This window comes from Giraffa tippelskirchi, chromosome 2 (genome assembly GCF_054371585.1).
Source record: "Giraffa tippelskirchi isolate mGirTip1 chromosome 2, T2T-mGirTip1v1.2.pri, whole genome shotgun sequence".
Lineage (NCBI taxonomy): Eukaryota > Metazoa > Chordata > Mammalia > Artiodactyla > Giraffidae > Giraffa > Giraffa tippelskirchi.
The window spans coordinates 196,879,200-197,023,378 of NC_137276.1; the positions used below are offsets into that span (position 1 = coordinate 196,879,200).

Genomic DNA, 144,179 nt, shown 5'->3' on the forward strand with positions numbered 1-144,179 from the left:
ATCTGAGCCACCAGAGAAGCTACAACCTAGCCAAAATGACATAGAAAAATAACCATCACAGTACCTAATGGGGTTAATTTCTCTTTATTACCATTTTTTTTTCTATTAATTTCCCTAAAGCTTGAGTGAAATGACAAAATAGTATCTCATAAGGGAAGGTTGCTACTTTTGAAAAGCTGCTACACTTCAGTTTTCATTAAAATGAAATTACTTTCCTTAAATAATAATTATTTTACTTGATTTTTGTTTAAAAAACTGGTTTGGGCAGAAGTGAAAAATAGAAAACAATAAATGTTCTGAAAATGGAACAACTAATCTAAAAGACACCATTGTGGAAAGAAGAGTCTGTTTTTACAACTTGCAAAAATAGAAACTTTAAAAGAGCATTTATTCAAATGAAGGACCTGAACTGGTCAGTGGCATGACTTATAGCACAAATACCCTATTTTTTCCCCTAATCTATGTATTTTTTTTTTAATTGGGGCAGTAGAGATTTGGGAATATTTGGTTAGACCAAATGTTGAGAAATATGTAAGTTTGTTTCACTTTCTAAATAAGAACTAACATGGCACAGATGGCATTCTTTATACCTGCTCTGCATTATCATAATGGTTTAATTCAACTAGCATTCTGAAAATATGTGCATGCCCCAGGATTCACCTCTGCAAAGTCTCTGAGACAAATATTGTGAGTTTTTATTAATATCCCAAGATGGTAGATCAACTTACTGTTAGAATACTTGTAAAAGAATATTTCTGATACTATCATGTATTGCTGTTCCTGTTTGTGATGCCAATTGTCTTGCTGTTCACATTGTCCTCACTGTTCACTGAATCCATGGTAGGCAAAGAGTGAGCTAAGAGGCTAGGAGGAGACTCGAGGAGCTGTAGGAACTGCAGACAAGTTTATTCTCTCCTGGCTGTCACAGCAGCCATAGCAGTATTCTCTCCTAGCTGACACATCAACTATAGTAGCAGACATGCTGTATTCTCTCCTCTCATGGTTGACCCAACGGACACAGCAGCAGTGATACAGCAGTAAAATTCCACCACTTTCAAGGTGGAGCTCACATATGCATACCACACACAATCCCAACCCATGACCTGGTGAGTACCTCCTGACACACATGTGCAGTGCTACAAATGCACTCAGATGTTACACAGTCATTATTTGCAAAGGCTTCCCTGATAGCTCAATCGGTAAAGAATCTACTTGCAATGCAGCAGACCTTGGTTCAATCTCTGGGGTTGGGAAGATGCCCTGAAGAAGAAAATGGCAACTCACTCCAGTATTCCTGCCTGGAGAATCCCCATGGACAGAGGAGCCTGGCAGCACAGTACAGGGGCAAGAGAGCCTGAACAATCCATCTTGGCTAACTTGCTCGCTCCCCAGGTATCACAAATGAAAACAATGAACAGACTCTACCAATTCTCCTTTCACCCTCACTGAAACCTCATCTGTTCAATTTTCTTTCTTCCATTATGCCGATGCTGCAACCAAATAGTTCGGTATTAACGAGTGTGACAAGTAACATCTATAGACCCTTTTAACAACAACAACAGCAACAAAAACTGTGGGACTGGGGTAGAAGACTCCTCTGAAAAGTCTTCTCAAACTGAGTTTATCATCTAAGGAATCTGATGATTTCTCAGAGGATTCAGTTCAGTTCAGTCACTCAGTCGTGTCTGACTCTCTGCGACCCCATGAATTGCAGCACACCAGGCCTCTCTGTCCATCACCAACTCCCAGAGTCTACCCAAACCCATGTCCATCCAGTCGGTGATGCCATCCAACCATCTCATCCTCTGTCGTCCCCTTCTCCTCCCGCCCCCAATCCTACCCAGCATTAGGGTCTTTTCCAATGAGTCAACCCTTCGCATGAGGTGGCCAAAGTATTGGAGCTTCAGCTTCAACATCAGACCTTCCAATGAACACCCAGGATCGATCTCTTTTAGGATGGATTGATTGGATCTCCTTGCAGTCCAAGAAACTCTCAAGAGTCTTCTCCAACACCACAGTTCAAAAGCATCAATTCTGCGGCGCTCAGCTTTCTTCACCGTCCAACTCTCACATCCATACATGACCACTGGAAAAACCATAGTCTTGACTAGACGGACTTTTGTTGGCAAAGTAATGTCTCTGCTTTTAAACATGCTATCTAGGTTGGCCATAACCTTCCTTCCAAGTAGTAAGCGTCTTTTAATTTCATGGCTGCAGTCACCATCAGCAGTGATTCTGGAGCCCAAAAAAGTAAAGTCTGACACTGTTTCCACTGTTTCCCCATCTATTTCCCATGGAGTGATGGGACCAGATGCCATGATCTTAGTTTCCTGAACGTTGAGCTTTAAGCCAACTTTTTCACTCTCCTCCTTCACCTTCATCAAGAGGCTCTTTAGTTCTTCTTCACTTTCTGCCATAAGGGTGGTGTCATCCGCATATTTGAGGTTATTGATATTTCTCCCAGCAACCTCGATTCCAGCTTGTGTTTCTTCCAGCCCAGCGTTTCTCATGATGTACTCTGCATAGAAGTTAAATAAGCAGGGTGACAATATACAGCCTTGACGAACTCCTTTTCCTATTTGGAACCAGTCTGTTGTTCCCTGTCCAGTTCTAACTGTTGCTTCCTGACCTGCATACAGGTTTCTCAAGAGACAGGTCAGATGGTCTGGTATTCCCATCTCTTTCAGAATTTTCCACAGTTTATTGTGATCCACACAGTCAAAGGCTTTGGCATAGTCAATAAAGCAGAAATAGATGTTTTTCTGGAACTCTCTTGCTCTTTTGATGATCCATTGGATGTTGGCAAGTTGATCTCTGGTTCCTCTGCCCTTTCTAAAACCAGCTTCCATCTGGAAGTTCATGGTTCATGTATTGCTGAAGCCTGGCTTGGAGAATTTTGAACATTACTTTACTAGCATGTGACATGAGTGCAATTGTGTGGTAGTTTGAGCATTCTTTGGCATTGCCTTTCTTTGGGATTGGAATGAAAACTAACCTTTTCCAGTCCTGTGGCCACTGCTGAGTTTTCCAAATTTGCTGGCAAGTGCAGCACTTTCACAGCATCATCTTTGAGGATTTGAAATAGCTCAACTGGAATTCCATCACCTCCACTAGCTTTGTTTGTAGTGATGCTTCCTAAGGCCCACTTGACTTCACATTCCAGGATGTCTGGCTCTAGGTGAGTGATCACACCATCGTGATTATCTGGGTCATGAACATCTTTTTTGTACAGTTCTTCTGTGTATTCTTGCCACCTCTTCTTAATATCTCCTGCCTCTGTTAGGTCCATACAATTTCTGTCCTTTATCAAGCCCATCTTTGTATGAAATGTTCCCTTGGCATCTCTAATTTTCTTGAAGAGATCTCTAGTCTTTCCGATTGTGTTGTTTTCCTATATTTCTTTGCATTGATCACTGAGGAAGACTTTCTTATCTCTCCTTGCTATTCTTTAGAATTCTGCATTCAAATGGGAATATCTTTCCTTTTCTCATTTGCTTTTCGGGTCTCCTTTTCTCAGCTATTTGTAAGGCCTCCTCAGACAGCCATTTTGCTTTTTTGCATTTCTTTTCCATGGCGATGTTCTTGATCCTTGTCTCCTGTACAATGTCATGAACCTCCGTTCATAGCTCATCAGGCACTCTGTCTGTCAGATCTAATCCCTTAAATCTATTTCTCACTTCCACTGTATAATCATAAGGGATTTGATTTAGGTCATACCTGAATGGTCTAGTGGTTTTCCCTACTTTCTTCAATTTCAGTCTGAATTTGACAATAAGGAGTTCATGATCTGAGGCACAGTCAGCTCCTGGTCTTGTTTTTGCTGACTGGATAGAGCTTCTCCATCTTTGGCTGCAAAGAACATAATCAATCTGATTTCAGTGTTGACCATTTGGTGATGCCCATTGCAGCCTTAAATATAATTAAATATTGAAATTGCTTTAAAAGTTCAATAATCGTTGACAAATAAGTTAATGAGGAAACATGATATAGACATTTAATATGTTTTTTAGACTTTATTTTAAGAAATGGAGAAATGCTCATACTGTTACATAAAAAAATGATACAAATATGTAGTGACAGAAATTATTAACCAAGTTATGTTTGACTGACTAAACAGATATATCTTAATGTTTTTCATGCCTCTCCTGTCTTGGTCTTTCCTTTCTTACAAGAGAAATGTCATTTGGGAAAGTAGAGGCTATGAAACAGGAGAATGGAATGGAAGAAGTTAAAAATAGCCTTTCTGATCACCAGAGAAGGGGCCTACAATTAAGATGGTTACTGTTGCTCCCAACAATGCCAGATTGTATGCTCTAAATAAGCACCTGACTTTAATCCTGAACAGAGAAGAAAGAAACCAATGTGAAAACATTAGATAAGTTGGTTTTGCATGAATTATATATACATATACAAAATGTATGTATAATAATAAATGTATATATTACAACTATGGAGAAAATAAGTTTAGGACTTTAGTTTATTTAATCAAAATCTTCCTTTACCCTTAACATTTTGTTTGCTAATAATGATTTTACTTTAACTTGTCAATAAACCATATATATATATGCCACTGCTGCTGCTGCTGCTGCTATTAAGTTGCTTCAGTCGTGTCCAACTCTTTGTGACCCCATGGACTGTAGCCTACCAGGCTCCTCCATCCATGGGATTTTCCAGGCAAGAGGACTGGAGTGGGTTGCCATTGCCTTCTCCAATGCCACACACACGTATATATATATTATACACACACACACACACACATACAAATGTGTATATACAAAATCTATGCTATCCTTCTCTCCAGGAATGAAAGTATATCTGTCTAAGAGAAAGGAGAGTTGTGTTGTAGAGGTGGTCTTCATTAAGGATGTATGAAACTCTGAAATAGCTGGACAAATGAAATAGGTTATAATTAAAAACTGATGTACATTTACATAAAATTAGAGCTCATACACTAAATGTGATAAAAATTTACATAGGCAAGTCTTGATAATGGTTAAGTTGCTTTTATTTTGTTCCCATTAAACTTTAGAAGGTGAAGATCATTGCCCTCCTCCATGCATTGCCTGTGTTCTTAGCAGTCATGAGCTGTCCCACCAGGGTGCCCAAATTAAATGTTCCCACCATTTAATCCTAAAATCCAAGTCAGTATATGTCTGATATACACCTACTTGGGCTTCTGTTCTAAATACTTCTGACAGGTTATGGTTATGATGGTCCATAATTATGTTTCTTCAACCATGCCAGAGATGCCTCACATAGAGCCCTGTATCCCAGTTTATTCAGTTCACAACTGTTACCCAGGATAGTTTTTAATAGAATCCATTTTGCTTCTAAAGGCTGTCCATATTTGGTTGAAAAATTATATGATCACCTTAATCATAACAAAAGGGACTATTTTAATAAAGAGATAACTAGTTGTTATCATCAAAGACTTGTCAATGGAGGTAATTAACAGGGAGCAAGAAAGGTGTGGTCCGCAACATAATGTAAAACAAATATTAAAATATTTTATGTAGAACTAGTCCTGATATTGGCTTAGTGTTAGAAATTGAATTGTTCAGTGCATTATGATGATTTTTTCATTCTATTTTTTGTGACTGATTAAATTTTTAAAGCTTAATTTCCTCATCTTTAACTAAGACTAATAGCTCTTATACTAATTACCCTCAATGAATTGTATAGTTTAGTAAACTGTTCATCTTAAGTTCATTGGAAGAGAAAATATGTAACATTATTTTCAAAGATTTGCCTCTTTCTGTCACATTTACTTTGGTTACTTCTATTTTTTAATTAACGCATCTCATTCTTTTTACTTCCATGAAGCATTATAATTTATTCTGTATCTTCCTAAGAAGCCTAATTTCCTACTAACCACAGGGGTTAAGTTAGAGTTTTTTAAACTTCCTATGAAATTATTCATTTCATTTTCAAATATAATCTTTTAGATTTTAATGCTAAATATTAATTGAACAGAGTGTAGATGTTCTTTCTCTCCAAGCTATGCATTCAGTAAACAGGATAATACAGCATCACAAATGCACATTTAAAACCACCAGATGCCAGCATCTAGCTCCTTCCAATGCAATGAATGAAGCCAGGAAGTAGGCAGAAGCGGACATGATTCTTACTTATCTCAAAGGTGTAATTTAGAAAACATAGAAAAATTTTTATTCTAAAGAAAAAAATACATATGAAGAGATTTTTAAAGAGTTGTATGATAGTAATATTCTTTTTAGTCTTTAAAAAAAAAAAACTATTCAACAAGCTCTAGCTCCTCTCCACATCCCAGATTATTTCTTTGCTTATTTACTTAGATAAAACTACAGTTGGGTTTTTAAAAAAGAATCAGTGTTTGAACATGGTAGTGTAATTAGGATATTGCCCAAGTGACCATGAAGACAGGTGAGAGAGCCGTCCCCATTGCTCCCTGCATTTCCTCCAACATCCTCTGCAGCTTTCCTCATTTGGTCTTAGAATTCTGCTATCCTAATTGTCTTTCCTCCAGTTCAATTACTGCTCATTTTTAATGCTGAATTTCAGCCATATATAACTTTCATAATGACTTCAACTTGAAAAATATTTTCTTTTCACAATCTCCTTTGAGTAAGTCTTAGAATTTAGGCTGAAATACTTTTTGAAGAATTTGTATTGTTCTTCTTACATTTTCCATCTTTTCTAACATCTCTTCAGGTGCTTCCATGACTTTTATGGCAAGGCTTGGTGGGTTATGTTTCCAAAACTCTAAGCACTTAAGGGAAGGGAGAGGTGAGCCTTCAAAGTCTTCAGGCCAAGAGAATAGAGTGGTGTTGGTATTGAAGAGGGGACTTGCAGACAAGTCTCTGGTAGGAGCCAAGGACATCAGGAAGGATATTGAAGTGGTTTAGTTCATATCCAGAGCTCTGCGCCAAAGATTTCTGTTTCTCAGTAATGGTACAAGTGTAACAATGAAGGATTGAAGTGACCATATAGGTTGGAACAAAACATATCTACACAGTAACCAGTGTGATCAGATGATCACATCTTCAGGGACTAAGGACCTCTGAAAAACAGATGAGGTGAGGATTTTCAAGAATGTCTTAAATCACGTTTCCTTCCAGCCTTATGAGATGGGATCTTTGAGTTTAAAAGGACACTACTTATAGAAATGATCAATTACAGTTTTTCTTGTACAGCCGAATTTCTGAATGGAAATGTATTGTTTTTGTTTGAAATTGCTTGAAATGCATTGTTTGAAATTGTTTTATAGAGCCTTATCGGGGAAGAAATTGTGCCTTATCATGATTCTTCACATTAAAGTAGAGCTGGTGGGAGGCAGTTTCTAACAAATTCCTTGATGCTTTAAGTTTCATCCTGAGGAAGAAAGTACACCAGCTTTAGAGTTCAGACACCTGGGTGGTAATCCAGGTCTGCCTTTTCCTCATTGTGAGAACTTGATGATGCTGTTTAACCTCTCTGGACCTGCGGTATTTGATCTCTTGTTCTGTATTACATGGATAAGGTAAAATCTCAGATCCCTTCCCCACAAATGTATTTTTTCCAACTTCTAGTGGGTGGTGTGGATGGCGAGAGAAGTCTTTTAGAAGAAGTACTCATTGAAGTTTTGTTCTGGCAGGTGATTGCTGTTTTTGATTGAGCTTACTTTGCCTTGTAGATGCTCCATCCCCAATGTCATGGGTACTGTTGTTCTCCCTGGAAACAGCAGGCCAGTGTCTCCCAGACAGTGTCTCCCACCTTCAAAAGCACAAGGTGGAGGCAGGTCCTTGTGGTGGGAGTAGAGAGGAAGGGAATCATGGAACAGGGATAGATCAAAGATTTCTGGCTCCCATCCTGAGTCCCTGTGTGGTTTGCTTTTTATGAATATCCCTACCTATACCAATCACCACTCAGTGTCCTTACTTTCCTCTACTCCAAACTTTTTTTTTTCTCCCCAGGATTTTTTTTTTTTAATTAGGTACGAACTTCTCTTAAAAATTCTGAATTTCTGCTTCCTATTTCTAACCTCTCTTTCACTCTAAGTGATCCAGTTTTATATTGGATAACTCCTGATTTTTCTTGCCCAACATCCTTATTTTCTTTCATTTAACTTCAATGTTTCTTTGGATGGCTATATCTTCTGTTCATTGTGCAAATATATGTACTGGATTGGCCAAAACATTCCTTCAATTTTCCTGTAAGATGTTATGGAAAAACCCAAATGAACTTTTTGGCCAACCCAATAGTTTAGTGTGGCCCCTAAACCCAGGGTCCCAACAATTATGAAGCCAAACATTCACTTTACCATAATAGCAACACAAGTCTAGTATAGTATCAACAACATATTTATCATTGTTTGTTTCTATTATCTTGAGATTTGTTTTCTCTTTCTTTCTTATTTCTCTTCCTTCCTTCTTTCTCTCAATCTTATTTATATATGTTTTAAAAACCCTTATATAGCATTTCCATTGGTGGCAGAAATTTTTCTGGGTTGACATTTTTTTCAGAACTGAAAGCATTCAAATTAGTTTATTTATGATGATTTTGATATACAGACTTTTATATATGTATGGAAAGATAAATCTGAATGTCTTCAAAAAACTTTTTTATTTTTTCTTTAAATTTTCTATCATGAGATAAAATAATCACCTATATATTCTACTTGTAAGACTACATTTTAAAAATAATAAGCACTTTAGTCTATGTTTACTTACTTGATATATGATTCAAAGTAAAGATTTTTTTCCAACATATTTTTCAAAAGTGAGCCATGTCACAGAGCCATTTATTAAATAATGTTTTATTTCCCTACTGATTTGTAAAAGTGTCTAACATCAGAAACAAAATTTTCATGTTGATACTTGATTATATATATAATATATACATGATTTTTAAATTGTTAATAGAATTTGAAAAATTATTGTAAATATGAAATATTAAAAATGTTTTATCAGAAAATAATTCTATTATAATGTTTTTAGGTTAAAAATCTTACCTTCTTTTTTATTTTTCAAAGTGTTACAAGTGACCTTTTACAGGTGATGGGTATTGAGTTGAATATGCTGATGAAATCACTCGGTTTGAGAGATGTTTGATAAAAAAATGAAACCTTAAACTACCAACTGTGTTTGAACAGATGATGTTTTTCTGCCTAATGCACCAATATTCATTAAACAGAAATATGTGTCCAAAGTTCAGGTATGAATAAAAATGAAATGGATTTTCTCTGTTGCTTACATGTTAATCTCCATTAAGTCATCATTTCTCAATAACTTTATGATTTGTACTTTGTTCTTCAATATAAAAAAGCAATTAAAATATTACAAAGCCTCTGTGAACTCGGAAGAACTTTTGTTCTCATTACTAACCATTTTTAAACTGGAAGTCTGTAGTTAGTTGGCTTTGCAAATTTGCGCAATTGGCTAATTCTAGGAACGTGTTCTATTCCTATTTTCATCCTTCTTATTTCCCTAAAATTTCTATCTAGATTATGGATATCAACTACTAGTAGAGGATATACTAAGAATAATTTTAAAAGACAAAATTCTTTGTAGTATCTTACATTATGCTTACTATATCATAATTAAGTGAATCATATGATGTGATGTACTTATCTTTTATATTAATATTTATCAGATATGAAGAATGACCAGAACTCCCTGCTATATATGCCTCATGTGCCTCTTTCTACCTAACATTACACTAGATTCTCTCATTATACAAGCAGATCTTTTAAACACATAGTATGTCATTAACCCTCCCTGGTCCATCCATCTCCCTTCTCCTAACCCTCTCTTCCTTACCATCCCCTTCATCTTTCCCTTCACCCTCTCCAACCTATTTGACCCCTTGGAAAATATATAGAGTTAAAGTAAAACAAGTAAGAAGCATATTTATTCCACTGTATATCAACTAGTCAATACATTTGTTTATTAAAGGTAAATCTATTTTGCAAAATAATTGTCATGTATTTTTTGTCTTGTATTATCAATATTTTTATCACTCATCATTCATGACTTTTCAATCATTGACTCAATTTTTCATTATAAATATAATGATCATATTCAGTTTAACGTTTAATTATTTTTAAGTGATCTTATTTCGTTGAGTGAAGTAATTAGGTGATTCTGACCATATTTAATTTTATAGATGATTCCATTAAAACTCACTTTTTAATTTTCAAAGATTCTAAGAATATCAGTGTCATTGGTTTCATCACTTTTATTGGTTTTATTTATTTTTTGTGTTCAACTTTATAGTCATAAACAATCAAGGTCAGTTATTGTTTTACTGTGATTCATCATTTATCATGATTTAAAATGCAAAATTTAGCCAATCTACCTTTAAAAAATTCTGTCAAAACACTTTGTTTATACTTTACTTGTTTTCTGAGAACCGTGGGAAGAACAGCTTTATCCTCAGAGATAGCTCCTTTCTTTAATGTACAACGGAGTGGTTTTCATTTGCAGAATCAGTCTGGTGCAAGGCAGGTGTCTCAGTGAAAGAAATTCTAATTTTATTTACCCTTTATTGAAACCTTCATTTTTCGTAATTAAACTTCTAGGTTCCTGTCAAGAGTCATGTACTTACTTTCATTTTAATTCAGAGATCTAATATATAGGCAGCTAATAAGTCATAAAAATATATGTGTATACACATACATACACACGACACACATATATATGGTAAATTGCTATTTTTCAGGGCACAGGAAAGAATTCTATAAATTGTTTTAATCTGTTGTCTCCATTTTCCGCTGAAGAAACAAGTACATTTTACTTGCTTAATAAGAAGCCTAATAAAGAATTGAAATTACCTCCACAGACTTGTTCAATTACTACATTGAAAGGGTTCTTGTACTTGATGAAAATATATGAAGGGATTAAGATTTTTGAAGCAAGTACAAATCAGAATATTTGGATATTTCTGTGATAGTAACACTAAAAAAAATATAAAGGAAATATTTTCAACTAAAGAAATGTAAATAGAAAATTTATATTTAATAATCTACATATCTGACAATATTGGGAAAATATAGAACAGAGATCAACATAAAATCACTTGGATATTATAAAACTACAGTCATTTAAATAACTTATGATGGGAAAACATACTTCAAAGCACAGCACAAATGGGTCACAAAGTACAAAAAACAATAATTGAATCTGAATTCAAATTAGAAAAAAGTCTTATTATTTACAATACAAGAATGTTTTATCCTAATAATTGGGCTTGAATCAGTACTACGTGCCTTTGGGCCAAGAGAGGCCCTCAGACACGGAGGTTTTTCAGTAAATTTACTTAGTTCTGCCACATTCACCAAGCCATTCAGTTTTCCCCCATTTTAATCATTAATTGAAAGATTTAGCCACATCTGATTTAGAATAGTATAGATTTATGAAAGTTTTGAAAACACTTTATCTGCTCATGATGTTACTACCTGATAAGTTGTTTTTGTTTTTCAGTTGCTAAGCCATGTATGACTCTTTATGACCCCATGAACCTCAGCATGCCAGGCTTCACCGTCCTCCACTATCTTATCAGATAAAGTAGAAAATATAAAAGCAGCATAAACATGGTAGTAAAAAAAATTAAAAAAACAAGGATAAGCATAAGAGGAGATGGTATAGTTGACATTTCAAGCTAGGTAGTCTTAAAGCAGCACATAGTATGAATTTGTTTTTTGAAAGCCTTCTATTTTTTCATTATGATCTGTAACACCTTGCTTACCTTCACTTTTACGAACATTTTTCTTCCAGTTTTATTGAAATATAATTGACATACAACACTGCTTAAGTTTAAGCTGTACAGTATAATGATTTTACTATTTACATGCACTGTGAAATGATTACCAAATCGACGTTACGGAAGTATTTTTTTTAGAAAATGCTGTGAATTACACATAAATGACTGGATTTTTCAGTTGGCATATTTCAGCCCCCCCCCCTCAAAAACAGCACACAGCACTGAGGCTCTCCCCAGTAATCAAAGGCAGCTTTGATCTCTATCACAGGAAATGAAACACCGCACCCCGCCACTCTGGACCCCCGTTTGCCTTGCCCTCCCTCTACAGTCCCTACAGCAGATTATCTTGTGTCATGAACTAAGCCGCAGCCAGATGATGATAATTAAATAATCTCACTGCAGTAACTAAGGACAGCATTTGCTTCTTTCATCTTCAGAGATGCCTAAATGAAAAAAAGGAGTCAGACTTACTCGGCACAGTATCAATTAATTTGTTGTGCTCTATATACATTTCTTGTTACACCACATGATATCCTTGTGTCACCCAATAAGGCTACTAAAGAGCTAATCTTCTTTTTTTTGTTTTTTAACACTGTGAGTATAAGGAATAACAGTATAACTTCTAATTTAGGTTCGAATAGCAAGCATCTCTCATGAAAGATTTACTCACTCTAAAGTGTACAAGCATCGTGTGTTAATGCAGTATAATTAAACTCGGAGCAAAGAGATTTTTCAACTAAATTAATTCAAGCACAGCAGTCCGTTGTTTAGACTAGACTTACTCTGGTTTAAGTGAGTGAGGCAAATAATAAATCTACCCATAAACTGTAGTACAATAGGGATACTACCCTTGTGGGCGAGCATCATTCCTAAGTCAGTGTCTCAACTTGACGTTTATTTTCCATAAGTACCCAGTTTACCCTTTAGACAGCATTAAGAAAGCATTCATCTTCAGCAAGGCTGCAAGTCATTGACATTATCTTTTCCTTGGGCAATAAAGAACCTTGATTTCTAGATACGAAAAGATTCAAGGGAGAATAAACTGCATAATGCACACATTCATTGCTGCTTTCACTATCAATAAAGAGCTAAATATGACCTGCATGATGGATGCATGTTTTGAATAATGTCTGCTTCCAATGTAACAAAGTTTCTTTTCAAGCCATATGGCTGTATAATCTTTTCTTTAAAAAATGCTTTGAGTAAAATTTATCATCTTTTTGAGTTGTGGGAATACTATACTTTACTGTCACTTAGACTAACTGAATAAATTAATTTAGATTCATTTTCATATCCTGATGGGAATCCCCTGTCTTAACTCCTTTCTCTCTCCACTCTCAATAAATCTCCTTCTGTATATATTATATATATACACGTATGTGTGTATATATATATGTATGTAACTTATAGGTACAAATTCTAATTAGTTCAAAGTGACTTAAATTACAAGTTGGTAAAGAAAGAATATTAACACCAATTGAACACATTATTGAATAGGGTTAAATTATTCAGCAGTGCCAGTCCATTACCCAACAACAAATAATATTTATATTAGTCATGTAGTATACTGGTAATATGGGGCTTCCCAAGTGGCACTAGTTGTAGAGAACCCACCTGCCAATGAGGAGACATAAGAGACATGGGTTCAATCCCTGGGTCAGGAAGATCCCCTGGAGGAGGGTGTGGCAACCCACTCCAGTATTCTTGCCTAGAGAATCTTATGGACAGAGGAGCCTGGTGGGCTACAGTCCATAGGGTCACAAAGAGTCAGACATGACTGAAGTGACTTAGCACGCACACGTGCATATACTGGTAACGTACTATAATAATAAACGCAATATAGGTTTTTTAGAGAGGTTCACATATTGAAAAGATGAGAACACTGCATCTTATAGAGAATTAACTCCTTTTCAATGTTTTCTCCCTGAAGTCAAGTGACAAGCAAAAATCTGAATACAGAGCTATATAACTAGAGATACGGAACTAGAGTTCGATAAGTCTCAAAATCATTATACCTTTTCCTTATACAATAAAAGGCAGAATTCAGTTCAGTTCAGTTGCTCAGTCGTGTCTGACTCTTTGCGACCCCATGAATTGCAGCACGCCAGGCCTCTCTGTCCATCACCAACTCCCAGAGTCTACCCAAACCCATGTCCATCCAGTCGGTGATGCCATCCAACCATCTCATCCTCTGTCGTCCCCTTCTCCCCCCGCCCCCAATCCTACCCAGCATTAGAGTCTTTTCCAATGAGTCAACCCTTCGCATGAGGTGGCCAAAGTATTGGAGTTTCAGCTTCAACCTCAGACCTTCCAATGAACACCCAGGATCGATCTCTTTTAGGATGGATTGATTGGATCTCCTTGCAGTCCAAGGGACGCTCAAGAGTCTTCTCCAACACCACAGTTCAAAAGCATCAATTCTTTGGCGCTCAGCTTTCTTCACCGTCCAACTCTCACATCCATACATGACCACTGGAAAAACCATAGCCTTGACTAGACGGACTTTTGTTGGCAAAGTAATATCTCTGCTTTTAAATATGCTATCTAGGTTGGCCATAACCTTCCTTCCAAGGAGTAAGCGTCTTTTAATTTCATGGCTGCAGTCACCATCAGCAGCGATTCTGGAGCCCCAAAAAATAAAGTCTGACACTGTTTCCACTGTTTCCCCATCTATTTCCCATGAAGTGATGGGACCAGATGCCATGATCTTAGTTTCCTGAACGTTGAGCTTTAAGCCAACTTTTTCACTCTCCTCTTTCACCTTCATCAAGAGGCTCTTTAGTTCTTCTTCACTTTCTGCCATAAGGGTGGTATCATCCGCATATCTGAGGTTATTGATATTTCTCCCAGCAATCTTGATTCCAGCTTGTGTTTCTTCCAGCCCAGCGTTTCTCATGATGTACTCTGCATATAAGTGAAATAAGCAGGGTGACAAAATACAGCCTTGACGTACTCCTTTTCCTATTTGGAACCAGTCTGTTGTTCCACGTCCAGTTCTAACTGTTGCTTCCTGACCTGCATACAGGTTTCTCAAGAGACAGGTCAGATGGTCTGGTATTCCCATCTCTTTTATGTAGCTTCAAATGAAGGGCTTGGATTTCTATATCAGCTCCACTACTTACTGTATGACTTTTGGTAAATCTTAACCCTCTCTATTCCTCAGTTTCCCAGTCTGTAAAATGTTGCCTAGCTAACTGGATTAATGTGAGAATCAAATGAAGTAATATACATACAGCACATAAGCTTAATAAACTTAAATATTTATTACTTTAAAATTCACTGATTAATAATTATTAACATTTATTGAGGACTTATTACCTGCCTGGCATTGTCTTAAATAAAATGAACATTAGTATTATATCCATTTTGCAGAAAAGGTAAACTGAGACACTGTAAGGTGATGTTACTTCCCTGTCATTATACAGATATTATGATGTCAATATTGAGTTCAAGGCCAAAGAATTTGGCTCTAATGTGTATCTACTGGGTTGGCCAAAATGTTCCTTTTAAGTAAAAATAAAATAATTTTTTTATTTTCATGAAGAACTTTATTATTTTTAAATTGACTTATTTTTAATTGAAGGATAGTGAAAGTTGCTCAGTTGTGCCCAACTCTTTGTGATCCCATGGGCTTCAGCCTGCCAGGCTCCTCTGTCCATGGAATTCTCCAGGCAAGAATACTGGAGTGGGTTGCCATTTCCTTCTCCAACTTGAAGGATGATTGCTTTAAAATATTGTGTTGGTTTCTGCCATACATCAGCATGAATCAGTCATAGATAAGAATACATCTCTTCCCTCTTGAACCTTCCTCCCACTCTATTCCACCCCTCTAGGTTGTCACAGAGCTCTGGTTTGAGTTACTTGAGTCATACAGCAAATTCCCACTGGCTATCTATTTCACACATGTTAATCTATATGTTTCCATGCCATTCTTTCCATTCATCCCACCCCCTCCTTCCCCACCTGTGTCCAAAAGTCTGTTTTCTATGTCTATGCCCTGCAAATAGGTTCATCAGTACCATCTTTCTAGATTCTCTATATATATTCATTAATATACAATATTGTTTTTCTCTTTCTAACTTACTTCACTCTGTATAATAGATTCTAAGTTCATCTACCTCATTAAGTAGAGGTAGATTAACACATTTGGTTTGAACTGATTCAAATGTGTTCCTTGTTGTGGTTGAGTAATATTCCATTGTGTATGGTTTCTTTATCTATTTTTCTGTTGATGGACATCTAGGTTGCTTCCATGTCCTGGCTATTGTAAATAGTGCTGGAATGAACACTGGGGTACATGTGTCATTTTCACTTATTATTTTATCAGTGTATATGCCCAATAGTGGGATTGTTGGGTCATATGGTATTTTTTCCCCTAGCTTTTTAAAGGAAACTCCATACTGTCTTCCATAGTGCCTGCTTCAATTTACATTCCCACCAACATTGCAAGACATCAAAGATGACATAAATAGATGGAGACATATTCCATGTTCCTGGGTTGGAAGAACGAATATTGTGAAAATGACTATATTACCAAATACAATAGTCACTAGGTGATCTCCAATTCTTTGTGATTCCATGAACTGCAGTACATGAGGCTTCCCTGTCCTTCACTATCTCCTGGAGTTTTCTCAAATTCATGTCCATTGAATTGGTGATGACATCCAGCCATCTCATCCTCTGTTGCCCCTTTATCCTCCTGTCCTCAATCTTTCCCAGAATCAGAGTCTTTTTCCAATGAGTCAGCTCTTCACGTGAGGTGGCCAAGTATTAGAGCTTCAGATTCAGCATCAGTCCTTCCAATGAATATTTACAGTTGATATCCTTTAGGATTGACTGGTTTGATCTCCTTGCTATCCAAGGGACTCTCAGGTGTCTTCTCCATCACCACAGTTTGAAAGCATCAACTCTTTGGCATTCAGCCTTTTTATTGTCTAACTCTCACATCCATACATGACTGCTGGAAAAACCATAGCTCTGACCGTACAGACTTTTGTTAGCAATGTGATGTCTCTGCTTCTGGGAAAAAAGAATAAAATGACGTCTGTGGTTTTTAATATGCTGTCTAACTTTGTCATAGCTTTCCAATGGTATTTTTTTACAGAACTAGAACAAAAATTTCACAATTCATTTGGAAATACAAAAGACCCTGAATAGCCAAAGCAATCTTGGGAAAGAAGAATGGAGCAGGAGGAATCAACCCTCCTGACTTCAGACTATACTGCAAAGCTACAGTCATCAATACAGTATGGTACTACCAGAAAAATGGAGGTATAGACCAATGGAACAAGATAGAAAGTGCATAGATGAACCCATGCACCTATGGGCACCTTATCTTTGACAAAGGAGGAAAGAATATACAATGGAGAAAAGATAATATTTTCAATATATGGTGTTGTGAAAACTGGACAGCTATGTGTCAAATAATGAAATTAGAATACTTCTTAACACCATACACAAAGATAAAATGAATTAAAAACCTAAATTTAAGATCAGAAACTCTTACAGGAAAACATAGGCAGAACACCGTATGACATAAATCACAGCAAAATCCTATATGACCCACCTCCTAGAGTGATGGAAATAAAAACAAAAATAAACAAGTGGGACCTAATTAAACTTAAGAGCTTTTGCACAGCAAAGAAAACCATAAACAAGGTGATAAGACAATCCTCAGAATGGAAGAAAATAATAACAAATGAAACAACTGACAAAGGACCAATTTCCAAAATACACAAGCACCTCATTCAACTCAATACCATAAAAACAAACAACCCAAACAAAAAGTGAGTAAAAGACCTAAACTGACATTTCTCCAAAAAAGACATGGAGATGGCTAATAAACACATGAAAATATGCTCAACATGGCTCATTATTAGAGAAATGCAAGTCAAAACTACAATGAGATATCACCTCACACCGGTCAGAATGGCCATCATCAAAAAATCTACAAATGATGAATGGCAAGAGGGTGTGGAGAAAAATGAAGAACTTTATTGAACAACATATTCACTAATCGAAAGAAATTTTGGCCAGACCAATTCATGCTGAATGACTACTACATTTCTCAACTCATGCAAAAATGAAGACAAGAAAACAAAGATGTGAAACCAGAAAAAATTATTTAAATTTTGGAAGTAAATAAATTTAAATATTATTTCTTAATAGCATTTTTTTCTAGGTTTATATATTTTTGTCAAAATATGATTATTCTGTCAAAACTTAATGTATTTAAAAAAAAATTACTGTTTACTTAATTGAAGAGAAGCCACAGAATGATGCAAACTAAAATATATGCCTGACCAAAGTATCTACTCTATTACCTTAATTTGAAGTGAATTTTTCTTATTTACCTGATAGTTTTCAAACTGTGTTATAATTTTTATTTGTATCTAAGCAGTTATAAATGGACAGGGAAGCCTGGCATGCTGTGGTTCATAGGGTCACAAAAAGTCAGACACAACTGAGCGACTGAAGTGAGTGAGTGAGTGAATTATAAATGAACTCTATTGCAACATTATTTACAATGGCCAAGATATGGAAGCAACTTAAGTGTCCATAATTAGATGAATGAATAATGTATGGTATCTGTATACAGTCAAATACTACTCAGCCATAAGAAAGAATGAAATCTTGTCATTTGTGACAACATGAATGGACCAAGAGTGTATCATTCTAAGTGAAATAAGACATGCAGAGAGAGACACATACTGTTTGATTTCATTTATATGTGAAAGTTAAAAAACAAAACATATGAACAGAACTAAGCAGAAACAGAGTCATAATACAGAGAACAAACAAGTGATTACCAGAGGGGAGGTGAGTGGAGGGAGGAGAGAAATAGGTGAGGGAGATTAGGAGGTACAAAGTTCAGTTACAAAGTAAGTCAGTCATGGGTATGAAATATATAGTATGGGAAATATCATCAATATTATGTAATACTTTGTATGGTAACAGATGACAATCAGATTTATCAATGTGATCATTTTGAAATGCATAGAAATATCAAATCACTATGTTGTATACCAGGAACTAACATAGTGATGTAGGTCAATTATACTTCAAAAACAAACAAAACATAATAAAAGAGGTCAGATTTGTGGATACTAGAGGTGGGGGTTAGGGGAAAGAGAAACTGGTTGAAGGTAGGGCTTCCCTGGTGGCTCAGGTGGTAAAGAATCTGTTTGCAATGCTGGAGACCTGGCTTCGATCCCTGGGTTGGGAAGATCCCCTAGAGGAGGGAATGGCAGCCCACTCCATGATTCTTGCCTGGAGAATCCTCATGGACAGAGAGGCCTGGTGAGCTACAGTTCAACAGGTTGCAAAGAGACATGACTGAGCGACTGAGCACAGCACAATGCAGTTAAAATGTACAAACTTCCAGTTATAAAATAAATAAATAGTAGGAACATAACGTACAACATGATAAAGATAATTCACACTACTATTTGTTATATATGAAAGTAGTTAAAAGTGTAAATCTAGAGAGTTCTCATCACAAGGGAAAATTTTTCTATTTCTTTAATATTATATCTATATGGGATGATGGATGTTCAGTAAACCTATTGTGGTAAACATTTCATTACGTATTGATATTTAAGTCAAATCATAATGTTGTACACCTTAAACTTATACAGTGCTATATATCAATTGTATCTCAGTAAAAGTGGGAGAAAAAGATTTTAAATCAATCAACTCTAGAAATATAATGCATGTGCCGGCTTAAAATGTTAGAGGAATTTTTTAAGCCTTCAAAATAATAAAAAAAACAACAAGAACAAAAACAAAACCTCTAGACAAAAAATGAATTTTAAAACTTAAAATCATTAACAAATGTACAAAGGTAATGGTCAACATATTTAGTTTATGTGCAAAACATTATTTATGCCAATGCACAAAACTAATGTAAAAGACAGGAAAATTTTAAAAATTTAACTGTAAAATGATGGAAACAATGAAAATTAATATTCTTAATATATATTAAAATCATAAATTGATAATAAAATAAGTATTAAGTAAAAAGGCAAACATAACATGTTAGTTAACAAAACAATAAATACATATAGCTAATGTAAATATGCAAAAATAGCATATTAGCAATAAAATACAAATTAAATTAATAAAATGCTACTGTCTTAAGACACAAATAGAGCTAAGAGATTAAACTTTAATTTATTAATACCACTGAGAATGCAGCAAAAGTGTAAGTTTTATTTTACTAACGCTATTTTGAAGTTGTGGAACAGCATCAGTCACATTTTGAGGGTATCTTTCCAGTTAACAATCCTTCCATCCCTCATTGTCAACAAATGCCTGAAAGCTTTCAGGGCAAACCAATCCATTCACAAGTGTGAACAGAGGGAACCATGTTGTTCTTTTGGAACACAACAAAACCCATGGCCAGTCAGACTGTTTCTCTCATCAATGTAGACTAAGGAACAGCAGAGTAATCTCTTTGGTTAAAAGTTTAAGGTACGATCTGGAGATCTGTGTGGTGGCCAGGGATGTACTCAACCTAGGCTGTGGTGTAAAGAGTGAGAAAGTGAGAGACACAGAGTAAAGGAAACAGGAGAATCAGAGAGACATGGAAGATGACTTTCATTTCCTATTCAGTCTCTCCCTGTGGCCCGGCCACTGTGAGTTCTAAGAAACCTCTGTGTTACTTAATAACAAACAACTATTTTTTGTTCAACTTGATCCTGGTATTTGAAAGAAACCAAATCATAATAGAACAAACTGTTTGAAAAGCAGCTTGAAAGACAAGCCACAGGCTGAGAAAAGACATACATGATAATGGATTGTTATCCAAAATATATGAAGAACCCTTAAAATTCAACGAAAGGAATAGTAAATTAAGAAAACAATGAAATACCATTGATAAGAATGGTCGAAATCCAAAATACTGGCAACACTGAATGCTGGTGAGGATTTAGAGCAACAAGAACTCTCATCATTGCTGGTGGGAATAAAAAATGGTACAGCCATTTTGGAAAACAGTTTGTCAGTTTCTTACAAAATTACACATATTCTTACCATACAATCCAGCAATCTTGCTCCTTGGTATGTACACTAAAGAGCTGAAAACCTATGTCCACACAAAATCTTGCACACAGGTGTTTATAGTGAAAGTGAAAGTCTCTCAGTCGTGTCCGAAAGTGAAAGTCTCTCAGTCGTGTCTGACTCTTTGTGACCCTATACAGTCCATGGAATTCTCCAGGCCACAATACTGGAGTGGGTAGCCTTTCCCTTCTCCAGAGGATCTTCCCGACACAGGGATCGAACCCAGGTCTCCCTCATTGCCGGCGGATTCTTTACCAGCTGAGCCACAAGGGAAGCCCGGCGTTTATAGTAGCCATATTCATAATCGTCAGGCTTCCCATGTGGCTCAGCGGGTAAAGAACCCGCCTGCAATGAAAGAAACACAAGAGATGCATGTTCGATCTCTGGGTCAGGAAGATCCCCTGGAGGAGGGTCATGGCAACCCACTCCAGTATTCTTGCCTGGAGAATTCCATGGACAGAGGAGCCTGGTGGGCTATAGCCCACAGGGTAGCAAAGAGTCGGACACAACTGAAGCAACTGAGCACACACATTCATAATCATCAAAACTTGGAAGTAAGGAGATGTCCTTCAGTAGATTAGTGGATAAACTGTGGTACATCCAAACAATGGAATATTATTCAGAGCTAAAAAGAAAGGCTCTACAAACCCTAAAAAGATCTAGGGAAAACATAAATGCATATTACCAAGTGAAAGAAGCCAGTGTGAAAAATCTACATACTGTGTGAGTCCAACAAGTGTCATTCTGAAAAGATGGAACTATGGACATCAGTGGTGCCAGGGGTTAGGAGGAAGGGAAGAATGATAGGCAGAGCAAGGGGAGGATTTTTAGGGCAGTAAAACTACTCTGTATGATTCTACAATAGTTGATACATGTCATTAAACATTTGTTCAAGCTAGTAGAAGACATAGGGGTGAAAGTTTGTATAAACTGTGGACTTTGGGTGATAATGATGTATCATTATCAGTTGTAACAAATCAGTTACAACAAATCAGTTCATCAATTTTAACAGATATATCACTCTGGTGCAAGATATTGATAGTGAGGAGGACTGTGCATATGTGGGGGCAGAGTGCACAAAAGAACCTTTAGTACTTTCTGCTTCACTTTGCTGTGAACCTAAAACTGCCCTTTAAAAAAAGTCTTTTGTTTTTATAGCAATTTGAGACTGTATTCAAAAACTTTAAAAATATCATAAGGCAAACTCATAATTCCATTTCTAAGAACCCATACTAAAGGAGGAAGATTCAAAACAAGCCTATGGATAAATTGTAAAAATACATTGTATAAAAAAAATATTTTGGACAAAGAGTTAACTGCATTGTTATGTGTGCATTGTCATGTGTGTGCTATGTATGTTAACTGCATTGTTATATATATAAGTGGTGCTAGTGGTAAAGAACCTGCCTGCCAGTGCAGGAGACATAAGAGATGTGGGTTCGATCCCCGGGTCGGGAAGATCCCCTGGAGGAGGGCATGGCAGCCCACTCCAGTATTCTTGCCTGGAGAATCCCAGGGACAGAGGAGCCTGGTGGGCTACAGTCCATAGGATCCCAAAGAGTTGGACATGACTGAAATGACTTGACACACACATATAGAAGTGAAAAGCAAAAAGCAATACAAACAATAAAGAAATAATAAAGAAGTAGACAACTAGCTAAATTGTAATAGATATATATAGTTCAACAATCAGCCAAAGGAAATTTACAAAAGCTGATTTAAAAATCTGATAAATTAATAATTTACAGTGCAAAATATTGTAATGGAAACATCTATTTCCTGGCTATACACAATTTTAACTCTAACAGTGTGGCTTCCACTTCACAGCACAAATAGTCAAAAAGTAACAAATGATTATTAAAAAATAATATGTATAAAATTGCAATTTTAGAATATTAGGTAGCATGGCAAATACTGGTGAGTATTCTTTGTTGCTGTTCCAGGCAAATTTTATAGTGCTCCTCTTCATTATTGGGTTGATATAATTTATTGACATATTCCAATGACCTAAACTATAGCAAAATTGTTAAGAAAAATTTTGAAGTGCTATTCTTTCTAAATACCATTTAGTTTAATTTTTTAACTAAATTTTCTTAGCAAATTCTCTTTATAAAAATTTTCTTAAATTTTTTTAATTAAAATGCATTTCAAATACATTTTTGTTATGTGTGAAGTCTAAAAATTACAAGAATTCTGCAAGAGTAAAATAAATACTTTTGATTACTTGTAACCTTCTTCTCTCATTAGTGTAGACTAATGGAACTTAAAAAAGAGAATTCAGAATGAAAAATATGTCATTTTTAGAATAAATATTTTTCACGTAATATCTAACGAACTTTTTTTCTACAAAATAATTGGTTAATGAAAAAGCATTCAAATTTCAATTTTTGAAAGCATATTCTCATCAACATTAATATTAAATTTAGCACAAAGCAACCAATCCCAAGTTAAACATTCCATGATATAAAATTTCAAAAAGAATTGAATGGAGCATAAGTTCTTTCTTATGTCAATAATATCTATGTTTGTCAGGTTACATCTCATCCCTATATCGTCCCTAGTATACATTCTAAAGACAGTATTGCATTCATTTATTTATATGTAGAAACCATGGTCATTGTGAAACTGTCATACAGATAATTATCTTCAAAACAATTATTTATAGTATTTTTTTTCATAGTCTTATAATGTCAATATACTTTGTGTGGAAAGTTTGTGCCCAGTGAAGGTTCTGGAGCAGAATGGCTAAGATCAGAGGCTCTGTCAGAATTAAGCTTAGTGAGAATGTTACAGATCTCACAAAGATGTTGTGAAATTTGCTGACATAACTGTGGAAAGTGACTAGAACAGTGTTGACACCTAGTAAGAGCTCACTAAGTGAGTACATCTGGTTGAGCAAGTTGAAATCAAGGGAGAGATACTGTCGCTCATGTTAATCTTGTAATATTTTATCATTTCCTATTTATGATATAGGAAAAGTTCAATTGTTCTTACAGTTTTTCAGGATTGCACTGTGTATGAATCAGTAGTCGGTAATATAGTCATTCTCACATTTAGTCTTCTATGCTTCTTTCGAATTAAATTGAAAGAGTCTGCTTCTTAAAATTGTGTCCTGTACTTTTTATGTTATTTTTCAGATTTAATGAAGTTATCAGAAAAAAGGAAAAAAAAATCTCATTCATATAAATTTGTCATTGTGTTCGTAGCAAAGAGGCACCCAGTATCTTTCAATTCATTGCAGCATTATTTCTTCAAGGGACACTTTTTTTTTTTTTGAAGTTCTTGATTCCTTTCTAAAAGGTTTGAATCACTGAAGTTGTCAAATTAAGTTTCAGATTTCTCCTTTGCCTTCAGTCCCTACCCAAGAACCAGCTTCCCCTCTTGGGCATGGATTATGTTTGGGTAAGAAGGAAGACTGTCCAGATTGATAAAGCAATACCCCTGGGAAAAGATGATTAACATGTATAAAGGGATTTCCCTGCAGTATAAATACCAGCATGCGCTCTCTTGGCTCTTCAGAGCCTCCCTGATGTATATATGCAGGTAGTGAGATTTGAAACGGCCCTTTGAGATGGTAATATAATAAAACTGATTTGCAGAGTGGCACCTCTTCTCCATTTTCTATTCTTTTGTGGGAATGAGTTGCCAAACTTTTACTTCGACTGATACCTTTATACCTCTGAATTCTGAGTCTTCTGCAACTCTGCCTCTGATAATGCATCCGAGTGCTGCGGAGTGCCTACCCGTCTCCAACCACGCCACCAACGTGATGTCCACAGGTACCAACTTCAATAACGGTCTACATGCGGCTGCGCCTTAAGATGTCAGGATAGGTGCTTTGAATCCTGTTAGTTTAGAATCTCATTTTTTTAAAAATTTTAATGTGTATTAAGTTAAATATTCAAGATATTAAATAAGCCAAAATGCCTAAGAAAATATTCAGGAAATATTAGTAAGGGTAGTAATTTCAAGTATTCTTGGCTTTATTATAAAGATCTGTCTTCTGTATAAGTAAACAGTGAGTCTGAAAACCATTTCTATGGAAACATGTATGGATAAAGAGTAAAACTAAAGAAATAGTGTAAAATAATTTAAAAGGTGATTTTTTTTTTCATCTTAGAGATTTATTTGGTTTTTAGATTACAGTTATTACCATGTCTAAAAAATGCGGTACATCTCATAGTAAACACAACTGAATGATTCCTAATACCAACAGCAGTGGGTTTCAGAGAATAAAATAATTAGATGTTTAAATACACTTGACTCAAATGGTAAAGAATCTGCCTACAATGCAGGAGACCCAGGTCTGATCCCTGGGTCAGGAAGATCCCATGGGGACGGGAATGGCAACCCACTCCACTATTCTTGCCTGGAGAAGTCCAAGGACAGGGGAGCCTGGCAGGTTACAGTTCCTGGGGTCCCAAAGAGTCGGACACAATTGAACGACTAACACTTTCACTTTAAATACACTTAACTTCTTTAGAATAATAAAAACTCAGAAATCAAAGCTAGAGGCAATATAATATTTAGAACCCATGAACTGATTTGAATTTTTTCAAAATTTAGTTCTGAAGAGATTTCAACCTTTAACCATGTTTTTATATTTTCTTATATAACTTTCTTAGATGAAAATTAAACTTAATTCAAATATATCGTCTCAAACACAGCCAAGCAAATAAGTACGTTTTGTTAATGGGTCCACTTTTTATTCAGTAAAAAAGGGATTTGATTAATAAACAAAGTCTTGGGTAAATGTCTGTTTAATAGCACTTTTCACTTGTAAAGGAATCTAAATATGAACTAAATTTTATAAATTTAAAAAATCAAATTTGAGTTGATACATTTATACGCCAATTTAAAATATTTTAGCTTTATATTTTGTTATAATTAAGCAGCTTTGAAAGTTATATGTAAGTTTGGTATTAATCTTCAACAGGATTTTCAAGTATCTGAAGATCATATATCTAGATTTTGGGAAAATTATTAATGTAGAGATGCTTTTTATCTACTGAAGAGTCTCAGAATTTAATTAAACATGTACTGATGCAAATATCCTCAAACATAGTTTTAAAAAATGTAGAAAAGTATTTTTATGAAGAGGTGTGATATAAGTAAATTTAAACAATTATCACATATTGTTGTATTGTTCAGTCGCTAAGTCATGTCCAACTCTTTGCAACCCCATGGAATGCAGCATGCCAGATCTCCCTGTCCTTCTGTATCTCCTGGAGTCTGCCCATACAATTATCACATAGCTAATTGTATATTTTAAATAATGGACATTTAAATAGATTGAGAATGAGAAGGATAATGCATTGTTTGCATAATATACTGTGTGTGAATGGTATTTGGCTAGAATAAAAATTGGAATTGAGGTTAAAATTAAGCAGGTTTAAGCTCAAAACCCTATTTATTTTAAAATAAATAAAATTAAAAGTAAATAAATAATGTATCTAGTAAATTAGCTTGTCGTTTATACAACTTCCCCAAATCAGCAAAACAAAAGGAATTTAAACCTTGGAAGTAAAAAAATTCATAATTAGTAAAAATGTCCTAAAGGGCTATTGTTGTTGTTTTAAATGGCAATAGCATTGATCTTATAATTTCTCCATCAAATTGTAATCATATATATCTAATTGTCTAGGTATCGAATTAGAAATGATTATAATGAGAGGAGCAGTTGGACATTCCATGAGTTTCATGTTTGTTTAATTTTGGAATGCATAGAAATCATTATAACACAAAATGACTTCAGTCCTATCTATGTGTCACTTATAAAATGAAAATTTATACAGATACTTTAAAATATTAAAAATGAGTTATAGTTAGAAAAAATGTTTTACTTTATGTCTTTAATTGATAGACTATATATTTTCAAAAAGGATTATAAATCTCTTCTAATATCTCATATTATTCAAAAAGATACAGTTATATTTTTGAAAATCCACCACTCTATTCAGGATATAATGAGAAAAAGCAGAAAATAAGATACATAAGAAAACATTGATTAGTGATTTTATTGTTAGTAGTTCACTGTGATCCATGTTTAAAGCTTGATAAAAGTTAAGTAATTCAAATTTAATTTCAAAGTACACCTTAATTCAATGAGACTTGTAGCTATTTATAAATGAAGTTAAGTTATATGCTGGATTCAACCTTTATAAACCTCTAGTTACTCAATCGGAGAAGGCAATGGCACCCCACTCCAGTACTCTTGCCTGGAAAATCCCATGGATGGAGGAGCCTGGTAGGCTACAGTCCATGGGGTCGCTAAGAGTCGGACACGACTGAGAGACTTCACTTTCACTTTTCCCTTTCATGCACTGGAGAAGAAAATGGCAACCCACTCCAGTATTCTTGCCTGGAGAATCCTAGGAATGGTGGAGCCTGGTGAGCTGCCGTCCATGGGGTCGCCCAGAGTCGGACACGACTGAAGCGACTTAGCAGCAGCAGCAGCAGCAGCAGTTACTCAGTGATCAATGAACTTATTTTTTGACCAGCTTTATCAAGAGAATTGTTCAATTAATTGTGTGCATGCAGAAAATCTACAAGCTCATGGTTTCAATACCAGCCTAAATACATTGTACATTATCACAGAGTTTTTGTAAGCCTCTGAATTTAATGGAATTTTATGATCATACCCAATAAAAGGCTAGTGGCTCTGCCACTTCCTCTTTGATGGAAGAAATTTGTTAAGTGAATAAGCAGAAGTAAAAGTAAAGACACATGAAGAGTTGATTTCTGTATTCATTGCTCCATAAAAAGACAATTTTATAGTACCATGTTATATGAGAATGTTAAGAGACTATCCACTGGTCAGTTCTTTGCAATGTCTATACTGGGTGAAACCTGCAAGAATTCTGCAGCCTCCAGTTGCATGCATGTGCTCAGTCACTCACTCATGTCCGACACTTGGCAACCTCATGGACTGTAGCCCACCAAGGTTAAAACTGGTCAGTCACGCCAACCCAGAGCACTGGATATAATTAATGAAGGCTCTAGTCCACTGTGATGATTCATGAACTCGTTACTTGAGAAAAACTTCAACCTCTAGTTTTAGCGTACTCATCAGAGAACTGCCCCCAAATGAGAACAAATTATTGGCATATAACTTTAAGAATAGCATAAATGTGTACTTTTGAAATGAAACGAACGTGTCTTGAATCCTCATACATTTCCTTACCAGTCCCGTCTATTTTGTCTTTGATCCAAACTCCTAAATGTTTGTGCACATGTTTCATGGTGACAACATTGGGAAACACAGCAACAGGACTTCATTATTCTGTTCCTTCCTGTCATTATGGAAACCAGTCATCGACCTATGGTGTGATGGCAGGTAAGAAAAATTGTCTTTACATGTAATACTGAGTTTGGGGATGCTTGGGTGCATTTTCTGGGTCGAAGGGAATCTTGACCAGAGTGTATTATGAAATTCAGATCTCCTAACCTTGGAAATTGCTGCTAAATCCACCACTTACTACAATGGTCCCTGATCTGTGACGCCTTCAGAGATCATAATAGTTATACCCAAACACCGCTGTTCTCCACAAGCCTGAAATGAACTGCTATGCTCCTTAACTCTTGTGTTTGCTTTGTATGATTTTCATTCTAATTCTCTATTGCCAAATTGCTAATTGCCACTTGTTTATGCCATTGGTGGGCTTGCCTCCAGTAATAATAAGATAGCTGCTAGCCTTATGTAACTATTTAAATTTAAAAGTAAATTAACTAAAATAAGGTCAGATTTAAAATTCCTTAGTTGCCAACAGTGAGCAAGTCAGCAAAATCTTTAAATGACCACTTCATTGCCCGCCTCCATACCAACAGGGTTAACGATTATGAGGTACGGAACTTAGTAATCATCATTTCCCTTGAGATTTTGGCTGTTCCTTCAGTTCCTGAATTTAAAATGAAACAGGAAAGTGCTTAATAATCTTTTGTGGCTACCAAAGCAGATAGACTAACTTATAGAGCATTTTCCTCATCACAGTATTTCTTTTGGCCATTTGGTCTGTAAAGATAAATAAGACATTGAAGGCTAAGAGAGATTTGCAGCTGCTTTAGCAATAGTTGAATCTTTGGCAGCCCTGTCTGAGATGCTCTGAGTCTTGGATAAGATTGAAATAATATAAGTTACATACTTATTTACCTCTGGATAAAGAAAGCATCACTAGATCAAGATAAACTATCTTGTTTGTTGACACTTAAATGAAGACATTGTTAGCAAATTTCTTAAGGAAAAGAAAATCTGACCTAAGAGATCCACTCATCACAAAATTTATGACTTAATTTTAGACTATGGCTATATAGTAATTTTTTGTGCACAGAAATTATTTAGGTATCCCTTAATCTTTTATATTTATTTCTGCAGCAAGACATAATTTCAGTGACAATAAACTACTAATGTTCTATGTGAAAAATATAAATGTGTGTGTGTGTGCATGCTTGTGTGATAGCTGTTATCTAGAGTAGGTAATTGAAAAAATCAAACATAGATTTATGCCTATAAATTTGAAATTAAATTGAACAAAGAATTTAGTTCACCAAACTTTAATTTCTAAAACTTTCTCAGATTAACACTAAATAAAACATTAAAACTTTAAAATAATATATTCCAGAACAAATTAGCTTTTCCTACATTCTGTTAGAAAGCATTCTGAATAAACTCATCTCCTCACCTTTATGATGAAGTGGAAACTGATGTTCTTAATGGTTACCTTTAAATCCTAATGTTTCTCTTCAATAATTAAAAAATAAAGAAAGTCATATTTTTCTTCCTCTGTGAAAATGGACCATTTGTGATTCGTGTATTTAGCTGTTAATCAGTACCCATGGTTAATGAGAGGATCTCTCATTGAAGATGAACTACTTTCATTATAAAAATAGTAGAACAATGTGCATTTAACCACTAGAGGTGCCAGCCAAATGCTTTCTGTGGCCTCCACCACACTTGGATTACAGAGACAAGAAATGATGAGCTCATAGACATGTGCTGCTCTTTCTTGGAGGAGAGAGTCCTTGCTGTTCTTTCACAGTAATTCCCAGGAACTCGGGTGCAACTTAAGTCACCTCTGCACCCAGCAAGGGGCAGCAATGAGTGGAGGTTAGCACTCAGACCAAACACTATGAGGTGGTTTTTACTACTACCTCCCTCCCACCAGATCTAGGTAGAAGCTGCTGAGTCCACAGCTGGCCTGAGAAATATGACATTCTTCCTGTTTCCAGGATTGCAGATAACAAGCCCAGGTTCACACTGAGAGTCCACAGGCAACTCAGGTTGTGCTGGTCCAAGTTTCCTCAGCAGACCCTCAGCAAACTCTCATCTTCATTAAAAGTTAAAAAGGAGAGGTCTTTGGAAAAACCTTTTAAAATGATTAAAAGCCTGGGTTGGTGATAATAACGAAAAAAAAATGGATGTTCTAAGCTTTGGAGTTATCGCTGTAGTTTTAAACCAAAATTACATATATTTTGTTGCTGAAAGAGAAATTCACCATGGCAAGCATAGAGATTATATTTGAATATTTTTGAGAGAGCGATCTTTAAAATGTGATGTGCTTTGTTACAATGTCACTATTTTGACATATATTAAGTATCAGCCTTTGCATCACGGCGGATTAAATCTCAGAGAATCTGAACCTTTCTGCTGTCATCCCCAGAGAAGCTACACAAATTGAGTTATAAAACACAGGGATTCAGAAGTATTCAGGAATTCAGAAAAGGTTTAAAATACACAAGAGAAACCTGGTAATGTCATTTGAATTTTCTGAGAAGTCTCAAGGCGTTCATCAAATCAGCCACTTCCACACAATCCACAGAAGCGTCTAATCACCAACAATGAAGGTTCATTGTCACATACTCCATATAAAAGTGAAGCTGCAGAAAGAGCAATATTTCAAAGGATGTGAAATTGCTTTATTTGAATATGGTTATTTTATCCCTATACTCTGATGCTTACATTTAGTCTGAGCATTTCATTAAATTAATAACCCACTGGAAAGCAAGAGCTACAGCTCATATTTTAAGCTAAGGTTGGTAGGAAGGATTCTAATCAGATGAATCCTCTGTGCCTCATAGTCCAGGTGTGGGAATATCAAAGAGAATGATTGGTGGGGTGAAATGAATTAGCCACACCAGGAACTAATTATAAAGCTCATTCAACTTAGCATTTCAAAGTGCTAGTCTCTTCATATCCAAGTTGTGATGGGTACCATACATAGCTCTGTCGGAGTTGAGTTGTGGCAGCTTCCTACCAACTCAGCCTGGTTTTCTCCTCCATCTTCTCTTCAGATACATTCATAGTTAAATCTCTTTTTCTGTCTCTTCTTTCCTAAGTACTTAAATAATTCAACAGCCTACAGGATGGATACTAGGAAACAGGGAATTACAAATACTATTCAAAAATCTCTTCTAGATAAACACAAGAGAAAACTAATTACAAAAAACTTTCAAATTCTGATTTCTGGGTATACAAGGTGGTGTCTGTTCTCATTTGTAAAGCTGGGTGAAAGTTGGAAAACAAACTTAATGAGCTATGTACCTTGTCCACTGTCCTGTGTAAACTGGGCAAATCAGCTACATAGTAATGATTGCTAAACCCAGCAAGGTTATGTGTTGTAATGGCCACCAAAGATGTGCAGTAAGAGTCCTTGATTAAAAATTGATCTTAAGAGGAAAGCAAAGTAGCTGATGTTGGAAAATTATTCAAGGAGATGAATGCTCTTTTTTATGAGATGTGGATAATAAGAATAAAAGATGAGTATAGCTGAAAAGTGTTTTTTCCACCTGGGCTAGGACAAAAGGTAACAGAAATATGTTTCACATGTACATAGAAAAAGAGTCTACTTTGGAGGCCATCTCTTCATTCTTAAGTTGTCTTTTTTCTATTTCCTTTTTTTCTTTTTTGTTTTATTTAGTTTCATTTTTGCCTCACTTATTCTGGATGTGTTGACACTAAGGGAAGAAGTAATTCTGACCATCTTTTGCCTCTGGATTATGAAAGGCGCCTGCAGTAGCATGGACACTGTATTTTCCTTAAATTATGTAGCATCTGTTACAACTTCACAACTCAAAAGCAACCACAGGCAATCTGCAAACAAATGGCCATGGCTGTGCTCCAAATCAACCTAATTTACAGAAGTAGGCAGAAGACCTGTTTACATGTGGATAGGATGTAGCAATGCACAAAAGAGAAAAAAATATCGTGATTCAAATTTATGATTTGTTTCACATTGTCATGCATGAACGTAAAAAAAGAAAATAAATGGAAATATTCAAATGAACTTTGCTGTGCATGTCTACAGCATGGTGGGGGTATTTTACTATGTCCTTCTACTTCCCCTGTCTGTTCTTTTAAAGCGTCCAGCCCACAACCTCAGAGATGTTGTCAGTTAGCCCCTGGCTGAACCACATGCTGCAGAAAAGCAGTCTGCCCCATATCACAGGACCTTGAATCAGGTGCCTGTAAGGCAAGCTGGACCTCAGCTTCCCATCATATGCTTTAAAAGACTTAACCTCTGTTCCTCTCCCTCCTCTGCCATCCAGAAGTCCATGCAGAGCAGTTCAGAGAGGCTATGGTGGATTAATCTGCAGGGTGAAAATCCATCTTGGACTGTAAAGAATGTACAAACCCTTCCAAGCTATTTAGGTGTGTACTGTTCTAGGCTTCTAGACAACTTTGCTTTATCAATGTTTTGGAAATTGTTCATGAAACTTCTGCGGCACACAACTCACTGCATCTTTTCTCTCCGTGCTCAAATCCCAACATCTTAATATTCCAGGCTTTAGAAAAACCTTTTAAAATACCTTGTCACATATACCATACCAATCATTCTCCATTTTCCCCCAAATATAGGATCATATAATAGAAATCAGTTTGCCTGACTGTGCTTGTGACTGTCCCAAATTTCTGTTTAACATTAGTTTCAGGAAAACTGTGTCCCTGCGGATAATCGTGGATACTTTCAGTTAATGAAAAATAACACAGCACACATTGTGTTTTCCTTTCTCCTCTGGATGCCAAACTTTTGAACATGGTATTTCTTGTGTACTCTTTATGGGCTCACGTTCAAATTTATTTTCTAAATGCCCATTTCTCCAGAGTATTTATAATGTATACACTAGCTTTATATTTTTCCATAAATAGAAGTGGCACACTTCCAATATTTTAGTAAGTATTTATAATACTTTTGTTTGAAAGCATTTGTTTAATGTAGCCAAATATATTTAAGATGCAGAAATCTTTGAGTCATTTGATTTCCCTGAGTACAGATTACCTGAAAAATGAACTGATTATTTTGGTGTGGCTTATTGCGATGTTCACTGGGCTTCACTTCTAGTTTCAATTGTATAGTGAATTCATCTTAGCATCCAAGGAAAGTTGTTTGTTTTTATATAAACTTTAAATTGTGGATAAAAAAATACACATCTTTTCTCTGAAAATAAAGCAAAAGTCCTTAGATAAATATTAAGTAAATGTTAACATAAAGGTCATAAATTTTTTTATATATTAGTCTTTTACTTAACTAGTAGAAATCTAAAACTAATATTAGGCCAAAAATGAGCTCTGAATGTAATAAACATTTTAAAAATTGAATTTTGTAATAAATTAAAAATTGATAAAATTGCTTTTTAAAATTTTATCTGGTCTATTCAACGTACCACCCACTAAAGCAAAAAGTGGATGATTAACAAAAAAAAACTGGATAGTTTTGATTTTTTAAAGTAATATGAATTGCTTTAGACAGAAACAGTTTCTTTTGTACATTTTTTATATCCATGAAACAGCTAAACTTATTTTATAATATTTTGCTTAATTTCTCATTTGTATGTATTTTGCTTCAGAAAAATAATAGTCTACTGGATAGGGGTACACTTCAAAATTATATTTTCTCATATAAATAATATGAGCCAATAATTTACTGACTTACAATATTCTTTGCTCATTACATATTGATATATTAATGTAAGATTTATATATTCTGGCAAAATACACTATTACTTATGTCTGATTTGTGACTGTATTTATAGAGAAATTATAAATAGCATAAAACTGATGTATTTTTTAGTAAGTTTCTAAGAATGATTACTGCCTATATCATATAGTCATTTATATTTAATTTATACTCATAAGAAAAATGATTAATTATTGAATATTTTATTTATATCAAAATGTCTTGGTTATACCCATGTCATTTAATATAAAGTGAAATCCCTACAAATAAAAATGTAATATATGCTAAAGAAAAGAGAAATAAAATGTGTGGGAATTTAGCTTATACCATCCTGTCAACCATAGTCCCTGATTGAGAGAGTCTCTTCTTTCCAAACGAAGAGTGAAATCTAGAAGCAATTAAACAATTAAATCATGTAATTTTTTGAGATTTCTCATGTAACTAACTCAGTGGATTCAGTGTTTCATCATTTATGAGGGATTATGTATCATATCTAGAATTGCACCCTTCCTTGACACTTACTTTTGCTTCTTAAATAGTAATCAAGAAATGATTCCATCATATGTTTTGCAAGAATCTTGTTGCTGACTTTCTGATAGATCTTTAAAAGTTACTTTTTGTCAACATCCATCGTTACCACTGAATCTATTTAAACCTTATTAATGTATTTTGTGTTCTCATAATTTTCTTTTTACCTGCCTTTACTAAATTAAGCATTAACTGATACAACATTGGATTGCTTAATGCTGTAAAATCAATTTTTCAATGCTATGAAAGTTTCCCAGCATAGCACTTAACAAACACCTTGATTATAATTAAGAAAATAGAGATCAAAATATACATTCTGGTAGAGTTGAACCTCAGATTCACAAGAACAGATGAATAGATTTTTGTTTGTTTGTTTTTGGGGAGCCATGCTGAATTCCATAATCAGGAATCAAACCCAAGCCCCCTGCTGGAAGGATGAAGTCTTAACCACTGTACCCCTAGGGAAGTCCCTAGATGTCTTTTAAGAGAAAAACAATGATGGAAAACCCACACTTCTTTGAAATTTGCTTATTTCTGTTTTAATTATTTGCAAGTCCCTGGTTCTTTGCTTTCGTTTTGCATTATCTTTGTTTTCACTGCTCCCAGGAAGGTGGAAAAAAATCGATCGCATTTATACTAAGCCACACTGACTTCTACTTCAGAAAACTGAATGTCAGGTAACCTTTGAAAACTGAGACTTACTGTCACAGAATAACTTGATGGGCCAAAATTTTCCATGTATCAAAATGAGGGATAATTACAAATGGTTCTTTTCTTGTTGTTACAGGGAGCTTAACCCCTTGTCTTTATAAGTTTCCTGATCACACGTTGAGTCATGGTTTTCCTCCCATGCATCAGCCTCTCCTTTCAGAGGACCCCACTGCCGCTGATTTCAAGCAGGAGCTCAGGCGGAAAAGCAAATTGGTTGAAGAGCCAATAGACATGGATTCTCCAGAAATCCGAGAACTTGAAAAGTTTGCCAATGAGTTTAAAGTGAGAAGAATTAAGCTAGGTAGGTGCTTGTTAACAGCTGTGGGACACACAATCTGTTCTGCAAAGTCTTACTCTATTACTGTTTTAGTCTCACACTCTGCTCAGAAGTCCAACAGTTCTCATTCTACATCTCTACTGTAGATGTAAGTTACTTGAATTATGAAAACCTACAGAAACCTTCATTTCCTTGTAAATTCTTAGCAGCCAAAATACATAGATTTCTAAATTAATGGTCTCTTTTTCAAATATAAGTTTAGAAATACCTTTGTTTTATTTGAATAAATACCTTTGTGTGCTTCAAAGGCTAAAACGATGTGGGAATTTTATCCCTCTGCTTATCCTTCCTGTTTATCAATGTTATTAGTTTCTGAGTATCCTTCTATTTTATGCGTATTCATATAAGCAAATACATGTATTTCTTCATATAGACGTTTTTCATTTGACTATTTTGGAGAGCTTTCAGTATTAGTTTTTTAGAGAGCTCTTCTTTTTAATGCATCTCTCAATTCCATTTTATGAATATATTACCAGTCTCCTAGTGGTGGAATTTAGATGGTCTTCAATCGTATGTTACTGAAGACAATGATGCAATGATTAACTTCATAAATAGCATTTTGCACCTATAAAAATATATGTGTAGGCAAAGTGTTAAAAGCAAAATTGCTTGATTGAAGAGTATGTGTATTTGTAATTTCAGTAGATGTCAAATTGGTCTCTATGTAAGTTCTAACAAATTTTATTGCCACCATGAGTATCTCCTTTGCCATTCTTCAGAATATGAATTCTGTTAAGGGGGAAGTTTTTTGTTTTTGTTTATTTCCTTTTTCTTTCTCCTTAATGGCATATCCTCAGCACTTGGAACAGTGACTGACATGTAGAATAAAAAATAATTGTTGAAGGGAAAAGATGCTATTAATCTTTTGGACCTTTGCAAATCAGTTAGGTGAAGGTAATAGTTTCATTTTAAATTTCCCTTATGAGTGAAGAGTGAAAGAAGTTCTTTCATGTGTTGGACAGTCATTTGTAATTCCTTTTCTGTGAGCTATCTGTTCATAGCCTTTGCTCACTTTCTAGGGTGAAGTGTTTTTAATGTAAATAATCTAATAATTAACCTTGATTTAAATGGATGAAATATATTTTTAATGGATTGAACTGATAGTACAAACTTCTGCATTTGTGGACTGAGCCATTGGTAACTTTTAATGATATCAATCGATGGGCATCATATGTAATCATTTTATGCATACAGGTATATAGCCTTGGGCCCTGAATTAATATGTAGTTACCATTTGTCATAAACACAGCAGTAGGCATCTTTATAACATTCATTTTCAATTTGCTTTTTATATTACTGTGAATGCTTCAAATTCTACATTGATGACATTTATCAACTTATATTCTGAGAATGTTTGAGACAATCTATGAAAACTTTTTGCCTGGAGACAGAAACATTACCAAATGATATAATAAATGCTTGGTGATATACATAAAATGTTGTGTGACCAAAGTCTCATAATAAGTATGCTTTTAGGGAAAGTAAACACAGTTCTTAGTTTTATTTGGTAACTTCAGCATGTTGAATTTTTCACTCTTACAGTTGAGATAAAAATATTTGTGATATATCACCATATATTTTACATATTATATTTTAATATCTATATATTTTGAGCATATTTCAACAGATGTCTAATAATAATGATTAGAGAGAATTTTTAAATGTCTTCTAAAGTGTGTATGAAGGATTGCCTGGTAGAACAGCTGGTAAAGAATCCACCTGCAATGCAGGAGACCCCAGTTTGATTCCTGGGTCAGGAAGATCCGTTGGAGAAGGGATAGGCTACCCATTCCAGTATTCTTTGGCTTCCCAGTGGCTCAGCTGGTAAAGAATCTGCCTGCAATGTGGGAGATCTGGATTCAGTCCCTGGGTTGGGAAGATCCCCTGAAGAAGGGAACAGCTACCCACTCTGGTATTGTGGCCTGGAGAATTCCATGGACTGTATAGTCCATGTGGTTGCAAAGAATGGTCTGGCTACACTTACACTAGGTTACAAAAATGATTCATGTATAATTACTACAGTATATAGCACAGTGGCAAAAAAAAAATCTGGATACATTAAAAAGAATCATTTCACTACTTTACACCTATGCCACATTGTCTAGAAACTTTTCTTATATATTTTTGCAAAGTGTGTATGACACATTTATCATATTTGGCTGATTATGAATGGCAGATGTTCCTATATGAATTCTTTTGACTTCTAAAATATTAACTTATTAACTAGAAGGGATTTTTAAAAATACTAGACAATTCTACACTAAATAACTTTACTGTTATTCTAAATTGCCAACAAATAGATGGTTAAAAGCAATATTTAATAGTTGACAAAGATACATACACAAATTTGTACAATAGTGGACCAAAATCAGTGTTTCTTGCAAAACTGAAGCTGATGGCCTTTGTTGTTCTTTCACAGGATACACCCAAACAAATGTTGGGGAAGCTCTGGCAGCTGTGCATGGCTCTGAATTCAGTCAAACAACTATCTGCCGATTTGAAAACCTGCAGCTCAGCTTCAAAAATGCATGCAAACTAAAAGCAATATTATCCAAATGGCTGGAGGAAGCCGAGCAAGTAGGAGGTACAAAAGCTGTGTTTCTGGAAACAGTGATGTTTTAACCTAAAAACAATGGTTCCCCTCGGTTGGATTTGTGCTAAAGCGAGAGGTTTGAAGTATGGTTTGATTTTTCTCTTTGACATGAAAAATAAGTATCTTGCTTCATCACACTAAAAAGAAAAGCAAGGCCAGTGAAAGTGTAGAAATAAATTTATTGAGAAGGTAAATAGAGAATAAAATATATAGGGAAAATTTCTAGACAATGTGGCATAGGTGTAAAGTGGTGAAATGATTCTTTTTAATGTATCCAGATTTTTTTTCTGCTGTGCTATATACTGTAGTAATTATACATGAATCATTTTTATAACCTAAAATAAGTGTAGCCAGACCATTCATACACACCGTTCTTTCTAGTGAATAACAAGCAATTGCTAGATGAACAATTTAATGTGATAAAACTATCTACTTTTATTAATGTCAAGGTTGGCTAAAGAGCAAGGTTTGATAGCATTTACAGCAACTGTTTCAACAAAGATAGGGTATGGTTTAAAGACAACTGTTAATATTTATAAAGTTAATATTTTTCTGTGTTAACATTTTAATCTAGGGCTTGTAATCTAAAATGATGTGGACTGCAAAAATTTAAAACAAAAATGTATGGTAATTTTATTTGGTATTGTTTTATAAAGAAACTTTAAATTCAAATCTAATAGTTAAAAAAAACTGCTTTGTTTTTGTAATTATTCATTGTTTTCGCATCACAGCTTTATACAATGAGAAAGTTGGTGCAAATGAAAGAAAAAGGAAACGGAGAACAACTATCAGGTACACTTTTGAGATAGTAAAAGTTAGTGGAGAAGAAAATGATATTTTACAAATGGAATGAGCATTTGAGTATAATATAGGTTCAATATAATATAAAAATGAGTAGAGCTAATTGAGAAAATAAGATAGGTGAAAAAGCACAACATTCAATAAATTACTGCTGAGAAACAGCTGGAAATTTAAAATTTGATGGAAAAATATGTATTGTTTGATTCAAGAACAGTTTGCTCTGCAAGTTTTGGATAAAACAGAAGCTATACAATCACAGCTAAAAAGAATGACTGTTTCTACTGTCCTTTTAGACATAAGTCTTGCTCCGGAAATATGTTATCTATGTTATTACAAACAACAAAACTGGTCACCAGTATTTTAGTTGCTTCAAGTTCAAAGTGACTTGTAGCATTTCAAGCCAGATTGTTCATTTATATTTTTGTAGTTTCGTGAGGCTCCTGGAGGAATTGCTAAAATACAGGTTTTGTTTTGGTTGGTTAGTTGTACACTAAACATTTCAATAACCTGAGTTCTGGGGGACATTTAGAAATGCATACAGAATTATTTTCTTCTCAGTAAGTCAGTGCCCTCTTGTGGCAGAAAGTGGATAAACACTGTCTGGGTTCCCCTCCTTAATTTCTTCCTGTGACTCTGGTAAAAGTAGCCTACATGAGACAAGCATCTAAATGTTCAAAAAGCTTCACATTTATTATTGTTGAAGAGCTTTGAAGGTGTTTTCAGAGTCTTTAATTTCCTTTTTACGTTAATGTTAATACAAATATTTAGGAAATTTAACCTAACTTGATTTCGGTGTGCCTAAACCATCATCTCCCCTCTTCTCTCCTGCCAACTCCCCGCCTCCCAGTATTGCTGCTAAAGACGCCCTGGAGAGACACTTTGGAGAACAGAATAAGCCTTCCTCTCAGGAGATCCTGCGGATGGCTGAAGAACTGAACCTGGAGAAAGAAGTGGTGAGGGTTTGGTTTTGTAACCGAAGGCAGAGAGAAAAACGGGTGAAAACAAGCCTGAATCAGAGTTTATTTTCTATTTCTAAGGAGCATCTTGAATGCAGATAGGATCTCCTATTGTGTAATAGCAAGTTTTTCTATTTTTCATTCCTTTCTCTTCTCCAGCCAAAATAGAAATTAGTTATTTGGTTAGCTTCAAAAAACATATCAGTAATTTTTGCAGAAGTGTTTCTTTTCTACCTTAAAAATAAATACAATTTAAATTATGTTGATGAATTATTCTCAGAAGGCACATTGTACATTTTAAGCCAAAGACTAATAGGATTAAAACAATGATTCTGTCCCTCTCACTATATCTTTCCCTCTGTCTCTCCCTAACACACACACACACACACACACACACACGAGTATGCACATGTGGTCTTTTAGTTTAAAGATTCTTTTCCCAAAGGCTGTATATTTGCTTTTTAATATTTTAGTCAGTTATGTCACATAAAGAATATCACCAGAGAAGATTCAATTAGAAAATTCCTTAACTGATGCCCTGCTTGTCATCAGCTTTAATAGTTTGCTTGAACTAAAAGTTTTGCCCTTAAGAACCAGAGGTGCCTTAGAATTTTATTATTGAATTTAGGAATAAATCTTAATCAGAAGTGACACCTTTGAAGTAACAATTAGGGCACAGAGCCCAAAGAAGTGTTTCAAAAGAAATTTGTAGAAATATTAATTTATGACCTTTTTATTCTTCCCAGACATTAGCTTTTTTGATGTTTAGCTATGGAAAGTATCTTTATGGATTCTTAAGCCCCACACTACTGTTTCTATAAGCTATAAAAGTACAAGGAAGATGTCTGGCTTACTTGCTATTTCTCCAGTGCCTGGGAAAGCCTTTGCTCACAGAAGAAAGAAATCTTTGTTAAATGAATAAGGGAGTGTACTCTTAACAGTGGCTACAAACTCGAAGAGAGTCAAATTTTATACCATAGCTCATTTATGAAATCTCACAACCTAGAAAATCATCTGGGGTCCCATCAGAAAAGAGGATCATTTTTGGTTTAATTGGTCAGAATATGATTTATTGTTAATGAAAAAATTTGCTGTATTGAGCTTTTCAATTCAGAGAGTTGTACCTTAAGGAACATGTATTTAATTAATAAGACTGTGCACCACTGTACAGCATATGGAATATAGCCAATATTATATAGTAACTTTAAATGGAGTATAATCTATAGAAATATTGAATCACTGTTGTACACCTGAAATTAACATAATATTGTAAATCAACTATACTTCAATTTAAAAAAAGAATGCACTTCTTTAAAACTTGTAAGTAGAAGCAAACTGTAATGTGTTACCACTATCAAATAGTGACTTTGTTTTGCATTTTGAATGTCAATCTGCTGGCAATGTTTATCTAACTTATTTTATATAACAAAAAATTGGAACAGTTAGACTAAATTTCATTATTTAGAATGCTTACTAAATAAACTATACTGTCCTGCCTCTTGCTTTTTGTAATATCAATAAAGACTAAGGATTATGCAGATCATAATCTATGTAGATTATATATATATGTGCACACATAATCAACATCAATTGGATAGCTGGAAACATTGATATGTTATTGAAAGCAAACAAAAAAAATCAGTTTTCAGTGGCCTGATAATCCATGCTTAAGTACACATCTAGCACCCAGGAAGTGTTAAATACTATACAAATACTATACAGATACATACATATATACATATATATACATTTATATTTATGTATAGTATGTATATATATATATATATATATATATATATATACACACACAAAGACTTGAGAGTAAATTCCAAATTATTCAGCTATGTGGATTTATAAGTACTTTTCTCTTAATAATTCATTTACTTAAAACATACATTAGTTGGGGAAGTGATTCATTAGTTTGTAAAAGGTGGAGCAAAATGTACATACAGACAGACACTTCTAAAAATACATGTATGCAATGCGGTTAAACTTGCAAATAAAAGCAAATGTAATGCATTATAAATCTAGAATAGTCACTCTTTGCACTATTGCAAATATGAAACCTCTGGGAATGTTTAATCTGACTCTATATAGCAAAAACATGCACGGATATGTGCCTCAGTCATCATTACAGATATAAATTTAGATTATAATCAGACATTCTTCTATAAGGTCATTCTTTTCAACTTTAGATACAGTTAGCATTGGAAACCAGTTTTTTTCCCTAAAAAATATTTTGAGGCAATATTTAACATTGGAATAGCAATCTCTTATTTACTATTTATTACTAGTAATAATAATAATACTAGTCCCTTATTACTAGCTATTTACTAGTTGTAAATGTACTGGTATTTGCTATTAACTCATTTGTATAAATGACTTTTGAGCCTATATGTTCTAACTATTTAGATAGTATTTTAATAGATACTGGCTTCCTTAAAAATAGAAAATGGTGAATGTTATTTAGAATTCTAAACTGCAATTAAACAAGTGACAAATGTGATTTACTGTGCAGTGTCTATGTGTTTAACATTTAGGAATACATCCAAGGCTGACATTAGCTACATAGCCTTTCCATTTCTTGTTTTTATGAGCTCTTCTGTGGGAAATCTTCAGGAATTTGGTAGAGTTCCATTAAAATGGAAGGATCTGTTTGTCACTTATACCTATTGGTACACTGTTTTACCCTGTAGAGGTGGCTGAGAAATTCATTTAACTTACCTTTCCATATCTAATGGTAAAAATAAAGAATCTGCCTGCAAAGCAGAAGACCCAGTTTCAATCCCTGTGTCTGGGAGAGCCCCTGAAGAGTGAAATGGCAACCCACCCCAGTATTCTTGTCTGGAAAATCCCATAGCCAGAGGAGCCTGGCAAGATATGGTCCATAGGGTTGCAAAGAGTCGGACACAACTGCGCGGCTAACATTTTCACTTTCCATATCTAATGGTAAAAATAGTTAAAAAGAAATATTTTCAATGTTTGGGACAGAGATGTTTGTGTGTGTGTGCCCGTGCATATTATCAAGTTCTTGGGAGGATGGCTTGTGGGGAGAGGGACTGTGTAAGCTGTTCCTATAGCTGGGTACCTGAAATCAGACTTCAGAATCCTCAGGCTTCCTTGAAGGGAAATTCAATCCAGTTGACTCTTGAAAGAACTAAGTAATAGGAATTGTCTTAAATACATTTATGGACTCAGGTCCTACAGAAATTGAAAAGTTGATCTATTTTTCTGTAGCTGCAAAACCCTATTCATGTAGAGTAATGGCATCAAAAGAGAAAGTCATCACAGGTCTCTTTTTCAGATTTGCACATACACAGTTTAAACATGGGAATGTCTGAAACAGGGGTACATATTTAAATGGGGCCCACCAGGACCAGGCTAGGAATGTGGCTACTGGGCTAGTAAGGCATGTATATGTGTTCATGGGGTGAGGGTGGGCTTCTCCTAAAGGCATTCATTACAAACAATACACCTCACTGTGCAGGTAACATGAAGCTCACAGGTCACCAGATTTCCCACTCTGGTCTACATAGGCACAATTACTTTAAAATTTATTTTTATTGAAGTATAGTTGATTTACAAGGTTGTGTTAATTTTTTGAATTCATTTCCACTACCTCTGCCATAACCAGGCACTCCCCCTCCAAACATAGAGTAGTCTGTGCAACACAATCAGCTGACGGATGGTCATTTTGTTTGCTAAGATGAGTATTGACATTTTTGTACCAAATTCTACTTCTCTCAGACTCTGTGATCTCCTCCATCCATGACATTAACATCCAGTAATAGAATATGACATTGGGCTGCATCCTCCAGTAAGAGAAATTGCTCTCCTCCTCTGCTCACTTTCTATTGGCAAACTTGTCAGTCGCTAAAGAAATCCTTTTGCCAAAAGTAGGAAATGAGGAAAATCAAGTAAACATATAAATCAGTTGTTTCATTAAACTCAGTGTGTAAGAATCCTTGTTTACTAATTTTAAGGGTCTAAAAGGAAGTTTTGTTTTTCGCTGACAAAGGTCTGTATACTCAAAGCTATGGTTTCTCCAGTAGTCAAGTACAGATGTGAGGTGGACCATAAAGAAGTCTGAGCACCGAAGAATTGATGCTTTCCAACTGTGGTGCTAGAGAAGACTCCTGAGAGTCCCTTGGACTGCAAGGAGATCAAACCAGTCACTCCTAAAGGAAACCAACCCTGAATACTCATTGGAAGGACTGATGCTGAAGGTGCTCCAATATTTTGGCAACCTGATGTGAACAGCTGACTCACTGGAAAAGACCCCGATGCTGGGAAAGATAGAGGGCAGAAAGAGAAGAGGGCGGCAGAGGATGAGATGGTTAGAGAGCATTACCGACTCAACGGACATGAATTTGAGCCAACTCTAGGAGATAGTGAAAGACAGGGAAGCCTGGCGTGCTGCAGTCCATGGGGTTGCAGAGTCTAAACGACTTATCGACTGAACAAGAAGCATAACTTACAAATTTACAGACAATGCTCATGAAAACTAGAGCATTTTACAAATATAGCCAAATCAAAATGACTCTACTCTTTCCTTTGAGTCCCAAAGTCTTTTGTGGCATTCATGTTTGACTGAAATCTTTCTAAAAAATCTCTAAGACTTATCTGTTTAAAGATTTAAAAATGGTTATCCCCTGCAAGTTCCAGGAAAGAAATTATCAGATAAATTTCATGTGAAGCCACCAATTATTAGACTTATTCCATTCACAAGCATCAGTTCTATACCAGCTGCTAGTTCTTAAACAGGCAATTATTGTTAAAATATAAACAGCATCATTATCTAATTTTTCCTTCCAAAAAAGGAATAAAAATCATTCTTTTGAAAAATTACCAGATATGCATAAAACTTTTAAGTTTAGCAGAAATCAAAAATAGAGTAAAAGAGATAAGGGGAAAAAAAAATAACAGCAATAAATCTTTATTGAGGTTTTTTTAACAAAATAATTTTAAAAACAAAAACCCCCACATGTAAACAAGAAAGTAAATAAAGTTAGTTGGCATTATGTACATCCAAGAATCAAAACAAGTCCTGTGTTTACATTCCATAATCAAGTAACATGTTTTGACCCATCAATGTTCAGGGTAACTGTATTTAATGTTATCAATAATGGAATCTTATCTTTGAACATTATAAATGGTTTATGGATTATAAAGTTTAGGTTTTCATTTTTCTCATCAATCCTTATGCCATATGTCCACTAGTCCTAAGATGTATTTATGCTGTCCATATTAGTCCAAAACATCCATTGTCCCACATTAACCAGGTTACAGCTATTTGATCTCCTCCAGAAGAGTTTTCAAAGGGTGGGATGTGCTAAAATCCATATATGACAACATCGTTTTTCAAAGCTAACCTAATTCTAAATTCTATCTAACTAATCGGGCATGTCTTCATTTCTTCTCACTTTCTATACATACATTAAATACCATAGCAACTTTACCTTAAAAAATGCAATTAATACATTAATACACATTCAGGCAGTAATTTCTGACAAAGTTGTAGTTTATTTACCAAGAAAAAAATGCTAATTTTTAAAATTTAGGTTGAGTACTGTCATAGTAGTGCTACTTAATTGAGAATGACGGCTTCATCAAACCCCAATGAGGGTTTCATATACACATTAATACAATTCAAAACTAAAGAGATTAAATTATAATTCATATGGAGGAAATCTCCTCAGTTCTGGGAAGAAAGACCAAAATATATTGTTTTATTAATATAAAATGTTATTAATTCAGTGTCTGTTTTTGCTAATTATATTTAATTCACTTTATAAGCTTTAAAAAAAAAAGAGCCTGGCTAATTTTTGTAAGAGTCTTCAATTTGAGTTTAAAATGTAGTTCTTTTCTGTCATTTAAAATAATTTAAAGATGTGCACAATGTGTTCGTACTGTTTAAGGCAGGTGCCAAGCACATTTTCAAAGGTAATAAACTTACCAAGTAGAATGTTCTCCCAAAGGAAAATAAAAGAAAAGCTCATAACAGTTTTTGTTTAAGACAGATGTTCAAATAGCACTCTTCTTTTAGGTGATTTAAAAATAATTTGGCAGCTGAACCGCCTATGGTCATAACACATATCACTTACAAAGGACAAGTAACAGACACAGAATTAATGGTATACTTCTAATATTCTCACAAGTCTCTTTAAGTTGGTGCCTCATGGCTTTAACAAGATTTGTATTCTGTGTAAAACGATTCAGGACATAAATACACTAAGGAATGAATATAATTTCTCTATGCCATGCAGAAAAGAAGTCAACATTTTACACATCATCACTCTCAAATAGTTCTAATTAAAATCCAAACTGTTCCCATTTTTGCATCATTGTCATTCTTTGGCAAAAGATTCAAAATAGCCATGGGTTAGGAAACAACTGTTTACTCATGGTCTTCATTTTTGCAAAATAAATGCGCTTTGTACAAAGGAATCTTCACTGTGCCTGGTTTATACTAAATAATTATAATAGGCAAAATATAATGGCTTTTTTGATTAATCTACTCCTAAAGCTTTGAGTTGCCGTTCAATCTCTTCATCGGAGATTGTTGACTTTGAAGTAGAGGCAGATGGTAAGCTTCGGGCAGCTGATGGAGCTTTGGCCATCTATATTAAAGAGAGAAAAAGAGAAAAAAAAATGTATATTAACAAACTTTCGGGTTAGGACATAAAGGATGTGTTGCAAAGAGGTGTAATTTACTTTTCAAACAAATATTAAAAAACATACACCTAACATAAAGGAAAACTTAAAACAATGCAGTGACGAGAAAGTATTTCTATCTGAGAGACTAGAACATTCGTTCATACCTTTCCAGAGATTTCAATTCCAATTTCATCAAGAACTTGATTCACAATATCTTGGCTTTCTTCTTCATCATCAGAGCCATCAAAGATGTCATCAAGTGTGTCATTGACTTGAGGGGAGAAGAGGAAGCAAAGCAGTTACTTTCAAACAGGTTTCAGGTTAGGCCCAGCAATGTAATTTACACAGTGCAAATAAAATCTATGAATAGATGGAGAAAAGTAAATACCTTAGGTAGTTTACACTTAAGGAGAACAGAAAAAAGAAAAAAACAGATTCTGATAAATGGAAAGGTAAATGATTACAAAAGTTTCAAAAGGAAGAGATGACACCCATCTGGAAGAAAGAAATATTTGAGATGGTCACTGAAGGACACAGAAATACAGTAGCATGAACAAAGACATAGTGGAAAGCAACAGGGATACATGTAAGGAAGAGTAAGTTCTTCTGTTTGACTATGTAAGATGTACAAATGGAAAGTGGATGGGAAGGAAAGAATTAAAAAAACTGGCCTATGGTTGTTATTAACATGATCACTGGGGAACGTCCCAGAGGAAGAAAGACAAGTAACCTAGCCTGATCTCTCTGTAAGTACTCTCTCTAATTGGGTGTCTGATAAACAGACTAATACTTGCCAGCAAGAGAGTCCCTGTTTATGAACTTAGCAGGCTGTTTTTGTTTTAGGATTGTTGTAGCTACAACCTATGGGTTTTTATCTATGAGTCCCTCGAAAATAACACATAAGATCATCTGAGGTATAAATTTAATATATTTCCTACATTTTGTAAATGTTCTGTTCAACATGAAATAAGCAAACAGATTAGACATATCATCTATGATGCTTATGTCTGTTATGGGAAGAAAAGATTTGGAGAGTCATTTCGAATGGCCCCGCCCCCTCCCTGTTCTGCATAAGTATCTTAATAGCTTGTGTCCTTGACATTGCTAATAAAGCTTGATATTGGTTAAGATCTCTACTGAGGAGAGAGCAGAAGATGGCGGAGGAATAGGACGGGGAGACCACTCTCTCCTCCACAAATTTATCGAAAGAACATCTGAACGCTGACCAAACTTCACAAAACTACTTCTGAAGGCTGGCTGAGGACGTCAGGCTTTCACAAAAACTGCGCATTATCTTCAAAAGAGGTAGGAGAAATTATAAAAGATAAAAAGAGAGACAAAAGAGTTAGGGACGGAGACCCGTCCCGGGGAGGGAGTCGTAAAAGAGGAGGAATTTCCAAGCACCAGGAAACCCTCTCACCGGCGGGTGTGGGGGAGGATTTTTTATCTCGGAGGGCAACGTAACTGGGAGGAAAAAATAAATAAAATCGACAGATTACGTGCCTAAAGCAACTCCCAGCAAAGAACCCCAGACGCTCGCATCATCCGCCACCAGCAAGTGGGGGCTGAACGGAGAGGAGCGGGCGGCATTGCCTAGGGTAAGGACCGGGCCCGAGTGCCCCGAGGGCAATCTGAGGGAGCTAACGTGAGATAGTAACCTAAACTGTGGGACAGCGAGAGAGAGAGAGAACTATCCCGCGAAAAGCCCAACTCTAAGGCACTGCCGGCCCGCTCACAGAACAAAGGACTGAGCGATACCAGAGGAGAGCTAGCCGGCTGCGGACCGCGCCATCCCCCGCCGGACACAGCGGGCAGGCGGGGCCCGCTAGAGCCGGAAAGGGGCAAACTCGGCTCCAGAGAGGGCACCCCCTACCAAACTGCAAACAGGCTCCCAGTTTTTAAGCAAAGACTGCCTGAGATCCCGGAGGGTCGACAGCAGCCGGGAGGGTCGCAGCCAGAGACCAGCTCCCCAGAACGGACACAAAGCACACCGGAGCCGGGCGCGCCCGTAAACCGAGGCGGGGACCAGGGAGGTGATAAGCCGCACCGCCCCAACAGGGGACAGCGCCCTCGCCAAACTCCTGGCCGCCTGGGCAGCTCCGACCGGGAACGGCACAAGCCGCGGGCAAAATCGAGTCTGCGCCTTTGTGGAGTAACCGGGAGCCTGAACCTGAGCGGCTTAGTCCTGGGAAGTGCACGCAGCTCAGGGCCCGCTCCCCGGCCGAGTAACCTGAAGCCTGAGCAGGGTAGACGGGGAAAGCACACACGCCGTGAGCGGGGGCGAACCCAGTGCGGCCAAGACACTGCGAGCTTACCACACACACGCCAGAATTGCAGTGTTCCTTCCTCCCCACAGCACGATTGAACAAGCGAACCTAAAGAGATCACCTCCACCGCTTTGTTGCAGGGCGGAAATTAGATACTGAAGAGATCTCCAAACAGAAGCCAAATAAACAGAGGGAAGTGCTTTGGAAGGGACAGGCCAACAGATTAAGATCCCTGTAGCTAATACCGACTGCATTAAAAAGGACCTACAGATCTTGAAAAGTATAAGCAGGAATAAGGATCTATCTAAAACTGAGCAGATCCCACACTGCTCACAACAGCTCCAGAGAAAGTCCGGGATATATATATTTTTTACTATTATTTTTTTTTTTTTTAATTAAAAAAATTTTTTTTTCTCTTCTTTCCTTTTTCTTCAAGTCCTCTATTACACCTTTAACTTTCATTTTCATAACACACTATTAACTTGCAAAAAAAAAAAAAAAACCCTATTTTTGAAGCAAACTACATACATATATCTTATACCTTTTGTGTTTTTTTTTTTAATGTTTTTTTCCTGTTCTACATTTTTTTACTGTTTCTTTTTTTACTGTTTTACTGTTTTTTTTTCTTTTTACACTGTTCCCTTTTTTCTTTTTTTTTTTTCTTTTTTTTTTTTTTTTAGATTGTAAGTTTTATAAGAGTCTAACCTCTACTCTAGATTTTTAATCTGTGTTTTACATATTTGATATCAACTTTGTACATTTAAGAACCCAATCTTTAGGACCCATTTTTACTCAGGAGTGTGATCACTGGCCTGATCACTCTCTCCCCCTATTGATGCTCTTTCTTCTCCCCCAGGGAACCTCTATCTCCCACCCTCCTCCTTCTCTTCTCAACCCAATTCTGTGAATCTCTGAGGGTGTTCTGGGTACCGGAGAACACTTCAGGAACAGGATACTGCCCAGATCTCTCTCTCCCCTCTTAATTCCTCCCTTTCTACTCATGCTCACCTCTGTTACCTTCCTCCCCCCTCTCTATGTATCTCTGTGAATCACTCTGAGGGTTCCAAACTGTGGAAAGCACAGAGGGAAGTGCTTACTGGCTAGATTGCTCTCTCCACATTTGAATTCCCCTCTTCCCCTCCTGGTCACTTCAACCCACCCCCCCCACCTCATCTCTCCATGTAACTCAGTGAACCTTTCTGGGTATCCCTCACTGTGGAGAATCTTTTCACCATTAACCTAAAAGTTTTATTATTGAGGCTGTATGGAAGGAGAAGTCTTGAGGCTACTGCAAGAATAAGACTGAAAGCCAGGGGAAACATTAATTAATAAGAGACCATCCAATAGCCTCCATAAACTCACTGAAACCAAGCTCCACCCAAGAGATAATAAGTTCCAGAGCAAGACATACCACGCAAATTCTCCAGCAACGCAGGAACATAGACCTGAGCATCAATATACAGGCTGCCCAGAGGCACACCAAATCCATAGACATCTCAAAAATTAATACTGGTCACTCCATTACACTCAAGAGAGCAGAAATCCAGCTCCACCCACCAGAACACCGACACAAGCTCCCCCAACCAGGAAACCTTGACAAGCCACCTGTCCAACCCCAACCGCAGTGAGGAACCTCCACAACAAAGAGGAACTTCATACTACCAGAATACAGAAGGGCCACGCCTAACACAGCAATCTAAACAAGATGAAAAGGCAGAGAAATACTCAGCAAGTAAAGGAAAATGAGAAATGCCCACAAAGCCAAACAAAAGAGGAGGAGATAGGGAATCTATCCGAAAAAGAATTTAGAATAAGGATAATAAAAATGATCCAAAATCTTGAAAGCAAAATGGAGTTACAGATAAATAGCCTGGAGACAAAGATTGAGAAGATGCAAGAAATGTTTATCAAGGACTTAGAAGAAATAAAAAGGAATCAATATAGAATGAATAATGAAATAAAGGAGATAAAAGACACTCTGGAGGGAACCAACAGTAGAATAACGGAGGCAGAAGATAGGATAAGTGAGGTAGAAGATAGAATGATGGAAATAAACGAAGCAGAGAGGAAAAAAGAAAAAAGAATCAAAAGAAATGAGGAAAACCTCCGGGACCTCTGGGACAATATGAAACGCCCCAACATTCGAATCATAGGAGTCCCAGAAGAAGAAGATAAAAGGAAAGGCCATGAAAAAATACTCGAGGAGATAATAGTTGAGAATTTCCCTAAATTGAGGAAAGAAATAGTCACAGAAGTCCAAGAAACCCAGAGAGTTCCAAACAGGATAAACCCAAGGCGAAACACCCCAAGACACATATTAATCAAATTAACAAAGATCAAACACAAAGAACAAATATTAAAAGCAGCAAGGGAAAAACAACAAATAACACACAAGGGGATCCCCATAAGGATAACAGCTGATCTTTCAATAGAAACCCTTCAGGCTAGAAGGGAATGGCAGGACATACTTAAAGTAATGAAAGAGAATAATCTACAACCCAGATTACTGTACCCAGCAAGGATCTCATTCAGATATGAAGGAGAATTCAAAAGCTTTACAGACAAGCAAGAGCTGAGGGAATTCAGCACCACCAAACCAGCTCTCCAGCAAATGCTAAAGGATCTTCTCTAAACAGGAAACACAGAAAGGATGTTTCAACACGAACTCAAAACAACAAAGTAAATGGCAACGGGATCATACTTATCAATAATTACCTTAAATGTAAATGGGTTGAATGCCCCAACCAAAAGGCAAAGGGTTGCTGAATGGATACAAAAACAAGACCCCTATATATGCTGTCTACAAGAGACCCACCTCAAAACTAGGGACACACACAGGCTGAAAGTGAAAGGATGGAAAAACATATTCCATGCAAACGGAGACCAAAAGAAAGCAGGAGTCGCAATACTCATTTCAGATAAAATAGACTTTAAAATAAAGGATGTGAAAAGGGACAAAGAAGGACACTACATAAAGATCAAAGGATCAATTCAAGAAGAAGACGTAACAATCATAAATATATATGCACCTAACATAGGAGCACCACAATATATAAGGCAAATACTAACAAGTATTAAAGGGGAAATTAACAATAACACAATAATAGTGGGAGACTTTAATACTCCACTCACACATATGGATAGATCAACTAAACAGAAAATTAACAAGGAAACACAAACTTTAAATGATACAATAGACAAATTAGATTTAATTGATATTTACAGGAGTTTCCACCCCAAAACAATCAATTTTACCTTTTTCTCAAGTGCACATGGAACTTTCTCCAGGATAGATCACATCCTGGGCCATAAATCTAGCCTTGGTAAATTCAAAAAAATTGAAATCATCCCAGCCATCTTCTCTGACCACAATGCAGTAAGATTAGACCTCAATTACAGGAAAAAAACTATTAAAAGTTCCAACATATGGAGGCTAAACAACACGCTTCTGAATAACCAACAAATCACAGAAGAAATCAAAAAAGAAATAAAATTATGCATAGAAACGAATGAAAATGAAAACACAACAACCCAAAACCTATGGGACACTGTAAAAGCAATACTAAGGGGAAGGTTCATAGCAATACAGGCGTACCTCAAGAAACAAGAAAAAAATCAAATAAATCAACTAACTCTACACCTAAAGCAACTAGAGAAGGAAGAAATGAAAAACCCCAGGGTCAGTAGAAGGAAAGAAATCTTAAAAATTAGGGCAGAAATAAATGCAAAAGAAACAAAAGAGACCATAGCAAAAATCAACAAAACTAAAAGCTGGTTTTTCGAGAAGATAAACAAAATTGATAAGCCATTAGCCAGACTCATCAAGAAACAAAGGGAGAAGAATCAGATCAACAAAATTAGAAATGAAAATGGAGAGATCACAACAGATTCCACAGAAATACAAAGGATCATAAGAGACTACTACCAACAGCTATATGCCAATAAAATGGACAACTTGGAAGAAATGGACAAATTCTTAGAAAAGTATAACTTTCCAAAACTGAACCAGGAAGAAATAGAAGATCTTAACAGACCCATCACAAGCACGGAAATCGAAAGTGTAATCAGAAATCTTCCAGCAAACAAAAGCCCAGGACCAGACGGCTTCACAGCGGAATTCTACCAAAAATTTAGAGAAGAGCTAACACCTATCCTACTCAAACTCTTCCAGAAAATTGCAGAAGATGGTAAACTTCCAAACTCATTCTATGAGGCCACCATCACCCTAATTCCAAAACTAGACAAAGATGTCACAAAAAAGGAAAACTACAGGCCAATATCACTGATGAACATAGATGCAAAAATCCTTAATAAAATTCTAGCAAACAGAATCCAACATCATATTAAAAAGATCATACATCATGACCAAGTGGGCTTTATCCCAGGAATGCAAGGTTTTTTTAACATCCACAAATCAATCAATGTAATACACCACATTAACAAATTGAAAGAAAAAAACCATATGGTTATCTCAATAGATGCAGAAAAAGCCTTTGACAAAATTCAGCATCCATTTATGATTAAAACCCTCCAGAAAGCAGGAATAGAAGGAACATATCTCAACATAATAAAAGCTATATATGACAAACCCACAGCAAACATTATCCTCAATGGTGAAAAATTGAAAGCATTTCCCCTAAAGTCAGGAACAAGGCAAGGATGCCCACTTTCACCACTACTATTCAACATAGTTTTGGAAGTTTTGGCCACAGCAATCAGAGCTGTAAAAGAAATAAAAGGAATACAGATAGGAAAAGAAGAAGTAAAACTCTCACTGTTTGCAGATGACATGATCCTCTACATAGAAAACCCTAAAGACTCTACTAGAAAATTACTAGAGTTGATCAATGAATATAGTAAAGTTGCAGGATATAAAATTAACACACAGAAATCCCTTGCATTCCTATACTCCAATAATGAGAAAACAGAAAGAGAAATTAAGGAAACAATACCATTCACCATTGCATCAAAAAGAATAAAATACTTAGGAATATATCTACCTAAAGAAACAAAAGACTTATATATAGAAAACTATAAAACACTGATGAAAGAAATCAAAGAGGACACAAACAGATGGAGAAATATACCGTGTTCATGGATTGGAAGAATTAATATAGTGAAAATGAGTATTCTACCCAAAGCAATCTACAGATTCAATGCAATCCCTATCAAGCTACCAATGGTATTTTTCACAGAACTAGAACAAATCATCTCACAATTTGTATGGAAATATAAGAAACCTCGAATAGCCAAAGCAATCTTGAGGAAGAAGAATGGAACTGGAGGAATCAACCTGCCTGACTTCAGACTCTACTACAAAGCCACAGTCATCAAGACAGTATGGTACTGGCACAAAGATAGAAATATAGATCAATGGAACAAAATAGAAAGCCCAGAGATAAACCCACGCACATATGGACACCTTATCTTCGACAAAGGAGGCAAGAATATACAATGGAGAAAAGACAACCTCTTTAACAAGTGGTGCTGGGAAAACTGGTCAACCACTTGTAAAAGAATGAAACTAGAACACTTCCTAACACCGTACACAAAAATAAACTCAAAATGGATTAAAGATCTAAACGTAAGACCAGAAACAATAAAACTCCTAGAGGAAAACATAGGCAAAACACTCTCCGACATAAATCACAGCAGGATCCTCCATGACCCACCTCCCAGAATATTGGAAATAAAAGCAAAAATAAACAAATGGGACCTAATTAAAATTAAAAGCTTTTGCACAACAAAGGAAACTATAAACAAGGTGAAAAGACAGCCTTCAGAATGGGAGAAAATAATAGCAAATGAAGCAACAGACAAACAATTAATCTCAAAAATATACAAGCAACTTCTGCAGCTGAATTCCCGAAAAATAAATGACCCAATCAAAAAATGGGCCAAAGAACTAAACAGACATTTCTCCAAAGAAGACATACAGATGGCTAACAAACACATGAAAAGATGCTCAACATCACTCATTATTAGAGAAATGCAAATCAAAACCACAATGAGGTATCATTTCACACCAGTCAGAATGGCTGCTATCCAAAAGTCTACAAGCAATAAATGCTGGAGAGGGTGTGGAGAAAAGGGAACCCTCTTACACTGTTGGTGGGAATGCAAACTAGTACAGCCACTATGGAGAACAGTGTGGAGATTCCTTAAAAAACTGGGAATAGAACTGCCATATGACCCAGCAATCCCACTGCTGGGCATATACACCGAGGAAACCAGAATTGAAAGAGACGCGTGTACCCCAATGTTCATCGCAGCACTGTTTACAATAGCCAGGACATGGAAGCAACCTAGATGTCCATCAGCAGATGAATGGATAAGGAAGCTGTGGTACATATACACAATGGAATATTACTCAGCCATTAAAAAAAATACATTTGAACCGGTTCTACTGAGATGGATGAAACTGGAGCCCATTATACAGAGTGAAGTAAGCCAGAAAGAAAAACAACAATACAGTATACTAATGCATATATATGGAATCTGAAAGATGGTAACGATAACCCTATATGCGGGACAGAATGAGAGACACAGATGCATGGAACAATTTTATGGACTCTGAGGGAGAAGGTGAGGGTGGGACGTTCTGGGAGAATGGCATTGAGACATGTGTCTTGTCATATGTGAAACAGAGCACCATTCCATGTTCGATGCATGTGACAAGGGCTCGGGGCCGGGGCAGTGGGATGATCCAGAGGGATGGGAGGGGGAGGGAGGTGGGTGGGGGGTTCGGGAAGGGGAACACATGTAAACCCATGGCTGATTCTTGTCAATGTATGGCAAAAACTATTACAATATTGTAAAGTAATTAGCCCCCAAGTAAAATAAATAAATTTATAAAAAAAAAAAAAAAAAAAAAAAAGAAATAAAAAAAAAAAAAAAGATCTCTACTGAGCATTTTTTGATAATTTTGATTTTTTGTGTTAGTTTAATAGTATAAAATCAACTGGAAAAAGCTAAAGAGCTTAAGGCCAAAAAAAAAAAGGAACACCATCTCTGAAGAAGTAAAGTGAATGCTAAACTTTTATTTAGAATCTCAGTTCTTACACTTAGCAACTGGGCAACTTTTCAGGTAGTCACTTTACCACTCTGGGCCTCAATATTTGCATTGAGAAAAGAAAGGGGCTTGACCTGAAAATTGTTTTTGATTTATGATGTGGGACTTTATTTTTGTAGTCAGAAAAGTACTACTATGGGAATCTGATCAGCATACTCAGAGGTAAGCCTCTAGAAAAATTATTTAGCAGTGATACTCAGATGGTAGTGAAGTAACAAGGGCTGTAGGGAGCCCAGGTTAGAGTTAATAAGGGACTGAATGAAAAACTACTCACAGAAAAAAATGAAAGAAGAAGATAGAGAAGAAGCACCAGAATGGTGTAATCAAGGATTAGCAGAGAAAAATGCTTTCAAGAAGTGTTAACAAAATTAAAGATGTAATAAAAATTTCCCAAAGATCTTTTTCCAAAACCTGAATGTGAACAAGCACTGGAACAACACTGTAAAATATAAATTCTAATTTGAAAAAGATATGTCCATCTAAACCTTGTGTTTATCTTTGGATGAAAATACTAATGTTAATACACTTTATTGAAAAAACGAGTAACCACCAATAACTACTATTCTTTCAGATTTGCAAATTACTAAATTACAAATGAGAACAACTGTGATAGATATGAGTTTTAAATACATGCTTATTGATTTTCTTCATTATGGCTTAATGGTATATTTAATCCTCCACTAAGATCTGCTCACACCTGTGCCAGCACTGGAATCCACATAAACATCATAGATACTATGATCATTATATAAATGACAATTCTCTCAGTCACTAAAAATTCACTAATGATGTTTTTGAAAAATTATATTTTTATTTTTTATTTTTTTTAATAAATCCATTTATTTTAGTTGGGGGCTAACTACTCCACAATATTGTAGTTTTAAAAGTAAAGGTTAAAGTAAAAACTAAAGAATTTTTGAAACTGTCAAAGACATATGCACGCGTGCTCAGTCATGACTGACACTTTGTATCCCCATGAAAGGTAGCCCATGAGGTTCCTCTATCTGGAGAATTCTCCAGGTAAGAATACTGGAGTGGGTGGCCATTCCCCTCTTCTACAGGAGGTCTTCCCAACCCAGAGATCAAACCCAGGTCTCCTGTATGCCAGGCAGATTCTTAACCATCTGAGCCACCTTGGAAACCCCAAGAATACTGGAGTGGGTATCCATTCCCTTATCCAGGGAATCTTACTGACCCAGGGATTGAACCCGGGTCTCCCGCATTGCAAGCAGATTCTTTATCATCTTTACCATTCTTTGCCATCAAGGAAGCACAGTGTTGTTAAACCACAGAAGGAAAATAGATACTCTGAAATAAAATACTAGGACTATAGTGAATTTAGTAATCCTAGTAATTTAGATACTACTTTATACAATAAATGCTGTCAAATTAAAATGCTAGGAGATAAACAACAGCTAAACTGACATATCCCTATATAGTTGTAAAATAGTTAGACAGTATCTTTGTGAAACAATGATGCCAGTTTTGACATATTATACAGGTAACAATTCAATGTATTATACAAGCAATAATTCAGCGTTGACCAGGGTGAAGGGGTCACTCATTTGTTATAGGTGAAATAAAGATTGGATAGTCCTGAAATAATCTGGTAGTTTGAACCAAACTGAGAGTTCCTTGGACAGCAAGGAAATCCAACCAGTCCATCCTAAAGGAAATCAGTCCTGAATATTCACTGGAAGGACTGATGCTGAAGCTGAAAATCCAATACTTTGTCCACCTGATGCAAAGAACTGACTCATTTGAAAAGACCCTGATGCTGGAAATGATAGAAGGCAGGAGGAGAAGGGGATGGCAGAGGATGAGATGATTGGATAGCATCACCGACTCAATGGATGTGAGTTTGAGTAAACTCCGGGAGCTGGCTATGGACAGGGAGGCCTGTGTGTTGTAGTCCATGGGGTCGCAAAGAGTTGGACACGACTAAGCAACTGAACTGAACTGATCAATCAAAAGTCTTATAAAAGTTAATAGTCTAAGAACACTGAAGAAATTCAGACAAAGATATTATAGAAACATATTTATCAAAGGACTGTCAAATAAACTGAACATTTTAAAACAATCTTACCAACCAATATAAGAATTGTTCAATAAATTAGGATATATTGATGTTTAGAATATCAAAGCCATTAAAAAAACAGAAAAGTCAAGGTTATGAGGACATGTTTACGTTATACTACTATGTTTTTTAAAGGCAAGATAAGATTCAAAATCATCTATGTCTTCTCATTTTATAAGATATAGAAAAATATAGGAAAGAAATTAATAGTATTAACACTATAGGTGGTGTAATGATAAATTTGTTTATAGCCTTATTCCTCTTATTCCTCATATTTCTACCACAGTATGTAGTTTATCCTCAACAAGAAGAAAATTAAATATTAAATTTAGACTCTGGAAGGGGAAAAAGAAAAAGAATGAAAGAGCTCCATTATCTCTACCTCTAATATAAATAGATCTTCTAGAGTATGAACTATATAAGATCTTCTATAATATGAAAATATATAAATATATATTTACAGATCTTCTACAGTATGAAATAATCAACACAACTCTTAAATTATCTAACTTATACTAGGAAGCGTTGTTTTATTCACAAGTTGGTTTTGGTTCTCTAATCTATAAAGCAAAGGCCAAATAGCACAGAGATATGGTATCACATATTTTACATTTTTCTTTCAGCTAAATGTTAATAGAATTTTGAGCCTTACACAAAAACTCGATGAAATTCCAATACAGACATCTATTTAGAAGGGAGCTGCATCATTTCTTTTATCATTTTTACCTTCATGGATGAGAATATGAGGTTGTTAGTAAATAAACTTGCTAATTCAAAGATGAAAAAACTGAAAATTTCATTACAAGTGATTAAACTTACTCATTTCTTCAGTCATTTCCATTTTCATGTTTTCCTTCTGGAAATTCTGCATTGTTTGTAATGTCTTTTGTGGATCCATCTTCTTGTTTACTGCCTGCATTGTCTTTAAATATATGAAAAGATTCATGTTACGTACATAATCATGAAAATTTTACTACAGAATAAGTCCAAAGGGAACACATTAATAAAGGTAGATTTTTTTAAAAGATAAACATTCTGCCATAATCAAACATAAAAGTGTTAATATTATAAAAAAAATTAAACTACTCATTTGGAAACCATCTGCTTAATATCTATATAATAAAGACCACTGTGGAAAAACTCATCAGAACAGTAGGCAAAAAATTATGTAATAAAAAAGTAATGCTAACAAAATCCATTGCTACCTATATAGGAAAACTACATTTGCCTATTATGTGGCAAGCAGGTAATGTCTAAATTAAAAAAAAAAAAAATTTAATTTTTTTCCAAAAATTTTCATGTCTGAATTAAAGGATACATATTTAACCTATTTATTCATTTAAAACCATGATTTCAAGAAATGGTAAAAACATTGAGCTTTGCAAAAAATATGTGAATATTTTATACTCACAACTAATTTTATTAAAACAAATTAATGATATCAAGTATGGCCAAATATTTTATATATTATTATCATATACATATCTGGGTATATGTGTTTATTCTATGTGTGTTATATAAAACATGTCAGTTCAAAGATAGGAAGCAAACAGTCTTTTATGCATGCTGCAGCCAAAGTAATTTTTTCAAATACAACACTGTACCCTCCCATCCCCCACCAGCTCACACATACCTAATTCTCTAGGGTTTTTGCGTTGTTCTTAGCATTGCAAACCCAATTCCATAAATTGACCTGAGACCAAACATCCTGACCCAGTCTCATTCTGCACCACTGCCTTCTAGGTACACTGATCTTCTATTTCCTTAAATGTACTATGTTCCCTCCTGCCACAGGACCTCTGCATATACTGTCCCTCTGCTGGAACGCTCTTCTTTATTTGCTTCTTAAATACTTCAGATTTCAGTTTCCCACCTTAGGGCAGCAGTTTCTGACCCCCCAGGTTAGAACAGATACTCCTATTAAATCCTACTCACTACAGATAAAAGTTTATTTTATGTATTGGTGTAAATTATATGACTTTACTTGCAAATTACAGTGTTGTTACAAAAATATACTAATAACAACTATGATGCTGACAGTGATAACAGAGCAGCTAATGCCGATATATATTATTTCTGTGTGCCAGGCACGGTTCTAAGCACTATATGTATTCAATATAATAATATTTAAAGTTAAATACATTTAAACCTAACAAGTCTTTATGTGCTAGGTATTACCATTTCCTCTCTGTTACAAATGAAGAATGAAGAGCTTGTCGAGATCACACAGGTATCAAGTAAGACATCAACCCAAGTAATCTGACTCCAAAGCTCATGTTTCTAATCACTGAATTAAAGGGAAAAAAAGTAAAAGTGCTAGTCATTCAGTCATGTCTGACTCTTTATGACCCCATGGACTGTGGTCTGCCAGGCTCCTCTCTCCATTGAATTTTCCAGGCAAGAATACTGGAGTGGGTAGCCATTCCCTTCTCCAGGGAATCTTCCTGACCCAGGACTGAACTCAGGTCTCCTGCATTACAGACAGATTCTTTACCATCTGAGCCACCAGGGAAGCCCAATTGCTGAACTAAAAACTACCTCTCAAATGGGCTGCTTTGTAAATAGACTTTAACCAGCACTTGCCTGGTTATGCTTCCCATTTCATCCTCATCACTTACTTAGAGGACCTAAACAAATATTTCTTGAATTAACAAATTTTTAAGAAATTTAAGTGAAAACTCTAATTCATACATTGCTATATGGCAGGACCACATTAGGTATGTTTTCTTCCCCTATCACTTGCACAAAATTGCAAAATGAGTTGTCTCCCTCCTCAACATTATTGAAAGGTTATCCAGCCCAGGTGTGTGATCTTCAGACAGGACCTTATCTTCAAATTAGACAGATATTTAGTTCTATCGGTTTGTAAAACCAAAAAAGGAAAACAAAGTTTTTTGCTCTTAACCATGCATTTCCACTGTAAATGACTAAGATCCATCAAAAGTAAGTAAACTGACAGAATAAGCTTTATTCAGAATAAGCAACTTTGAAACAATCTGTTTTTTAAGGAACACAATGTGCCACTGTACTTACTGTACATAATATGGACACATTCTACTTCATGTGTTCTGTGGTCTAAAAGGCAATTTTAATTAATCCTCATTTTTTCTGGATTCCTTATTTGTGAATTTGCCTAATCACTAAAATGTATTTGTAACCTCAAGTCAATACTTGCAGTACTTTTATGCTTGTTTGTGGACATGCACAGAGGGGCACAAAGTTTGAGTTGCCCAACAAGCATAATTCCAGCTTAGGTATCCCAAGATGACACCCTGCCGTCTTGACTCAGCCCTAATAATGTAAATTAGTGTCATCTTTGTGGTCTATTTTTTTGCTTTTGGTTGGTGATTTCACTGTTTAAAATGCTCCCCTATGCATAGGACTGAAGTATGGTCTAGACTAGTTAACAACAATTGTAAGCAAAGGCTCACAGGAACCTAACCCTCCATTTCCCCTAGGAACAATGGTTCGATATTCCCTAATTCGGTGTTCCTCAAACTTTGCAGAACGGAATTACTGCAAATAATGAGAATTAACAGTTATGGACTATTTCCCTAATATATATAACCCTGTACTTTCTCTCCTTTGTGGCTAATCTTTTCTTTTTGCTCTTCATATTCATACTCTTTCTTCCCTTTATTTAAAGCCTACCGATAATTTTGGTCTTCCAGAAAGTCTTTCGCATCATTCTATTCAAGGATCTGTGCAATTCATTGAAACAGGGAGCACAGAATGGTATAGAGTGCAAAGCTTCCTTTTTAGCACATCTCAACCTTCTCCCACCCCCAAAATGAACTATGTAATAAATGTGAGAGCAGAGCCTTTGTCTTGAACTTCTTCTGGTCTCTCACAGTTCTTAATACACATCATTGAGCTCATTATTTATTAAATGTCTGAAAGGCTCAGTCTTTTTAAGTTCTACAGTAAAAACATTTAAGTTTTTTTTAATATAAGGACTATAAGTTAAAACTTACATTCCTGATAAAATGAACTAATAAATTCTTCTGAAAATACTCATGCATCTTTTTGACACATTCATGAAAATGAATCAAGAGGAAATGATAATTCAAATTATTATATCAAAATATACAGCATATGAAATAAGAAGCCTCAAAATCTTTTTAAAATTTAAGGAAAAAAAGAACTAAATAATGTTGTAAGTCAATTAAAAAAATTTAGAAGCTACATGTAATCCTGGAACAGCGGAAGTGCCTAAAACAAAAATTTAATATTAAAACAAATTGATAAAAAGCCTAGAAATATTTATCTGGATTATGTTTAATTATAACTCATTTGATTAAAAGTTACAAAGATTCTATACCATATATACGTTTTATATATATATATATAAAAGAGGGAGCTTTAAATCTAATTTGAATGCTGATATTTAAACATCTCAGATGAAATCACAAAGCTATGGATATAAAGGTCCCCACTTACTTTTGCTGTAGTAGACATGGCTCCTGCCATCTTCATCTGAGAATTCATCACTTTTGTTTGTGTGGACATGGATGTGACTTTTGAACTTACAGCAAAAGTTCTTGTTTTCTGTTTCCTTAGATGTACAAGCTGTTTGGCTAAAACTCTGCAAGCTTCTTTATTACCAATCTTGGCCATTTTCTTAATTTCTAATTCCTAACAGAGGAAATAAAAAGGAGTAAGATCATTAAAGGGGGAATCCTCAGTGATTTGAGAAGAATGGACTGAGCATATACATTATACCTTTTCATCCGGATTATAAAGAAAGAGGCTTTTACAAAGTCATATAAATAGTCATTTGAGAGGGTAAATTGTTCTACATGTTTATATGGATGAGACGGAACTAGTACTGTGTTCTACACATACAAAGCAAGTCTACAAAACAGTACTCACATAAAGCCCAAAAGAAAATTTAAAAACTCAATCCAAAAGTAGGCAGGAAAAAAAAATGAAGAATTGGTAGAGGATAGCAAAGAAAAAGAGTACAGTGGTAGATTTGAACCTAGTAATACAGACAACTATCTTCAACGAAAAGGTCCATTTAGTATCTTAAGAGACTGATTGGCAAATTAGATGTTGTTTAGTTGCTAAGTCATGTCTGATTCTTTGTGACCCCATGAACTGTAGCCTGCCAGGCTCCTCTGTCCATGGGATTCTCCACGCAAGAATAGTGGAGTGGGTTGCCATTTTCTTCTCAGAACATAAAAATATATGCTATCTCAAGAAACCAACTTTAATTAGCAAAACAAAGCTAAATAAAGCTAAGTGAAAGGATAGAACAAATATATTCTATATAAATACTTAGTAAAATATGGAGATTTGGAGTGGTTTCATTAACTAGATTAAAAAAGAAAGAAAGAAAGAAAGAAAAGCGACTATTACCAGAATAAAAGGGGGCATTTCATAGTAAAGGAATCAATACATAAAGATGTCAAACCAATCCTAAATGTGTATGCACCTAAAACAGCACTTCCAAATTTATGAAGTGCAACTGATACAACTGAAAGGAGAAACAGACAAAGACACAAGTAGCATAAGGGACATCAACAACTCCTTAAATATATTGCTGTATTTTAGGACAAGTGGACAGAAAAACTATAAAAATACAGATTTACAAAAGCACTATCACCAACTTGACCTAACCAACATTCACTAAAAACTCCATCACCAACAGCAGAATACTCTTTGCAAGTCACATTAAAAAAAAAAAAAAGAAATTAACAAAAATATACCACATTCTGGATCAGAAAACAAGGCTCAACAAAAATAAAAGGATTGGAATCCTACAAGTATGATCTCTAACTACAGTGAAATTAAACTAGAAAGCAGTAAGAAAAATAAGAAAGGAAAATTAAACTAGAAAGCAGTAAGAAAAATAAGAAAGGAAAATAACAAGCAGAAATTAGACAACATGGTTCAAAATAAGTCATGCAAGAATTGATGCTTTCCAATTGTAGTGCTGGAGAAGACTCTGGAGAGTCCCAGGAGATCAAACCATTCAATTCTAAAGGAAATCAACTCTGAATATTCATTGGAAAGACTGATGCTGAAGCTGAAGCTCCAATACTTTGGCCACGTGATGCAAAGAGTCAACTCATTAGAAAAGACTCTGACGCTGGTAAAGATGGAAGACATGAGGAGAAGGGGGAGACAGAGGACGAACTGGTTGGATGGCATCACCAACTAAATGGACATAAGTTTGAGCTAACTCTGGGAGATAGTGGAGGACAGGCAAGCCTGGTGTGCTGTAGTACATGGGGTCATGACAACAATAACAACATAGAAAAAAAAAATCACAGGGGAAATGAGATATTTTGAACTTAATAAAATAAAAATGCACATATCAAAATGTGTGAGCCACAGTAAAAACAGTTCTTAGATATTTAAAGCATTAGAGCTTACATTTAGAAAAACTGAGTAGTAGGCTTCAAAATAGAGAAAGTAGAAAAAAGCAGAGAAAATAAAACACAAAGTATATAGAAAGAAGGAAATATATAAACAAGAGAAGAAATCTATAAACTAGGAAGGAAAAAAATACAGAAAATTAATGAGTTCAAAAGCTTTTTCTTTTACAAGAAATTGATCAAATTGATAAACCACTGCCAATCAAAAGAGAGAAAAAAACTGAGACAGAGAATACACAAATGACAAATATTGAAAATGCACAGGGCATCACTTAACAACCAAAAGATGTTAAAGAATAGTAAGAAAATATTATAAACACAATGTTATTACATTTTAAAATTTAGTACAGATGAACAAATTATTTGACAGATGTGCACTACCAAACCTCATTCAAAACGTAGAAAGCTTGATCCATTCTATACTTATTTTCTAAAAACTGCAAATATTAGAACTTAAAAATCTAGCCATAAAGAGATTTTTGTTTAGTTCAAACATCTATCCACAAAGAAAACTTCACTCCTAATGACTTTACTGATGAAACTGATCAAACATTTAAAAAAGAAATACACAGACTCTTCCAGTAAATGAAACAGAAGGGGACACTTGCCAACTCATGCTTTAAGGTCAGCAGTACTCTGATGTTAAACTACATAAGGACACCACACAAAAAGATAACTACAAATTAATAGTTTTTATGATCAGAGATACTAATATTCTTATGAAAATTTCAACAAATTGAAATAAATACTTTTTAAAAAATTCATCATTACTAATGAAGTTTATCCCAATAGCAAAAGTTTGACTCAACTTTGGAAAATCATCAGTTATATAATTCACTATACTAACAGACTAAAGAAGAAAAACTACATAATTATCATCTCAATAGATGCAAAAAAAGACAGCACTTGACAAAATTAGTTCCTGATAAAAACTCTCAACAACTAGATAAAAGAACTTCAACCTGAGAAAGGGCCTCTACAAAAAGCCTACAGCTAATATACTTAATGATAAAAGGATAAAAATTTTTATTTACACAGATGACATGATTGTCTATGTAGAAATCTAACAGAATCTACAAAAAGGTTACTAGACTAAGTGAGTTTAGGAAGGTTACAGAATAAAAGATCAATGTAAAAAAAAATGAATGTATTTCTATATACCAGCAACAAAAAGGAGAAGGCAATGGCAACCCACGCCAGTACTCTTGCCTGGAAAATCCCATGGACGGAGGAGCCTGGTAGGCTGCAGTCCACGGGGTTGCTGAGTCGGACACGACTGAGCGACTTCACTTTCACTTTTCACTTTCATGCATTGGAGAAGGAAATGGCAACCCACTCCAGTATTCTTGCCTGGAGAATCCCAGGGACAGAGGAGCCTGGTGGGCTGCCGTCTATGGGGTCGCACAGAGTCGGACACGACTGAAGTGATTTAGCAGCAGCAGCAGCAACAAAAAGTATCAGAAATATGATGAAAGCAGCACAGGATCAGTACAATCCTGAAATGACCCGCAAAATGACCCAAATGTTCATTAGCTGGTAAACGGATAGTCAAATTTTGCAATGTCCACACGATGGAATAACACTTATCAATAAAAATGATGATACATGTAACGACACTGATTAAGCCCAAAATAATTATGAATGAAAGAAGCCACATAAAAATGAATTCACTTTATGATTTCATCTATATAAAATTCTTGAAAATGTAAAATCTACAATGACAGTGTTTGCCCAACTGAGGAGGAAATAGGGAGGAAGGGGATGGGTAGAAGTGATTACAAAGGGAATAAGGAAACTTTTGGGGATGATGGATATGTTCATTACCTTGACTGTAGTAATGGTTTCATGAGTTAATACATATGTCAAAATGTGTCAAATTATATGCTTTAAACATGGACAATCAATTGCATGTCAACTATACCTCAACCATGTTGGTTTTTAAAAATGTTTTAAGCAATACACATTTAAAAACATAACAGAAAAATACTTAAAGATAGCCAATCTATTTTAAAAGGACATTCATTATTACAGACATTGTCAATAACAGTTAAAATATAAAGTAAGACACCCCATTGGTTAACATAGCTATTTTCTTGCAACCCTCTCTTGTTTTCTTTTTTTTTAAATTAATTAATTTAGTTTTAACTGGAGGATAATTGCTTTAAAATATTGTGTAGGTCTCTTGTTTTCTAGGACTATTTTATCTTTGCTGTTGATTGAGAAGAAGATGGCTGTTTTGAGCAATATTTCTTCCTAGGCATTTATGTCTTTCACAAACAGACGAATAATTTGAATTTATATTGAGCAGAATAAAGACTCCTGATAAAAATCAGGAGAATGACACAGTAAACAAAGGTAAGCAGAAATTGCAGGAAGGTATTAAATGCCATTTCTTAGTAAAGTAAATCACTTACCACCTGCCATGTGTCTTTTTCCTAGTTAGCTAATTACTCCAACACTGACTTCTAAATTTGTTAGAAAAGTTAAACTGAAATTTAATGTTCTACTTACCAGCTGTTTTTCTTGTTTCTCTAAAGCTGCCCGATCTCTGATTATAGCCCTCTGTGTACCTCGTAACTCTCGATTCTGTTCCTTTATTACATCTAAGAGAATCACAAAAGAAACCTAAATGTATGAATTGTAAGATCTTCTTTAATACCACTTAAAACATTGGACTTAGAAACCTCAAAAAAAAAAATTACAAGATGTTAATTTTTTTTGTTTCAATATACTAAAAATTAATCAAATGTTAGAATGAATTATAAATATTGATTATATAAAAAACCACTGAAGTAAAAATACACTATAGTCTGAGGTTTAGTCAAAAGAATATATAAATCATACTAAAATACTCCCTTAAAGAATTGATTATTATACATTGCTTTTATGACATATATATATATAAAATATGTCACATGTATGCGAGCGAGTGAGCAAACACACACACACACACACACACACAACCTTTTTCATCTCTTCCCTACTTCAATATTACATGAAATTCCAAAAATGAAGACAGGCAATGTGTTTATTAAATCTTTTTTTCTACACTAAGTCGTCATCATTATAACAGAGTAAAGAGAAGCAGCCAGCCTTCCAATGAAGCAGACAGGGATTTGAATCACACCTCTGCGACTGGATCATTATATGATGGTTTCTTGTAAAGTTAGTTAGCACTCTAAACTTCAGTTTCTTATAAAATAAAAATTATCATGAAGGTGCAAATAACATTCACAATGACCCAATATATTTTAAGTGTCCATTCATTTAAGTGTCTTTCTCATTTATCTCAATTCATGAGGATCCATCAGTCTTACCTTTTGAAGAATTAAGGTATTAATCTAACTGATTGACTATAATTTAGATTAATTGTTACTAAATAGTGATTACTTCGAGAGATCACAGATATGGATGGTAATGTTTGCCAAACTGTTCCCTCACTGTGAGGAAACTTGCTAAGTACTTTACATACAGTAAAGTATGTGATCTCTTCATGGATCACAGCCTTGTCATGGTGAACCGGCTTGTGTAACTCAATAAAGCTATGAACCATGCCATGCTGGGCTACCCAAGAGGGACAAGTCATAGTGAAGAGTTCTGATGAAATGTGGCCAGCTATTTAAAATCCTAAAAGGTGATGCTGTTAAAGTGCTACAATCAGCGTGTCAGCAAAATTGGAAAACTCAGCAGTGGCCACAACTGGAAAAGATGTCTTCATCCAAAGCCAAAGAATATTCAGACTACCACACAATTGCACTCATTTTACATCCTAGCAAGGTTGCACTCAAAATCCTTCCAGCTAGGCTTCAATAGCATGTGAACCAAGAATTTCAGATGTAAAAGCTGGACTTAGGAAAGGCAGAGGAACCAGAGATCAAATTCTCAACATTCTATTGGATCACGAAGAAAACAAAGGGATTCCAGAAAAACATCTACTTCTGCTTCAATGACTACACTAAAGCCTTTTGACTGTGTGGATCACAGCAAACTGTGGAAAATTCTTAAAGAGATAAGTACCACACCATCTTACCTGTCTCCTGAGAAACCTGTATGAAGGTCAAGAAGCAAATTAGAAACTTACATGGAACAACTGACTGGTTCAAAACTGAGAAAGAAGTATGACAATGACAGCTATGTGTTGTCACCCTGCTTATTTAACTTCTATGCAGAGTATCATCACAAGAAATGCTGGGCTGGATGAATCACAAGCTGGAATCAAGACTGCAAGAGGAAATAACAACCTCATATATGAGGACGATATCAAATAGTAGAAAGTGAAAAGGAACTAAAGAGCTTCTTGATGAAGGTGAAAGAAGAGAGTGAGAAAGCTGGCTTGAAACTCAACATTCAAAAAACTAAGGTCATGACATCTGGGCTCATCACTTCATGGCAAATAGAAGGGGAAAAAGTGGAAGCAGTGAAAGGATTTTATTTTCTTGGATTCCAACATCACTGTGGATGGTGACTGCAACCATGAAATGAAAAGACACTTGCTCCTTGAAAGGAAAGCTATGACAAACCTAGTCAGTGCATTAAAAAGCAGAGACATCACTTTGCTGACAAAGGTCTGTATAGTCAAAGCTATGGTTTTTCCAGTAGTCATTTATGGATGTGAGAGTTGGACCGTAATGAAGGCTAAGCACCGAAAAATTGATGCTTTTGAATTGTGGTGCTGGAGAAGATTCTTCAGATTCCCTTGCACTGCAAGAAGATCAAACCAGTCAGTCCTAAAGGAAATCAACTCTGAATACTCACTGGAAGGACTGCTGCTGAAGCTGAAGCTCCAATACTTTGGCCACCTGAAATGAAGAGCCAACTCACTGGAAAAGACCCTGATGCCGGAAAAGATGGAAGGCAAAAGGAGAAGAAGGTGGCAAAGGGTGAGATGGTTAGATAGCATCACAGATTCAATGGACATGAATTTGAGCAAAGTCTGGGAGAGAGTGGAGTACAGAGGATCCTGGGGTGCTCCAGTCCATGGGGTCACAAAAGGTCAGACATGACTTAGCAACTGAAAAACAACAATTCAGTATAACATTCACAATAATGTCATGGAGTTTGTTTTTCTATTATTTTATATGTATCAGAAAATATGTGTTAATAAGTTTAAATAACATGCCCAAGGTCACAAGGTAGTAAGTAGTAATGCCAGATTTGAATCCAAGTTTTGTCTCCTGAATCAGTGGTCTTAATCATTTTACTAGAGTACCTTTTCAGTAAAGAGGTATAATTTAAAACTACCACCACTACAACAGATAAAAGAGTCTCCTCATCAGATGGCATTGGGAAAACTAGTCAGCTACATGAGAAAAAAGAAAGAAATAAAGAAACTGGACTCCTGCCTCATACCATATATAAAAATTAACTCAAAAGAGAAGAATGACTTAAATATAAGAGCTAAAAATCATAAAAGTCTTAGAAGAATAGATAGGAGTAAATTTACATGATTTGGGATTTGGCAATAGATTCTTAGATATGACACTAAAAGCATAAGTAGTAAGAGAAAAAATAGATAAAGCAGACTCCATGAAAACAAAAAACTGTGACTAAAGGGCATTATCAAGTGAAAAGACAATATAGAAAACAAGAGAATATATATGTCAATTACATATGAGTCTAGAAACCAGAATATATATATATATATATATATATATATATATATATATATAAACCTCTTACAATTCAAAAACAAAGGACAACTCAACAAATGAGTGAACACCTTGCACAGACATTTCGCCAAAGAAAATACATAAATGGCCAACAAATATTTGGAAAAGATACAATGTATCACTACTCATTAGGGAAATCAGAAACCATTTCCCATTTGTGAAAATGGCTATAACCAAAAAAAAAAAGTGGGGGCGGGGAGGGGAATAAGTGTTGAGGAGGTGGAGAATGGTAGCTCTGTACATTGCCAGTTCAGTTCAGTTTAGTTCAGTCGCTCAGTTGTGTCTGACTCTTTGCAGGCTTCCCTGTCCATCACCAACTTCCGGAGCTTCCTCAAACCCATGTCCATCGAGTCAGTGATGCCATCCAACCATCTCATCCTCTGTCGTCCCCTTCTCCTCCTGCCCTCAATCCTTCCCAGCATTAGGGTCTTTTCCAATGAGTCGACTCTTCGCATGAGATGGCCAAAGTATTGAAGTTTCAGCTTCAACATCAGTCCTTCCAATGAACACCCAGGACTGATCTCCTTTAGGATGGACTGGTTGGATCTCCTTGCAGTCCAAGGGACTCTCAAGAGTCTTCTCCAACACCATAGTTGAAAAGCATCAACTCTTCGGCACTCAGCTTTCTTTATAGTCCAACTCCCACATCATACATGACTAATGGAAAAACAATAGCCTTGACTAGACAGACCTTTGTTGGCAAAGTGATGTCTCTGCTTTTTAATATGCTATCTAGGTTGGTCACAACTGTCCTTCCAAGGAGTAGGCATCTTTTAATTTCATGGCTGCAACATCATCTGCAGTGATTCTGTAGCCCCACAAAATAAAGTCTGTCACTGTTTCCATTGTTTCCCCATCTATTTGCCATGAAGTGATGGGACCAGATGCCATGACCTTAATTTTCTGAATGTTGAGTTTTAAGCCAACTTCTTCACTCTCCTCTTTCACTTTCATCAAGAGGCTCTTTAGTTCTTCTTATGGGTAGGAATGTAAATTATTTCAGCCTTTGTGGATAAAAGTTCAGTGGTTCCTCAAAAGTTGAACATAAAATCACCAACTCACCTCACAATTTCCCTTCTATTTATCCAAAAGAACTGAAAAAAAAAAAGTACCTAAACCATCACTCTACACAAATGCAGCACTATTTAAAATAGTCAAAAGGTGGAAACAACCCAAATGTCCATGAACTAGAGAGAGGGGGGACTGGTGACTCATTGTTTAATGGATACAGGGCTTTATTTTACAGTGATGAAAATGTTTTGCAACTAGAGATGGTGGTTATACACTATTGTGAGTGTACTAAATGCTACTGACCTGTTCACTTTAAAATGATTAATGTTAAGTGAATTTCAACTCAATTAAAATAACAGCAAAGCCAACAACCATTATCCTTTTTAGTGATGGAGCATCACAACTTATATTCTACACATTTCTTATATAATGAAACTTTACTGAGAATAAAAATAACTAATTATACTGAGTAATAGGTATATTAAGTGCTTCACAACAACCCCCAAAGGTAGGTACTAATTATTTCATTTGTTTCAGAGGCAGGAATTGGTATTTGGTGAGGTAATCTGCCCAAGGGAGAAAAAGTGCCAGGCTTCACCCCACAGGCATTCTGATTCCAAAGCCTCTGACTGTGAAGCTTGTAGGAAAACAAAAAATAAAGTTATCAGGGACATAATCCTTACAAATAGAGACAGATATCAACAAATAATACTGTTAAACAGAATGAAAAACATTTCAAGTCATTATATAAAACAACTACAATGACTGAATAAAAGTTAAAAATAAGATGTCAGAGCTCCTATATCCTACTTACAAGATATCTATTTCTCCTCCTTTACTTACTCTGTTTCTCAATTAAGTTATTTTGGTGGACATCTCACATTCAGGATTTACTAAAGACACATTCTATATGTTCCTTACCCACAGGAATAGGAAACCATACAATATCTATACAGGAGAAGAGAGGGAGCTCTCTCCCCCCACTAACTTTCTTCTGGATGGGAAACATGTTTCACTTAAAAAAGAGGAAGGAGATAGTCTGTAGGCAAATATATTTGGGAAATGTTCAAGTTGAAAAAAATTTTAAACCAATTTATTTGCTTCAAGGCTTCTAAGAACATTTAATACACAAAAGTACATTGTCAACCTTCAAGGGAAGAATATGTGATCGATTATTCTCCAAAGTCATTAAAGAAAGAATCCTCTTAAAGAAACCTCTATTAGCATTTCTTGGGTAGAAATGTGCCATGGAGCACTGGCTGGGATCCTATTCTTAAAAAACATGACTTATTAGTTTGCTAGGGCTATCATAACAAACACCATAGACTGGGTGGCAGAAACAACAGAATTTTATTTTCTCCTAGTTCTGAAGGCTAGAAGTTCAAGATTAAGGTGCTGGCAGGGTTGTTTTTTTCTGAGCCCTCTCCCTTGACATGCAGATAGCCACCTTCTTCTTGTGTCCTCACATGGCCTTTACTCTGGTACCTTTTCTTCTTCTGATAAGGACACTGGTCCTATTGGATTAGGGCTCCACCCTCATGACCTCATTTAACCTGTTATCTCCGTAAAGACCCTATCTCCAAATACAGTCACATTAGGGGTTGGGGCTTCTAGATATGAATTTTAGGTGGACATAATTTAATTAGGTCTACACATATGATGTTTTTCCTCTGAAATCTACAGACTGACACTAAACAAAAGAGCAAAGAAAGCTCTCACTTCCCTATCTCTCAAAACAGTCATCAGCCTTTTCATCCTCACTACTTAAACCCCGCCCCCGCCCCCCCCCCCCAGTTTCCATTTTTTGGACATAGTTCCCCTATTTTGGGGCTTCCCTGGTGGCTCAGATGGTAAAGCATCTGCCTGCAATGCAGGAGACCTGGGTTCAAACCCTGGGTTGAGAAGATCTCCTGGAGAAGGAAATGGCAACCCACTCCAGTATTCTTGCCTGGAAAATTCTATGGACAGAGGAGCCTTGTAGGCTACAGTCCATGGGGTCGCAAAGAGTTGGACACGACCGAGCGACTTCACTTCACTTCACTTCCCCTATCTTGCCCAAGACAATGGATTTGTATGAAAACACTGACCACTTATCCTATTTCAACAGAAAATATGCCCTAAATTTAAAACTGTAGTATTACAAATGCACTTTTGGAATACAATCCTTTTGCACACTAAAAACTTCCTGAATTCAACTAGGATAAGATGAAATATTAAGCTAATGATGACAGTCTTCTAAAGTTACAAAAGTACTGAGCTGAGAGAGAAGCCACCATATTGATAAGTTGAATTGTGACTAGGTAATTGCCACAGTGTAAAGCAACTGCTGAAAGCCTTGACTGTTGGATCTAGAATGTTATCAATATACATTTTTTCATTACTAAGGTCATATAATGAAAAATTTATATTTGGTCTTTGTCTTGAGTTCCTGGCACAGAGCTCCCAAACCCTTGGAATTTCCTGAGTGATGGAAATGTCTTTTGATCCAAGGAAGTGTACCTCTGGAGAGTTCAGGATGGGGCTGCTTAACAGAAAATCCAAATTCTTGATTAGAAGGTGACTTTCAGCCCCATCCCTCAGGGGAGGGGAGTAGAGCCAGAGACTGGGTTATAAAAACTCTTAAAGAGACTGGAAGAGTTTCCAGGTTGGTGAACATACTGATATTCTGGGAAGGTAACATGTCCAGGGAGGGCATAGATACTCTGAGCACCACCCCTCACCCCATCCCCCTGCACAGTACCTTGCTTCCATTTGGCTGTTCCTGAGTTGTATTCTTATAAATAAACTGGTAATACTAAGTACTTTCTTGAGTTCTGAGAGTTGTTCTAGTATGTTTTCAAATCTGAAGAGGGAGCTGTGGTGACAACAGTGTTTATAGCTGGTCAGTCAGAAGTACTGGTGGCAATCTAAGGCTTGTGACTGGCTTCTTAAATGAGAACTGTCTTACGGACAGAGCCCTTAACTTGTGGGGTCTGTACTAACTCCAAACAGTTGTTGTTAGGATTGAACTGAAGTGCTGGAGACACCCACTTGGTGTCAGAGAATCAGAGTAAAGAATAGATACAGCCATCTTTGTTGAAACACAAGTATTATGACATGATATTTTAATGACATGATACATTAATAAAACATGATTTAATTGAAATCGTTTGACTTCACTTTTCTTAACTTTATGTAACTATGTGTACTATAACTGTCACTGTATATTAGAGAAGAAAAAATAAAGAAAATTAACTACCACATATTTCACAGCCTACTGTTAATGACCTATTAATATTTAAAGAGTTCTAAGCTATAATCCGAGAGCATCTAATGTTATACACTAGATTGTATAAAATAAAATTGTAACACTTTAAAATATATTAAGGTAAGAGGGAAAAGACAGTAAAATATTTTTTTATATGAGATAATGGATGTATCCTATAAAACAAATTTTCTTCAAAAACAATTCCTGTATTAAACTCATAGTTAATAATTTGGTCTTCAAATAATTCAGAAGGAATAACATGAGAAAGGTTCTTAGACACTCTTAATGTTCTGAAGTCCAAGTTCATTTCCCATTAAATTTATGTCTTAGCAGGTCTGATTTCTTCCTAAGATTACAAGCTCTTTAAGAGCAAGAAGTATATTTTATTTATTTACCTATCTGTATTCCCATTTTACTTTATGTCAACAACTATACCAATATATTAGTTAACTGTAATCTAAGGGACTACAAACATATATATATACACCAAAATGTGAAAGGATTTATCTTATAGCCATAATTTAACAGGTTCTTTAAAAATATGTAATAAAATTTATTGGTTATCAAGAAAGACGGCTGATAATTTAACAATAAAATCTACTAGTTATCAAGAAAGATCGTTGATAATTTAACAATGGCAAAATCTGAGCTATGACAGATTTTATGACATTTTCTACAAAGGAAAAATGGAGTCCTGAACTTCCAAACTGTGAAAATACATGGATGTGCCTATGGTGTGCTCTCTCTGTTACCACTTGGCCATGTCAGAAGGATCCCAGGGCTGCCCCACCCACCATCTTCTCCTCACCCATTCAGCACAACACGGAGAAAAGGCCACTCAGGCCAGCTCCACCCTGGGCATTAAAGCCTTTCAGGCTCTTCTTCTTGAACAAAGTAACACGTATGTATAAGAGTGATAAGATAACTGACTTAAATTTTGTACTTAAGAAGATACAAACAAACCTAAGGTCATTCTTTGGTTCCCAGTCAATAAGGTCTATCTGCTTACCAAAGAAAAGAAAAACAGAGAGCCCAAAAATAAAAAGTGAAATATAAAAGGGTCTTTCATGTAATCTAGCTCACTAGAATTTTCTACTGGGTTTGAGGCCAAGCCCCAACTTGAATCATAGCTGTTATTTCTAGACTCTGTTCATTTCCACACTGTCTGCACATCTGAGGATTAAAGCAAAAAGTAATTACAAGTGCAAATTTGGGACCCCACAGACTATACAGTCCATGGAATTCTCTAGGCCAGAATACTGGAGTGGGTTGTCTTTCCCTTCTCCAAGGGATCTTCCCAACCTAGGGATGGAACCCAGGTCTCCTGCATTGCAGGAGGATTCTTTACTTGCTGAGCCACAAGAGAAGCCCACGAATACTGGAGTGGGTAGCCTATCCCTTCTCCAGCGAATCTTCCCCACCCAGGAATTGAGCCAGGGTATCCTGCATTGCAGGCGGATTTTTGTTTTATCAATTGAACTATCAGGAAAGCCCGCTTTTTTCTTTTTTTTCCTCCTTTCAAGTACCTATCTTTTGAGAGAAGGGAGGGAGCTCAAGCTTGCAGTCAGAATTACTATGCCTCAGGAGCACTAAGGTACAACTCACAGACTATACCACTCAGCTGTGTTTAGGCTGGTCTCCTAGACAGCACCGGCTCTACCATGTACTGAGTCTGCCACTTTACTGTAAGGTCATGATGGACTTTTTAATTTAATATATACCATATTCTCTGCTTTTAAATGTATTTCTTCAGAGAAAAACCATTTTGACTTATGCAACTTTATTGCCTATCCTGAATCTAACGATCATGTGGATTGAAAAAGGAGCACAAAATGCTTCCATATCCTGCTTTACCATCTCCATGAACTGGCTTTTGAGGATCAAGATCCAAGAGGAAAGCTAGGGTCCTCTTTGTATTTTATGTGCAAGCTCTGCAAGCTAGTATCGGAGGAAAGAGAGGCTACTGTGGCACTAGTAGAGTGGGTGAAGGAGTATTAGATAAACTCTGATCATGGCTATGAACAGAAGAGCTGGGAGCGTGAGTTCAGCTAAAGCTGTCATGTGGAGCTCCACAATGAACAATAAAGGGGGATGGGGTACTGGCCATGTGGGGATATACCATCTCCTTGGGGTGATAAGGAGAAAAAAAAAATGCAAAAATGCTACAAACTCAAAGGTTAAGGGGTAAGAAAGAAGTATTAATATTAGAGGTCAGTAACTAGATAATACTGGCTTTGAAAATCAAATTTACAGAGGCAAAAGGACAATGACAGTGAAAGAGTGGGTGAGAAGAAATCAGAATTTGATATGCAGAGCAAACTTGTTTCTCAGGCTTTGGACATGGTATATCAGAAATCTGAGAGAAAACATATCACCTTAAGTAACCAGTTTTAATACGTGATAAAGAAAAAATAAAAACAAAAAATGAATAAATAACTATGGGAAACAGAAAGGACAGTAGAGAATAATGCCAACAGCTTTACTCTGTACTTGGTCCAGACAGCCAGGGATTTGCTTAAAAACCAGGCTGAAGTTGAAAATCTCAGCAGGACTCACTTGAAAGGAAGAGGTGGAACACTAAGAAAAGAACAGGAATCTAGCCCTATGGTAGCAAAAAAGGAAGCAACAGGGAATGCTTTTTCCCCCACCAGGAAAGTCTCAAAAGTAACTCAAGCCCTGAGGAACTCATTGAAATGAATTTGTTCTGATTATTAAAACACCAGTGTTTTCAGGAATTTAAGGAAGGTTTTAAGATGTCACCTGTCAGTAGATCTTTGGGTCTCATGTGGGTCTCAAAGACATAGCTTTTAGCATCCTCATCAATAACAGCTTCAGAAAACTGCCAAGGGCATTTTTCAGCTTAGATAAGTAAAGGAATGAGTGAACAATCCTTTGAAAGAACAGTCTCACAGATAAATGGATGGACTTGAAGGTAGAAAATGGTAGCATGAAAAGAAATACCAGCCTTTGGTATCATGTTTGGAATGGAGAAATATAAAGGAAAGACATTTCATACAGAAATATCTGTTCCTGGGCTTCTGAAAGGGCCTCCTACTTTACTGTTCTCTATGTCTAGAAGGCTCAGGTACCGATCATTGCATAACTATTTCTTTCTCAACACTGTGTTTTTCTCTCAAATGCCACATAAGTAGGGAAGTCTTTTCATCACCCAGGTAATCACTTTCCCCACAAACAGCAGCAACAAAAACAGCAGTAATGAATGGGGAGGGGAGCGGTGGGTGAAATTTGGAATTTCGCTCCATATTAAATAATGCTATTGGGAGTTCCCAGGTGGCACTAGTGGTAAAGAACACACCTATCAATGCAGCAGATATAAGAGACACAGTTTCAATCCCTGGGTCAGGAAGATCCCCTGGAAGAGGACATGGCAACCCACTCCAGTATTCTTGCCTGAAGAATCCCATGGACAGAGGAGCCAGGTGGGCTACAGTCCATGGGGTCGCAAAGAGTCAGACACAACTGAGAGACTTACACTTTCACTTTCACTTCTGTACACTATTAAATTTTTTGAGAGTCATAATGGCATTGTGGTTATACAGGTGAATATCCTATTCTGGGAAATGTTTGCTGGATTGTCACAGTTTCATTATGTCTATAACTTACCCTAAATAATTCAACAACAAAAACCTATATATGTGTACATATGTACTTATAAAGACATATACACATAGAGGAGGGAGAGAAAACAAATGTGGCATAATGTTAACAATTGATAATTGAGGCAATGAGAAAATGGGTATTCACTGAATCCCATCATTTCAGCTTTTCTTTAGATCTGAAATTGTTCAAAAAAAAAAAAGAAAAGAGAATAAACAGTCTCCTATAAATAAAAGGTTGCAATATTTTTGCTCAGAAAAATGCTCAGAAGAGTACTGTGTTCGTGAATTCCTTATTCAATTATTTTTCTTTGGTGTGCCAAGAATTTAGGAACTAACCAGAAAGCAAAATTTGAGTTTTTAAATATTCAGGATAATAATCATTCTGGGAACACATACGAGGCAAAGAAAGATCTGGGTACTGTAGGTAGCACCAAGACAGTGTTGTAGTTTATCTGGAAGAAGGCAGGGATATTTCTGAAGGGGATCTAATTTATGTAGATGAAAAATTTTATCCCCTCTTGTGCTATCAAAAATGTGGCATCACAACCGACTCTTGACAGATTTATCCAACTTAGTCAAAATTTCACAAGTTCTGAACTCTGGAAAACCAGCATACATAAACAGCACCCAATAAGGCAAAACCCAAGCAGCTTTGTTCCTCTACTGTCAATAACATTCCTCAAATTATCTCTAAACTTGCACTAAGGTTCAAGGTGGGTGGTGATAATATGGATGTAGACTGTAGGATGCTCTGGATACTGAGAACACCACTCTTGGTTAGTAAATGCCACTATTTTGGCATTTACTCTCTAAATTCGAAACTGCTGTAGAGTTATTCTCATTTATGCTGAAGACTCTCTGCAACCATCCAAATGTGGAATGTGGAAAAACTTAAGAAAAGCATAATCGAACTTTGGAAGTGCGTAAAGATCTACTTTCATTCAGGAAAATACAAATCAAGATGTTAAAAACAAAGTGGGAGGGGGCACAAGGAGTGAGGTATTTAACATAGTTTGCAAAACATCTATTTCTGCTTTATTGACTATGCCAAAGCCTTTGACTGTATGGATCACAATAAACTGTGGAAAATTTTGAAAGAGATGGGAATACCAGACCACCTGACCTGCCTCTTGAAAAATCTGTATGCAGGTCAGGAAGCGACAGTTAGCATTAGACATGGAAAAACAGACTGGTTCCAAACAGGAAAAGCAGTATGTCAAGGCTGTATATTGTCACCCTGCTTATTTAACTTATATGCAGAGTACATCATGAGAAACACTGGGCTGGAGGAAGCACAGGCTGGAATCAAGATTGCCAGAAGAAATATCAATAACCTCAGATATGCAGATGACACCACCCTTATGGCAGAAAGTGAAAAACTAAAGGGCCTCTTGATGAAAGTGAAAGAGGGGAGTGAAAAAGTTGGCTTAAACTCAACATTCAGAAAACTAAGATCATGGCATCTGGTCCCATCACTTCATGGCAAATAGATGGGGAAACAGTGGAAACAGTGACTGACTTTATTTTTTTGGGCTCCAAAATCACTGGAGATGGTGACTGCAGCCATGAAATTAAAAGACGCTTACTCTTTGGAAGGAAAGTTATGACCAACCTAGACAGCATATTAAAAAGCAGAGACATTACTTTGTCAACAAAGGTCCATCTAGTCAAGGCTATAGTTTTTCCAGTGGTCATGTATGGATGTGAGAGTTGGACGGTGAAGAAAGCTGAGCGCTGAAGAATTGATGCTTTTGAACTGTGGTGTTGGAGAACACTCTTGAGAGTCCGTTGGACTGCAAGGAGATCCAACCAGTCCATCCTAAAGGAGATCAGTCCTGGGTGTTCATTGGAAGGACTCATGTTGAAGCTGAAACTCTAAAACTTTGGCCACCTGATGTGAAGAGCTGACTCATTTGGAAAGACCCTGATGCTGGGAAGGGTTGGGGGCAAGAAAAGAAGGGGACGACAGAGGATGAGATGGCTGGATGGCATCATCAACTTGATGGACATGGGTTTGGGTAAACTCCGGGAGTTGGTGATGGACAGGGAGGCCTGGTGTGCTGCGGTTCATGGAGTTGCAAAGAGTCAGATATGACTGAGCGACTGAACTGAACTAAACTGAGGTGGCACTGAAGAAGAATTTCTAGAGAAAGAAAAAAACCTGAGACAGTTCAAATTAGCTACAGGAAGAAAAAAAGAGAACTCTACACATAAAGGTATCATAACTAAAAATATGTCAGAGTGAGAAAGAGTACGGTATATACAGATGAATATAAGAAGGGTTTTTAGTAAAATGACATGGCTAGTAAGGAAGACAAGGAACAGATCAAGCATGGCACTCACTTGATCCTTTCGTGCTAGAGACTCAATAAATGGATTTGTACCGAGGAGTAGCATAGTAAGATTTGGATTTCATATATATCAATCACACAGGCAACTTGACAGACAAATGATTTAAAGGCTATGAAGCTACAAGAAGGAAATGCAGAAAAGTGATGTAAAAAAGTTTAAGATAAATGGGACCTGAATGAGAAAAAAGAAAGATCGTATGTGACAAACATTTAAGAGACAAAAGGAGGACTTGGTAATTAATTAAAGGTAGAAGGCAAAATCAAGGACTGCTACACATTGGAAGAGGAAAACCCAGGAAAAGAAGTGACTTGAAGGAGATGGTGATGAATTCTTTTTGGGACTTCTTTTAATTTGAGGTACTCTGGGGCATCAAGGTGGAGATACTTAGCAAACTATTAGATATACTGATCTGAAACTCAGGAAAATATATCTAAAGATGCACAATTGGGATCCATCAGCACTTAGGTTATAACTAAAATAAGAGTTTAGATAAGATCATGTGGGGAGAAAATGTACGGTTAGAATAATGGTAATCCAAGATGGAACCAAGAAAAACACTAACATTTAAAGGGAAGGTTAAAATAAGAAAGGAAGGAAGAAAGAAAAGAAAAACATAAAAGGAAAAAGAGTAGTCAGAGGAATTTGTGGAAAATGAAGACAGTGTTATGTCATGCAAACCAAAAGAGAATTTCAAGGAAGAAATTATTATCAAAATCAAATGCAAAACATAGTCCGAGAGATGGTCACTAACAATGGGATTCGGTGATCTAGAAGTCACTGATGATCTTAGCAAGATCTCATTTGTTACATGAGATGTAAATCAAATTGCTGTACAATGGCAGGTGGAGGGACATCAGAGAAGTAAAGAAGTGGAGATAGGAGACATCACCACTCCTTTGAGAGATTTAGATGAAGAGTAAAATGAGATTGAAAAATACTTCCTAAGAAAATACTGGGTTAAGGGAAAATATTTCCTCTAAGACAATTTTGGCTTATAGACAAAAGGTATGCCTTAACATAGTATCTTACATGCCTTACATGGTATCTTACATGGTACCAAATGCTGAGAATTCCATGTACTTAGCAAGAATAGCAAAATTAAATTGTGTCACAGGCTTTTCAATAAGAAACGAATAACAATGATAATGCCCAAAGAGAGGAGGTCATGACTCTCACTTAGTAGCTGAATGATACTGGGCAAGTTACTTAGTCCTTTGCTTCTAAGTTTCCTCATCTATAAAATGGAGATGACAATAGCGCTTATAGGTTTTGTAAGAATTAAATAAGATACAGATACAATATGCTAACACAGTGTGCTGGCTTAGACTAGCACCTCAAATTTGTCTTTGTTGAGGATAACAGACGAAAAGTATATACTGCTTAAAGAGCTTCACTTTTTAACAGGCATATTTAGCTGTGCATTCACAAGTCCTCATGGCATCTTGATTTACAGGTTCATAATCAGATTCAAAAAATAGGTCACCATTAGTCCACTTAGGGAAAAAAATACAAAAGATAAACAAAACAAAAACATATATGTGTGTGTATATATATACATATATATACAAATTGTTTCAGTTGTGTCCGACTCTTCATGACCCTATGGGCTGTAGTCCGCCAGGCTCCTCTGTTGATGGAGTCTCTCCAGGCAAGAATACTGGAGTGGGTTGCCATGACCTCTTCCAGAGGATCTTTCTGACCCAGGGATCGAACCCAATCTCTTACGTCTTCTGCATTGCAGGTGGATTCTTTACCACTGAGCTACTGGGGAAGCCCTATATTGTGTGTGTGTGTGTGTGTGTGTGTGTGTGTGTGTGTCTGTGTGTGTGTGTGTCTGTGTGTGTGTGTGTGTGTGTGTACATATCTTATAAATCAGTAAAAGAAAACCAAGTAGTCAATTGTAATTTCAAATTCAAAAGAATCTTTCTCTTCCTTAGCACTGAGCTACAATTCTCATTAATTTCTGTAACAAAGTATACACTGCAGAGACTTGTTCATCTTTGTGTCAAAAATGAATTAAACATAACTCTGAATAGTAATAAGTGCTGTAATGTTTTCTCCTCTTTTAATTTACATATGCAGTAGTCTTTAATGATATAGTATGCAACTCTTCTAGTCAATCCAAAGAGACAAGAAAGATTCAATTATTCTCCAGCTCTATAAGCAGTTACATATTTTTCTTATATATCAGAATTTCATTACTGCTGAAACAGGTAAAAAGATAGCATACAGTAAAAGATCTTATGATCAATAATCAACGAGGCTGAGGATCTGGCAGAAATGCATAAGAATACGTTCACTTTCAAAATATATAGCCTCATTATTGCTAAGATGAATGCTGTCACCTTTTAAACAAAACATCTTTTTTTCCCTGAGAAAGTAAAGAATAAAAGCATCAGCAAAACTCCAGATCAAAATAATGAAAGTACAGATCTAGAATTAATATGTCATTAAGTGATCTGAATTGACATGATAATTTAAGAAAACATCAAATATGCAGTTTGGTGGTTATAGTAAAATGTACATAGTAGCCAAATTTATATTCAGAAATTTCACACTCAGATCTTTAAATCAGTAGTATAGTTCCTTCCAAAAGTCCTTAAGATTTTTTTCTTGCAAGTAAGTCTACTTAGCAAAAACATCATTTCTTGGGTGAATTAACCCAGCTGCAAATAAGTATACAGTTAAACATCCTCACTCCACATCCTCACTGTCTTTTTTTTTTTCTGCTCTATACTTCAAGTACAATAGTCACTGGATTCCCAAAAGCACCAGGAAGCACAGCACTGAGAATACAGAACTGATTTTTATGTCTTTGTAATTTGACAGACATCAAGCAATTAGAGCTAGGATGTTTGGCTTTTAATGTTAATTTAAAAAAATTAATTTGTAATATCATAGTAAGAAGATGCAACCCTTTCCCTTTGTTTAGTAAATTCTCACTCTATAAGACTTAAACAAACAAACAAAAAAACCTTTTTTTTTTTTTCCCCTGGAGTACTATACAATAACTGAAAACCATAATGTTGGTACTGAACACTGAAAAAATAAAGTGTCATGTTAAAGATTAACATTCTCAGGTAAAATACACATAAAACTCATTTCACATAATTGTATTACTTCCTATCCAAACTTGATAGTTATTTCAAGAATTGTAAGTGGTATTTCTCAGTTAATAAAAAGTCAATTTCACCCACTCAGAATAACCAAAAATTATTATTATATATCACACAGTATTATGCTGTGTGACAAATTAGGAGCAAAAAGACATGTAATGAAGTAAAAGGTAGTGCGGAGGGTAAAGATGCTATTTGTCATCCTCCACAAAATAACTGGCAGCACTGGAACAGTCAATACAAAGGAATGAAGGAGTTACCCCACGTCTGGACTGAGCACCCTGTTTGTACCAATCACTGTCTAGCTACCACTGCTCCTTTTGTGGCAGTTAGACCCTTACAAAGAAGTGATTCTTTGATTGAACCAGCAACAACCTAGACTCAACATGTAATGAGAAACACGATTTCTAAATAACTTGAATGAATTTGATTCCTGGTAAAGTCAATGAAAATATCAAGGCTAATTAAACAGCTATATAAGCATATATGACAATCATTGCTTATAACCACCTATTTGTATATTCCTGTATTCACTTTTTCCCCTTAAAATGACACTGAGTTAAATGTCTGAAGCAATGCAAGCATATTAAAACGTAAGCGTCTACGCAGATAATGCAAACCACATTTCTTACTTTAGACAGCAAGATATTTACACGGGACAGAAGTAAACTATGAAAACGAAATCCAGGTACCTCCCTTGGATTTCTTTTATTTTTCTACCGGTGTCAGTCAAGAAGCATTTATTTCATATCTCTGTTGATGGTGTGTTCCCTGGGCAAGACTGGTCCAGATCAAGTTCATTTGGTAACTGGAGCCTATTACACCCTCCCCCCACGTCAACACAGGTTTCCGGTTTGGATGCCCCCAAGTAGTACAGCTCCAAACTGAAGGAGCAGTAAACCACTCAGAAGAAACCAACAAGAAATTCATCAAATCACCAAGTCTAATGACACTCAAGGGTCAACCGCATCCTGCCTCCTGAAAATGCTCTGGATACAGCTGAAGGAGAAACCTGGGCACGGGGCGGGGCTGTTAAGGATTGTGTTATCAGAGAGAGGAAGCCAGACTGCCCAGGTGAGACTGAGGTAGGGCGAGTCCGAAGGGCCAGGGAAGCGTAAAGTGACGCACGAAGGCGGTCACCTGTGGGGCCACTTGATTCAGCCCCGCCCCCAGGGACAGCAACAAGAGTCAAGGCCGGAAGTCCCCCAAATAAGCCTGGGAAACGCAGAGCTAGGCCTTTTCGGCCAGGCACGGAACTCACCATCTACGGTTTTCTTCTTGAAGAGGGACGCCATGGTCAGGGACCGCACCCGGGCAGCCCGGCTCGGCCCGATCTGGCCCGCGAGTGAGAAAGAACAAGGAGGGATATGACAGACCCTCGAAGGGTTCGGGATGGCGGAGCGGATGGGCAATTGAAGAGGGCGGGGTCTACAGTCAGGACCCGCGGAGAGCGGGTATCCACGAAGCCTGCCGCAGCCGAGTTGCCCGGAGCTCAGGTGACCGCGAACTAAGACACTTTTTGGAGAAGTCACTTCTAGGCGGCGCCTGCGCGGTCTGCGCGCGCGCCTGCGCACTGCGGCGCCTGAAGCCGCGGCCGCTGCCCTCAATTGAGCGGCTGCCCACTCTCCGGCTTGCCGGGGTCCTGGCCCCGGGAGTGATGCGCCGCTTGCGGTGTTAGCAGTACTTGGGGGATCGCGGGCCGGGTCAGGTGGTTTCTAGGTCCGGGTTCCGCGCTGAATGCGGACAGAGATGATCCTTAGCGCTCTCCGTGCCCACCAAGAAGCTGGAAGTAGGGGTCCCCAGAATCCTAGGACAAGCGTGGGTCGTCCTGGAACCAGTTGATTTATGACCATCCCCTTGCTGTATGTATCAAGCCTTTCATAAGTGCAGGGGCTGATGATAATGCTGAGGTCCGTGTCCTGGTGGTGTTTGTCTTGGGAGTTTTCCGCGGTCACTGGCTCAACAGTCTCCCTGACGCCCACCCGCGCAGCCCCCTGCCGGACCTAAGGCGCTTACTGCGGCCCTGTGCCCGGGGTTCCTATCACCCGGTGTGGGTCTCCAGGGATCCGGTTTCTAGGCTTGGAAGTGGCCGGGAGAAGGGTGGGGAACAACTTTCTTAATGCAACGTTTTTTATTTAATGCTCTTGACTGGAAACAAGAAAAAAGAAATCCACACATATTTGTTGTACACCGGTTTAAATGTCCCCAACTCTGTTTTTTAATATCTCAGTTTCTTGCAGTTGCTCAAGAAAAATTTATGGCTATACTGTGAACCTATTACAATGCTGCTGCTGCTGCTAAGTCACTTCAGTCGTGTCCGACTCTGTGCGACCCCATAGACGGCAGCCCACCAGGCTCCGCTGTCCCTGAGATTCTCCAGGCAAGAACACTGGAGTGGGTTGCCATTTCCTTCTCCAATTGCAATGCTACATACCTATATATTGGTGTTCACTGTGGAACAAAAGCTTTATATTATGTACAAGGAAAAGCATAATGAATTATTTAAAGAATCCTTCTGTGTCTAAGCATAAATATAGGAAACATTATGTTTCGATCAAGATCTTAAATTCATTGTTCATTTTTGTGTGTGTATGTGTCCCTCTCCCTGCCTCCCTCCTTCCCCTACTTTCACTCTCTGTGTGTTTGTATTTGTACACATCTCTGTTTAATATATTACTTTGCTATTTATAATTTTAATTTTGCATTAAACTCTTTTTCTCCCAATCTATTAGTGCTTTAAGCAACACTGCCTTCCACAGGATGAAAATAATAGTACTTTTTTCCAAAGATGTGATTTCTGATAGGAAGACACCTCAATAACAGTATCAGTATTATCAATCACCTCTGGTTTTATGAATTATGTCTCAAGGATTTATAAGTATTTGAGGTAGTCAGATTTCCCTTCCTCATTTATCCCCCTCTAGAGACATCAAAGTCCTCAGGGCTAACTGTTCTTCCTGCCGTTGTTACTAGAATTTAGCTAAGAATCTGCTCAGGAAAACTTTCTTTTCTCAGGAAAAGTATAGTCATCTTACTCCTTCTCAAGTTATTTGAGATATTTTGGGAAGGTGAAAAAGTAAAGAAATGGGAAAAAAGGTAAGCAGGACACAGTCTGTGCGCCCAAAGCCTGGCCTTTCCTGGAGTAAGCTCTATGGCAAAGAGGCAGTTTACCCTGGCTGCCTGTTGTAATGAATGGCATTGAGTGGTGCTTGAATGCCTGAGAGGCAATAAGCTGTTATGTGTGTAGTGATCCTGTTCTTCCCTGCTGCAGTCACCCTTGTTTTATTACTCCTATACAATCCCCCCCACTGACCCAATTGTAACAGTTGGGAAAATGCCAAAATACTTAGCAGCAACCATATGGAGGACCTTCCAAAAGTGCACAGCAGGAGCTCAAGATGGGGCTTCTTCATTACAATAAAGACAAAATAGAAATGTGTAGTATTTAAACCCAGCACTGGCATAGCGTCATTCTCCCCTAGTATGAAGCAGGCTGATAGCTGGATAAGCAAACTGGAATCTATTCTGATTAGTTGGTGGCCAAACTGTACCTGTTTATATTTTATAGATCACTCAGAGAAGGAAATGGCAACCCACTCCAGTATTCTTGCGTGGAGAATCCCATGGACAGAGGAGCCTGGCAGGCTACAGTCCATGGGGCCGCAAGAGTGAGATGGGACTTGGCAGCTAAACCACCACCACCACCTTATTGAAGGGCATGTACACTTAAATAGAACTGAGATTTAGGGCACCAAGGAGTCAAAGGGGCTTCCCTGATAGCTCAGTTGGTAAAGAATCCTCCTGCAATGCAGGAGACCCCAGTTCAATTCCTGGGTCAGGAAGATCCACTGGAGAAGGAATAGGCTACCCACTCCAGTATTCTTGGGCTTCCCTTGTGGCTCAGCTGGTAAAGAACCGCCTGCAATGCAGGAGACCTGGGTTTGATCCCTGGGTTGGGAAGATCCCCTGGAGAAGGGAAAGGCTACCCATTTCCAGTATTCCGGCCTGGAGAATTCCATGAACTGCATAGTCTGTGGGGTCGCAAAGAGTGGGACACGACTGAGAGACTTTCACTTTCAAGGAGTCATAAAGTAGAACACTATGGTATTTTTCATTTCTTTAAAACCAACATTATCGCCTACAAACTCACTGAATCAACAAGAAACATGTATAAGCATAGTGGACAGAGAAAACTTTCTAATGTTAGTTTTAAATCTTAAGAAATAATGATTTAATATCCTATGGTGATTATGACCCAATACTAGTCTTCCAAATTATTCATTGAAAAATATGTGTTATATTCCTAATGACACATACCATGTTATGTGTTGGGGACATACTATGAAGAAACAAATTGTGTTCCTCCACCATTTTCTCTTACCCATCTTCCTACCAGGTGTTTCGTCTCTTATCATTCACTTATTACACTCCAACCTCAGTTCGCATGTGTGGGATTTTTTTTCACACCAAGCAGTTCTCCAACACCATCTGGGTATCCTACAATTAAACTCAGTTCCAACAATTCCAACACTATTTACTCAGAGATAGCATCATATCCCAAAAGATTCCACCACCCCTCTCCCCGCCTTTAGGTGCCAGTTGCAAGTCCAGATTGTTAACTGTGCCTCTAACCAACCAGCTATAAACTAGATGTTCCTATAACCCACCCACCCCCACCTTTGAAGGCATGCTAAGTCGCTTCAGTGGTGTCCAACTCTTTGCAACCTTATGGACTGTAGACCACCAGGCTCCTCTATCCATGGGATTCTCCAGGCAAGAATACTGGAGTGGGTTGCCATCTCCTCCTCCAGGGGATCGTCCCACCCCAGAGATCGAACCCGTATCTCTTACATCTCCTATATTAGCAGACAGGTTCTTTGCCTGTAGGGCTACCTGGGAAGCACCCCCTTTGGGTTTAGTTAGTTTGTTAGAATCTCAACAGAATTCAGGAAACCAGTTTTCTCTCTAGGCCAGTGGTCTCCAACATTTTGGCACCAAGGACAAATTTCGTGGAAGACAGATTTTCCACAAACCTGGCAGGAAGGGAGGGGGTTTGAGATGATTCAAGCATATTATATTTATTGTGCACTTTATTTCCAATCTAATACTGATGCTGATTTGACAGGAGGTCCCAGCCAACCTCCCCAGAGACTGGGGACACCTGCATTAGACTACCAATTTATTACAAAGGATATTAAAGGATATGAATCAACAGTTACATGAAGGGATACCTAAGGCCAAGTTCTGAATGCAGGATCTTCTGTCCCCATGGAGTTTTGAGCCCAAACAAGGTGGCATGTGGATGTGTTCTGGCTCACCAACCTGGAAGTTCCCTAAACCTCGACCTTTTGGATTTTTAATGCCTTATATAGGCAGGACTGATTAAATCATTGATCAGTGATGACTGAACTCTATTTCCCGCCCCTCTCCCCTCTCCAGTGGTTGGAAGAAGGAGACTCAAAATTCCAACCCTCTAACACATGGCTTATTCCTCTCATGACCAGCCCCATCCTTAGAAGCTTTGCAAAAGTCAATTTATTATCATAAACTCGGTGTGTTTGAAAGGGGTTTGTTTTAAATGTCAGTACATATTTATCGCTTTTATCACTTATAAATTTTCAAGAGTTTTAGGAGCTTTATGTCAGAAATGAGGATGAAGACCAAATATGTATTTTTATATGTGATGATAGCACACTTGTCCATCACAGAACAAGCTTTGGCTCAGTATAAAGAAAAGAGCTTTCAAAAGCAGAACTCTTCAAAAACAGGTTGGGTGCTGGATGAGATAGTGAGCTTTTTGTCACAGAAGTGCTCAAGCAGGAGCAAGTTGTGGTAGAAAAAATTCTTTTGAAAAATCAAAGGCTTGATTGGAAAGTTTTAAGTTTCTTTTAAATTTTGAAATTCTTTTATGAATAAAATATAGCTCAGGCCAAATATCTTGGCATAGGGTGTTCCATTCCCTACAAGTAATGCCATCAAATCTTATTGGCTTCACCTTTAAAGATATGGTAAAGCGAAAAGGATAATCATATTTTACCATTTTGAATCATCCTGATTCAGGTAACCTTCATTTTCCTCCAGATCATAACCATCTATGTAGTTGATATTTCCCTGCTTTCATCTTCACCTCACTCTTCTTTTGTATCAATATAGAGACAGAGTGGTCCTGTCAAAATGTGAATCAGAGCAGAGCATGCTATTCTGTTTCTCAGAAGGGGATCAACATAATCTCAATACTTATGTCTGGACCACACATACAAGTGTGAATGTGCACGCACGCGCGCACACACACACACACAAACACACCCCTGTTCCACAGATTGAGCTTCTGTTATTTCATCATATGTCCAAACTTTTACCATCCAGGTTGCTTTCCTATTCATTTCCCTTCATTATGTATCACTCACATGGAACATAATTATTTATATGCGATCCTAAAATTATGCCATTTGTTATCTACATGGAATTTCTGATAGAACTCCCTTTAATTATATTACTGGTTTTGAATTACATCAAGATTTTAGTCAAGTAAAAGTTTTAGTGTTTTTAAAAAATATAAATTCCTATTCAGTCTTCCCATCCTATTCTTGATTGTGGATAGTTCAGTTCAGTCGCTCAGTCATGTCCGACTCTTTGCGACCCCATGAATTGCAGCACGCCAGGCCTCTCTGTCCATCACCAACTTCCGGAGTCTACCCAAACCCATGTCCATCGAGTCGGTGATGCCATCCAACCATCTCATCCTCTGTCGTCCCCTTCTCCTCCCGCCCCCAATCCTACCCAGCATTAGGGTCTTTTCCAATGAGTCAACCCTTCGCAATTGTAGCCCAAATATAGAAGTTTTCCTGCATCACTGGAGACATTCATTCTTGTTTGTATTGATTCACTTATAAGTACTTTAGACACTTAGGGCAAAAAGAGTTGTTGGCAAAATCCAAAAATCTCTTATTACTTAAAACACAACAGTTAAGAGAGAAATCAAAAGGCTTTTCAAAGCTGTATAGCTAGCAAGGTGTTGAGTCAAAATATGTGGGGACAGACTCCTTTGCTGAGTTCATGCTTCATAGTCAATGATATTGGCCCTTGTTTGTCAATTACCATGTGACTGTGAATGGGTAGGTTGTGTGTACTCGAGGGACAGGACAGCAAAGAGTGTGGGATGTCTAAGGTTGCTACTTCCCACATTTGCTCACAGAGGAACCCAAGGTTTGATTTCAAGGAAAGGTATGCTGCAGAAGGACCTCCTGTTTTACTTTCACTTCCTGGCTTCCATCTCTTGTCAGGTCTCAATATCTATACACGGATACCCCTCTCTCAGCTTCTTTCAAATTCAAAACAGAGAGGCATCACTTATTCCATCTGACTAAATAAAGGACAAACACTCAAATGGGATTATCTCAAACACATGTATATCCATTTCAAGCCAAATAATATATGCAACATTTACGTAACAATGTGTGCAAGCCAAATGCAACATTTTCCCACATGTTAGCATGTTCACCGTGTTTTTGCATTAAAATTTCAAATATTCCCTATAATTTCTGCCTGCATGCTTTTATAGTTCCAGAAATTCACTTCATTTTTCTCTTTGTCAAATCTTGCTTTATAAGATATCTGCTATAAAAAATGAGTTGGACAAGTCAGACGTTTAGTCAATGAAAAGCTAAATGAGTACCCTAAATGTGTATGGCTGCACATCATTGGTTTTATAGTCACAAAGTGTTCTTGTGTTATTTGGAATATGTAACAGTGTTATCCTTTTTGAAAAATAAACTAAACTTTGCCCTGAATTTCTCAGTGTTAATAGGAGTTGCACATGAGTAAATCAAGACTGAATTTGTGCCCCCTGGCACAACACAGCATATGTGTATATTTGCTCTTCAATCCAATAAGAACTCTAGAGTACAGAACTACTACCATACACAATAGAAATGAACTTCAACATGCGGTAATGATTTTGCTTCTTCAATAAAATAAACCTTAATAGCTATCTCACTTTCTATTTCACATGAAATTAAGAAAGGCTCTGGATATTAGATCTTGGTAAATTAGTAAGTATGAATAATTTACTAAAACAATGACATTGAACTTTCTATACAAATAAGTTGACCTTTTAGAGTAGTACTCATTTCAAGCTACATTTATGTGGCTTTCTTGTCATCGTTTATTCAGTAACAAACAGTGAGAGAACACATGTGCTATGAAATATTTAGTGCTAGTTAGTACTCTGAAAGTGAAAGTTACTCAGTCATGTCTGACTCTGTGTGACCCCATGGACTATACAGTCCATGAAATTCTCTAGGCCAGAATGCTGGAGTGGGTAGCCTTTCCCTTCTCCAGGGGATCTTCCCAACCCAGGGACTGAACCCAGGTCTCCCCCACTGCAGGTGGATTCTTCACCAGCTGAGCCAGAAGGGAAGTAACTCTGAGGATCTAAAAATGAGTTAGACATGATTATTCTAGAGAAGTTAAAAGTCTATTACAATTACTAGTGGTATGTCAAGAATTAAACAATTTGAAAAGATAAATGTACCACTCTGGGGCTTTCCTGGTGACTCAATGGTAAAGAATCCACCTGTCAATGCAGGGGATGTGGGTTTGATCCCTGAGTAAGGAAGATACTGTGGAGAAGGAAATGGTAATCCACTCCGGTATTCTTGCCTGGGAAATTCCGTAGACAGAGGAGCCTGGCGGGCTATAGTCCATGGGGTCACAAAACAACTGGACATGACATGAGCATTCACACAAGCACTCAAGAATTAAATGTCACAATATATGGTCTCTTGAGGCCACTAACAAAATTGCATCTTTAATTGAATGTATGACTGTAAGTTTGGAGATCTTTCAGATAGTTGGGCTATAATTAATGTATTGTATTTAGAGATATAACCTCATTTTAAGTCTCATTTCTTCTTAAACATGTTATACTCAAAAAATTGGCTCAGAAGCTCAAAGATGCCTAAGAGTAGATGAAAAATTAAAATAATTTTGAAAATAATTTTAGTTATTTTTGATGCAAAAAATGTAAGAATGTCTAAAGTTCATAAACTGGACCTGGTTGATAGACACAATTGCAGTGATAAGTAATATCTATGTACAATGTTCATATGCTGGAGGAATGCTGTATCACATTTTCACAGTTTAATATGAGAATTTCATATCTTCTCTCTCTACTTTTTATGTGAAAATTACAATTTAGGCTACAAACTAGCCTCTTCAAAACATACAATTAAAAATTTAGTATTTCTATATTATAAAAATTTAAGACAATCACTCATAAAAGAAGTCTGGGCATTCAGTTTGTTGAAATCTTGTTAATATGTATTTAGACTCAGTTGTGGAATTCTCTCTAGCTGAATCTAACTTTTTACATGGTCTTTACAATAGTACAAACAATAATCACATTTAGTGATTATCTGTTCCATGTACAGCATAAAGAAGTATAAAGATATATTAGATAAATTAATTGCCAAATTAAGCATAACATATTATAGTGATGACAAGTAACCCTATAAGAAAAGTAATTGTATTAGGAGGGTTAAATTTGTAGTCAAGAATAGCAAGTTCATTTGACACATCAGAACAAACTTCATAGTTTAAAACCATTTTTATGATAACAGCTGTTGCATTTGGAGATATGGAGAGTCTAAGTACAAGTCTGAGATCAGCTGGAATAGGATACTGACTTATAAAGAAGGCTGTTCACAAGTTGTCTACTCCCAACTTTTCCCTTGAATGGCTACCCCTGACTTTATTACCAGAAGGATGCTGTATGAGTTTCCTATTGCTGCTGTAACAAATTATTACAACCTTAGTGACTTAACTCAAATGTAATATTTTAGTTATTGAGCCTGGGAATCTAAAATGGGTCTTAATGGACTAAAATGAAGGCTTCATCAGGGATGTATTCCTTCTAGAGGCTGCCTGAATTCTTTGGGCCCTTGCTCCTTTCTTCAAGTCTTGCAGGTTAGCATATTCAAATCTGTCTCTGACACTGTCTTCTAACCTTCTTCTACATGGAAGGTAACTTGTGATCACACTGGATGCAGTCAGACACTCAAGGAAAATTTCCTTGTTTTAAAGTTAGCTGATTAGCAACTTGAATTCCATCTAGACACTAATTTCCTTCTGCCATGTAACAAAGCATATTCATAGGTTTCAGGCTTTAGGAGGCAAACATCTTTGAGGAAAAGCATTCTCCCTGCCAGAAATGAGGCTACGTTTTTATAAAAAGCATGAATCTTTGGGCTGCATAGCATTCTTTGGGATATTTGAATTTTAGATTGTGTCCCCAGTGATTTGCAACACCACCCATGTGGTTCTAAAGAGCACTGTTGACCCCACTGACATGAATAGACTGCTCTTTTCTACTACTATACACATAGTCAGATGTGTTCAAAATATTAACCTACCCTATTTTCATTTTGGTGGGAGTATTCTTGATGCTTTCTCACATCAGCTCTAGCAAATTTCTATGAAAGGGAGTAAAAGATCTTTGGACAAAGGTCTTTTGTCCAAAAGATCAGGATCTTTTTTGTCCAAAAGATCAGGATCCATCAGGATGGAATTTTTCCATCCTGACATGGAATTTTTCATTGAAACAGACTTGGCTTAATGCTTTGTTCTAAATTCTTTCTTATGGCTATAGTACATTTGTATTTAATTAAAGTTTTATTTAATTGATGTTTAATTTTGGACTCAAGCTGCATTCATAGTGTTGACAATCAACATATTTAGATGTTTAAATGACTGTCTGCCTTTTTCGTTTATCCTCCACCTGTGTTTGACAACTACGGTTTCAATAAACTTTATATCAAGTCAACAATATTCAAACATCATTTAGCATATAATTTAAATACTTTTCAAAAGTGCACATTGGATTAATGCCACTCAATTTTATTGTAAGAAATAAATACATTTCCTGGAGAAGGAAATGGCAGCCCACTCCAGTATTCTTGCCTAGAAAGTGCCGTGGACAGAGGAACCTGGTGGGCTACAGTCCATGAGATCACAGAGCTGGACATGACTGAGGTACTGAGCAGAGACCAGAATGATCAATAATTTATTCAGTCATTTATTTCTTCATTTTTTCATTCACTTATGCTAGAATTTTAGAGGTGAAGGGGATCTTAAAAGTTGTCTATTACAAGCTCTTCATCTTACAAATAGCTATCATGACCCATAACAAAGAATTGCTGAAGCTCACTGTCGGTCAGTGGGAGTTCTACAAGGAACCCCAGTGACTCAGGTCTCAAGCCAGTGCTTGTCCTTTCCTATAGATCTGTCTTAATAAAGAAGCAGATAATAAAGAAGAATAAAGAAAGGATCTGGAAGGCAGTCTCCGAGAAATGTGCAGGCATTGAGACATTTTGGTTTATGAAGAAATGATGGTATGTTCCTACCACTTTCAGTGCCCAGGATATAATTCATGTAGCTCATTGAGGTCAGTTGTGTAAATATGACAGGTCAGCCCTCTGGGTAAACTCTCCATTCTCTTGGACACATTTCAGGATATGTTTGAGCTAGGAAATTTTTTCTTTCAACAAGTGATTTCTGCCATCAATATGGATATTCAGAACACTAATATTTTTATAAGTATATTCTGATTTTAATGAAGACAGAAAGTTATTTTAGGTCAGAAGCATAAATGGCAAAGCTGAACTCAGCCCCTGAAAGGAATGGTCCAGAAAAGGGTTTGGGAACATGAGGGTGGGATTGGGAACATAAGGGTGGGAAGCCTTTATCCACAATCTGCTAAAGAATTTAGAAAGCGATGAAGGCAGTTCTCGTGAACAAATCAGAATATACACATGCACTCAGCTCATCAGTCAATTTCTAAACCATTAGAAACATTTCTTAAGTCTCACAGTTCCCTTGAATTCAGTGTAAGGTTATTCAGGTTAGAATGGTGAAATAGAGACTGACAGAAAGTACTAGTTTTGGGAGACATTCTGCATTTAAGAAGCAAAAGGCACAAAAATAGACAGGGCAGGCATTTCACCTAAATTAAAATCATGAAGATGCAGTATTCCAGAATATGGTTTAAAAATTGAAAAATAAATTACAAAAAGTTTTATGTCAAAATAATGCTTAATGACAAGGAAGACTTTCCAAAATTGAGTCAGAAATGTTGGTCAGATAAGTCATATGAATACAAGTATAAATTATGGTTAACCATCATTTTAGTAATATCTGATGTTACGAAAGTGGGCAGTTGCTTTTTCTACATTTTGCACATAACACATTACGTAGAAAAGCAGATCTAAGCACAGAGTTCTGCTACCAAGGGAGGATGGGGACTTTCTCCTTGGGGGTCATAAATATAGTTTTCCATCTGCTGGAAACTGTTTAGGTGAAACATGCCTGAAGTCAGGGGCTGGATCAGATGATCTCTGGGGGTCTCTTTCAGCCTTTTGAGTCTTTAAGAGAAATTTCTAATCAGCATGTTAATGACTACTTTAAATTTGTATTCTGGTTTCCTTGAAGATAATTACCAGAAACACTAAGCAGAGAATAGCATTTCTAAATGCCTGTTTAAAAGACGAAGAGAAAGAAGAAAGAAAGGAAAAAAAAGATTCTGTTTAAAAAGAAAAAAAAAATAGAGGAAAGAAAATGTGACCCACTCAATATCAGAGAAAGCAATTACCTGAGAAGGTAGTATGGTTCGGCGGTCTTGGTAATGTCTGAGAAAGTCCAAGGATGCTGAATCTTTTCCTTGTTCTTAGATGTCTTGCTGTGTGACCCAGGGCAAGTCACTTGACCTTAGTTTCTTCATCTGAAAATGCAAGACCCCAGGAGTTGTGCTTGATTACCTGACTAATATCAAGGTACAAGAACTAAATGAAGAATGGAATTTCATTTTGGGCTTCATCACTGCTGCAGAGATGACAGATGGGAATCGTATGAATTAGGTTAGCCCCTGCGCTTCATTAACTGACAGGAAAATAAAAGTCTCAACAACATGGATGGTAAACTAAACTTTGAAAACAGTTTAAAAAATCTTAATTTGGATATCGTAGAGATGATAAATATAACAAAGATGTATTTAATTTCTACATAATATAAAATCAACTTTAATATTATTCTGTATGTTCAATTTAGTTTCTCCAAAATTAGCCAGAGGAGAAAAGGAGTGGGGGAAATACATACTATAGGCCAATATGTTCTCTTTTTAATACCTAGTGTTTAGAGGGGGAAAGGCCTTTTTATTAATATTGATGTATAGCTGCTTTATAAATAGCAAAAATGTATCAGTCCAAGTTATTTTTCCCCCATGTCCTCCTTTTCTTTACCAGTAGGAAAATAAGTTTAGTCTGAATTTTCATATGTTTCTGACACAAAACGTCATTTACCCTAGGTGACTAAGCTGGCATGTTTCCACATAGGGTTAAGAGCTTAGCTCCATGCTATTTCCAACACATTTTCCCCACCAGAGAGTGTTGTTTGTTTTAGTAAACAGGTCCAAATGTGCATGTATAACTGAATCACTTTGTTGAACAACTAAAACTAAAACCAAATTGTAAATCAGCTATACTCCATTATAAAATAAATTTTTTTAAATGTCCTAAATAAGAAATCAAATGGGGAAAGAATTAAACTTATATCTAACACAGAAGATAATACTTTCCAATAATCAGCTAAAACTTATCTCTGAGTACTACTAATAATCATTACCTATATTTTAATGAATAATATATTCCACTTACAGTGAAAGAGCCAAACCCATTCTGGAAAAGTAGTTGGCATTTTGATTAAAGATTGCAATTATATGCAGCTTTTTGTTCACGAACGTTAAGGGGAGGGCAAGGATATCACAGGAAATACTGCTCTACGTGAGGTTTAGGGAATCATAAATTCTGGTTCCGACTCTGCTATTCAGGTTGTAGATGGCATTATACCTTAGTCCCACCATCTGTACAGTATGAATAATCATATTTCTCTAACTCACAGGTGTGTTGTAAAGAGCAGAGTGTAAAAAGTAACTGAACACACAACCATCCTCAGAGCCCAGATGATAAGGAAAACAAATGGTTAACAGATACCGAGTGAGTTGAACTTTCTAATAAAACTCTGAGAATCACATTTAACCTGATAACAAAAAATCTGTTCTGAAAATGTACACCTACCAAGATTTTCATAAGGCTCAATTTTATTCACAAAATGTGCATGATTTGGACTTTTGGTTTTATTCCAGAGTCTGTGAGGGGCATCAAAAGAGAAACACACTTCCCAACCCTGCAGCATTTGGTATGTCTTATATGAGGGATCAGCAAATGGTACATTCTCACTGTGAATCTATGCAGTATTTAATATTGAATTACAACTTTAATTGAAAGAGTGAAAAGTATACTTTAGTTGAATAAGAGGGACTAGGACGACTGTTAGGAGCTGAAGAAATGCCTTTTTATTCCAGGTATTGACATTTATTAACATGACACAGGTAGAATGCCCAGCAAGCCTTTGTGTTTCTTCCTTCAAAATTTGGGATTCCAAGGATACCAAGTCAATATGCCTAATTCAGATCAAATATTTACCCCTGGATATTCAGATACACTCAGAATCAGCAGGTTAGAGTATAATATAATCAGGCTTAGTATAATCAGGCTTCCATGGTGGCTCAGACAGGAAAGCATGCACCTGCAATGCAGGAAACGGAGGTTCAATTCCTGGGTCAGGAAGACCCCCTGGAGAAGGGAATGGCCATCCACTTTAGTATTCTTGCCTGGAGAATTCCATGGAAAGAGGAGCCTCGCAGGCTACAGTCCATGGGATTGTAAAGAATCAGACATGACTGAGTAACTAACACTTAGCCTATTAGTGGGTTATTCGCAGATACAGGAAAATCTTTGTGAACCAAGAAATCACCCCCTTGACTTCTATAAGCATGTTACTAAATGTATATTACTAAATGTTATTAAAAGCAAGTTAGATCCTTTGGTATATGGGAGAAAGATGACTTTCTTCTCTTCATGCTTAAAAGAACATTTCCTGTCTCTGCTGCCTGATAAACACCTTTTTGCTTTAACTCCTTTACCCACCATTGAAGAAAACCAGTTTTGAAATGTGGGGTTAAAAGTTATGAAGCTGTATGTCTCCGGTTCTTTTCTTTGTATGACTTTCTGTGAACACTTTGTTCTCAACATACCATTTTTTTTTTAAAGAAAGCAATTTCACTAAGCTTCTTTCTTTTGTGAAATGTGAGCTTTATCCAAGAAAAATTAAATAAACAACACAAATAAATAAGTTGAAGATCTCTGGTTTAGTGTTAGAAAAACCAGAAGGAAAGAGAATTTCAAGGATGGGTAGTCAAAATTGTGAAAATCATGAACGGTGGATGAAAAGTATGGGTGAGAGAAAAAGGAAGTGCAGTTTCATTAATGTAGGAGCAGAAGATCAAACTGCTTTAAGATACAGAGCAAATGATGGTGAGAAAGAAAGTGGGGTCATCGAGTAAAGAATATACTTCAAAATTTTGAGAATTAAAAAGATGTAGATTTTTTTTCAAGGTAATTGAGATATAACCTCACAACATCTTGTGGGCTGATTGTATGGTCTGGCAAAACTCTTTCAGTTTGTGGACCCAAGCATACTTAGGGAAAATGTGAGAAATGCCTTCAAGTTTTGTACAGGACTTTCTGTAATCCACACACTGTCAACTTTGAATGGGTGCCCATGAGTACTTTTACCTTTTTAAAAAATTTGTTCATAATTTTTATCTTTTTCATCCTTCTGATTTTCCTCACTCCCAAAGGACCAAGGTCAACAGTGTACCTTGCTGTCAGGACAACTAATATTGGTTTTGGATTTCATCCTGTCCTGAATTTGGAGTAGTTTAGAGCATCTGGATTCCTTTGAGTATAACATGTAAAAGGTAAACATTTCTCTACTAATATTGACAACCTTAAAGGAAGAATGATGTCAAAAGGAATAAGAAACTTCTATTCCCCCATGAGTGCTTTTATAATATCATGAAAGCTCCTGGTGAAGAGAAAGATTGAAACTGATGGCACCATTGCTTTTCCAACTGAGCTAAAGACTACCTACATCACCATCAATGCCATATTTATCTATGTCACAGGTGTGCCAGGCAAAGAGCATGGGAAAGTTAAGCTTTACAAAGGAAAATTAATATCTTTGCCTCTGAGATTTAAGCAAATATATATATAGAGAGAGATTGGATGAGCTTTATGGAAGAGAGAACATGTGATCACATAAATAGCTTACAACATCTGGATTCTCTAAGTGATGTAGAAAGTAAAACCCTCTATTGAGAAATAAGTAAATGGGTTGAATTGTGACTGGCTAAAAATCAAGAACAACAACAACAAAATAATCAAGAAGTTCTGAAATTTCACTTGCTGAATTTCATAGAAATCAATAATATTCTGTTGTTCTTAAGGGATAATATTTGTCTAACATTTTAACAATTGATGGCAACTTAAAATCAGTGCTGATTAAGTCTTAACGTAACTGCTGTTTCCAGCACATATAGGGACTCCATCATGGCACTTCATATAGTATTTTAAATTGAGTTATGTGCATTGTTGAAAATGTCATCAAAATGATTACTCTGTGATTCAGCATTGAAGCAGTAAGTTATTTTGTAGTCAGAAAGACATGGTAACAAATCAGTGGGACATGAATTTGATATTAATGAAGCAAATGTTCATCAGAGGAGAAATGAACACAATTCTATAATTTCTTAACAAAAAAACAACCAAAAGCATTAGTGAGATCCAAGAACATAAGACATGCATATATTTATTAATGAGATGTCTGTAAAAAGATTGGCAATCACGCACCAGGCTCTGTAACTAAAGGAAAGAGAAATTTCCATGTATCTCAGCCTAGATGGATCAAGTTTCAAATTAGTGAGAAGATGGTATGACCAACTTAGTTGTAACACAGATTATTTTTAAAATGCTTGACATCCATTTGCCAGAAACTTCAGCTAATTTAATATTACCACTTTCACTTCTAGCAACATGTGATTCAGTTGAAGAAAACTGAATAAATTCCGATTTAGTCAAATAGGGTAAGCTGATGAATCCTGCAGCTCTTTGACATGCCTCCAAGTTAGACCATCAATACCAAAGCACAGAGAAGATGAAGATTATGGGCATGGATGAAGAAAGACACTGTATCACCAAGAAATTGTGCATAATTGCCAGTGGTCAAATGTTTCCTCCATGTTGCATTTTAACCTCAAAATATTTCTGAAAATTATCTCCTCAGAAATGTTACTCCATATTTGTATGCACATACATAGGTTCATGTACACACACAGTTGGTTGAAAATTGTCTGAACTATTAGACTGGATATATGTTTTCTGGAAGAAACAAGTAGGAACCTCTCCTAGTGAGTTGCAATATTTCACTTCTTGATTTATTTAGTGGGCATGCATTGAACCAGTTTGAACATAAACTTACCCAAAACTATAATGACTTAGTTGTTAATTGCTGCCATTGTGAGTGGATAACTGCAACCTCATAATTTTCAATCAACCAATCATTTAAGGACCATAAAGGAGGGTGTGAGCCCTTGTTGCTGAAAGATAGCTATCTGTTAACACCTGCTAAGATTAATCTAGTGTCAGATATAAAAACTTCCAAATGGGAATCTAAATGAAAATCTTGAAGGAAATAGTGACTATGTAAAAAATAACCATGCATCAAAAACACATTTAGCAAGACAAAAGATGGCAATTAATATGAAAACATGCTCACTGATGAAGGAATAAAAAAAATTCAAAAAAGTAGTCTCTGAAAGTAAACATATTTCAGAAATTGCATATCAATTGAATTTGAGACTTAGAAAACTATGTATCCTCCCCAAAGTGATATAGTCTTATATTTTTCTTTAAATATATTCATAAATTATATTAAAAAAATTTTTTACATCTAAATAAGTCTAAAAGCTCTTCCAACAGTATAAAATAAAAAAAAATATGTTTCAGGAAAGTATATCATTTTATTGGCAGATTTTTTCCTTCTCAATTGCACATAAGAGATGGTACTTCTGAGAACTGATGTCATCTTAGATTAAATAAAGTACTATAATAGGGATTTCACAATGTTATTTGTCACCATTTTTTCTATCTACTCTCACTCATCCATCTATTTGTACAATCCATAAAAAGTAGCAATTTTGTTCTAGGGATTCTACTAAAAACTAGGGATAAAAAGTCTAATGAGGTATAGCCTTGTGATTAATGTCGTTTCAGTCTAGCTGGGGAGAAAAGAAGTAAATAGTTATAAGGTGATAAGCATTGTATTGTGCTGTGCTTAGTCACTCAGTCATGTCCAACTCTTTGCAACCCCATAGACTGTAGTCAACCAGGCTCCTCTGTCCATGGGATTCTCCAGGCAAGAATACTGGAGTGGGTTGCAGTGCCCTCCTCCAGGGGATCTTCCCCACCCAGGGATCGAACCCAGGTTTCCAGCATTGCAGATGGATTCTTTACCATCTGAGCCACCATGGAAGCCCAAGAATACTGGAATGGGTAGCCTGTCCCTTTTCCAGGGAATCTTCCCAACCCAAGAATCAAACCAGGGTCTCCTGCATTGCAGTTGAATTCTTTACCAGCTGAGCTACCAGGAAAGCCTAAGCACTGTATTATGTATGTGTGTATGTACAAAAACACTATTATTGGAGTAACTATGAAGTCACTGGCTCTGCCTGGGAGATTCTGAGAAAACAGAAGAAAGATTAGGGATTATATCATGAATAAGTGCTTATTAGACAAAAAGGGAACACATTTTGAGTAGAGGGAACAATACATGCAAAGATCAGAGTGACAGAAACAGCAGTATTAGAGGAATAAACTGGAAACAGATTTTGAAGTATTTAGTTTGCAATGAGAAGACTGTAGTAACTGGAGTCACTGAAGACTTCTCCAGCATTTGATTTTTAAATTTATTTTCATAAATTGTACATGACAAAAAATTTACCGTTTTAACCATTTTAAGTGTACAGTTCCATAGTATAAGTACATTCACACTGGACTGCTAACATTAACTTTTGAGAAGGTTGTTTTGTGGTAGGTAAACTGGAGTTCAAAGTCATTAGACAAACAATGAATTGAGTATTTTAATTGAGGTATGATAGGACCAAAATTAGAACTGGAGACTAGAAAATAGAGACTACTAAAATAAAGTTTGTAGGAGGGGGATTATTTAAGGCAGGTGGTGCTAGTGGTAAAGAATCTGCCTGCCAATGCAGGAGACACAAGAGACAGCAGGTTCGATCCCTGGGTCGGAAAGATTCCCTGGAGGAGGAAATGGCACTCCACTCCAGTATTCTTGCCTGGAAAATCTCATAGACAGAGGAGCCTGGCAGGCTACAGTCCACAAGGTCACAAAGAGTCAGACATGACTGAGAGACTAACACTTTCACCCAAAGAACAAATAGTCAATAAAGGAGACCGTGAAGGAATAGCAAAAGGAAGAATTAAGAGAGGCAGACAATGTAAATATCAAGAAAAGAAAGTATTTCAAGTGACAAGAGCATCTAACTGTATGAAATATTAATACTCAAATAGAATAAAACTTTTTAGATAGTTCACTGGATTTGACAATTAGGAGATCATTGGTGAGTATAAGAAGAGTAGTTCTATAAGATAATTGAGGATGAGGTCATGGGCATAAATGAAATATAGTGAGTTGAAACAATAATAGGAATAATAAGAATATGAAAGAATAAGAATGATGATATTTGCTATTTATGGGCCACTTACACAGTACTGGGTACTGTGCAAGTGTTATGTAACATTATGACATATAATTGTCCTACAAAATGTTCACCATAGGTATTAAAATTTTACAGACTTAGAAAATTTATATAACTTGCCCAAGGATATACAGCCTACTATAAAGACTAAAGCCTGGTTCATACTTTGACAAGGAGTAAGTAAAAACTGAGGATATTTACAGAATTAAGAACAAATTATTCTTTCAAGATGTTTGGCCACAAAAGGAAGGAAGAAGATGAGTCAGTAACTGAAAGAGATAGTAATATTGAGGAAAGTTGTTTTATTTCTGTATTTGTTTTGAGGGTATTGATGTGAGAGGCCGAGTTTTTAGATTGAACAAATAGAACAAAACTCAAATTGTTTTATAATAATTAGTTTAGAAAAACAGTTTCACTAATGTAAAGATTAAGAGGATATTTAGTGGAATGAAAGCCCAGAGTAGGAAGAATAAAATTTCCAGTTCATGAGTCAAAGGTTACTCTCTGAGAATAGGAAAAATCTGAATTCACAGAAGAAAAGGAAAAAAGAATGTATGGGATTACATACAGATAACTGAGCATGGTTGTAAAGTTATGGAGTTTCTGAGTGATATTTAGCTTTTTTTTAACAGTGTAGATTATGTTTGGCGTTTTGAAAGGTGTATAATAGTAAGCACAACAAATGTCATAAGGAACTGGAAAAGAAGAGAATTACAGTAAGTAAGCACTTTAGTAGTATAGTTGAAATGAGAAAGTGTAACTTGAGTGAACTCCAATAAGTATTTTCATGTGATTCATCATTACCAGTGTGTAAGGCATTGATAATAAAAGAGAATTGAAGGCAATTCTTGTATTGATCCATGGATAGTGAGGGCATACGGGCTTCCCAAGTGGCTCAGATGGTAAAGAATCTGCCTGCAGTGCACTAGTCCAGTGTTCGATCCCTAGTTTGGGAAGATCCTCTGGAGAAGGAAATAGCAATCCACTCCAGTATTCTTACCTGGAGAATTCTATGGACAGAGGAGCCTGGTAGGCTATAGTCCAAGGGGTCACAAAGAGAAGGACACGACTGAGCAACTAACACACACACTGAGGGTACAATAGTAAAAAGATGAGAAAGGAAGAGAATTCAGGAAAGTGGTGAAAGTACCATTAGTGTGAAATCAGCACACAGCTGCTAACCAGGCTAGGGTTAATTATTGAATTGTTGTTTGGTGTCAGCAGAAATGTGGTGTAGACAAACAGTGAGAACTATGAAATAATAAGTGACTGTGAGATGAATACCAGAATTTCAGGATTTAAACTTTCAGAATCACCCCTGAGAGTTGATCCATGGATAGTGAGGGCATACGGGCTTCCCAGGTGGCTCAGATGGTAAAGAATCTGCCTGCAGTGCACTAGTCCAGTGTTCGATCCCTCGGTTGGGAAGATCCTCTGGAGAAGGAGTGTCTCATTGTGAAATAATTTTGCTAAACAAAGAGGAATGAGAAATGCCCAAATTAAAATTATATCTGGTAAAGTAAATAGGAGTTTAAAAATTTGAATTTTTACTCCTAGTTGAGTAATTCTTCTAGCATACCTTTCACTAGCAGCTTTGAAAAAGAAAAATAATTCTCAAGAATACAGCTCTTACAAAAACACACTGATTCCTATACCTAACTTCTGAGTTCATGAAAAGCAATCCTTTTTCTCACTGCTATCTTAAACAGACCTACTACTAGTACACAGGACTGACAGTAGTACCTTTTGAACCCCAAATGCCAGTTTATGTGGCTACTGCTGTTAATCTGCTTCTAGAAGCCTGTATTTTCTTCAAGGTTAAAGCTTGGATTCATGAGAACAATAACCATTCCTCTTCTTCAGCAGTTAATTTTTGTGTTTATGATAAGTCACTGAAAATTGTCAATCATTTTTGAAGAAATTTGCTCATGGTTTTCTATCTCTTTATTACTAAGACCAAGCTTAAATAGTTGCATAGTATAAATTTGTATAATGTACTCCATCAGCATTTACGTGATAGTTTATTATTTTATCTCTTCTATTGTTTTCTCACTCTTTGTTACTGTTTTTTTAAAGTTTGTTTCAATGACAAAGGCACCCAAAGATAGAGTATAAGCAAATATCCATGCCTACTATGTTTAACATTTTACTATTTAGATTAAGTTCTGGGTAATAAAGCAAGAGATTTCTTACTTAGTTGCATCTGATTCATGTTTTTTCTTTTTTTATCTTAATCAAAAGTATAGAAACTACCTGAAACTGAAATCCAAATCAGCTGACCTCTATACATTTTCTTCAAAACTAACTTACTTTGAAGGTAAGCAAGATGGGCTCTTACCATGTGTCCTGGCCAGTTCAAACACTACTTATCACAAGATCTTTCCTGATTTCCCCAGGCAGAGTTAATTACCTCCATGTCTCAAACAACTCTGCTCATGTATGTCATTTATCATTCATCATATTGTATTGTGCAATCTGTTTATAGGTCTGAATCTTTCTTTAGACTTTGACTCAACTGGGGATAGAGGCTGTCTTATTTACCTTTGAATCCATGAAAAAAATAAATGTGTGACTCAGATTTTACGTAATTCAAGACAAGTCTTTACACATATGAGTTCTAATAATCGCATAAGGAAAGTTGTAAAAACCCTAAGCGTACAACTTGAGGAATAATAAAGAGTACCCAACTTTCATTATGAAGTTTTTCCCCAGAATCATTCTCAATTACCTCTCATTCAGAGGGACCCACAGAGCTACACTCATGATTCCTCAGTCACTAAACCTTTCCCTTGTCCAACAGTAACCACACTCAAACTTATAACATTATATTAATAGATTAGTGCTGTAGTAAATAGTAAGAAACTATTTTACATTGTTGTTTTGGTCCTATGTGAATAAATCTGTGCCTTCTTTATTTTATATATATCTATATGTATATATGTTTGTGTTTTATTCATATATATATGTTCAGTTCAGTTCAGTTGCTCAGTCGTGTCCGACACTTTGCGACCCCATGAACCGCAGCACGCCAGGCCTTCCTATCCATCACCAATTGCCAGAGGCTAACCAAACCCATGTCCAGAGAGTCGGTGATGACATCCAACCATCTCATCCTCTGTCATCCCCTTCTCCTCCTATCCTCAATCTTTCCCAGCATCAGGGTCTTTTCCAATGAGTCAGCTCTTCGCATCAGGTGGCCAAAGTATTGGAGTCTCAGCTTCAACATCAGTCCTTGCAATGAACACCCAGGACTGATCTCCTTTAGGATGGACTGGTTGGATCTCCTTGCAGTCCAAGGGACTCTCAAGAGTCTTCTCCAATACCACAGTTCAAAAGCATCAATTCTTCGGCACTCAGGTTTCTTTATAGTCCAACTCTCACATCCATACATGACTACTGGAAAAACCGCAGCCTTGACTAGATGGACCTTTGTTGACAAAGTAATATCTCTGCTTTTTAATATACTGTCTAGGTTGGTCATAACTTGCCTTCCAAAGAATAAGCGTCTTTTAATTTCATGGCTTCAATCACTATCTGCAGTGATTTTGTAGGCCAAAAAAAATAAACTCAGCCACTGTTTCCATTGTTTCCCCATTTATTTGCCATGAAGTGATGGGACTGGATGCCATGATCTTAGTTTTCTGAATGTTGAGCTTTAAGCCAACTTTTTCACTCCTCTTTCACTTTCATCAAGAAGCTCTTTAGTTCTTCACTTTCTGCCATAAGGGTGGTGCCATCTGCATATCTGAGGTTATTGATATTTCTCCCAGCAATCTTGATTCCAGTTTGTGCTTCCTCCAGCCCAGCTTTTCTCATGATGTACTCTGCATATAAGTTAAATAAGCAAGGTGACAATATACAGCCTTGACGTACTCCTTTTCCTATTTGGAACCAATCTGCTTTTTCATGTCCAGTTCTAACTGTTGCTTCCTGACCTGCATACAGGTTTCTCAAGAGACCGGTCAAGTGGTCTGCTATTCCCGTCTCCTTCAGAATTTTCCACAGTTTATTGTGATCCACACAGTCAAAGGCTTTGGCGTAGTCAATAAAGCAGAAATAGATGCTTTTCTGGGACTCTCTTGCTTTTTCGATGATCCATCGGATGTTGACAATTTGATATCTGGTTCCTCTGCCTTTTCTAAATGCTGCTTGAACATCTGGAAGTTCACGGTTCACATATTGCTGAAGCCTGGCTTGGAGAATTTTGAGCATTTCTTTACTAGCGTGTGCGATGAGTGCAGCTGTGTGGTAGTTTGAGCATTCTTTGGCATTGTCTTTGGGATTGGAATGAAAACTGATCTTTTCCAGTCCTGTGGCCACTGCTGAGTTTTCCAAATTTGTTGACATATTGAATGCAGCACTTTCACAGCATCATCTTTCAGGATTTGAAATAGCTCAACTGGAATTCCATCACCTCCACTAGCTTTGTTCATAATATATGTATATATATATATAATGACAAGTTCAAGATCCAGAATAATTCAAACTTAACTATTTTAACTATTTCAATGAAATTATCAAGTAGTATTAATAAGGCTTATCTAATTTGAACACCCTATATGTATGACAACCATTTATCTTCCAGCAACAGAGAAACAGATCCCTGCCATGTGATCATATTAGGAGCTGAGGCCTTTGTGAGGTAAGTAGATTTAGATGAGAACTTGAGGATTGGGTCTTTGGTGATGGGATTAGTGCCCTTATAAGGGTCACATTAGGTAACACTAGTGGTAAAGACAAAGTGCTGACAAAGGTCTGTCTAGTCAAAGCTATGGTTTTTCTAGAGGTCATGTAGGGATGTGAGAGTAGGACCACAAAGAAAGCTGGGCAACGAAGAATTTATGCTTTTTAACTGTGATGTTGCAGAAGACTCTTGAGAGTCCCTTGGATTGCAAGGAGATCCAACCAGTCAATCCTAAAGGAAATCAGTCCTGAATATTCATTGGAAGGACTAATGCTGAAGCTGAAGCTCCAACCCTTTGGCCACCTGATGCGAAGAACTGACTCCTTAGAAAAGACCCTGATGCTGGGAAAAATTGAAGGCAGGAGGAGAAAGGGATGACAGAGGATGAGATGGCTGGATCGCATCACCAACTCGATGGATGTGAGTTTGAACAAGCTTCAGGAGTTGGTGATAGACAGGGAAGCCTGGTGTGCTGCAGTCCATGGAGTCTCAAAGAGTTGGATAGGACTGAGTGACTGAACTGAACTGAGTAGTGAAGAATCCACCTGCCAATTCAGGAGACACAAGACATAGGTTCAATCCCTGGTTGGGAAGATCCCCCAAAGGAGGAAATGGCAACCCACTCCAGTATTCTTGCCTGGAAAATCCCATGGATGGAGCAGCCTGGTAGTTTACAGCCTATGGGGTTTCAAAAAGTCAGACACAACTAAGCAACTGAGCACTCACACACAAAAAGAGACACCAGAGAGTTTGCTCCCTCTCTCTCTCTCACGTGGTACACGCAAAGAAGAGGTCATGCGAGCACAAAGTGAAAAGGCATCCATCTGCAAGTCAAGAGACAATCTCTCACAAAAACCTAATCATGTTGGCACCCTACTCTCAATTTCCAACCTCCAGAACTATGAGAAATACATTTCTGTTGTTTAAGCCACTCAGTCTGTGGTATTTTGTTATGGCAGCCAGAGGAAACAAAGACACTGGTATTTACAGATGTTCATGGTATTTGGACCTTAAGCCTGATATGCATAATGATGTTTCAGCTTCCCAGAATGTGTGCAGGAAATGTACATGCAGCCCAGCTCTGTCTTGCCACAGCTAGTGTGTGTATCATTTTCACATTTTGCAACCGAGAGTTCAGTGATAGTTCCTTTTTCCAAAGTTAATGATGCAAGTAAACATTATCAAATTTAGATTAGGTCTTCCACTTAGAGAAATAGTTCTCAATAAGCATGATTTTGCCCCTCAGGAGACGTTTCTGCTTGTCACAACTCATGCTGTAGTGTGGAGGGTGCTAATGAAATATAATGGTTAGAAGCCAGAGACACTGCTAAACCCAGTGTCGTAATACTAGGAATGGTACCCCACAATAAAGAATTATGCATCTCTACATGTCATTAGTGCTGAGGTTGAAAACACCTGGCTTAAAAGAAATTTTCATGGAAGTAATTTGATTTTATATTAGCTTGGTATTTGTTGGATTTTTGGGATGCCTATGATTTGAATTATATGTGTCATTTTTCTTTTGCTTTTCATTTTTAACTTCAAGGGATGGAATAATACGATTTAGGGAAACTTAAGGGAAAGTAAACTAGAAATAACCGGAGAAATTTGGGAGCTAAAAGTACTCAAATATCATTTCTCATACATTCTACCTTACAAGTTTCAAAGGTGGGGCTGCTCTGGTTTAAATGTCCTTTGGAGCATGCTCAGTTCCAAGTAGATATGATTACTTACAGTAATAATTAAAAATATTCTGAATCATCAAGAAGTGTTTTTCTCCTCTTAACATTACTGAATTTTATTTCATTAACTATGATACCACATTCTAAACAATTCTTTTCTTAAACTTTGACTTGAAGATATTCACATTCTCTTTCTATGAAAATTAATAATATGTGAAAACTACTTTTCTAGTGAAAAGGATGCCAGATATAATCTACTCTTTAGAGCATGAGTCATGAAATATTCCTTTCCTTGAATGTTATATCTGGCTTTTAAAAAATGATTATATATAAGCAGTGACTCTTATATGACTTTGCTGAAGGTAAAACTCTTGCCAGTGGTGTCAGTTTGGTGGAAAAATGTTGCTGTTTACCACTTACTATGCTTTACAATAAAGCATGTATACTAGTAAAGAATGAGAGGAGGAGAGAGGCGAAGAAAGAGCTGCAGAAGAGATAGATTACATGCGGCTGTGTGTATTATCACCCTGAAGTCAGTAGGGACGGCTGCTAAATGCTCTTACAACTGTAATAGCCTATCTCATGTTAATTCTAGCCTGAAGCTTCCTGACACTTCTTGTTCAGAGATAATGGGGACGAGACTACTCTCTCTCTCTTTTTTTTCTTTGCTGGTTGAACAGCAGATTTTTTTCTTTTTCCCAAGGACGTCAAATAAATTAAGCAGTCTTTGCAAACAGTAATACCAAAGCCTTTTGCTTTGTAGGAATTCCCAGTAATAACATGTAAGAGTTATTACCCTTGATACTTAGTAGATTTTTTTAATGGCTAGCAATAATCGTTTTGATTGAATATTGGCTTATAATAGGCTTGTAAAGGAATTCAAGCAACCTTAACTGCTTTCAACCTTAGCTTCAAGTGCCTCAGGAAAATCCTTGAAACAATAGATCTTGGAGTCATTAACATGGAAATATTTTATAAAAATGAAAGTTAATACCTATTAGCCTCAAAAGTGAAGCCAATTAAATGGACTCCTTATATCAATTTTTAGTGCTTTAATATATTATTGATCCTTTTCTTTGAAAGAGGAGATAATTTTATGGCAAGTTGCTGTTTTAATTTCCTTGGACATTCAACTTCTTTTTTAGCAAAGAAATTTCATAGTTTTCCTAATTCTTGATTTACAGATCAACTGAGATTTTATCTGCTTAACACCTCATCTAAGTATTCCAGATTCCTTCAACCAATTTGGGAAAGAAAATGGGATGCTTATTCCATGAAAATATATTATTTGAACTATTGGAAAGGAAGGTTGCTTCAATATTTTGTTTGAAATTTATGTCTCCTCAGTGAGAATGCTTACAGGCCATCCTCTGTTTTCGTAGACTTTGAGTAAGAAAGAAATACTCCAGAGGCTAATCTACTGAAAAATATGTGAAGTGATTCCACCATGAGGCTGTGGAATCCACTAAAACTCAGCTTCCACAGCATGAAGGATTGCAAGAGAAGCAGGTTTGAGGCTAGACTGGACTCTGAAGAATTATGAAAAATGATTTCTTACTTGTTGTTTTATCACTTCCTATCTATCAGGGTAGGATAGTATCAGTAATTGAAAAACACAGTAGTTGAGACCCTGGAGTGTTTCTGCCCAAAGGACACCAGAGCATTAAAGCTGGAGGAAGATGGTTGTAAATCGAAAGGTTTGCATCTGCTACTCTTTGCCTCTTTTGAAGCCCTGGGTGGTAAAAAGTGACAGAAGCTCATAGATTGCCAAAGAATTTCCATTATTATCAGTTTTTTAAAAGGCACTAAATAAAGCACTCTGAACAACTCTTGCTACTCTCCCATGTATATTTAAATATTTCTTTAGTTTTCATTGGTTGATGATTTTGACTCTATTCCATATATGGAGTATTGAAATGCTTACTTTGTCTTCCCAGTAAGGAGACAGTACATTGCCTCTTGGAACACATATAATCTTAACACTACATGAACATTATTAGGTCAAGAAACCATACAATAGGCTTCTATGTGATAGTTGCTGAATTAGTGAAGATATGCTCACATATTCTTGCACTTTTAAACAGATCACTTGATTGAAACAATTAATTAAAAATCACTTGGTCATAATTTTAGGGTATACTTTCTGACTTGGGGCTTCCCTTGTGGCTCAGCTGGTAAAGAATCCACTTGTAATGTGGGAGACCTGGGTTCGATTCCTGGGTTGGGAAGATCCCCTGGAGAAGGGAAAGGCTACCCACTCCAGTATTCTGGCCTGGAGAATTCCATGGACTGTATAATCTATGGGGTCGCAAAGAGTAGGGCACAACTGAGTGACTTTCACAGCTCTGACTTGTATGTTAGTGGCAATAACCCATACTCAATAGAATATGTGTATTAAATGATTTCCCAATGTTGGTTTTGGGTTATGCCAGTTCCTCTACTGGTTACAAGGGCACAATTGTGATATTGACTTCTGGGACAGATGGTAGGGCCTGTCACTTTAAAATATAAACTATGGGGTAGGGGAAACTAACTGCTTATGATACAAATCAAAGGTGGGACTTGAGACCAGTTAGTATCATTTTCCAGGTAGGCATTTAAACATAATGTTAAATTCTGGATTATGCACAACATTCATATTAAGGAGTGATCACCTGTCCTAATGCCTCTCCCTCGCCAGGCGTGGTGCCTCCACCCCTCTTCAGTGTCTTTTCTCTACCACTCTGTAACCATCCTGGGACTACAAGCCTCCTTTCACCCCACCACACATCCCTTACAATGCTGTCTCAGGCCAGACTCTTTGCTGACACCTGCGCTAATAGCAGGGTAGATTATCTGCTCTTCTTAATTATCACTCCCACAGCTCGCTTCCATTAGCTTGGATAATTGACTGTATACATAACATTCATATGCAGAACAATGTGCTATAGAAAAAAAAAATTAATGAAGAGAAAAAAAGGAATCTTTACATGAGGTTTTCTCTGTGTGGTGTCACGTATAGGGAATCTGGAGTTTTGGGGGAGCATCTGCTTTTCTTTTGTTGGGAAAGTCATTAAGAATTTGGAATGAGACTTTTCAAAGAATAGGAGGAAGTGTTGTGTAGGTTTTTCATTGAGAGGGCATTCAAGAGACAGAGTTTCAATGAAGGAAAATTGTTGCACTCTCATGAGTGAGAAGACGGGAAGCAGCAAATGATGAGGCGTGAAGAAAAAAAGGGTCGGCCATGAGTTACAGAGCTTTGGAGGAGGCCTAGAGAGGCCAAGGGGGTGAATTCAATGGAAACTGGTCATCAACGGAACAATTATGGAAGCAGAAAAATATCTCTCCTATATTCTTTGAGTCAATCCTATAAATTGCCCCTGTATTTTTGTCCCTATGAAGTAGGTAGTTATCCCTATTATATGACTGGCAAATTCAAGTATTCAATAGATTTAGTGATTTCTCCATTTGACAAATGATGAGACTGGAATTTAAACATGGAATGTGATGCTAGAGGGTATATTGTGATTCAGTAGACTATTTGAAACATTTGGACTGTTTCAAAAATTATACCTCACAGTTGTATTGCTTTAAAAACGGGTAAATAAGAACAGCAAATACAAATAATGTGAAATGATTACTACAAGTCTATATTACCTTAAATTACAGAAACAGTGAATATAATATATTGTTGTTGTTTAGTCACTCAGTCGTGTCCAGCTCTTTGCTACCCGATGGACTGTAGCTCGCCAGGCACCTCTGTCCTTGGGATTTCCCGGACAAAAATACTGGAGTGGGTTGCCATTTCCTTCTCCAAGGGATCTTTCTCACCCAGAAATCGAACGCTGTCTCCTGCTTTAGCAAGCGGATTCTTTACCACTGAGCCACCAGGGAAACCTGAAAATAAAGAAAATGAAAATGAACATAAATTTGTGATTTAGTTGTCTGAGTTCTTTTTTAACAGCAAAGAAACTGCAGAAATACTTAGATTGAAAACAGGATTAGAAAATTGTTCAGCTGTACAATAATAATCCAACATTTTATCTTTCTTTGTGTTAGATTAAATAACAGTTTGAACTTCTTTAATTTTGTATCGTTTCAAATTAATTCTCACAATAATGATAAAAGTCACTCTCCTATCATTAGCCCCTTAGATGACCTAAGACTTATTGGTATATTATTATTGAGGTTTTAGGAAAAAAGGAGGAATTTTGCTCTCATACCTCTTACAGGTTGACCTCACAAGAATGAGTACACAAAACAGAAAGTGTTCTTTGAAGTGATTTATTAATTGATCTGGTGTGAGATGTAGTGGCTTAAAGCTTTCTTGAAAATTCAGATTTCATCTTGCTCTGTTTGTTTTCATGTGTTTGAAGCTCAAAGGTTTTCATTTGTGTTTCTGCTGACTTGCACATTTCACACAATAGGCCTTGTTATTAAGGGCCCGATCATGGTCAGTGCAATTTGCAGTGTTAGCTAATTTTTGAAACTAGCAGTGAATTTGAAATTAATTGCAGACTATTTTGGGTTCATTAGTGTTCACAAAGGGTTTTATGCCTGTTTGTTTTTTCACTGAGTAGAGGGGACCAAAATAACAAAGGCCGCTTTCTCTTTTATTCAGAAATAAAGTGGTGCAATTTTCAACTAAACCAGTGATAATAGTAGCAGCAAAGACAATACAAATCGAATGCTTTGGCAACGAGAGGGCATGTGCAGCTATCCTATTTGCCATTTGTATATCCCAAAGCATGGAATAAGTGGGGCAATGTTCAAATAATTAAGTGACCAAAACAAGGAAAATAATACAAGCTTTGCAATTTAACTATTGCAAGGTAAATAAGCTTTGCCTATTTACCAAAAGGGGTCAAATTCTAAGCATTCCATATAATCAAATAATTTATTAGGTTTGTGAGGTTAACTGCTTACAGCTAAACAACTTGTAGCTTAATTGCTTCTCATACTAGAGTAGAGTTAGAAATGTCTTTCTGCCCCCTATCCCCAAAGCGGGAAAACCCAGCCTCAGGCACTCAAAGTGCTATACAGGAAACAGTAGGTAGCATAATTCAGCCATGTCAAATTAATGTTGCTATCCTGGGAACATAGATAGCATAATGAAGGAAGAATAAGGACATTCAGGAGAGAAAGTCCTTCAGCAGGACATCCCTTCTGGTTTTTATTTCTGTGCAGAAAATAATGATTTATGTCCCATTAAAAATAATAACGTTTGGAGTTTGGGATTAACATATACACACTACTATATATAAAATAGATAACCAACAAGGACTTACTGTAGCACAGGGAATTGTACTCATTATTCTATAATAACCTATATGGGAAAAGAATCTGAATGAATGGAGGTATATACATATATACATACATATGTATAAAGCTGAATCACTTTCCTGTACACCTGAAACTAACACAGCATGATAAATCAACTATACTCCAATATAAAATACATTAAATTAAAATATTATCCCGAAGATTAATTTTGAGAGGCTAAGTATATATTTTATTCATCCATTCATCCTTCTTCTACTTTTTAAATATTTGTTTAATTCTCTGTAGTAGCTCTGCAAGTTTCCAAAAGGGGTAGAGAGCATGGAGGATTGTGTAAAACATGAACAAGGAAATATCGAATTGAATCTGTTTTGTGCGTGTGGAGTTCAATGAATAAATCTCCTTGGAAGGCACATCAATGACTGCACTCTGCTCCTGTGGTTTAAAGCCATCCTTGCTCTTGTTAGATGACAGATTATCAGCAGAGAGAAACAGCAGGTTTGAATTCATGATGATAGATAATGGGCTGAATAAAAGTGTGTTCTTGAACTTGGTTGAACAGCCAGCCTCATCACTTGAGACATTTAAAAATACACTGGATAAAGAGAAAGAAAATGCCCTTCAGGGAAAATCACTTCCTCTACGCATAGATAATCTGTCTTTTCAAGATTTTGTTCTGTATGAAAAGTGGAACTAATGATATACCAAAAAGAGTCTGAGAAATCTTTAAATTCACAAAAAAGAGCTGATAATTGGGATGTGAGTGAGATAGAGAAAGGCAGTCTGTCCTTTAACCGTGAGCCGGAGTGACAGGTTTAGGATGGTTTGGCTCATCTCAGTGTTTATCATTTAGCTGAGAATCTAGTGGCATGCTCCAGTACCATTTCTGTAATTCATGCAGAAAAAAGAGGAACTAGAGACAATTCATGTAAATGATTACAAAATGATCTACGATCATGAATAGAGGGGATTTCACTTTTCACATGACTCAAGAAGTGATATTTTGACACACTCTAATGACCTGTGTGGAAATGATCTCTTATGTACTCAACAAAATACATGAAGTGCAGAAAGGTAAGAGTTTCTAAATCAGCACTAAAAAAATGCTCAAAAGTATAGTTCTCAAAACAATTTAGAAAATTATTTTTATTCAAATACTGAAGTATTAGTTTTATTTCCAAAATAATCTTAGACACAAGCACAGTCGTGATTAAAATAAGAGAGAGAGAGAGATGGAAGGCCATCTTACTCCATTATTTGTTTTAATCAGCAATAGCAAATGAGATATGACCTGTTCCAGATATTTGGATTTCTTAATGTGTTGTAGTAAATAGATTATTGCTCATATTATAATAGATTGGACTCACTGCCTGGGAGGGAGACTGCATTATAATTAAAATGTTGCCAGAGGCGTTACCAAGAGAATATTTCCCCGTGTTCTTAAATTCCTTTAACCCGAAAGTTCATTAAGTTTTATGAGCATTTATTTGTTACCATTGAGAAAACTTTTGAGGTTTTGATGTTTTATTTCCCTTTCTGAGAGAAACATTAGGGCATTTTATATTATCTGTTCCAGTACATAATGTATCTGTGGCTAAGAAGAGATTAGTTCTTTAAGGACACAGGGGGTGGGGGTGGGGGAGGAGAGAGTGGGATGAATGGAGAGAGTCGCATGGAAACATGTGCACTACCATATACAAGAGAGAGAGCCAGTGGGCATTTGCTGTATGACTTAGGGAGCTCAAACCCGGGCTCTGTGACACCCTAGAGGGTTGGGATGCGGTGGGAGGTGGGAGGGAGGCTCAAGAAGGAGGGGACATATGTATGCTGCTGCTGCTGCTAAGTCGCTTCAGTCGTGTCCGACTCTGTGCGACCCCATAGACGGCAGCCCACCAGGCTCCGCCGTCGCTAGGATTCTCCAGGCAAGAATACTGGAGTGGGTTGACATTTCCTTCTCCAGTGCATGAAAGGGAAAAGTGAAAGTGAAGTCGCTCAGTCGTGTCCGACTCTTAGCGACCCCATGGACTGTAGCCTACCAGGCTCCTCCGTCCATGGGATTTTCCAGGCAAGAGTACTGGAGTGGGGTGCCATTGCCTTCTCCAGGACATATGTATACCTATGGCTGATTCATGTTGATGTATGTATACCTATGGCTGATTCATGTTGATGTATGGCCAACAAAATATTGTAATGTAATTATCCTTCAATTAAAAATAAAAGAAATTAAAAAGAAAAGATTAGTTCTATAAAGAAGACACTAAATACTGCAGTGGTGTATCATCAAATTTTTCTATATCTCTGAATAGTATGTCATAGTGTATATAAATACATCCTGTAGAAAAATTTATAGTCAAGTTCTGGGAAAGAAAATTTGCATAAGGAAAAGTTGTATTATCTTTACCTGATCCCCACATCTGCCTCTCTGTCTCTCCCATTCTCACTTTTCACAGTATCAATTCCAGTTCCTTTGCCAGGGGTAAGGAGAGTTTTTCCAGGGCAAGGATCACCTTGTTCTCCCAATTCACCCCTGGGCTACTCTGGCCCCCTTCAGGGTGAATGATTAGCACTGGGAGATGTAAAAAATAGAAAAGAGCGTACTGAAAGGCACAGATGTCATCTAGTGAGGGAGCCCTGAGAATGTTTACTCGTACTGATGCTCAGGGGACGGTTTCCTGGGTTCCTCAGGCACCTGCCTTGATGGGGGCTCCTGATTGCAGTACCTTTAAATCGGGAAATGCTGGCCTCAAACAGTCCATTTGCTTATGATCCCACTGTCAGGCCCCTGGGCATGCAGAGTGTCATCCATTTTTTTGGAGTCCCATTGACCCACCAGGCAATCATCTATGTAACATTTAAAAGGGTTCAGCTTGAACACAGAGCACCCCTTGCCCAAAAGTCAAGGAACAAGTACCTTTCTTCTCCCTTCAGTGATTTGCTCCCATCATAGCTTCTTTACTGTGCCATGCACTCCATCCTCTGAGGACTTTGCAGATATAGTTCTGGTATTGGTTTCTGTATCTAACAAATTTCTAGGGCCAAATATTTCTCTTAAAGACCCTGCCATTCACCTGAGATCAAGAGGAAAGAACCACTTGCCCCTCTGCCAATGCTTGGGAGTGCAGGATTATCTGTGTGTGTGTGTGTGAATGTGTGTGTGTGTGTGTGTGTAAATATGTATGTGTGTGTGTATGTGTGAATGTGTGTGTGTGTGTCTGAGTGTGAAGGGAGATGTCTGTTAAAGCATTATAAAAGTTCTCTACAACCTCAGCCTGGAAGTGGGTGAAAGGTGGAGGGTTGCAAATCAGACTTTTCAACTTTTTCAGTCACTCCACCTAGAAAGTGCACCACCTCCTTTTCAGAATGTGGCAACACATAGCACCTGTTGCTTTGTTCTAGACCTTGTCATGAGAACTTAATTAAATGCAGAAAGAGTTGTGCTTTAAAATCTTTTCCCATGCATGCATAGGTTTGGTTTTTAGCCATAAGGCCATGAGTTGCCACTGTATAATTTTAGGTAGGTAAATGACACAAACAGAATTATGTTTAGGGAGTTCACTCCAGCAGCAGAACGGGCAATGGGTTGGAGGAAAGGAGAGTGATTTGAAGGGAATGTGTCAGGACACAGTTGCAGGAACTTAAGTAAGACTCAGTGAGGCTTGAAGTTACACAATTGCTGTGAAGAATGGTGAGGTGGTGGAGTCAGATGGCAGAGATATCATGGAATTAGAATCTGTGTGACTTGGTTATTTATTATGGACAGAGAATGAGAGAGTGGAGGATTTCAGGGTTTCTGGCTTCAGTAACAAGACAGAAAGTGGTGCCATTAATTGAGATAGGAGTTATAGAATGAAGAACAAACATGGGTGAAAGGTGGCATCAAAGAAGTTGCCAGTTATGTAGCAAAGACAGGTATGGGTTTACACACATGTATGCCTGTAATCTATGCTAACATTACATATATCATATGCATTCTTCTTAATCCTTTCTGCCACCTTTATAAGGATTCAGTTTAGAAGAATCTTTCACAAAAAAACACAGGAATCAGGTGGCTTCCATTGTAAACCACAGGCAGGAATGCTGTTCTTGGAACAGGAAAACACATCATAAGCAGTTTGTACATTTCAAAACTTCAGATTGTTACAGATACACTTTCAGTTAGCAAGATCATAAGTGGATAGCTGAAACACTCACTTTATATTACACAATTATGTGGAAATTTGGAAGGCCAAATCAACTGGGGTTCTATAGAGTATTTTTTTAATGAATACAAGTTTGTTCACCATTACAACAGCTACTTTCATTCAGCTAACTCAAAGTAATTTAAAGGGTAAGAATTTGACTTATTGACATGAAATCAAGAGGCTTTAGCCTGGAAATATTTCCTTGTGAATCAACCACCAAATAGTTTAGTTGAACCATGGCTAAAATATTTCAGGTCTTTCTGAGGCCAAATGGACTGGCTGTTTTTTGCTGCTTCCCATCTTCTTGTCAATATTATAAAGAGAAGTCCTCAGAAGCAAAAAAAAACAAAAAACAAAAAAAGGAGGGAGGAAACAGAAAACAGTCAGTTTGTTAATTACAGGGCTCATGATGTATACTTCGTACTCAGGTCAGGCCTCAGCTCAGTTAATGATTTATTTCTAAATTACCCAGAGTGTCTGTGGTAGATTGTAGGAATGACTGTAATTCTTTGCAGTTACTTCCATTAAGAGATTGAGTTTGTTCCTCCATTCCTTGAATTTGGGCTGGCTTTGTAACTTGCTTTTGTCGACAGAATTTGACAGAGTGATGTACAGGTCTTGAATCCAAGCATCAAGAGGCCTTGGGTGATTTTTCCCTTTCTCACTCTTGACTTCTATGTGAACAAGGCTCAGCTAAACTTCTACATGAACAGAGACTGGTTTAGTTATCCTTGTTGTCCCTGGATTTCATTTGACTAACATCCAGCTAGGTTAGTCCAGGTGGCCACTACCTAGTGATTAAGATGAACCAAGTCTGACCCAGATCAGCAGAACCACCCAACCAAACTGTACACTTGTGAACAATGATGATAAATGATTGCTGTTTTAAATCATTATATTTTATGGGTGGTTTGTTACAAAGCTAAAGCTAACTGGTACAGGAGCTAATATTAATAAATTATCCAGAAACTTAATTTGCCCAAATAGCCCAGTTTTTGATAAATTTACTAAAGTCTGACTACAGGTATCTAAATGACAGGCATATAAGCCAACATAACATCTAGACTTAGTCTACAACCATAGCTTTTTATTTGTGCTTTATTTATATTTATTATAAATTATACTGACAGGGCTTCCCTGGTGGCTCAGATGGTAAAGAATCTGCCTGAAATGTGGGACACCCAGGTTTGATTCCTGGGTTGGGAAGATTCCCTGGAGAAGGAACTGGAAACCCACTCCAGTATTCTTGCCTGGAGAATCTCATGGACAGGGGAGCCTGGTGGACGATGGAGTCACAGAGTCGGACATGACTGAGCGACAAGATGATATGACATGATGCAGATACAACTAGGTTAATTAGGGAGCTATATTCTAACTTTAAGATATCAGATTGTTTCTTTGCTAAAGAATAGTAATGTCATTAATATTTTGAAAACAGGAAGCAAAGGATAGTTTCCTTCATTGTTTGCCTTGTATTTTAGAACTTATATAAAACATAAAGGGAGTTGAACAATTTTTTTTTACCCATTTCAAATTCCTATTGTACTGCTAATTATAACAATGTGGTAAAATCATTCATTCTAAAATTAAAGATATTCAGACCAAGATATAAGAAAAAAATGTTAAATACATTTTAAAAAGGACTCTATCAGCAACTGAAGAGTAATAGCACCACCATTTACTCTCATATTACACTGTCCATCATTAGTTGTTTAAATCCACCTAATTTTTATTGGGACCAGCAAAGAGCAAACTGTGACTAATTATCTAATCTATACCTACAGGGTTTTAGCTATGGTCTCTTGTTCAATTAAAAATATTCACATGTAATACAGAACTTCCTGTATATTTATAAAAAATTTGGCGTATATTGAATACTCAGTACAGTTAGTTATTATACAAAGTTACATGTCTGATTTGGAACACTCCCAAAAAGCAATGGTCAGTATAAAAATAGATATCCTGTCTTTGAAGTGAAAACATTATATTTTATTCATGATAAAATGTGGGTAGAAGTCAACTGAATTCATTCTATCACATTATTAACACTTAATAAAATGATTTTTAAAAGAATAGTATGAGACAATAAGAATTTCACAATTGATTAGCACAAGCAAATCTGGGCATCTTTCACAGTTTCGTGTCTAAAATAAGCATAGTGTGTTTATTTCTTTTTATTCATTTAACCACCACTAATATAATTTATTCTATGGCAGACACTGTTATAAGTGCCTTTGAATATTAGCTCCTTTTTAATTCTCATAACAATCCTAGAGATATTATGTTCATTTTACAAATGTAAACATTTAGCCAAAGAGAAAAATTAAGAGAGAGAGGTAAAGAAACTTGACCAGGTTACCTGGTTAGTCAATAGCAGAATACGGATTTTAACTCAGGGTATCTATTCTTATCATCCACATTTTAAGGATTATTCTATAACATAATTTTGCTTTCTTAATTTATCACATTGATGTAATTAAATATTTGGTCTCACATCCTAGGAAAAAGACTATTTCTTAAGCCATTGAGATCATTTCCCTGGTATGGGCTATTTTCAGCTATTCTATGTAATCTTTTGTGTGATCTTGCTTTCACAATACTCAGAGCTGATTTGGCCATCCTTAAAGATCTAGAGGGATGCTAGATATAGAGATGAAGTCTGGCAACGTTTGTCAAATATCTGACATATAGCCTAACAAATACCAGGTATAGAAAAGTTCTTGAGCACTGGAGTCAATAATATTACTCACTGCATTATATAATATATATGTATATATAATACATACGTAAAAATAAATTTTGTAGCACAGAAAAGCATTCCAAATATTCAATATTCTAGTTGCCTAAAACTCAAAGTGAAGCAACAGATGGAGGGGAGGATACAGAGAGTCGCCAGGGTGCTTGCTAATTACCATGTACTACTGTAGGCACAAGCACTGTATGTAAATTGTCAGTTGTATGTCATATTTATCACCAATGTCATCCTTTATCTGCAGGCTATTTTCAGAAGCTAAGTACTCTGCCCGAACTATTAACCACTTCATTTAGTACAAAGTGGAAAGGGGGCTTTTATGAGTAGAAATGTATGGAGGTGGCAGTTGAATTCATAATTTAGCAATGCATCATGAATCCTTAACTTTCCCATTTAAATATTCTACTTCATGGGCAAATATAGATTCTCTTTCAAAATATGGTCATAAAATATTATCTCCAGGAAAGAAAAAAAATTATTCTAATGTGGAATAGCACCAAGATATTATTTCTCAGTATACTTTTAGCTATATTTTTCCTTAGGGAAATATTTAATGCTGCCATTATAAAGTATTTTGACAGAACATAATTTCTGTCAACCTAAATGCTGCAAGGGATTTTTGTGAGATAAACTCAACCATATTGTGGAAAAATCGAATTAGCTTTTTTAAACTGGAGTGTTATGTTCAATAGAAGGACATATGATTAATATTCAGACAAGACAATACTATTTCAGCTGAAACAATATTATTCCTGCAATATTCTATTCAAATGAATCCAAATTTTGTATGTTAAGGTGAAAAATGTGGACAGATGATGGTTAGAAATGTAAGTGTAGGCATCATCTAGAAACGAATTATTTTTAAAGTCAAGAGAATGAAATTAAATAGCAAAAGTTTTGGTGATATGCTGCTGCTGCTGCTGCTAAGTCGCTTCAGTCGTGTCCGACTCTGGGCGACCCCATAGACGGCAGCCCACCAGGCTCCGCCGTCCCTGGGATTCTCCAGGCAAGAATACTGGAGTGGGTTGCCATTTCCTTCTCCAGTGCACGAAAGGGAAAAGTGAAAGTGAAGTCGCTCAGGCGTATCCGACTCTTAGCGACCCCACGGACTGTAGCCTACCAGGCTCCTCCGTCCATGGGATTTTCCAGGCAAGAGTACTGGAGTGGGATGCCATTGCCTTCTCCGTTTGGTGATATAGGATATCAGTATTCTGGCAACAAATATTTGAAGGCCCATACGGGAGAAGCAGTAAGAAATTAACCTGGTGGCACACTAGCAGTGGGTGAAGGTATGCGTTCTCTTCTGTTTCTTTTCCTATTACTTTTCTCTGGGCTTCCCTGGTGGCACAGATAGTAAAGAATCTGCCTGTAATGCAGAAGATAGAGTTCAATCCCTGGGTCAGGAAGATCCGCTGGAGAAGGGAATGGCGACTCACTCCAGTATTCTTGCCTGGAGAGTTCCATGGACAGAGAAGGCTGCTGGGCCACAGTCCATTGGGTCCAAAGAGTCGGACATGACTGAGAAGATGTTTAAGAAGATGACTTTTCTCCTGACTTGTACCTGTGAAAACAATGAGGAGGAAAGAGTGACAAGGTTACCTTTAGGAGACTTTAAGGGAGATTATTTATGACAAACATTCAGAGAAAAGTTAAACACATAATCATGTTTCAACACAGAGGTCTTTTTTTTCTGGAAGGTTCTGTAGGGCCCATCCAGATCAGCTGTGGCATGTACATAGTGAGGAGGACTTATTCTGAGGGCTTATGAGCTTAAGGTCTGCCAGAGAAGTCAACCACAAATAACATAAATTTTCTTCAGCATGCTAGAACGAAAATGAAAAACTAAGTTGTGTTACTGTCTACATTTCAGACAAGATGGGAAGATTGGAAGAGACTTTATTTGAACAATTCTGGTTCAGAATGAAAGTAAGAAGTGAAAAACAGGGAAAAATGTACAAGAGGAGGGATGATCATAAAAGGAGAAACACAAATAATAATGATCCAAAGAAATGCAAATTAAAACAAGGATGATATATTGTTCTTTGTCCATCAAAATGAAAACATTTTTTAAAATGGAAAATTAAAATATTAAGTATGATATAGTGCCATGGTTCTCAAAGAGTGATCCATAGATCCCTGGGACTCCTTCAGAACTTGTCACAGAAAGCACATGGTCAAAGCATCTTCTTAACACCACGATATCACTTGCTCTTTCACTCTCATTCTCTCACAGAGTACTGGAGAGTTTTCTACAAGTTACTTAGTGGGTGATGAGTCATCACTCTGATAACTAGTGAAAACTGTGCTTAGTTGTTTACATCTTTTTCTAGTTTTAATTTCTAATATGGAAAATAGCTCTGACTCACATAAACAAAAGTTTTCTGGGGCCTTCAGTAAAATGATCTGGCAACTAAATAGATTGAGGGCTGCTGATATTGGTGTAACAAGCATATCAACAATCTTTCTGAGTGTGGACTACTTAAAAATAATAGTTTTCTTGGTGTAGTACTTACACTGATAGCAATCAAATCTCAAGGGATCATTAAAAAGGAGACTAAATATTATTACAATGATAAACTTCACTCTATTAAAATAGTAAATATTGGACTTAAAATCAGAAATGTTTAATAAATGATATTAAATCCAGGGAATGAAACATTTGAGAATTTAAGAAATGATTTACAAACAATAGTAGTGTTAAAATAATAAACCTTAATAAAATGACTATGGTTTATCTGCCTAACAAGGGAGCAGAATGCTTGGAAACAAGTACTGCCATAGGTTAAACTCTTGGTTATAATGTGGCACTTTACAAAAAACTTAATCTGTTTAAAACACACGCACTACATTAACCATTGGAGCACTACACTGGTTTCTATCAAACAGGGTTGTTGTATTAAACAAGATGTTACCTGTAGCATTTAGCATGAAGCTTGGTCAATTCAGTTCAGTTCAGTTCAATCACTCAGCTGTGTCCGACTCTTTGTGACCTCATGACTGCAGCACACCAGGCTTCCCTGTCCATCACCAACTCCCGGAGCTTACTCAAACTCATGTCCATTGAGTCGGTGATGCCATCCAACCATCTCATCCTCTGTTCTTCCCTTCTCCTCCCGCCTTCAATCGTTCCCAGCATCAGGGTCTTTTCAAATGAGTAAGCTCTTCGCATCAGGTGGCCAAAGTATTGGAGTTTCAGCTTCAGCATCAGTCCTTCCAATGAATATTGAGGACTGATTTCCTTTAGGATGGAATTGTTGGATCTCCTTGCAGTCCAAGGGATCTCAAGAGTCTTCTCCAACACCACAGTTCAAAAGCATTAATTCTTCAGCACTTAGCTTTCTTTATATTCCAACTCTCATTTCCATATATGATTATTGGAAAAACCATAGCTTTTACTAGATGGACCTTTTTGGCAAAGTAATGTCTCTGGTTTTTAATATGCTGTCTAGTTCAGTCATAGTTTTTCTTCCAAGGAGCAAGAGTCTTTAAATTTCATGGCTGCAGTCACCATCTGCAGTGATTTTGGAGCCCCCCAAAATAAAGTCTGTCACTGTTTCCATTGGTTCCCCATCTATTTGCCATGAAGTGATGGGACTAAATGCCATGATCTTAGTTGACTGAATGTTGAGTTTAAGGCAACCTTTTCACTCTCCTCTTTCACTTTCATCAAGAGGCTCTTTAGGTTCTTCTTCACTTTCTCTCATGAGTGGGGTGTCATCTGCATATCTGAGGTTATTGATATTTCTCCCGGCAATCTTGATTCCAGCTTGTGCTACATCCAGTTCAGCTTTCTTATGATGTATGCTGCATATAAGTTAAATAAGCATGGTGACAATATTAAGCCTTGAAGTACTCCTTTCCCGATTTGGAACCGGTCTGTTGTTCCACGTCCAGTTCTAACTGTTGGTTCTTGACCTGCATACAGATTTCTCAGGAGGCAGGTCAAGTGGTTTGGAATTCCCATCTCTTTAAGAATTTTCCACAGTTTATTGTGATCCACACTAATGGCTTTAGTGTAGTCAATGAAGCAGAAGTAAATGTTTTTCTGGAACTCTACTGCCTTTTCAATGATCCAGCAGATGTTGGCAATTTGATCTCTGGTTTCTCAGCCTTTTCTAAATACAGCCTGAACATCTGGAAGTTCATGGGTCATGTACTGTTGAAGCCTGGCTGGGAGAATTTTGAGCATTACTTTGCTAGTGTGTGAGATGAATGCAATTGTGCGGTAGTTTGAGCATTCTTTGTCATTGCCTTTTTTGGTGATTGGAATGAAAACCGACCTTTTCCAGGCCTGTGGCCACTACTGAGTTTTCCAAATTTGCTAGCATATTGAGTACAGCACTTTCACAGCAGTATCTTTTAGGATTTGAAATAGCTCAACTGGAATTCCATCACATCTGCTAGCTCTATTCATAGCAATGCTTCCTAAGGCCCACTTGACTTTGCATTCCAGGATGTCTGGCTCTAGGTGAGTGATCACGCCATCCTGATTATCTGGATTGTGAAGATCTTTTTTGTACAGTTCCTCTGTGTATTCTTGCCACCTCTTCTTAATATCTTCTGCTTCTATTAGGTCCATACTATTTCTGTCCTTTATCAAGCCCATCTTTGCATGAAATATTCCCTTGGTATCTCTAATTTTCTTGAAGAGATCTATAGTGTTTCCCATTCTATTGTTTTCCTCTATTTCTTTCCAGTGATCACAGAGAAAGGTTTTCTTCTCTCTCTTTGCTGTTCTTTGGAACTCTGCATTCAAATGGGTATATCTTTCCTTTTCTCCTTTACCTTTTGCTTCTCTTCTTTTCTCAGCTATTTGTAAGGCCTCCTCAGACAACCATTTTGCCTTTTTGCATTTCTTTTTCTTGGGGATGGTCTTGATCCCTGTCTCCTGTACAATGTCATGAACCTCCATCCATAGTTCATCAAGCACTCTGTCTATCAGATCTAGCCCCTTAAATCTATTTCTCTCTTCCACTGTATAATCGTAAGGGATTTGAGTTAGGTCATACCTGAATGGTCTAGTGGTTTCCCCTACTGTCTTCAATTTAAGTCTGAATTTGGCAATAAGGAGTTCATGATCTGTACCACAGTCAGCTCCCGGTCTTGTTTTTGCTGACTGTATAGAGTTCCATCTGGCTGCAAAGAATATAATTAATCTGATTTCAGTATTGACCATCTGGTGATGTCCATGTCTTCTGTTGTTGAAAGAGGGTGTTTGTTATGATCAGTGTGTTCTCTTGGTAAAACTCTATCAGCTTCATTTTCCCTGCTTCATTCTGTACTCCAAGGCCAAATTTTCCTGTTACTCCAGGTATTTTTGACTTCCTACTTGTGCATTCTTGTCCCCTAAAATGAAAAGAACATCTGTTTTGGGTGTTAGTTCTAGAAGGTCTTGTAGCTCTTCATAGAACCATTCAACTTCAGCTCTTTCAGCATTCCTGGTTGGGGCATAGACTTGGATTACTGTGATATTGAATGGTTTGCCTTGGAAATGAATAGTGATCACTCTGTTGTTTTTGAGAATGCATCCAAGTACTGCATTTCGGACTCTTTTGTGGATTAGGCTGGCTACTCCATTTCTTCTAAGGGATTCTTGGTCACAGTAGTAGATAGAATGGCCATTGGAGCTAAATTCACCCATTCCAGTCCATTTTAGTTCGCTGATTCCTAAAATGCTGATGTTCACTCTTGCCATCTCCTGTTTGATCACTTCCAATTTGCCTTGATTCACGGATCTAATATTCCAGGTCAATATTACTCCAGCATCTCACTTTACTTCCGTTACCAGTCACATCCACAACTGGGGGTTGTTTTCGTTTAGGCTCTGTCTCTTCATTCTTTCTGGAGTTATTTCTCCGCTTTTCTCCAGTAGCATATTGGGCACCTACTGACCTGGGGAGTTCATCTTTCAGTGTCCTATCTTTTTGCCTTTTCATCCTGTTCATGGGTTCTCAAGGCAAGAATACTGAAGTGGTTTGCCATTCCCTTCTCCAGTAGACCATGTTTTGTCAGAACTCTCCCCCATGACCTGTCCATCTTAGGTGGCCCTACACGGCATGGCTCATAGTTTCCTTGAGTTAGACAAGGCTGTGGTCCATGTGATCAGATTGGTTAGCTTTCTTTCATTGTGGTTTTCATTCTGTCTGCCCTCTGATGGAGAAGGATAAGAGGCTTATGGTAGCTTCCTGATGGGAGAGACTGACTGAGGGGAATCTGGACCTCGTTCTGATGGACGGGGCTGTGCTCAGTAAATAAATGTTAGTTATTGTAAACATCTATGTAACATATTAAAAATTAAACTAAAAAGTATTCATTCACTCAACAAATGTTTGTTAGACTTGGGTCACATCTGGAAACAAAAATATTACAAAGGTACCCTCATGGAAAACACATTAGAGATGGTTCTTTTTGGCTATGCATGGTATAAAAACTGGATCTTCACCACATACAGTCATAAATATGCACACTCACTCACTGCCCTTCTCCATATGCTTAGAAAAGTAGTCTGAAAGGATATATTCTCACATATCTGGGCAATTATATTTTAAAAATATTTTCATGAAAGCTTGTTTTATTTTTATAACCTGAACAAACAGCCGTAACAATGAAAATTCCACGAATATCTTGTTTATCCTGAAGACTGTGCACTTTTCTCATTTTTATGCTGGGACTGTGCAGTGGTCTCAAACCCTCTTGAAAGAAAAACACTCTATTAGACTCCCAATTCCCATGACAAAGCTGTTATCTTTAATCCCTCCTTCATTCTAGGTATCCACAGCCAGCATGCCACCAAGTCCTGTCATAACCTTCTAAATATCTGTAAGTAGCTCCCAGCTTTGTCCTCTCTCCACCTTATCTTCTCCTGTTTAGCAGAAATCTAAATCCTCAGCTTTTGATGTGTTGCCTCTGACTGTGATCCTTGCCACATTCTCACCCTCCACAGAGTTCCCAGGAGCCCTTCCTAAAAGTCCTGCCTATTCATATCATTCCCTTGCCTAAAATTTTTCAAAAATAATTTTGTTCATATAAGATGGCTCTTCTAATCTGATCTCTGATTACTTTTCCAGATCCATGACTTATCCTATCTACAGTCTACCAAATCATTTGCTTTTTCAATTACCCCACATATCCTTTCAAAGGTCAATGACTTTGTTCTGCTATCACCCCTCCTGAAATATGTGTTACCACCTATGAACTTAATGAACTTAACAACAGCTCAGTTTTCAAGATTCATTCCCTTCTCTCTTATCCTTCTCTGACATCTCCTAAGAAGACTTTGGGTGTTCTTTCTCCATGCTCCCAGAACACCACTATCCTAACTTTGCACTGTGGCAGTGTGACTGTTAACTTAGCAATCTCCTTCTAGTACCTTTAAGCTTTCTTGTCCTCAGAACCAAAGCATCTGGCACTTGAAGGTTACCACAAAATATCTTTCCTTCATGAACATTTCCCTTTTCTGAGCTGCATTTCTCTTCTGAGTTTCTCTCTTGGTGGAAGGTTCCTCTCAAGTACATCAAGAGTGGAGGTGAATGGTTTAACCTGGGAGTTCCCTTTAATTATGGAGCATGGATAAGGAGGGATTTTGTAACCCTTGAAAAGAACTTAATTCCCAAATTCTCAAGCTTTTTTTCCAGAGAAGGGTCAAACTCTCTTCTCAAAAGGTTGTGGTGAGAATTAAATATTTTTCAGAAATTACTTAGCATAGTGCCTGGCACACGGAAAGAACTCAACAGGCCTTAGTTGTTATTATTACTTATATTCTTGTTGCTGTTGATGTTGTTATTTAGTCGCTAAGTTGTGTCTGACTCTTTTGTAACTCCATGGACTGTAGCCTGCCAGGGTCCTCTGTGGGATTCTCCAAGCTAGAATACTGGAGTGGCTTGCCATTTCCTCCTTTAAGGGATCTTCCCAAATAAGGGATTGAACACGTGTCTCCTTATTGGAAAGTGGATTTTTTACCACTGAGCCACCAAGGAAGCCTCTGTATTCTTTTATATTTTACTAAAAACTCTATTGATAGCCCCAATTCTGTTGTTGGTGCATCTTGTTTCAGCTATTTTTTGACTCTAATATTTGACCTACACATTTTATTGATAAATAACTTATGTATTGCTTATATTGCAAGGCCAGAACTTGATATCTTATCATTAAATTGTATTATTTTTTAAAATCATTGACTTTATAATTAAAAATGTAATATCTTGTAAATGGTGTTAAGTAACAAGATGTAACACATGAACAGAACAGACTTTTTGGCTAACCCAATAAATTAAACTTTAAATATAAAAAAATCAAATTATAGACAAGCCAACATCAAAGAGGTAACTTCTAAATAGAGGAATAACACAGGAAATATGATGAAGATATAATGTATTTGATTTTAAAAGCACATAAAACTTAAAAGAATATAGACTAACAAGCCCCTAATAAGTGATGAAAAGCCATGACAAGCACTTTGCATAGCAGAAAATGAATTAGCAAACATGAACACATGCTGAACCTCATCAGTAATAAAAGAAACATGAAATCTGAATACAAATAATACATTTTTAGTAGTACAGCAAAGATATAAAATAATTAAAATACTCTTTGCTATTAAGAATGAGTTGAAACTTTTAACCAATATGCTTAAAATTAAAAGAAATATTTGGCAAAACAATTTAGGTTTGTGTTTTAATTTGTTTTTTAAGTTTACTTTCTTTATCTAATAATCCCAGTCTTCATAAATTCTTTGCTTGAGAAGGAAAATAATGAGCCTTAGTATACATTGATAAAGCATCCTGATTAAAGATGTTTTAGAATGCTTATGCATTTGCCTAGCTCAAATGCAAAAGAACATTCTATTTTAGCCTATTTTCTTATTTAACTTGCCATCATTTTAAATTACTGTTTAAGTCAATTAATCTGTTTCCCAATAAGTCCAAGATGAAAATAATAATTTGTATTAATATGTTTAAAAATACATGAATTTCAGTCTGAGGTCTATAGTATTATTATCTGAATTACTTTTTTATGACTTTTTTTTGACACTTAGAATTACATTTCTAGATCATATTGTGAACTCATTGCCAGACTAGTACTTGCTAAAGAACAAAGCTATTCTCCTTTGTCCCTGTACCTTCTGTCCTTAGCAGGGCACCTGGCATGGTGAACACATGTAATACATTTCTTGATTGAGTGTATGAATGAACATCTTCTAAATATTTATATCTTCTGTTTAGAAATTTTGCTTTATCTTTTCTTCAAGGTTGTATTCTTTGTGTTTTAGATTAGTTGTTTCTATTTAAATATATTCAGACCCTAAGGGATTATATTCATCTAGTTTTATTCAGATGGTTCCAATCTTAAAAACAAACACAATCTTTCAAATCATCTACCATTACTAATTTTTGGCCATTTTCCATATTTTTTTTTCTTTGTCTCAACTTCTGGGATATTATATTAGCCTGATTTTTCAAAGCTAAGCCACAGCCTTAGCAACAGAATTAAGAGTTGGGAGGAATTTTTAGAGACCTAGTAATCCTGTAAGTAAATTTAGAGATGAAATAATTGTATGTTAAATAATTTGCTCATGGTTCTAAAAATACATAACTGCAAATTTAGGACTAAAACCCAGTTCTAGATTGCATTACTTCCGTCTTCTTTCCATTATAAGCCTAAATTTTGAAGGTTTTTCCCTTTTTTTTTTTTTCCTTTAAGCTGTTCTTTTCAGAAACCATTTTTTGAGGGCACACTTTTTGCCTGGCCCTGTGAGGGTCATGATTAATAAACAAGAACGCAGGGAAAGGTCATTGTTTGATTTGAATAGACATGCATAGCAGTTAGAAATATAGAAATATTATCTCTCCCATGTGTAATACTTCTGAAATCTCAGATTTGTTGTTTTGCATCTTAAACAAGCTGATTCAGCCTAGTGTTCAACACTGAATTTCTTTACTACTTTTTAAATTATAGTCTTCCCTTGAGAAACTTGATTAATTCATATTGCTGAAATTATCACCTTAGTGCAAATGACATATGGTTTCATTCTGTTTCTAGTCTCTCTGGTTTGGAACATATTTTTGAAACACTAATAGATTTCTTACTCTGGAAGCCTCTTAATGCTTTGACATTAAACATAGGCATTACAAAATGTAGCAGTGTTAATTGAGAATGGTAATCAGGATGTCACCACTGGGTCCTATTTCCTGATAGTTAATGTAACTCAATTATGTGTGGTATCCTTAGAATGGAAGTTTAACAATGAGCTATTGTTTTAATTTTAGATTATTTCTATGCAAAACTGTGCTCTTTGTAAAATAACAGTATTTAAAGTTTGCAAAATATAAGTAATATTTAATTGCTGCCATAGCTGATGCTAGTGTTTACCAACATTCTGGAGGTCTCTTTTTTTTCAAGTTTAATCCTTATAAGGGATATTTAAACATTTTAAATGCACATATTCCTTGTAATATTTGTTTTTACATTAAAGAAAGCCATTTCCCCTTAAGCTTGAGAATTCAGTTAAATATTTTAAAAAACTGCCAGTCAACAGAACTAAACAATAATAATAGCTTCTTGCACTAAAATATCCATTTAAAAAATATCAGGTTTAAATCTAAGATTCTTCTAAACCAGATTCGTTTTCTCCTGTTCTACACAGACTCTACCTTTGTGATAATACCTCCAGAGAGTGAAACTGGGACCAGAGTCGAAATATCAGAGCATTGAAAGGGCTGTTCACAGAAGACAGTGAGTTTATTGTGATGAAAATGATCAAGGTCAGTGTTATTTGACTCTGGCGGATACTGCATGACCTGTATCTTTAAAATTCAATGAGACAGATTGAAATGATGAGTACTAAATGTCCTCTTGGAATACTGAGAAAAGCAAATTTTATGCCAGAAAATCTTTCTGGAAGGCAACTGGTGATTTGTCTTTTCAGTAATTGATTCTGGTTCTTTTCCTTATATTTTTGGTTTGTTTTCAGAGAAAGACGCCCACATTTCATTCTTAGCTTTTTCGTTACTCATTTTCTTTATATCCTCTCAACATTACTCTTCTGCCTATTACAACTTGAGTTTTGTCTCTCTCTTTACCTCCCTCACCCCAAGCCATTTGGTTTTGTCCATTCACAGGCTTAATTTATTTGCTAAAATTAGCCTATGGAACAGATATCCTGATTCAGTTCCTGATCTGTGTATCAGGTTGGCAAGTTTTAGCCACTAATTACAGAACATGTCGTTTTACAGCACCTTATACACCAAGTTAGGAAATTATTTCATGTAACCAAAGTCCATACATCTGGAGAAGGGAATGGCTTGCCCACTCCAGTATTCTTGCCTAGAGAATTCCATGGACAGAGGAGCCTGATGGGCTACAGTCCATAGAGTCACAAAAAGTTGGACACAACTGAGGGATTAACACAAAGTCCATAAACAGAGCAGGCCATAGAACAGTATGATTGGACATTCAGCAATGTCTTTCAGAGTGTTTCCTCTATCATTCTGTCATTCTCAGTGTCAGCTTCACACTGAGATAATTCATTTGCATTTGCATGACAAAAGGCAAGGCTTGTAAATATTTTGGAAAGAAAATCTCCAAATGTCCTCAGCTGACTTCTCATGTCCCACAAATCTAGCTTGGATATTGGACATGGGATTTCCATGATTGATTTATAACATCCATTTAGGCATCAACTACTAGCATATGGACTCAGTGAGAATGTATACTATCTAACTCATGACTATTCCCAATGCCTAGATATTTTCTGGCACATAATAGGCTTTCACCTTATAATTTTGAATAGATATTCAAATCCTCATGACTACTACATATGGCAGGTAACTACAGATGATGTTCCCAGAAATCAGCTAAAAGACCATCTGTCCATTATCTCCCCATGCTTTCTTCCTCTCCTTGAAATCCCTATCCATTCAATCAGCCCCGCTTTAACTCCTAGATCTACCTAGACTTTACAGTTTGTCAGCACTTTTTCTGTCTTTAAGACCTTTATTAGTATGGATGGAATTAACAATACTACCTTAAAGAGTGATTGTGAGGGTTAGAAAAAAAATGTATGAGAAGCATCTGACACTGTGCCAGAAATACAGATGGAATTTGATTAGTGGTGGTGTTATTTTCTGTTTTCTTTGTACCAGACTAAGATTATGATATCCTCCCAGGCTCCTCCCTGTGCCACTAGTTATATTTGTGACAAACCTGACCTGAGTCCATGATTCACAGGGCTGACAACTTGGACCCCACATTGTTTTCAAGTTCCTGCTCTGAAGATGTTTCTAGCACCAGAGTATCTATACTCAAGGTCCTAACTGTACTTGTCTCTTGCTTCAGCTTCTGATTTGGTTTCTATCTTAATTGATGTTCTCATTGCTAATTCCTTAATGCCCCTGAGGTGCTGACTTTTGTTTTGTTCTGATCTGCTCTATATGTGGAAGCTGGAATTGCCTCAGAACTCAGTTGACAACTTGGGCTTCCATTTTTAAGGACTGACTTGCTTAAGGTCAGTGTCTTCCTGCCTAAATGGACATCCAAATGTCATCTAACTAGATGAACATCTTCATGCTTGTCTATCTTACTAGTATATCTCATTTCTAAAGCTTTAAACCTCAAACCTAGGTGTTGCATGAAAATCATTATATTTTGTAATTCTATGACTTACGTACTCTGCAGAATGGCTGGTAGCAGTCAAACCAACTCACAACAACAATTCTGCCCTCTGGGATATTTCAAATGCCAACATTTGGCTCTATTTCCACTTAGGCTTTTATTCAGGCTTTTGCAGCCATACCTTCTTCCCAACTTTACACTTGACACCACCCATTGTCCCTTTGAATGTCTGTAGATATAAAGAGTTAAAGAATTTCCTTGTCAAGGCTTATTTTTAAGAGAAAATGTATAAGACTAAGTATGTAATGAAAGAAAGATACATTTAAGATGATGAAGGAGAAAGATACATTTAAGATGATGAAAGATACAATTCTGCCCTCTGGGATATTTCAAATGCCAACATTTGGCTCTATTTCCACTTAGGCTTTTATTCAGGCTTTTGCAGCCATACCTTCTTCCCAACTTTACACTTGACACCACCCATTGTCCCTTTGAATGTCTGTAGATATAAAGAGTTAAAGAATTTCCTTGTCAAGGCTTATTTTTAAAAGAAAATGTATAAGACTAAGTATGTAATGAAAGAAAGATACATTTAAGATACATTTGCCAGAAAAATAAGAGGAAGTTTTACTGAACTTATATTTTTTAATAAAATAATCATGATTGGTAATTTCCATCTCAAAACAGTTTTTAATTATTTTCTTCATCAATGCCTTTCTTGTAGAGATTTCTTTTTCTTGAAGGGAAGGCAATATTGAAAGAAAAGGCCTCTGCTTGTCTTAGTTATTAATGATTCCAAATAGGTGAGCTCTTCTGATTGTGCAGGGAAAGCGTTTTATAATATATCCAGTGGTGACTATCTGATGAATAAATGGCACTTCACCAGGTACTGAGCTGTCTCTAGAGAACTCTGCTCAGCCCTGATGATTGGAATAGTTTATATATTACCTCTGTTCATGGTAACTGATGACGTGGTGGTTTGCAGTTTTTGCACTCCTCCCCAACTACTTTTATTTTTCTTCATTATCTTGTCTTGTAAGGGAATTATTTCTATGATCCAACTCAAATTATTTTTTGGATTCAAATGGATTATAATGGTTATGACAGAACTTTAGGAAAATCCCCTACATGTTTCTTGAGAGTATTTTCTTTGCCTGTGCCATGGTTTTCCTTACTATAGAAAGCAGATTGATTTGACAAGGCCATGACTCTTGTTCTCAAACAGAATGCAGTCAAATCTCTGTTTGCCTTGTAAGAGTGTGCATAGACACCACACATGCTCTGTTAAGATAGCTGCATGTATTTATATACATAAATGGGCATGTTTTCATTTTATATGCATATATCTACTCACATAGATATATCTAACTAGAGAAAATAGTATTTACATAAGTATATGTATATATATGATAAAACATGCCCATTATATGTATATATCTATATTCATATCCAATTGTAAGTTTACATCATCTTTGATGTGACTGTTCTATGCAAGTCAAGGTGCCTTTGTGTCTTTGTTAATTAATGAACCCCAGATACATAGATAAGTGACTCACAAACTTTGAATGATAAAAGGGATGTTGTTACTGTATGTTTTATAAAATATTGGGGAAAGCTTATCTATTAGTGTTCTAATAAAAAAGATTGTGATTGACATATTTGTGAAATAGTTACAGTGCTTAAAACATCTTCTCCTCCAGTTCAGACATCTAATCTTGCTCGCAAGTGCTTAGCTATAGGTCTATGGAAAACCTACCACTGTCAGCCTCCAGGGCCTTTTGAACTCTCTAGAATCTGGGTCCTGGGATTCTCTGCAGAGTAATTGACTCTTACTTTCAGGCAGAAATCTGGAAACAGTGTGGGCCTATGAGATAGTCCTAGTATTTTTACATTTATAAAGAAAGGAAACAGCATATAAAAACAAAAAGGTTTGCATTCTTGAATACGTGATATGGTAACTGTGAGTTTCCGAATAATGGCTCTGGGCTTCAGAATATACCAGATGTAATAGTGGAAACACAATAAAAAATAAAATCAATGTCAAAAGTCTAAGAACAGATTTAAAATCAGAGCTAACAAAAATGTGTTATTTCCTACCCTAAATGTAGGAAATTCCCAGGGCTTTTATGTCAGCTGAAAAGACAACAAAAAAAAGGGTAAACATATGGCTGGTGTAGTGCATACTTTTTATTCAGTGCTATCTTAAAAAAACAAACAAACAACTTTCATATATAGCCTTGATTTCAATTGGAATATCAGACTCAAACTCAAGGGTTTGATTTTGTAACTGAGACAACATATGGTCACTTTTAGTGGTGGGAATTGAGTCAATAATCTTATGTTTATTTTTTCATCTGCAGTATAGGAATCTGGACTATTTAAATAACCCCTTTTCTTGCACTGGCAATGCTTAGTTATTAAGTTTATTTCCAGAGGTCTATCTACTCTAGTTCTACAGAAAGCAAATGGTACCACGATGCCTACACGCCTGCATTCTTGACATGTAGTGACTGCACCCTCTTCCTTTTATGGATAAGGACATCCCTGGGCACTCTACAAAAATGTTAACTGAAATCAAATCCCCAATTGGCTGTCTATTCTTACTTGAGTAACACACCCTATTTTCAAAGAAATGCTGACATATGGAAGATTAGCATGAAGGTGAGAGGGAAGAAAGAAATCAAGGCAGTAAACCCTAAACTTATGTATGTGTTGAATATTTCATGGGTAACTGCATAGGGATTGTGTTTTTTTAAAGTATGTGTAACATCTGGTTCTTTTCTTCACTGAACTCATGTGCAGTGCTTTTTTTATACTTAAGAACAGATTTTCTATTGTTTCAGAAATAATTTTGCTTTTGTACCAAAGGCATTTGTATTAACTCAATATGGTGCAGTAAAAGTACTTCATGGAATGGATTTGACCATATTGTTTATTGATCTCTCCACTTATTTGCTTTATGTTTATCTTTAGCCAGCCATCACATCAAGTTTTTTTGGCATTCATCTGGATGCAGACATTAGATATTGAAGGAAACCCTAAAATTCATGTGTTTTTTTTGTTGGTTTTTGGTTTTTGCCTTTTTGTTTTGGTGTTTGGAATGCAGGAGGTAGGAGGGGAAAGTAGAATTTAATGCCACTTCATTTTGCAAGGAAGAAATATGTATATGTAAATACTTCTGTTACTGCTCTCCACTTAACAAAGCAACAGCGATGCTGTGAGTGTATGAAGCTTGTCAGTAAATAGTAGACCAGCAGAAGGACTCTGTTCCATCTTAGGGTTGCATTTTGCTGCACAGGTTAACGGACAGAAAACAGACCTGAAATATTTTTGAACACGTGGGAAGAAAAACTGATTAAAATCTGAACCTGTCAGTTTTACAAGCAGAAAAAATAGAGAATACTTTCAATTTCATGGTAATTATGACTTCCATTTATACTTGCAGTCTTAACTTCCATTGTGATATAGGATGAAAACCTCACCCTATGCTCAGTGATCAAGCCCAGTCTTCTCTCTCAACCCATAGGCACACTGCAAAGTATCAGTCTTGTATATTTGCCTTCATGCTAAATTTCTGTTCTGCTCCACTGTTAATTCAAAATGAGCATGCCAAACTTGAAATCAGTGTTTGTTTCCCACAAAACTAGCATTTTCTTCAACTTCTTTTAACCATGGACCCATCACCTCACCATTTCTGCTGCTTACTGCACTTCACATAATTCACGTCACCTGCTTAGATCTTCTAATTGGATCAGAAAACTGGTATTTTGATTGATGGATTTTAATACATATCACCTGCAAATATATTTTAATACATACCTCCCTTGCTCAAATATTTTCAGTGATTTTCAGTGATTATTTGTCTCCTAAAAAGTAATTCATAAACTTTTAAGCTTGGCATGAATAGTTCTACACAATCCAGGCATAATGTACCTAAGAGTGTACCCTTTGTCACTGTAAAGTGCTTTTGTAGAGATATCCTTCTTGTGAAAGTTATGGTTGTGAATGCTACATTTAAGCTGGGTCATATTCTCATCTCTTCCAAATTTATGACTCTATGATTCATAACTTTTTTATACTTTAATTTTCACTTTTTCCCACTATCCCTGACACAAATGTTATTTATGTTAAATTAATATACATGTTGGATAGAAAACAATGTTTGAGGTGTGTATTCCACATAACTGAGACTAGATTACCTATTAAAGACTATTTTAAATTTCACCTTATTCACTCATTTTTTCCCGGCCACCTAACCTCATGTTTTCTGACCTTCTGTTGCATTTACTGTTGGAATCCCTTACTTAGTATTATAATTTGTTGGTGTGAATTACTATCTGTTTTTCTGGTAGTGTGTACTTCTGATGGTAGATTGTAAGATCCTGAGTAAAGAGAGTGTCTTATGTCACTTTGTTTCCCCATTTCTTGTACAATCTCCCATACTATCCATATTACAGATACCCATTGAATATTTCTGGATGATTCAATGATCCTTGAACTTTACCACCTGTGTGAATCCCAGTTAATTTTCCACTCCTATTAGCAATCTGCCTGCCGCATTCGAACTTGCCTGACTATAAAACCTAAGTAACTTTACATTCTCAAAGTTCTTTCAAACTTTTAGCCAGTTTCATTTTTTATTGTCACCACCAATAATTTCTTTCTCTCCCTCTCACTCCCTCTGTCTCCTTTTAAAGATTCTAGACATATTGTAAGTATTTATGATTGACTGGTAACTCCTCTGGAAATATCTCTTTCTCCAGGTCACAAATCTGGAACACAATTGGGTGATCAGTATCTCTGGGATTGAACAGTAGTATACATACAACCATGGAGTACAGTTCTTTAACTCCAAGAAAGTAGATCCCATAACATCCAAACTAAAGGGCTATTCAAATAGCTCAGTGAGAATTTGCCAACCAGCTGGAAGATTGAGGTGATGTCTCTCCATTAAGACACACCGCTCCGCGTACTCTGCTTCTCTGTGTGCTGCTCTTTAGTCTGGGGAATTTGGCACATGTTTATCAGACCAGCCAAAAACCTGCATGGTGAAGAGATAGTTCAGAAACCATGGGTCACACTACCAGATGAGCAGTCTCTGTTATTGTAAGGCAGGCATCCCCAGTGACTAGCCACACATTTTTACATGACTTTATTCACTAATTTCATGCCAAAGAAAGACAACAGATGGAAGGTCCCATGTAGACAGCTGGGCCAAATGGATGTGGCGCCACTGCTACCCAAAAGTGTCAGTCCTAGTAAACCGGGGCTATGAAGACAGCCAACGGGTGGGGCGGCCCAACACAAATATAGATAATATTTGTGGTTTAACTCCCACACAGTTATGCAGAAGGCATTATGAATTGGCTTACAGTTTGAGCTGGTATTTTTAAAAATACTAAAGCATAAATAAAAACATGATCTAAATGCATAAATAGAGGTTTCTGCCTACCATGTGCTAGAAAAATATCTCAGGGTCTCAGGACTAAAATAAACATGATTTCTACCATGTGCTCAAACAGTTGAATTTTGCCCAATTCAAAATTAGGCAAAGCATGAGTATTTACTAGTAAAATTAACTTATTTTCTCCGTTTTCTCAATATAGCTACAGGCAAAGAGAGGAAAGATAAGCCATTACACAGTGCTTTCAATTGATACGTGAAGTCAATTGTGTTAACTCATTATAGAAAACCAACTTCTCTCCTCTGCCCCTCACTTCTATGCAGAGGAAATTGATGTACTGAGGATAATTACTTGAATCTTCCCCTTTACTTTTATTCTATAAACATATCACTAGACTTACACTTTTTAGTAAAAAATGTGTAAATATGGAAAAAAATAAGGGAAAAAATGCCTCCATATAGAGATGAATTTCAAAGCTTTGCTATTGTTTAAATTACTATGAAGAAATTTGTTTTCCAAAAGGAAAACTAAAGATAAAATGGAATAAATTAAGGAATGAGTCTTAGGCATCAAGTAAGTAAGATTTCCCTCTGAGTTACCAGGTAAGCCCTTTAATAAGTAAGATTTCTTATCAATTCATATTTGTGAGCTTGTTTTACTATAAGAAAGTACATAAACTCCTTTTTGTCAGGGAGAAATTAAAATTATATGTGATTTCAATAAGGCAAAATTATCTTTTCCCCACAAATTTATAAGTAGTTGGGCCTTGTATAGGCTCTCCATGGTTATTATCTGCCTACACTAGTCCTCATATTTAGATCTTTTCTAACTTAAAGAGATACCAGGTTTTCACACCTTATGTAAGGCCTGAAACAGCACAGCTAATGTTGACACTTTCATGTAACATATTAATTACCACAAAATTGGTATAGTAAAAAATATACAGGTTTTGTACCACAGAGATAAGAGTTCAATTCTGAACTCTATGTTGTAACTTTCAGCATATCACTTCTTTTCTCTGCATCTTAATTTTTTCATTTGTAAAACAATACTAATTTTCAGCTTTGTTGAGATCATTTATATAGTGCTTGACACATGGTAGACTTAAAAAATTGGGAGGTTTTATTATGGCCTTTTAATCCGAGACTTATGCTATAATTAATTGTTCGTATATGACCTTGGAAAGAGCTTCCCTGATAGCTCATTGGCGAAGAAGCTGCCTACCAAAGCAGGAGAGGAGAGTTTGATCCCTGGGTCGGGAAGATCCCTTGGAGAAGGAGATGGCAACCCACTCCAGTATTGGAAATTTTCTTGTCAGGGAAATTCCATGCGCAGTGGAGCCTGGTGGGCTACAGTCCATGGGATTGCAAGGAGTCAGAGATGACTGAGCATGAACATGAAAGATCTTGGAAAAATAGTTCAGTTCAGTCTCTCAGTCATGTACAACTCTTTGCAACCCCATGGATTGCAGCACGCCAGGCTTCCCCGTCCATCACCAATTTCCGGAGTCGACTCAAACTCATGTCCACTGAGTCAGTGATGCCATGCAATCACTTCATCCTCTGTCATCCCCTTCTCCTCCCACCTTCAATCTTTCCCAGCATCAGAGTCTTTTCAAATGAGTCAGTTCTTCACATCAGGTGACCAAAATATTGGAGTTTCAGCTTCAACATCAGTCCTTCCAATGAATATTCAGCACTGATTTCCTTTAGGATTGACTGGTTGGAAAAATAACTCATTCCTAATTTCAGTTTTTACAGCAAGGAGAACAAACTAGATATATTAATAACACCTGGAATACAGAGCTGGTTGTAAGATTCAATGAGAATATGGACAAATCAACCCGGCAAATAATTTTATCACACAATCCAGAAAAGGAAAGAAAGTTATATGATGAAAGTAGAAAGTGTAGGAAATCAACTATGAAGTTCAAGGATAGGAGTACATTTTAGTAACCCAGTTTTTTTTTGTTTGTTTGTTTGTTTTTTAGCAAAGGAAGGCCTTAGTCTCTAATTAGAGAATGGACAATTATGAGCTCCTGTCTAGAGCACTTGCAGCACACATCTCCTGCCAGCTTGGACCAGGCTGCTTTAGAGGGATGTCATCAGTGGGGAGGGGCTGGAGTTCTCGCGGGACTGTGCTGCTCTCGCTCCAAACCATCGGGCCGAAGGACTAGTCCCTGCATACGGCCCGCCGCCACCATCTTGAATTGAGTGTTGCTTGCAGCGCTTCTGTAAAAGGTCTAAGCTGAGGTGTCAGCGCAGCTCTTTCACCCTGGGAACTCTGGTCTAAAGTGCTAGGTACAGGTCTTCTGCGTGAAACAGGACTAAGCACAAGGGGCGAAAAAGGTTAGACTTGATTTTATTACCTTTTCTATTTTTATTTCTCGAGAAATATTAGTAATCCAGTTTTTATTACACAGTGTATTCCAGACAAATCATGTAGTTTTTTCCACCTTGACTTTTCTACTGGTCTAATATTCTCTACTCATTTTTCATGCAAAGGAAAAAAAGAGAGAAAAGGCAGAGATTGAGATCATGGTTATATAAGCCATATGTGAGAATATTCCATTGCATAGTAAAGCAAAAGTTGCACCATTGAGGAGAAAAGATGAAGCACTGTAAGTTGTCTCTATAGACTAAAGAGGTTTGGATTTTCAATATGCTTTACTCCCCAAAATTTAGAGCCACAAAATCTAAGATCCTTACTTGCTGTTTCAAAACCAAAATTCCACAAGCAAAATATTAGAGATATCAACTTCTTTTATCCAGATGTAAACGATAACTTTGAATTGTTTTTCTCTTTTTCCTCCTTCTGTTTTTACTTCACTTATAATTGTGCTAGTATTTCTCTGCTTTTATGTTTTGAAAGTATCATCCCACTGATGCATACACTTAAAAAGTTACTTGGTAACTGTATTCCTTCACTGTATATTCAAATAGCATGGGGAGAAATACTGTACATGAAGATCGAGAAAGAATTTCTAGGCTTTCAGAGATCAGTGGATTGAAACTGAGAGATCCCTGCATCTACCCAGCATGAAAATGCCTCTAAGCTGAACAGATCTTCTAAGTGCACCTGAGGGAATTCATTCTGCTCAGGACTCAGTCATGCTTTCATGCCAATTAAGATGATAGACTGTATATTTAATAAGTTTTTCAATTGTGAAAGAAGATATATATTGTGAAACAACAAATCACTAGGGTATGTTTTTATTATAAAAACCTTTAAAACACTGAGTGACAATAGGAAATGGCTTTTTGCCGTAATTATTTTGAAGTTGTGCTACTTTCATTCTTGGTTGGCACACTGTAGTATTTATGCTTGACTTAACCTGTGGGCCATTTCTCAGCAGGAGGAGGCTTACACAGCAGTGAGTGCAACCTTTAATGGGAAGATATCATCAGCAACATTATTAGTGTCATTTATATAGTGTAATAAAGAATGCTTATTTCTAAACTGATGTTAGGAGAGAGAATCCCTGCCTTGAGGATCTAGCGGTAGGATCCCGGTATTAGAGATTGTATTTGTATATGGTTTGGGTCAAGTCATGCAAATATATCTCCGTTTATCTTTCTGACTTGTTGCCACCTACTTGACTGAAGTACACTGAGTAAACTGGATGGAATCCACCCTTTTTGAATTTCCCAAATTCACTAAGAATGAGGGCTAATTCTTATTGTTCATGAATGATCATAGTTCACAATCTGGAGTTTGACCATATGGTTTGTTTTCCATCCCATGACAACTGCAAGAGTGCATGGGGCTCCATGAATAATTAACCTGGGAGAACTATAAACCAGACTACTTCATGTAACCTTCGTGGTTACCTTTGTTATGTGCGAAGCAACTTCATTAATATCTGCTCTCTTGTCTCTCCTACTAGTGGATCACGTGAATACAAATTAGGAATTTTCATCTCTACCATTTACTGTTTGCCAACTGTATAGAATATCCTTTTTAAAACTTTGATATACATAAGAGTTATCTGAGAATCTTTTTAAAAAGCAAATTTGATTAAGAAAAATAAATTTCTGAATTATATTCTGATTCTTGGATTGAACCTGAGAATCTGCATTTTCAGGGAGTAAGCAGGTGATGCTGATGCAGTTGGTTTGGTGTTCACACCTTGAATAACAAGGGAAAAGAATTTTAGCATCCTAGCTAAAGGTGAGAATCTGCATTTTCAGGGAGTAAGCAGGTGATGCTGATGCAGTTGGTTTGGTGTTCACACCTTGAATAACAAGGGAAAAGAATTTTAGCATCCTAGCTAAAGGTCATTTCCTGAAGATGATGCTCTCTTCAGAATGATAAAAAGGTATTTCAAACTTCTTGTGCCCCATCCCAGGAATGTCTGCTAGCTCACAGCTTCTCTCTTTGTTGTGCCTTCTTTTCCACCACTCATCTCTTTCTGTTTTCCCTCCTTCCTTCCCCCCAGCACCCCTTCCCCGCAACCTGAAAACACAGTGAATTATTCTTCCTTTAGTTCTGAGCTAAGCTGTTTTTGTAGATCTCTTGAATTTTGTTGGGACACATTTTCCCTTTCTTAAACAAAAAACACCAGGGAGGAACAGGGCAATGCACGGGGCAGAAAGAGGTTTATTTGAACAATGTCATTTTGTTTGGTTTTCTAATAGAACACCAGGTTTATGAGAATTAATGCAGTCAGGGTTAGCACAAATCCTTCCCCTTTTAGGGGAAGATTTTGCTTAGCAGCAAGGAAATCAGCCGAGCGGAGCGAACAATGTTTTATT

At 36.5% G+C, this 144,179-nt stretch overlaps 2 protein-coding genes across 3 annotated transcripts; one reads left to right on the forward strand and one right to left on the reverse strand.

Moving 5' to 3' along the window:
* The first annotated feature begins 24,415 nt into the window (after positions 1 to 24,415).
* POU1F1 (POU class 1 homeobox 1) lies at positions 24,416 to 41,200 on the forward strand. 2 transcript variants are annotated; one of them, XM_081573595.1, is made up of 6 exons: positions 24,416 to 24,557; positions 27,965 to 28,114; positions 35,044 to 35,268; positions 37,724 to 37,888; positions 38,629 to 38,689; positions 39,546 to 41,200. In XM_081573595.1, exons 1-6 carry the CDS (start codon positions 24,416 to 24,418, stop codon positions 39,754 to 39,756), a joined length of 954 nt encoding a protein of 317 aa, XP_081429721.1. In that variant the 3' UTR covers positions 39,757 to 41,200. The 2 variants fall into 2 exon arrangements, with proteins under 2 accessions (XP_081429721.1, XP_081429722.1); XM_081573596.1 differs by having other exon boundaries at positions 28,043 to 28,114.
* Positions 41,201 to 44,574: 3,374 nt separating this feature from the next.
* Positions 44,575 to 84,681, reverse strand: CHMP2B (charged multivesicular body protein 2B). Its single transcript, XM_081549276.1, has 6 exons — positions 84,387 to 84,681; positions 66,622 to 66,713; positions 62,168 to 62,362; positions 58,547 to 58,649; positions 46,476 to 46,582; positions 44,575 to 46,274 (listed from the first exon to the last, which is right to left on the reverse strand). Exons 1-6 carry the CDS (start codon positions 84,418 to 84,420, stop codon positions 46,164 to 46,166), a joined length of 642 nt encoding a protein of 213 aa, XP_081405402.1. The 5' UTR covers positions 84,421 to 84,681; the 3' UTR covers positions 44,575 to 46,163.
* Between the last annotated feature and the right edge of the window lie 59,498 nt (positions 84,682 to 144,179).

Excerpts from the sequence above, each read along its gene's own strand:
- CHMP2B (XM_081549276.1), bottom strand. The coding sequence starts at position 84,420 with ATGGCGTCCCTCTTCAAGAAGAAAACCGTAGATG. Across the intron at positions 66,714-84,386 it reads CAAGAAGAAAACCGTAGATG|ATGTAATAAAGGAACAGAAT; the intron begins GTGAGTTCCGTG and ends TGATTCTCTTAG. Across the intron at positions 46,275-46,475 it reads GAATTGAAATCTCTGGAAAG|ATGGCCAAAGCTCCATCAGC; the intron begins GTATGAACGAAT and ends TCTTTAATATAG.
- POU1F1 (XM_081573595.1), top strand. The coding sequence starts at position 24,416 with ATGAGTTGCCAAACTTTTACTTCGACTGATACCTTTATACCTCTGAAT. Across the intron at positions 28,115-35,043 it reads GACCTATGGTGTGATGGCAG|GGAGCTTAACCCCTTGTCTT; the intron begins GTAAGAAAAATT and ends TTGTTGTTACAG. Across the intron at positions 38,690-39,545 it reads AAACGGAGAACAACTATCAG|TATTGCTGCTAAAGACGCCC; the intron begins GTACACTTTTGA and ends CCCGCCTCCCAG.